General features: G+C 40.9%; 2 protein-coding genes across 4 annotated transcripts; both read left to right on the top strand.

Annotated features, from left to right (window-relative positions):
* The first annotated feature begins 9167 nt into the window (after positions 1–9167).
* On the top strand, positions 9168–57956 carry PYGO1 (pygopus family PHD finger 1). Of its 3 annotated transcripts, XM_009210230.4 has the most exons (4): positions 9777–10374; positions 47598–47683; positions 49682–50824; positions 51607–57956. In XM_009210230.4, exons 1-3 carry the CDS (start codon positions 10326–10328, stop codon positions 50804–50806), a joined length of 1260 nt encoding a protein of 419 aa, XP_009208494.2. In that variant the 5' UTR covers positions 9777–10325; the 3' UTR covers positions 50807–50824; positions 51607–57956. The 3 variants fall into 3 exon arrangements, with proteins under 3 accessions (XP_031518229.1, XP_009208494.2, XP_003901024.2); XM_031662369.1 differs by lacking the exon at positions 9777–10374 and adding an exon at positions 9168–9407 and having other exon boundaries at positions 49682–57956; XM_003900975.5 differs by having other exon boundaries at positions 49682–57956.
* An 18067-nt stretch (positions 57957–76023) lies between these two features.
* DNAAF4 (dynein axonemal assembly factor 4) lies at positions 76024–143749 on the top strand. The gene is given in 10 exon segments (XM_009210214.4): positions 76024–76445; positions 77116–77263; positions 83312–83445; positions 105868–106099; positions 123570–123686; positions 123689–123714; positions 127140–127249; positions 135886–136039; positions 139720–139825; positions 143440–143749. Coding segments are annotated over 10 exon segments (1416 nt in total). The 5' UTR covers positions 76024–76166; the 3' UTR covers positions 143550–143749.
* Positions 143750–144179: the final 430 nt, after the last annotated feature.

The following is a 144179-nucleotide window of genomic DNA, read 5'->3' as shown; positions in this document are numbered from 1 at the left end:
TTCAAAAGCCCAGTGAGTATAAAGAGTAAGGGAAGTGGTACAGAATGAGGCTGGAGAAATCAGTGGAAATTATAGTAAAGTCTTGCAATATATATTTTAAAAAATCAAACCTCGGCCAGGTGCGGTGGCTCACACATGTAATCCCAACACTTTGGGAGGCTGAGGCGGGTGGATCACCTGAGGTCAGGAGTTCGAGATCAGCCTGACCAATATGGAGAAGCCCTGTCTCTACTAAAAATACAAAAATACAAAATTAGCTGGGCATGGTGGCGCATGCCTGTAATCCCAGCTACTCAGGAGGCAAGAGAATCACTTGAACCCGGGAGGCAGAGGTGGCAGTGAGCCGAGACCGTGCCATTACACTCCAGCCTGAGCAACAAGAACAAAACTCTGTCCAAACAAATAAAATAAAAAAAAATAATAAAAATCAAGCCTTAATTATACCGCAGTGGAAAGGCATTGAAGAGTTTTATGTAAAATAATGACATGATGAGATTTGTGTATTTAAAAAAAACACTCTCCACTCCAGAAAATAGTTTGGAAGTTCCTTTCAAAACTAAAAATGGACGTACCATATGACCCAGCAATTGTATTATTGGTCATTTATCCTAGAAAAAAGCAGACTTGGGCTGGGCGCAGTGGCTCACACCTGTAATCCCAACACTTTGGGAGGCCATGGCAGGAAGACTGGTTGAGCCCAGGAGTTTGAGACCAGCCTGGGCAACACGGCAAGACTCTGTCTCTACAATTTTTTTTTTTTTTTTTTATCAGCAGGGCATGGTGTTGCACACATGTAGTCCCAGCTACTTAGGAAGCTAAAGTGAGAGGAGCCCTTGAGCCAAGGAGGTCAGGGCTGCAGTGAAACGTGTTCGCACCACTGCACTCCAGCCTGGGTGCCACTGCACTCTAGCCTAAGCAACAAGGAGGCCCTGTCTCAAAAAAAAAAAAAAAAAAAAAAAAGCAGACTTATTTTCACACAAGAACTTGTATGTGAATGTTTATAACAACTCTGTTTATAATAGCCAAAAAGTAGAAACTAACCAAGTGTTCTTCAAAGAGAGAAGTGTTAAATGGTGATATCTCCATATCTGGAATATTATGAAGTAGTAAAAAGGAACGAAATTTTGACACATACAACTTGGATGAAACTCAAGGAAATTGCATTGTGTGAAAGAAAAAAGTCAGTCTCAAAAATGCATATTCCTGATTTCACTTGTGTAACATTCATCAAATAAAATAATTATAAAAATGCAGAATTGATTAGAGGTTGCTAGGAATTAAGGATGGGGGAGGGGATGAGTGGCTATAAAGGGCTAACACCATAGTCTTGTCATTAGAGTCTTGTAATGGTGATACAGTTAAGTATCTTGATTGTGTGCTACATAAACACACACAAGTGCATGTAAAAACTGGTGAAATTTGAATAGGTTCTATGAATTGCACCAATGTGCATTTCTTGGTTTTGATACTGTGCTATAGTTTTGCATGATGTTAAAATCAGGTGACTGGGGGCGGTGGCTCACGCCTATAATCCTAGCACTTTGGGAGGCCAAGGTGGGTGGATTCCCTGAGCTCAGGAGTTTGAGACCAGGCAGGACAACATGGTGAAACCCCATATCTACTAAAATATGAAAAATTAGCCGGGCATGGCAGTGTGTGCCTGTAGTCGCAGCTACTCAGGAGGCTGAGGCAGGAGAATTGCTGGAACCCAGCAGGTGGAGGTTGCAGTGAGCCAAGATCATGCCACTGCACTCCAGCCTGTGCAACAGAGCAAGACTCCATCTCCAGAAAAAAAAAAAAAAAAAAAAAAGAAAAGAAAAAAAAATTGGGATAAGCTGGGGGAAGGATGCACAGGACTTACCTGTACATTTCTTTATAACCTCCTTTGAAGCCATAATTATTTCAAAATAAAAAGTTAAAAAATAAAAACACAGCAGTCTGGCTACTAAGTGGAAAATGAATTGAATAGAGGACAAGAAATGTGGAGAAAACTTGGGTGATTATTGCATAAGTCCAGAAAATAAACAAATGATTCTAGGCTAGACTTGGATGGTGGTAGTGGTGATAGAGAAGAAAGGACACATCTGAGAATATATAGGTGGTAAAATTTGTGGAATCTGATGACGGATGGGATATAAAAGGCTAAAGAGGGCAAGGCGTGGTGGCTCAAGCCTGTAATCCCAGCAGGCCAAGGCAGTTGGATCACATGAGGTCAGGAATTCAAGACCAGCCTGGCCAATATGGTTAAATCCCATCTCTACTAAAAACACAAAAATTAGCTGGGTGTGGTGGCGGGCACCCGTAATCCCAGCTACTCGGGATGCTGAGGCAGGAGAATCACTTGAACCTGGGAAGCAGAGGTTGCAGTGAGCCAAGATCATGCCATTGCACTCCAGCCTGGGCAACAAGAGTGAAACTCTGTCTCAAAAAAAGAAAGGCTAAAGAGAATAAGATCAAAAGTAATTTGAAGTAAAACTCTGTCCCATATTTCATAATATAGGAAATAAACATGTATTTAGGGCATGACAGCAAATATTTGGGAGTCACCATTTTATGACGTAGTATATTCCAGAACCACAGGTGCTTATTGATATGAGGTCCCTCACAGAGTTTTGCTAGGCTAAAGTACACACCATCATTGTGTCAATAATAAATTTATTGCCTCTCAACTCCAAATTTATCCTTCACTGCCTGCTCTGCAAAAATGGAGCTGGACTCTAAATATTAATATTTTGCCTTTACCAGCTGGCATGATGTTAAACTTTGTCAGTAGAGGGTGCTGGAGGGACATTATAAGAGTATTATAAGCCATTATAAGACATATAAGAGTAAGGGGCTTTTGCTTTCCTTCCTGTTTCAATTGTTCCTCTGAATGGGTTTCTGCAGCATGCATAGCCTCCTTCCAGGTCCTGCAGTGCTGGCAACATCAGTGCCGGCTCTGCAATGCTGGCAACACCCAGGGCGTTTTCCTTCGGCACTCCCCTCAGAAGGTAGCACCACAGCAGCTTCTCCGGCATCCAGTGAGCCGCAGCTGTGCACTCTCCAATAAGACCTGTGCACTCTCTTGGCCTGGAGAGGAAGGGGACCTCTTCTTTAGGTGCTTTATCTTAGTTTTAAGGTTAGTGGCTGCTCCTTACCTCTGTTTTTCTGAAATACTTTAGTATTCTCTTTACTTCCTACTATCCCTTACTTCACTTCATACTAATCCCTTACTATTTCAATCCCTTGCTATAGTTAATAATCCTTTATTAACTCCATTCAAACTGTGTGCCCCCTGTGTCCTGATTGAATCCCGATTCATACAAACCATCGTCCAAAGTTTGCTGTTGTTATTGCCCTCAACTTTGAGCTTTTGATAGCACTATATTTGTCAACAAAAGCCTCCTGGATATGATTGCCCGATGGCTAGAGGTTGCTAAACTGGCTGCAATTTCAATCATAACATGAAAGGATTCAAACCAATTTGCAAAACTTCCAAACATCCAGATTGGATTTGATTTTTATGTCTATTCAATGTAACACAAATCTGTGATTTCAAATATTTTAAACTAGAACTTACAGAATTTTTTTTTTTGGAAAAAAGTGTACATGTCAATCGAACCAACTTAGATTAGAGGTTGAGTGCTTAAACACTCCACCATGAAACCATCCACAATAAAAACACGCAAAATTTGAGATGAAAAATATTAAAAGCAGACTATCAAATCAATACTTTAAAATATAAGAAAACCAAAAAGTTTAGTAGATGCCAGGCCAAGGATGACTGATGATAGAAATGAGTACTTCTTTCCATAGCATGTGACATGGTCGATCATTGCTTCCTTTTCTTGATTGCCCTAACACTCCTGTTTTCTTTTTCATTCTTTCATGATTTCCTTTACAGGCTCCTCTATCTTTGTTAACTTTTTAAACTGTCATCATTTCCTTCCATCTGTTCTTGGCTCTTAGTTTTCTTTGGTCCTGGAGGAGTTGATCCATTCTTAGATAATGTCTCCTTCATATGTGTCTGCAGCCTAGGCCTGTCATCTGACCTCCAGAGTCCTTTATCTAGTCTACGTTCTAGCCCAGGGGTCAGCAAACTGTCACCTGTGGGCCAAATCCAGCTCATTGCCTTTATTTATTTTATTTTATTTTATTTATTTTATTATTTTATTTTATTTTTTTGAGACAAGAGTCTCACTCTGTCACCCAGGCTGGAGTGCAGTGGTGCGATCTTGGCTAACTGCAAACTCTGCCTCCTGGGTTCACGCCATTCTCCTGCCTCAGCCTCCCTAGCAGCTGGGATTACAGGCACCCGCCACCATGCCTGGCTAAATTTTTGTATTTTTAGTAGAGACATAGCAGATTCAGGTGTCCAAAACTAAGCTCGTCATTACCCTGCTTCACCAACTATTACTACCATCAAATGTCTCCCTGTATTCTGTGTCACCTAAAACAAGTCTGGGAGCAAATTCCTGATTTGTCTTTCACCGTCCACATCTAAACAAATACCATGTTGTCAGTTTTTACCACCATTCCTTATGCTTCCTCTCCACTACCCCACTTCAATGTATAAGGCCCTCATCCATCTCTTACCTCATTTTCTCTATAATTTCCTTTTTTATAAGTTCAGGGGTGCAGTTTTGTTATACAGGTAAACCTGTGTCATGGGAGTTTGTTGTACAGATTATTTTATCGCCCAGGCCTTAAGCCTAGTACCCAATAGTTATTATTTCTGATCCTCTCTCTCCTCTCACCCTCCAACCTCTTGGTAGGCCCCAGTGTCTCTTATTCCCATCTATGTGTCTATGTGTTCTCATCATTTAGCTCCCACCCATAAATAAGAACATGTGGTGTTTGTTTTTCTGTTCCTGCATTAGTTTGCTAAGGATAATGGCCTGTGCTCCATCTATGTCCCGGCAAAGGACATGATCGTATTCTTTTTATGGTTGCATAGTATTCCATGGTATATATGTACCACATTTTCTTTATCTGGTCTGCCATTGATGGACATTTAGGTTGATTCCATGTCTTTGCTATTGTGAATAGTGCTGCAATGAACATATGTGTGCATGTGTCTGTATGATAGAATGATTTATATTCCTTTGGGTATATACCCAGTAAAGAGATTGCTGGGTCAAATGGTAGTTCTGGGGTTGCAGAGAAAAAGGAATGCTTATACACTGTTGGTGGGACTGTAAATTTGACTTTTTAATAATAGCTGTTCTGACTGGTATGAGATGGTATCTCATTGTGGTTTTGATTTTCATTTCTCTAATGATCAGTGATGTTGGGCTTTTTTTCATATGCTTGTTGGCTACGTTACAATTCCTACCTGGTATGATTTGAATGTGTCCACTCCAAAATTCAGGTGTCAACAATATGATAGTGTTAGGAGGTATTGCTTTTTTTTTTTTTTTCTTTTTGAGAGGGAGTCTTGCTCTGTCACCCAGGCTGGAGTGCAGCAGGCCAATCTTGGCTTACTGCAAGCTCTACCTCCCGGGTTCACGCCATTCTCCTGCCTCAGCCTCCCGAGTAGCTGGGACCACAGGTGCCCACCACCGCACTTGGCTAATTTTTTGTATTTTTTTTTTAGTAGAGATGGGGTTTCACCATGTTAGCCAGGATGGTCTCAATCTCCTGACCTCGTGATCCACCCACCTCGGCCTCCTAAAGTACTGGGATTATAGGCATGAGATGCCCAGCTAATTTTTTTAATTTTTAGTAGAGATGGGGTTGCACCGTGTTAGCCAGGATGATCTTGATCTCCTGACCTCGTGATCTGCCCGCCTCGGCATCCCAAAGTTCTGGGATCACAGGCGTGAGCCAACGTGCCTGGCCAGGAGGCATTGCTTTTAAGAGGTGGTTAGACCATGGGGATTCCTCCCTCATGAACAGGATTAGGTGCCCTTCTAAAAGGGCTTGATTACCTTTAATGTGCCCTTTTTTGCTCTTCTAGCTTCTGCCTTGTAAGGACAGTGTTCCTTCCTTCAGGAGGACATAGTGTTCAAAGCACCATCTTGGAAGTGGAGAGTAGCCCTCACCAAATGCCAGCATCTTAATCTTAAGAGTTCTTACCCGCCAGAACCATGAGGAATAAATTTCTGTTCTTTAAAAATTACCCAGTCTTTGATGTTCTGTTATAGCAGCACAAATAGACTAAGATACTAATGTTTTGTGCCTCTCTAATCCATCTTTCACCTAGTAGCCAGAATGATCTTTCTAAAATGCAGACCTAAACATGTCACTCATCTGCTTAAACTCTTCAATGTTTATCCATTGCTTTCAGGATGAAATCAAAAATTCTTGGTGTGGCATGCAATGCCCTTCAGAGGTCTGGCCTCTTGTCTACTTCCTCAGAATCAGCTCCTGCCACTTCTCAAAGGGTACCTTATGCTCCAGCCAGTTCTAACTACTTACAGTCTCCAAAAGATTCATACGTTTTCACCTTTCTTGTCCTTTGGAAACTCTGTTCCCTCTGATTACAAGACTCCATTTGCCCTTGCAATCTGTTTTATTTTCTACATGTTCTCACCTCAACCATTTTATGGTAAAATACATGTAACATAAAATTTACCATTTTAGCCACTAGGTACAATTTAGTGGCATTAATTACATTCACATTGTTGTGTAACTATTACCACTGTCCATCTCCAGAAAATTTTCAATATCCCAAACTGAAATACTGTACTCATTAAGCAATAACTCCTCATTACCTAACCTTTACCCTCAACCCCTGGAAACAACTCCTATATGGTTTTTTTTTTTTTTTTTTTTTTGAGTCTCTCTCTGTTGTCTAGGCTGGAACGCAGTGGCACAGTCTTGGCTCACTGCAACCTCTGCCTCCCGGGTTCAAGCAACTCTCTGCCTTAGCCTCCTGAGTAGCTAGAATTACAGGCACCTGCCACCATGCCTGGCTTTTTTGTGTGTTTTTAGTAGAGACGGGGTTTTACCATCTTGGCCAGGCTGGTCTTGACGCCTGACCTCGTGATCCACTCGCCTCGGCCTCCCAAAGTGCTGGGATTATAGGCGTGAGCCACCACACCCAGCCTCCTATATGTTCTTCTTAAGGCTCTCCTAAAAACATCATCAGCTTCCTGCCTCCCAAGCTGAGTTGAGGGTTTCTCTCCTCTGCTGACACGGTAGTCTATTGCAGTGCTTGGCATTTTGCATTGTTCATGTTACCTTAAACCTCTACTTCCTCCCCCAAACTGTGAAATTCTTAAGGACAGGAACCATTGTCTCAATCTCTGTATATCTTTGGGTGACAATGTTTTACACCAAATGGCTGATAAATGCAAGTCATCAAATCAGCTCATTGCTTTTGAATCATCTAGGGAGCCTTTAAAAACAGACGTCTAGAGATTCTGACTTGAGGAAATCTGGGGAGGGACTTAGGAATCTGAAATTTTGGAATGCTCTCCAGGTAATTCTGATTATGTGCAAGCAAGCCATCAAGATTTGGAAGTAAAGTCGATCTAAAAGACTATGCCCAAGTAAGAAGGTCTTTTTATTCTTGATGAATCACGAAAAAGAAGCCAATTCATTTCTCTTGATTTTCATACTATTTCTGAGTCTCTAGCTTTAGGGAATTACAATAAAGAACTCAAAATCTCTTAGCAATGATTTTTCTGAGCCATTCTCCTTGCACTAAGAGTTATAAAATGAAAACATGTCATTTCCATATTTTTTTGGAGCGGGGACAGGGTCTTGCTTGCTCTGTTACCCAGGATGAAGTGTAGTGGTGTAATCATGGCTCACTGCAACCTTTAACTCCTGGGCTTAAGGGAGCTTCCTGCCTCAGCTTCCTGAGTAGTTGGGACTACAGGTCCATGCCACCATGCCTGGCTAATTTTTAAAAATTATTTTGTAGAGAAGGGTCTAGCTTTGTTGCCCAGGCTCGTCTCAAATTCCTGGGCTAAAGTGATCCTTCTGCCTCAACCTCCCAAAGTGTTGGGATTTACAGGCCTGAGCCACCACGCCTGGCCTTCATTTCTTTGTTGACTTACCAAAGCGCTTTCAAATTTTCCTCCAACGACCCTATAAGGTAAACTATCAGATCCAATCTGCTTTTTTATGTTTATGTTTATTTACTTATTTTTTTGAGACGGAGTCTTGCTCTGTCTCCCAGGCTGGAGTGCAGTGGCGCCATCTCGGCTCACTGCAAGCTCCGCCTCCCGGGTTCACGCCATTCTCCTGCCCCAGCCCCCCCGAGTAGCTGGGACTATAGGCGCCCGCCACCACGCCCGCCTAGCTAAATTTTTGTCTTTTTAGCCATGTTAGCTAGGATGGTCTGGATCTCCTGACCTCGTGATCCGCCCCGCCTTTGCCTCCCAAAGTGCTGGGATTACAGGCGTGAGCCACCGCACCCGGCCCCCAATCTATTATATTACCATTTGCTTCGGCTTTATTACTCTTACCAAAGCCCTGCCATCCCAGTCGTTCCAGGGCCACTTGAAGTCTGTTTATTCATACATCAGTAAACATTTTCTAAAACACTTACTATGTGTTAGTCATTATTAGGTACCAGAGGATACATACAGCAGCAAGCCAGTCAAAATTCCTGCCTGCATGGAGGTTACATTCTAGTTAGCAGGAACCTTCTCCTCGGGGTGCTTCCTGTAAGAATATTTTCCCTAGCCTGTCCTAGTCTGACTCTTCTAATCAGGAATTCCATCATTCCAGACCACCCTGATTAGATAAAGGGTTACATTTGGCCCGGACCACACTATGTGGCGCTTGTCTGGTATGCAGCTGTTGAGGCTGTACATTGGCTTCATGTTTACATCTGTTCTCTGGGACACTGTGCAGCTGAATGAGTTGGATGTCTGTCTCTGGAAGGACGAGACTCCAGTCTGTAGCTATTTCTATGTCCTCCCACGCTTCATGAGTGCTTTTCGGTGATTCTTACATCAAAATAAGCCCAGTGGATAACCAGAAAACCTAGCAAAAACAACAACAACAAAAAAAAAAAACCAGGGAAAACAATTTCATAGAACTACGTTAAACAATGTCAGAGCTAGAAGAAACCTTCGAGATGTAGCCCCACTGCCTTTTATAGACCAGAAAACTGAGACCGAGAGAGGTTACCCAAGTCGCCTCCGGTCACACAGCCCAACTGAAGAATGTGGACGGGTGATCACATCTAATTTACAATCACACCGGGGGTGTTCCTCCTAAAATTTAACGTCTAAATGAGATTCAGCCGCATCACTGCTTCAACACCACCCCCCCCGCCCACACACACCGTCCTGATATTCATTCTACGTCGCTTTTTCTTGAAGAGTCAAGTCGTTAAAATACCAAGTGGAGGCATTCCACAAACAGGTGTCCACACCACGGCCACGCGGACACGGAGTCGGGGAATCTGGATCCCCACATGCCCGCCGAGAACTCTCCAGCTCCGGCTTACAAAGTTTCCTCGCATGGTACGTTCATCTTTGCGATCCCTGGCTGCGAGGCCGAGATGCCGGCTGCTGTGGCCTCCGACGAAGTTCGGAGATGCCCTTTCCTTGCGAAAGCTGGGCCCGATCGCGTCAGCCGCAGGGTCTGGCGTCCTCGGGCCTGGCGGGCTGCGAGGGAGCGCCGGGCGCGGGGCGGGGCGGCCCCTAGGCGCGCGCTGCCCGTCCGGGCTGCAAGAGCCGCGGGCCCGCGAGCCCCGGCGCGGAGCGAGAGGCGCGCGCGGGCCGTGGGGGCTGGGCCGAGGCGGAGCGCGAGGCGGCGGCGGTGGCGGGAGGCGCAGCGGGACGAGGCAGCGGCCCCCGCCCCCCGAAGCCCGTCCCCGCGCGGGGCTGGGGAGCTCAGGGCGGGGAAGCCGCGGGGCCGCGCCACGTCCCTCGCCCGCCCCAGAGCGGGTTTTGCAGGCGGCTCCAGTCTGGGGGCTTTTGTGTCTGCGACTCGGGAGCGGCGAGAGAGCAGACCTCCTCCTCAGAGGGCGCTGTGAGTGTGCCGCCAGGGCCGGGCCGCCAGCCTCTTGCCTCCCCTGTCAGCGGCTCCTGAGGCGGCGGCGGCGGCGGCGAAGAAGAAGGAGTGGGAGGAGGCGGCGGCGGCGGCGCACTCGCCCTCAGCACATGCCGGCCCCGGGTGGGGGGCCGCCCCCAGGCCGCGCTCCCGGCCACCGCCGCTGAGCCCCGCCGGTGCCCGCACGCCGCCCCGCCGCCCCGAGGCCTCGTCCTCCTCCCAAACTTTGCAAAGTCGGCCCGCGTCCCCACCGCCCTCGGCCGTGCCTCGGCTCCGAGGCTCGCCTCGCAGCCGCAGCGGCCCCGCGAGGAGGAGGAGCCGCCGCCGCAGCATCAAAGAGACCGAATTCCCGCGGCCTGGGGGGGAGTCATGCTTTGCGGTCTGTAATGTCAGCAGAACAGGAGAAGGATCCCATTTCGCTGAAGAGAGTTCGAGGTAACCGAGAAGGGTGCCGGATTGGGGGAACCGGGGTGAGTGAGGTGCGCGGGGCCCCGTGCCCGGCCGCCGGGAGGCCATGGGGCTCTGTCCGGGCCTAACTCCGCGCAGCCCGCGTCCCGCCCGCGCCCCGGGGCCGAGGCTGCGATCCGAGCGCGCGGCCCGGGCGCCCGCTGGCCCCCGAGACACCCGCGCGGATCCCTTGCCTCCCGACTTTGTGTTCGGAGGCAGTTGGAGCCGCACGCAGCATCCCTTCTTACCCCCTCCTCGCCCACCTCTCCTCGTTCTCAAGACACAGCACAATAGGCACCTCAAAGGGTGAAAAACAGACACCCCCTGGCAGAGACCTCGAACGATGCCCACCCCCTCAAAAAAGTAAGTTGGAGTGCACAAGAGTTGACGCTCTTGAAGAAGGGCTCCTGGGCTTTCACGTCTCTCCTGGCCCCCTTCCAACCCCCCCCCCCCCCCCCCGCGGCAAAGGCAACAGATACTCAGTTTATGTTCCTTAGGTTTAAGAGGAGAAGCTACAAATTCAGAAGGCATTTTCTCTATTGGTTTATGGATAAGAAATTATCTAAAATCAGTGTTATGCATGATTGATTTTCATCTTTCTTGCACACTGTTTAGGAATTTTCCTGTCGTCTTACTACTATCTAAGAAAAATCAGAGGGAACCGTGTGTCAAACAAAAGATACTGCATATAAGTTCACGAAAGTCAAATGCCACCCGGAAATTGGGGGATGCCTTTTAGCTCTTAATAGGGTTAAGACTGAAAGTTCTAGAGTTGGAGTAATACTGTTCATTAAGCAAATATTTATTGAACATCTACTATGTGCTAGACCTGTTCTTGTTACTGGGATACAGCAGTGAACAAAGCAGATAGACGATCTTCATCCAGAAGGAGTTCACCCTCTTGTGGGGTAAACAAATGATAAACAGTAGATACAGAATGCCAAATCGTAGGTGATATGGTGGACTACAAAAGAGGAAAAGAGGAGAGGAAATATGTGTGGGGGTGGGAAGTATGGATTGTCCGTAAGGTGATCATGAAAGGGCACACCTGGAAGATGATGTTTGAGCAAAGACCTAAAGGAAATGATAGAGCAGGGCCATATGGAATCACGTGGGAAGAGCACTCTCAGAAAAGCAACAGCAAATGCAAAGCCTGTGTCTGGAATATGCCCAGTATATGCAATCAACAGCAAAGAAGCTATTGTAACTGCAGCAAAGTGAGTAAGGAAAGAGTCCTGTGACAGGGGCTGAGGGGTAGGATCAAGAATTATTTGATTCTTGAAAAGTGAGCAAAGATGATAGATACCATTAAGAGTACATTTTGTCCATTTTTAAATTACAGCATTTTAATTGTAAAATTACAGTCGTTCAGTAGTCTTAATGCTGTGGGCTGTAGGATGATTGTGTATTAGAGGGCCTGGTGTGCCATTTAAAAGGCTGGCTTTTACTCTGAGAAAAGGTCTGCAGAGTTTTGAGCGTAAGAGTGAGTGAGCTGACATTTTAAACAGGGCATCGTAATCTGCTGTGCGGAGAACAGACTGTAGAGAAAAGGCTGAAGCAGGGGAGACTAGTAGAGAGGCGATTGCAGTAGTCATCCGAACAGGGTAAACAGGGTAAAGTGCTTTATAAATCAGTAAGTAATAAGGTAAATTTCCGGCTGACTTAAGTGATGTAGAGATGAAGGACCACAGTCGTTCATTTTTGTTTTTGTTCAATGTGACCAGAAATTAAACAAGTGTAGAACTGGCTTGTGACACACAATACAAAAGACATCCACTCAAGAGTATTTTGGTAGAAAATGATTTTCTTAGCCATTTAAGAGAAAACATAATTTAGAGAAGAGTATTGTTTTTAAAGGCTTAATATCAGCACAACCTTTAATTTGGTGAAATATTTTGTCTTTTCTATTTGTGGTTGTGAGTTGCCAAAGTCTTTAAGGAATAGACCTTCATGAGATACAATTATTCCCCTGGTATTTTTGCTGTATAATTTTGCCTACTATTATAAATTGTTTTGGGGTTAAAGGAAAAGAAAGAGGTATCAAGTTTATACCTTTGAACTGAATTATCAGTCCTAATCAAATGTAATTCTAAATAAAATGGATGAGTGTTTTATTGTGGGGCAAGAACACAGGTATATCTTCATTTTGTTCCAACTGCTGTTAAGTTCTACGGCTTAGCTATTGGGATTGGTTCCGGTGTCAGCTCAAGAATATTCTGAGAGTTAAGTACCAGAATAAAAGACAAAGCACTTTTTAAAATAAAAAGTCAGTATTTTGATGTTATGGGGAGGATTTCCTTAATGTCATTTTGTAATCATTAGAACATTCATTTAAAAAATATTTTTGGATTATTTTATAATGAGCTCTTCCGAAGCACAATTCTGCTGAACTTCATTGCCCTGGAACTTTTTGTTATTTAATATAATTTATATCATCGGACTGCATGCAGGATGTGATGTTTGCAGGGCATAAACTCTGGAGCAGTGCTTTTCAAACTTTTCCATATGCTGATGTAATAGAGACAGACCTTTTTAATGGTTGTGTATTTATTTTACATGTATTAAAACAAAAAAGTCACCAAATACCTTGCTTAGGATAAGGCTAAGATACATATGTGTATAAATACACACATATAGCAATTAAATGAATTATTAAGAAAGTAATATTATAGGTAGAACCCAGATATGGCAAAATTAAAACATGAATGACTGAGGCCTTTACAGTAGCATGCTCTGCAGACCAAAAGCATCATAATCATTTGTGATGCTTATTAAAACATAGATTCGTGGATCTACAGAATCAGGACTTCTGGGATCCACAGAGTCAGGACTTCATCTTTAACAAGATCCCCAGGTGCTCCTTATGCATACTGAAGTTTGAGAACTGCTACTAATAGACCTAGATCACAAAGGTGTGAGTAGACCAGAAGCAGCTGGCTGTGGTCTTCCAAACTGTCCTTATATTTTAACATTAGATTTAGAATTACTCTTTAGTGACATGGTATCTTACTTCTGTTTTCTACCAGTTCTTAACACTCCACCCCAAACCTTCAGCTTTTGATTATAAGACAGATCTGTGAGGACAGGTACGACGTCTTGATTGTCTTATTTGCCTTGCCCATAGTAAATGTCAGATGAATGAATGTGTGAATACATGAATTATGCTGCTTTCTGATAGTCCATTGCCCCTCATACTGCTTTTACTTGCCCTTTTCCCTTAGAATGTCAACTGTCATCGTTATTTTAACCAACACTCCCATTCTCCAGTATTCCTAGAACTCTTTTAGGCATTGATCTGATGGCAATATTCATTCATGTATTCAACAAATATTTATTGAGCAATCACAGTGCTATATAGTGGGAATACACTGATTAAGATATGACACCTGGCTGAGCGTGGTGGCTCACACTTGTAATCCCAGCACCTTGGAAGGCTGAGGCAGGTGGATTACTTGAGTTCAGTAGTTTAAGACCAGCCTGGGCAACAACCTGTCTCTACTAAAAATACAAAAAATTAGCTGGGCATGGTGGCATGTGCCTGTGGTCTTAGCTACTTGGGAGGCTGAGGTGGGAGAATCACCTGCCTGGGCAATTGGAGTGAGACCTTATCTCAAAAAAAAAAAAAAAAAAAAAAAAAAGATACGACACCTGTCTTCAAGAAATTGTTAAGTCTAGTACAGAACAGTGACAAATAAATAGCTACAAATAGCATGGTAAGGGCTGTGATTATTTATAGGAAATAAAAGAGCACATCTTTTTGTGAATCAAGGAGGGAGAAGAGTTCTAAGAAGCAGTGAGTGTTCTTTTGTCTTAAGTGATGTACAAAAAGCATCAGAGGAGATAAAAATGTGAGAAAGGGTCTAGGAGGTCTCTTGTGATTTTGAGAAGGCAGTTTTAGGAGGAAACCACATTTCAAAGTGTTGAACATTAACATGGGGCCAGGTGTGGTGGCTCATGCCTGTAATCCCAACACTTTGGGAGGCTGAAGCATAGAGCATCGCTTCAGCCTAGGAGTTTGACACCAGCCTGGGCAACATATGGACAACCCATCTCTACAAAACATTTAAAAATTAGTGGTGGTGTGCACCTGTAGTCCCAGCTACTCAGGAGGCCGAGGTAGGAGGATCCCTTGAGCCCAGGAGGTCGAGGCTGCAGTGAGCCATGTTCACACCATTGCACTCCAGCCTAGCTGACAGAGCAAGACCCTGTCTCAAAACAAAAACAAAAAATGTGGTAAAAGATTAAACGATGAAGATGTGGCTTAAAACTTAAAAGAAGCTTGATGGTAGACAGAAAGACATAGCAAATATCTTAAAAAGAGAATCAAGAGAAAATATTAGTCTTTTTTCTTCTTCATTGGAAAAAGACTTAAACATATTTGTAGATTTACAGAAGAACCCAAGGTAGAAGGAGAGGGGAAAAACTGGAAAGGCACCAGAGAGAGAGGATAATTCATTTATTAATAAGGCATTCAATACACGTTTTAAAAATATAGACCATATGCTATACAGTCATTATTCCAGTAGCTGGAGATGATACAGACAAGTTTTCTATTCTCATAAATCAGGTCTTTGCAGCTAAGGGAACAGGATTAGCATCAAGTATACGCATGGAAGTTTAGTCTTGGAGAAAAAGAGAATGGAGAAAAAAAAATTTAGAGATGAAGAAGGAAGTTGAGGGCATTTATTTCAGTGCTTTTAACCAGAGTTAGAAATAACATAGAAGGGATAAGGATGTATTTTAGAATGGAATAGTACAGAAATGTCATAAAAGTTACTAAAAATGGACTTTACAAGAAAATATAGACTGTCTCGATGGGATAAATATAGAGGATTTGGATTAAGATTGGAGAAGGAGCATAATTTATGCAGTCACAAATTGGGGGTTGGGGAAGAGCCTGTGAGAGAAAGTCTGAAGGAAAGGTTTTTTGTTTGTGTTTTTAAAATTGGTCCATATAAGAGCTAGGCAGATTATCAGGAAAGTGAGTTTGGTTTTAGACACATTGAGTGAGTATCCTGGGATATTCCAGTATATACAATGGATATATGTGGTTTGGAACTGGGTTGAGTAGTCGGACCCAGAAGTAGAGATCTGGAAGTCATCAGTAAACAGGTGAATACTAATTAATGCCTTGGGAGTATATGAGCTCACACAAGAGAGAGTGAGCAGTAAAAAGAGAACAGCATTGAGAACATCAACTTTGGAAACACTAACATTTGGGAGACAAGGCAGGGAAAAAGACCCTGAAAAGCAGAATGTGAAGGAGTAGTCAGAGATGTAGGAGAAAAACCATGAGAGAGTGGTGTTACAGATAATGAAGGAAGAATGGATTAATGAGGGGTAGATAAATGAATTTTGTTTTTAATGTGTGGAATAAAATGTTTCTATCCATGAGATGTCCATGATGCTTTTTCTCCCATATTCCCTCTCTTGGGGAACATGGCCATCTTTATCCATCCCCTACTCCCACGCAACACTGTCCCAAAGTCCTAGAATTTCTGTCTCCTTAATTTTTTTTTTTTTTTTTTGAGATGGAGTCTTGCTCTGTAGCCTAGGCTGGAGTGCAATGGCACGATCTTGGCTCACTGCAACCTCTGCCTCCCAGGTTCAAGCGATTCTCCTGCCTCAGCCTCCTGAGTAGCTGGGATTATAGGCACATGCCACGACGCCCAGCTAATTTTTGTATTTTTAGTAGAGGGGGGAATTCACCATGTTGGCCAGGCTGGTCTCGAACTCCTGACCTCAGGTGATCTGCTCACCTTGGCCTCCCAAAGTGCTGGGATTACAGGTGTGAGCCACCGCGCCTGGCCTCTCCTTAATGTTTTGAACCCATTGGCTTATTGACCTTTCCACAGCTGCTTCTTTATTTTAGGTTTTGCTTTTCCCTTTGTTTCAGTAACCCTCTCATTGGTTTCATGGCTTCCCCCTTAGTCCCTCTTAATCCATTTCCACATTGCCACTGATAGTGATGAATAGCTTACCAAGTACTTAGTTCTGAGTGTTTTAAATGGATCTTCTTGCTTAATCCTCTCAGTAAATCTGTGAATTAGATGTTATTATTATTGTTGGTTTACAGTTGAGGAATTGACATTCAGAGAGGTTAAGTAGTATGTGCTTAAGTAACATATATAAGTTTATCCAGTGAATAAGCAGCAAAGCCACAACTCAAAATCTAGGGCCCAAGCTCTTAGCTACTATGCTGCATTGCCATAGTGGTCCCCAAACACAATTGAGCCACGTTACTCTCTTTTGTAGAATTATTCAGTGGTTTCCTATTACCTTTCGAGTAAAAATCAAACTTTCTTATGTTGGCTCTTTTTGATTTGGCCCAGGTCTACCACTTAGTCCTCTATTCTTCACACTCCATGAAGTGCTTTCCCTATTTCTTATGCTCCAGTCCTACAGTATTCACACTTCCTCTCTAAATGTTGTCGTGGTCTCTCTTGCTTTTAAAACTTCCTTTGCATATTCTATCCCTCCTGCTAAACCTGCCCGCCTTTTCTACCACCTTTGGGCGATACTCATCCTCAAAGTTTCAGCTCAGTTGAAATCTCCCAGGATGTTTTCCTGAGCTCCCCACTCAGCCAAGATTCGGTGGGAGTTCCTTATGTTCCCTCAGTATCCTGTGCTCATCTCTATCACAGTGTTTATCACATTAAATTTAAGAGTTTCAAAAGAAAAAGGTTGTTTCCTATAGGTTATAAGATCCTTACAGGGAGAAATTATTACTTTTATTTATTTTATACTTCCACAAGTTCAACAAATGTTTCTGAAATCCAATTTGATGAGCATTAATGAATAGGTTTCAGTAACTTCAAGCCATTAGTCTTCCTGGTTTGCTTTTCCCAGGTGTGTAGAGAAGTTACCTCCTGGGAAGATTATACAGTTTTGTCTTCTGACATTCTTGTTTTAAGCAACCCGAGAGGTCTGAGTCATCTTTAACATCAAAATTAGCCTTAAAGTATGGTCAAGAATGATTTCAGATCTCCTTTTTTATTCCTAATCTCTATTGATGTGCCAACTGCAATAATGAGAAACAGTACAGCATTGTAACTGTGAGCCTGACTGCCAAGGTTTTTATCCCAGCTCTGCCATTTATTAGCTGTATGGTCCTTGGCAAGTTACTTAACATCCCTGCATCAGTTTCCTCAGCTGCAAAATCAGAATAATAATGGTACTTATCTCATGGAGTTGTTTGAAGGATTAAATTGGTTAATATATATAAACCACTTAGAACATTGTCTTCTGCATTCTAAGTGATCTGTTTGCTATTAACATCAGAAATAGGTCTAAAATACACATTCTGTTTAAGTAATGTGATCAACATTCACTTTTAGGTATATTTAATCAGTCAATCAATAAATGTAAATAACCTACAGCAGATTCTTATTTTGATTAGGAGTGGGTGTGAAGAGAACAGAAATGTTTTCTTCCTACAGAAAGAAAATAACAAAAAATTTTTTTAAGCGGAAAACTCTGAGGTTTCACCATTTTGTTGGAAAAGACAAATAGAAACTGTTTATTGAATAATATTCGTGAATATCTGCAGCTTTGTTCCCCATGATTTCTGAGTTTTTTTGGCTAAAAATTTGCTGACTTTGTTCAGGAAAAAAGTTCATTATCAGAGGTATTATTGTATCGTTATCTTCACATGTGAATACCATCCACCTATTCTCCTAAGCTTTACCTTTCTAAGCAACCTTAAACCCCATGGACCTCAGTAACACAAAGAGGTAAGTGGGAGACCAGTGGGAATTTGAAGACTTGTTTTACAGAGGGAAATGTTAGATTCTTAAATATAAAATTATTACCATAAAACTCAATGTTCAAAAAAGAATTTTAGGTGGATTGCTTGAAAATGAAAAATTTATTTAAATGATTTCAAGCATCAGGAGTTTTGCTGTATATTAAGTACGAGCAATTATTTGATTCTTGAAAAGTGAGCAAAAATGATAGATACCGTTAAGAGTACGTTTTGTTCATTTTTAAATTGCAGCATTTTAATTGTAAAATTACGGTTGTTCAGTAGTCTTAAGAATGCTGTGGGCTGGGCTGGGCGTGGTGGCTCACGCCTGTAATTGCAGCACTTTGGAGGCCGATGCGGGGCGGATCACGAGGTCAGCAGATCGAGACCATCCTGGCTAACACGGTGAAACCCCGTCTCTACTAAAAATACAAAAAATTAGCCGGGTATGGTGGTGGGCGCCTGTAGTCCCAGCTACTCGGGAGGCTGAGGCAGGAGAATGGCGTGAATCCGGGAGGCGGAGCTTGCAGTTAGCCGAGATCGCACCACTGCACAAAAGCAAAGGAGATAGAACAAAAATCCAAAAAAAAAAAAAAAAAAAAAAAAAAAAAAAGAATTACCTTTTTCTATTTATACTTTTGTTAAAATGAAACACTCATGACATGTTAGGGAAGATAGGACTTTGAAGTTTGGCGCCTTCGTTTATTTATATAACCACTTTATTATTTGACTTCTAAGACCATTGCTAATTCTTTTTCCATGTCAGGCTCATCACCATCTCAAGGTATTCAGATTCAAGGATATCACATTTCTCTGTTCAATATGTGGGTATATGGTGTTATAGAAAAACTGCATGCAGATTATTAATCTGCAGTCGTCAGTTCATTTTATATGGACTACTGAATAATTATAAATTGGTAATAGGTTTATTCAAACCATTAGATTTGAAAAAAAATGAACTTGAGGAGAGCACTGGCTCTTACTGTCAATTCTTTATTTACCATCTTCCCAGATGGTATTATGACATCAAATTAAAATTAAAATACAGAAGTTCTTTTAATTTGAACCAGAAGTTTCCATTTTTTCTTTCAAAGACTTAGTGTATGGATAAGATTTTAGGGAAGCAATAGTATCTTAGAGGTAGATAAGCCTGGTTTTACTCAATTAAGCAAAGAAGAAATAGATAGATAAATTGGACTTCATCAAAATTTTAAAATTGTGAGTGTCAAGGGATACTGTCAGTAAAAATAGACAACCCACACGATGGAAGAAAATGTTTGCAAATCTTATAGCTAAGAGTTTAGTATCCAGAATATATAAATAATTTTTACAATTCAGCAACAAAATGCAACCTAAGAAATGAATGGCCAAAGGATTTGAATAGATATTTCTCCAAAGAAAAGATATAAATGGTCCGTAAGTACATAAAAGATAGTTGGCATCATTAGTCATTATGGAAATGCAAATCAAAACCACAATGATATATCACTTTATATTCATTCACTAGGAGGCTATATTAAAACAAAAACAGAAAAATGTTGGTGAGGATGTGGACTGTAACCCTCATACTTTGCAGATGAAAATATAAAATAGTGCAGCCGCCGTGGAAAACAGTTTGGCAGTTTCTCAGAGTTAAACATAAAATTGCTGTATGACCCAGTGATTCCACCTCTAGATAGATACTCAAGAGGATTGAAAACATGCTCACACAAAAACTTGTGGGGGGGAAAAAAAAAAAACTTGTACAAGTATGTTTATAGAGGTATTATTCATAGTAGCCCCAAAAGTGGAAATAACTGAAATGTCCATCAGCTAGTGAATGAATAAACAAAATGTGGTATATTTATATATTGGAATGTTAATCAGCCATAAAATGGAGTGAAATACTGATACATGCTACAACATGGATGAACCTTGAAAATGTTATACTAAATGAAAGAAGCCGTATACAAAAAGCTACATATTGTATGATTCCATTTATATGAAAAGTCCAGAATAGGCATATTCATAGATAGAAAGTAGATTAAGGTTCAAGTAGGTGGATCACTTGAGGTCAGGCGTTTGAGACCAGCCTGGCCAACATGGTGGAACCCGGTCTCTACTACATATACAAAAATTTGCCAGGCATGGTGGCAGCCCCCTGTAATCCCAGCTGCTCGGGAGGCTGAGGCAGGGAAATTGCTGAAACCTGAACCTGGGAGGCAGAGGAGGTTGCAGTGAGCCAAGATTGTGCCACAGCACTCCTGCATGGGTGATAGAGTGAGACTCTGTTTCAAAAAAAAAAAAAAAGAAAAAAAAAGTGGATTAGTAATTGTCAGGGGGTGGGGGAATGAGGAGTGACTGTTGATGGGATAGGGTTTCTTTTGGGGATGATGATAATGTTAAGGAATTAGATGGTGATGATCATTACATAACCAGGTAAATAAAAATCACCGACTGTACACTTAAAACAAAAATCTAGTTTTAGATTTCATTGCTGCTTTTGATCAATGGTGTGACTGCTTTACGTTTATTTTTCTTAACTTTTTAAAAACTGGGAATGACTTGCTTTGTAAACTCAAAAGTATCTGAGACAGATCTCAATCAATTTAGAAGGTTTATTTTGCCAAGGTTAAGGATGCACCCATGACACAGCCTCAGGGGTTCCTGAGCCCAAGGTGGTGGGGATATAGCTTGCTTTTATACATGTTAGGTACACATGAGACATCAACTAATATTGATACATTGACTTGGTCCAAAAGAAGCGGCGGGGTGAGGGGTAGGCAGGTGTCCAGGTGATAGGCAGATAAGAGACAAAAGTTTGCATTCTTTTGAGTCCTTGATCAGCCTTTCACTGAATACACAATTTAGTCTGACTCAGTGAATCTCCATTTTTTACTTAAACAACAGGGCAGAGAAACCGATCAGATATGCATTTGTCTCAGGTAAGCAGAGGGATGAGTGTCTGTCCTGCACGTTTGAAGACAAGCCATCAGTTTACACTGGCAGGGTGAAATTCAACAGAACCCTTCCTTATGGGCAAATTGTGAGGGAGGTACGTATTTTTTTTTTTTTTTAAACTTTGTTGCTGTCTTATTTAGGAATAGAATGGGAGGCAGGTTTGCCTAGCTACGTAGTTCTCAGCTTGACCTTTCCCTTGGCTTAGTGATTTTGGGGTCCCGAGATTTATTTCACTTTCACACCTACCTCATAGGTTTATGAAGATTAAGGAAAAGAACATGGATGTCATATCTAACAGGCTTCTAAGTTAAGATGATGGAACAAGGCTGCTTTACAGAATCTTTTCCTCACTTCTCTCTGGTTTTTTTTTTTTTTTTTTTGGGAAGGAATCTTGCTCTGTTGCCCAGGCTGGAGTGCAGTGGCATAATCTCAGTGGATCACTGCAACCTCCTCCTCCTGGGTTCAAGTGATTCTTCTGTCTCAGCCTTCCAAGTAGCTGGGATTACAGGCGCCCGCCACCACACCCGGCTAATTTTTGTATTTTTAGTAGAGACGGGGTTTCACCATGTTGGCCAGGCTGGTCTCAAACTCCTGACCTCAGGTGATCTGCCTGCCTCAGCCTCCCAAAGTGCTGGGATTACAGGAATGAGCCACCACGCCCGACGTTTTTCTTTTTTAAATTAACCGTAACAGCTTTTTGATGTTAATAGTAATGATAGTTTCTGGCTGATTGGACTTGAAATGTAAATCAACTAGGATTTGGTCAGGAAACAGAAACCACACCAGTTATTTTTAACAAAGAATTTAATATAAAGTATTGTTAACAGAGATTTAAGTAACAAAAATAAGATGCCAAAGTTTTCACAGAGATAGCAACTGGGGGAACTAGCTGCCATTCCTAAGGCTGTGGAACAAAGGAATGAGGCTGAAATTATTAAATTGTACAAACTCAGAGGAGGGGCCCTGTGGAGTGTAAACTCAGATCTCTGAGAAAGGAATACTGTTTAAGCTGGTATTAATACCTCTGGACTTGGAAGAGCAGCCCTGTAGGCCTGGGACCCAGACACCTGGTGCACGTGTCTCTGAGGAGCACAGAAGTCTGTTTCTGCAAGTGTTGGAAATACTACAAACTAGATTTACTGCAACCGCTATGACTGAAACAAACTGCCAGTGCAGGGGAGGAGACGTCAGGCCAGGGGTGCCATGGAGAGGAACAGAAGGAGCATATTCATTTTTCTCCTCCAGCCTTCCAGTCTCCCTCTAGCACACCCTATTGGCATAGCCTGGTAGAGATGAAGCAGAGAGTATAGAATGATGTGAACAGGGTGATTGATTTTTTTCTTTGTATTTGTATGCATTGCTTATATTTCTTTATAATGAGCATGCCTATTTCCTACAAAAAAATAGTGATTTTTTAAAAAGTACTAACTACAGTATTTGTCATAAAGCTTAAAAAGCAAAGTAGTGTAGCCTAGGGGAGAGAATTGTACATTGCTACTCAGTGTGTGGTTGATGGACCGCCAGCATCTGTATTACCTGAGGCGGATTGTTAGAAATCCAAGTTCATGGGCTTTGTCCCAGAATTACTCAAACAGAATCTTCAGGAGTGGGACTCAGGAATCTATATTTTAACAAACTTTTGGGGTAATCCTTATGCATACTGAAGTTTGAGAACCACTAATACATACTTTAAAACTTCATATATAGGCTTTTGAGTCAGAAACACACAACTCTGTGACCTTGGGCAAGTTAGTTAAATCTGAGTCTCTGTTTTCTCATCTATAAAATGGGTATAGCCATAGAATTTTTTGAGGATCAGATGAAATAATGTATATAAAGTGCTTATCCCAGTATCTGACCCAGTAAACATTCACTGAATTAATTTTTGTAACAATCTGGTATTGTGGAAATTGTCTTAGTTTTTGTCTTTTAATTGTTACATCAGTTAACTGTTGAAAAATACTATAGCAAGTGAAGGAACAAACAAAAACAAAAACACTTGGACTCAATTTAATTCAACAAACATTTATTGCCTATGGATAAGGCCATATACTGTGGGTAGATAAAAAATAAATGACATTAGCTCTCCTTATAAAGATATCTTTATATATCATTTATCTTTAAAGATATCTTTATGTATCTTATGTACATATGCACACACATATACAGTATACCTTTGAACAACATGGGTTTGTACCTGAAATTTTTTGAAGAATTGAAACAAATAGAAAAAAAACTCACAGATGAACCCTGTAGCCTAGAAATACCAACAAATTAAGGAAAAGTTAAGTATGTCTTAAGTGCATAAAATATATGTAGATACTAGTCTGCTTTATCATTTACTACCACAAAACTTACACAAATCTATTATAAAAAGTTAAAATTTATCAGAACTTACATACACAAGCATTTACAGACCCTAAGTGGCACCATTTGCAGTTGAGGGAAACGTAAACAATGATGCAGTATTAAATCATAACTGCATAAAATTAACTGTACTTACTGTACTACTGTAATTTCATAGCCACCTCTTATTGCTATTGTGGTGAGGTCAAATGTTGCAAGTATCTGCTTAAAATACCACATGGTGTTAATCATCTCTATGAAAGCAGTTCATTTCTGCAGTAAATTGCACATCACAGTAAAAAGCAGTACCTTTTGGTTCTCACATATTTTTCATCATCTTTAGTGCTGTACCGTAAACCTTAAATAACAGCATGGGACCCATACAGAGTGCCACTAGTGATGCTGGAAGTGCTCCCAAGAAACAGAAAAGCCATGACATTACCAGAAAAAGCTGAATTGCTTAATATGTACCGTAGATTGAGGTCTTCAACCTGGTTGCCCACCATTTCAGACAGATGATTCATCTTGTAAATAGACGATGAAAACATACAGTATGATAAATATACTACTATAAATGTATTTTCTTTTATGATTTCTTAATTATATCTTTTCTCTAGCCTACTTTATTGTAAGAACACAGTATGTAATAAAACATATAACATACAATATATTTGTTAATCAAGTCTTTATGTTATCTGTTAAGGCTTCCAGTCAACAGTAGCCTATTTTAGTAGTTAAGTTTTAGGGTAATCAAAAGTTATACATGGACTTTTGACTGCACAGAGGGTCAGAGTTTCTAACACTTGCATTATTCAAGAATCAACTATATCACAATGTATATAGTTCAAGGATCAACTATATCCCCATCCATTGTTGGCAGATGCTTATGTTGTTTCTATGTCTTGGCTCTTGTGTATAATGTTGCAACAAACATAGGAGTACACATAACCCTCTGAGATACTGATTTCATTTCCTTTGGATATATATCCAGAAGTTGGATTACTGGATCATAATGTAGTTGTATTTTTAATTTCTTGAGGAGCTTCCAAACTTCTCTTTAATGACTGTACCAACTTACATTCCCACCAGCAGTGGATGAGGTTTCCCTTTCCTCCACATCCTCACCAACACTTACTATTTCTTGCCTTTTTTTTTTTTTCTTTTTTGAGATGGAGTCTTGCTCTGTTGCCCAGGCTGGAGTGCAGTGGCACAGTCTTGGCTCACTGCAACCTCTGCCTCCCAGGCTTGAGCGATTCTCTTGCATCAGCCTCCTGAGTAGCTGGGATTACAGGTGCCTGCCACCATGCCTGGCTAATTTTTTGTATTTTTAGTAGAGACAGGGTTTCACCATGTTGGCCAGGCTGATCTTGAACTGCTGACCTTGTGATACACCTGCTTCAGCCTCCCATAGTGCTGGGATTACAGACATGAGCCACCGTGCCCAGCCTTTTATTATTATTATTATTATTATTTATTTAAAGACAGGGTCTCACTATGTTGACCTTGGCTGGTCTTGAACTCCTGACCTCAAGCGATCCTCCTACCTTGGCCTCCCAATGTGCTGGGATTACAGACATTAGCTACCACACCTGGCTTTTTTTTTTTCTTTGTCTTTTTGATAATACATCCTAACAAATGTGAGGTTATTTCTCATTGTGGTTTTGATTTGATTTCCCTAATGAGTAGTGATGTTGAACACCTTTTCAGGTACCTATTGGCCATTTTTATGTATTCTTTGGAAAAATGTATATTTAGGTCCTTTCTCCATTGATTAAGCATTGTTTTTGCTTTTGGATGAGTACCTGTATATTTTTGGTATTAACTCCTTAAGAGGTATATGATTTGCAAATATTTTCTCCCATTTTTGTAGGCTGCCTTTTCATTTTGTTTTCTGTGCAGAAGCTTTTTAGTTTGAGGTATTCCCACTTGTTTATTTCTGCTTTTGTTGCTTGTGCTTTTGGTCATATCCCAAAAATCATTGCCAAAACCAATGTCAAGGAAGTTTTTTCCTCTGTTTTCTTCCAGGAGTGTTACAATTTCAGGTCTTACATTTAAATCTTTAGTCCATTTCCAGTTAATTTTTGTGAGTAGTTATAAGATAGGCATCTAGTTTCATTCATCTGCATGTGGATGTTCAGTTTTTCCAGCACCATTTGTTAGAGGGACTAGACTATCCTTTCCCCATTTTGTACTCTTGGTACCCTTGCCACATATTAATAATGTATTTGTTGGTTTATTTCTGGACTCTTGATTGTGTTCCATGGTGAATGTGTGTGTTTTTATGCCGATATTACTGCAGCTTTGTAATACAGTATGAAATCAGGAAGTGATTTTTTGTTCACTTATTTCTCAAGATTGCTTAGGCTATTCAGAAACTTTTGTGATTCCATATGAATTTTAGGATTTTTTTTTCTTTTTTTGTGGAAAATGCTGTTGGAATTTTGATGGAGATTATATTGAATATATAGATAAAAACTCTGTAAAAACCCTGTTGAAGGACACAGAGGAAGACTTCTAATAAATGGAATAGTATTCCCTGTTGTGGCTAGCCATCTGGAACAAAATAATACTGTTTTTTATCTCACATTATCCCAAAATAAATTCCAAATGGAGTAAACATGTAGCATAAAAATATGGCCATAGTTTGAAAAAAATAGCTTGATGGTTCCTTAAAAAATTGAAAATATGATGTATTAGTCCAGTCACAGAAAGACAAATACTGAATGATTTCACACCGCTGATAAAGACATACCCAAGACTGGATGATTTATAAATAAAAAGAGGTTTAATGGACTTATAGTTCCACATGGCTAGAGAGGCCTCACAATCATGTGGAAAGCAAGGAGGAGCAAGTCACATCTTACGTGGATGGTGGCAAGCAAAGAGAGAGCGTCTGCAGGGAAACCCCGTTTTTAAAACCATCAGATCTCATGAGACTTACTCACTATCATAAAAACAGCATAGGAAAGACCTGCCCTCATGATTCAGTTACCTCTCACCAGATCCCTCCCACAACACATGGGAATTCAAGGTGAGATTTGGGTAGGGACACAGCCACACCATATCATAGGATAAACTATCCAACAATTTCACTTCTGTGTATATATCCGAAAGAGTTGAGAATAGAGTCTCAAAGAGGTATTATAACATGTATGTTATTAACATTAGTCACAGTAGCTAAAAGGTAGAAACAACTGAGGTATCCATCTAGAGATAAACGGATAAACAGAATGTAGTATGTACATACTATACGTGGATTATTATTCAGCCACAAAAAGGAAGGAAATTCTGACACATGCTATAGTACCTTGAGGACATTATGCTTAATGAAATAAGTCAGTCACAGAAAGACAAGTATTGGATGATTCTACTTGTGTAAAATATCTAGAGTAGTCAAATTCATAAAAGCTGAAAGTAGATGGGAATCCCAGGGCATGGGGAACTTGATGGGGATCATAGGGGTGTAGAAGGGGAAAATGGGGAGTTGTTGCTCGATGGATATAGTTTCAGTTTTACAAGATGAAGACATTCTGGAGGTTGGTTGTGCAGTAATGTGAATATACTTAATACCATTGAACTGTATACTTTAAGATGGTAAACTATATGTGTTTTACTGCAATTAAAAACTAAAATTAAAAAAATTAAGCCATAAAAATATTAGGAAAAAAACCTGAGAGAATTATTTTTTATTCTCTAAAAATGAGACATAAGCATAAGACAAAGCCCAGAATTAAAAAAATAAAATATTGATGCATTTTATTACATAAAATTATTTTTTAAAATTCTGGATAGCCTTATAGAGGAAACTGGGTACAAGGTATGTGCAAATTCTCTTTACTATCTTCACATTTTTATAAATGTGAAAATCTAAAATTTTAAATATGTTTAAAATTTTATAACAAGAAATCAAAACATAATAACTTGACAAAAGTATTTGCAGTTTAAATATGTTCAGTATTTTTTTTTAGTATATGAAGAGCTTCTATAAATCACTAAGAAGAGGATCAAACACTCAGTAGAAAAATGGCAAGGAATATTAGCTCCCAAGTGATTCTAACATGCAGCGAAGATTGAAAATGGCTAGTTTAGATATTTTTGATAAATCAGAGTAAAATTTTAAAAAAATGTTTCTTAAAAACAAAAGCAGGCTCCTTTTTCCCCGAGATGGCAGATTAGAGGCTTCTGGCATGCCTCAGCCACCTGGAAATAGCAAGATAGTACATAAAGATCAACTCTGTGAGCTTTAATTCAGAAAGGAAAATGAGTATCCAATGGAATTGTGAAGGACACCCTCAATCCCAGAGAGGAGAACGCTGGCAAACAGCTCCCATGATGGCATCCAGTTGATAAAAGTGAGTGAGGCCTAAGTATGTGAGAGAGGTAGAGAGCCTACTTGCTGACTCACCTTTCCACTGGGGATCTGAGCAACCCAGGTGGAGGGAAAGCACTTTGTTTCTCCCAAGCCCTGGAGCTATCTTGGGGAAAATCTTGGAGACATTGTGAGGGAAAAACACTGGGAAGAGCTGCAGACATATTCCTAGACCCTGAGAGCAGCATGCCATTTTAAATCTGGGTGTGTACAAAATCAGGAATTCCTTGGTGACCTGGCAGTGTGGCTATATAGACATTTCAGTCCCAGGCTAGAGATTGGAGTGCCTGCTGTGGAGTGGTAGGTATGTCTACAGGACCCCAATGGCAGGCACAGCCACCGTCCATCAACCACAGAATATACATTCTTCTCATCTGCACATGAACTTACTCTAAGATTGACCACATGCTTGGCTGTAAAGCAAGTCTCAGTGAATTCAAAAAAATCGAAATCATACCAGCCGTATTCTTGGACCACAGTGGAATAAATGTAGAAAGAATTACCAAGAAGATTTCTCAAAATCATACAATTGCATGGAAATTGAACAACTTGCTCTTGAATGACTTTTGGGTAGTGAAATGACATTTGGGTAATGAAATCAAGGCGGAAATTTAAAAAATTCTTTGAAATAAATGAAAAGAGGCACAAGATACCAAAATATCTGGGATGCAGTGACAACAGTATTAAAAGGAACGTATGTAGTTCTGAACACCACCTCAAGAGTTAGAAAGATCTCAAATTAATGATCTAACATCACACCTAGAAGAACTACAAAAACAAGAACAAACTAACCTGAAGGCTAGCAGGAGAAATGAAATAACTAAAATCAGAGCTGAATTGAACACATTGAGACACCAAAATCCATACAAAGTATCAATGAAACAAACATACACCCTGGGATCAGATGAATTTATAGCTGAATTCTACCAGAAATTCAAAAAGAGAAGAACTGGTACCAGTTATACTAGTATTCTAAAAAATTGAGGAGGAGGAACTCCTTCCTTACTCATTCTATGAAGCCGGCATCATTCCAGTACCAAAACCTGGCAAGGACACAAGGAAAAAAAGAAAACTACAGGCCAGTATCCCTGATGAACATAGATGTAAACATACTCAGCAAAATACTAGCAAACCAAATTCAGTAGCACATCAAAAAGTTAATTCACCGTGATTAAGTAGGTTTCAGTCCTGAGGTGCAAGGTTGGTTCAACATAAATCAATAAGTGTGATTCACCACATAAACAGAATTAAACATAAAAATCATATAATCATCTTAATAAACATGAAAAAAGCTTTTAATAAAATTCAGCATCCTATCATGATAAAAACTCTCAGCAAACTAGGCATCGAAGGAACATACCTCCAAATAATAAGAGCCCTCTATGACAAACCCACAGCCAACATCATACTGAATAGGCAGAAACTGGAACCATTCCCCTTGAGAACTGGAACAAGACAAGAATACCCACTCTCATGACTCCTATTCAACACAGTACTGGAAGTGTTAGAGCATTCAGAATTAAAAGGCATCCAAATAGGAAAAGAAGCCAAACTATTTCTCTTTGCTGACAATATGATTCTATACTTACAACATGCTAAGGACTCCACCAAAAGGCTATTAGAATTTATAAACAATTTTAGCAAGGTTTCAGGATACAAAGTCAATGTTCAAAAACCAGTACCATTTCAATATACCAGTAATATACAAGCTGAGAGCCACATCAAGAAAGCAATCCTGTTTACACACAGACATACACACACACAACCTAGGAAATATGTCTGACCATTGAGGTGAAATATCTCTACAAGGAGAACTAAAAAACACTGATAAAATAAATCATAGATGACACAAACAAATGGAAAAACATTCCATGCTCGTGAATTGAAGGAATCAATATCATTAAAATAGCCACACTGCTCAAAGCAGTCTACACATTCAACACTATTTCTATCAAACTACAATGGAATTTTTCACAGAATTGGAAAAAACTGTGTTAAAATTCATATGGAACTGAAAAAGAGTCCAAATAGCCAAATCAATCCTAAGCAAAAAGAACAAAGTTAGAGGCATCACATTATTTCAAATATAAGGCTGCAGTATCAAAAACAGCATGGTACTTGTACGAAAACAGACATTTAGACCAGTAGAACAGAATAGAGAACCTAGAAATAAAGCCACATACTTGTAGCCATCTGATCTCTGACAAAATTGAGAAAAACGAGCAATGGTGAAAGGCCCAGTAAATGGTGCTGGGATAGCTGGCTAGCCATATGTAGAAGAATGAAAATGGACCCATACTTATCACCATGTACAAAAATTAAGATGGATTATAGATTTAAATCTAAGGCCTCAAACTATAATAATCCTAAAATACCTAGGAAACACCATTCTGGACATCAGTCTTGTGAAAGAATATATGACGAAGTCTTGAAAGCAATTGTAACAAAAACAAAAATTGACGAGTAGGATCTAATTAAACTAGAGAGCTTCTGCATAGCAAAAGAAACAACAGAGCAAACAGACAACCTACGGAATGGGAGAATATATTCACAAACTGTGCATCTGACAAAGGTCTAATATCCAGAATTTATAAGGAACTTAAACCATTGAACAAGCCAAAAACAACCCCATTAAAAATGGGCAAAAGGAGTTTGAGACCAGCTTGGGCAACAAAGACCCTGTCTCTATAAAAAATACAGAAATTAGCCTGGTATTGTGGCACATGCTTGTGGTCCCACATACGCGGGCAGCTGAGGCGGGAGAATCTCTTGAGCCCAGGAGTTTGAGGCTGCAGTTAGCTGTCGTTACACCCCTGCACCCAGCCTGGGTGACAGAGCCAGATCCTGTCTCAAAGAAAAAAGGTGGGCCGAAGACATGAACAGATATTTCTCAAAAGAAGCCATGTAAGTGGCCAAGAAACACAAAGCAATGTTCATCATCACTCATCATCAGAGAAATGCAAATCAAAACCACAATAAGATACCATCTCACATCAGTTAGAATGGCTATTTTTAAAAAGTCAAAGAATGGCCGGGCATGGGTGGCTCATGCCTGTGATCCCAGCACTTTGGGAGGCTGAGGTGGGTGGATTGCTTGAGCCCAGGAGTTCAAGATCAGTCTGGACAGCTTGGCAAAAACCTGTCTCTACTCAAAATACAAAATATTAGCTGGACATGGCAGCCCACACCTGTAGTCTCAGTTACCTGGTAGGCTGAGGTGGGAGGATCACCTCACCCCAGGAGGGCAAGGCTGTAGCGAGCTGTGATCATGCCACTGCCCTCCATCCTGGGCAATAGAGTGAGACCTTGTCTCAAAAAACAAAACAAAACAAACATCAAAACCAGATGTTGATAAGGCCTGTGGAGAAAAGGGAATGCACATAGACTGTTGGTGAGAATATAAATTAGTCACTGTGGAAAGCAGTTTGGAGATTTCTCAAATAAATTAAAACAGAACTACTGTTCAACCCAGCTATGCCATTACTGGATATATACCCCGAAGAAAACAAATTGTTCTACTAAAAAGACACATAATTGTATTTACATAGCACCACTATTCACAGTCACAACGTGGAATCAACCTAGGTGCCCATCAGTGGTGGACTGGATAAAGACTATGTGGTACATATACACCATGGAATATAAACAACCATAAAAAAGGAATGAAATCATGGTTTTGGTTTGTTTTTTTTTTTTTTTTGGTAGCAATATGAATGCAGCTGGAGGCCGTTATCCTAAGCAAATTAACATAGGAAGAGAAAATCGAATACTGCATGTTCTCGCTTGTAAGTGGGAGCTAAACATTGGTTACTCATGGACATAAGGATGGTAACAGTAGACCCTGGGGACTACTGAGGGGCAATGCAATTAGGGGCAGGGTTTGAAAAACTGCTCAGCACCTGGGTGATAGGATCATTTCATACCCCAAACCTCAGCATCATACAATATACCCAGGTAGCATACCTGCACAGGTATTCCCCGAATCTAAAATAAAAGTTGAAAATAAAAGCCAGACGTGGTGGCTTACATCTGTAATCCCAGCACTTTGGGAGGCCGAGGCAGGCGGATCACAAGGTCAGGAGTTGGAGACCAGCTTGGCCAACATGGTGGAACCCCGTCTCTACTAAAAATACAAAAATTAGCTGGGCGTGGTGGCGCGTGCCTATAATCCTAGCTACTCGGGAGGCTAAAGCAGGAGAATCTCTTGAACCAAGGAGCTGGAGGTTGCAGTGAGCCAAGACATGCCACTGCACTCCAGCCTGGTGACAGAGCGAGACTCCATCTCAAGAAAAGAAAAAAAAATGGCAAAGGACATACATGGAAAAGGAAATAAATATGATTTTTTTTTTTTGAAATGGAGTCTTGCTTTGTCACCCAGGCTGGGGCGCAATGGGGCAATCTCGGCTCACTGCAAGCACCGCCTCCTGGGTTCAAGCGATTCTCATGCCTCACCCTCCCAAGTAGCTGGGACTACAGGTGCCCGCCACCAGCCCGGCTAATTTTATTTTTAGTAGAGACGGGGTTTCAGCATATTGGTCCAGCTAGTCTCGAACTCCTGATCTGCCCGCCTCTGCCTCCCAAAGTGCTAGGATTACAGGCATGAGCCACTGTGCCTGGCCAAAATACATATGATTTTTGAATATACATTATAGAGAAATGAAAGTTTATACATGGTAAGATGTAGGGAAAAGAGAGATCAGACTGTTACTGTGACTGTGTAGAAAAGGAAGACATGAGAAACTCCTGTACCCTGAACAATTGTTTTGCCCTGAGATGCTGTTAATCTGTAACTTTGCCCCAACCTTGAGCTCACAGAAACATGTATTGTATTGTATGGAAGCAAGGTTTAAGGGATCTAGGGCTGTGCAGGATGTGCCTTGTTAACAATATGTTTACAGGTAGTATGCTGGGTAAAAGTCTTTGCCATTCTCCATTCTTGAGTAACCAGGGGCACAATGCACTGCGGAAAGCCCCAGGGACCTCTGCCCAGGAAAGCCGGGTATTGTCCAAGGTTTCTCCCCACTGAGATATTCTGAGATATGGCCTCGTGGGACCGGAAAGAACTGACCGTCCTCCAGCCCGACACCCGTGAAGGGTCTGTTTTGGAGGACTAGTAAAAGAGGAAGGCCTCTGTCTCCTGCCTGCCCCTGGGAACTGAATGTCTCGGTATAAAACCCGATTGTACGTTTGTTCTATTCTAGGATAGGAGAAAATCCGCCCTGTGGCAGGAGGCAAGACGCGTTGGCAGCAATGTTGCTCTGTTATTCTTGACTCCACTGAGATGTTTGGGTAGAGAAAAGCATAAATCTGGCCTACATGCACATCCAGGCATAATACCTTTCCTTGAACTTATTTGTGACATAGATTCTGTTGCTCACATGTTTTCTTCCTGACCTTCTTCCCACTGTCACCCTGTTCTCCTGCCGCATTCCCCTTGCTGAGATAGTGAAAACAGTAGTCAATAAATACTGAGGGAACTCAGAGACCGGTGCCGGTGTGGGTCTTCCATATGCTGAGCGCCGGTCCCTTGGGCCCACTGTTCTTTCTCTATACTTTGTCTCTGTGTCTTATTTCTTTTCTCAGTCTCTCGTCCCACCTGACGAGAAATATCCACAGGTGTGGAGAGTCTGGCCCCCTTCAGTAAGGTAAATGAAAGTGAATGAAAATATGACCATTTTGCATCCTCTGGTGAATCAGTGGACCTAGGCTTTGATTATCAGTGGTGGTTTATGTAGGGAAAGAATTCTAAGATGACCACCAAGATGTCCCATCCTGCTAGTGTACCTCCCTGTGTAATGCTCAGTACTGTGAATTTGATGGATTTTAATCCCTTGATTGGGCTATGTCATATGGCACAGTTCACCTTGAGATAGGGAGATTAACTGGGTGGACCTGATCTAATTACATGAACCTTCTAAGAGCAAAGGGTTCTCTACGGCTGGTTCAGGAAGAAGAAATCAGAGACTTGAAGCACAAGGATTTGATACACATTGAAAGCAGAAAGAGTCATGAATCAAGGAATGTGGGTGGTCTCTAGGAGATAAGAGCTGACAGCCAACAAGGAAAGTAGAATGTTAATCCTACAACCACAGGAAACTGAATTTGGCTACAGACAAGAATGATGAACTTGTAAGCAGATTTCCCTCAGAGCCTCAAGACAAGAACTCACCCTACTGATACCTTGATATCCTGAGCAGAGAACCCAGCCCAATTTCTGATTTGTGAACTACAGACTGAGAGATTATAAATGGTTTTAAAATTTATTTTTAATTCAGATAAAATTCATATGATGTAAAATTCACCATTTAAACTATCTTAGAGTGTACATTTCAGTGGTTTTTAGTAAGGTGCTAAAAAGTCACTACTTTCTTTGTTTCTGTCTTTTGTGACACTTGTGCCTTGCATGGCCCCAGGACAGGCATGGCCTCCGGAACCCCTGGGCTGCAGAGCTGCTCCACGTCTCTGTTCTGGCCGCTAGGAGCAGCAGAGCTCTGAGCAGTCAAAGCTTTAGAGGACTTTACCCACCAAGTTCTAATTCTGTATTACTTTCCATTGCCTCAGAAAGATACCATGTAACTCCCAATTCCCTCCTTTTCCTCGTGGGCTGGCAACTACTAATCTGTTTTTTGTCTCTAAAGATTTTCTGATTCTGGACATTTCCTATAAATGGAATCATGCAACATGTGGCTTTTTGTGTCTGGCTTCTTTTACTTAGCATAACATTTCCAAAGTTCATCCAAGTTGTAGCATGTATCAATACTTCATTCCTTTTTATAGCTGAGGAATGTTTCATTGTATAGATATACCATTTTGTATATCCATTCACTCGTTGATGGACATTTGGGTTGTTCCTACTTTTTTGGCTATTACAAATAATACTGCTAAAAATGTTGTACAAGTTTTTGTGCAAAGAAATTTTCAGTTGTCTTGGATATATACCTGGGAGAGGAATTGCTGGATCATATGGTAACTTTATGTTTTACATTTTTGAGGAACTGCCAAACTGTTTTCCACGGTGGCTGTACCATTTTACATTCCCGCGTGCAAAGTATGAGGGATCCAGTTTCTCCATATCTTTGGCCAATGCTTGTTATTATTTGTCTTTTTGATGACAACCATCACAGTGTTATCTCATTGTGGTTTTAATTTGTATTTTTTATAATGACTATTGGTGCTGAGCATCTTTTCATGTGTTTCTTGGCCATTTGTATATATTTGGAGAAATGTCTGTTCAAAACCTTTGGCTGGGTGAGGGATAAAAGACTACACATCGGGTACGGTGTACACGGCTCGGGTGATAGGTACACCAAAATCTCAGAAATCTCCACTAAAGAATTTATTCGTGGCTGAGCATGGTGGCTCACGTCTGTAATCCCAACACTTTGGGAGGCCGAGGCAGGCAGATCACAAGGTCAGGAGTTCGAGACCAGCCTGACTAACGTGGTGAAACCGCATCTCTACTAAAAATACAAAAATTAGCTGGGCGTGGTGGCACACACCTGTAATCCCAGCTACTCATGAGGCTAGGGCAGGAGAATCGCTTGAATCCGGGAGGCGGAGGTTGCAGTGAACTGAGATTGTGCCGCTGCACTCCAGCTTGGGCGACAGAACGAGTCTCTGTCTCAAAAAAAAAAAAAAAAAAAAGAATTTATTCATGTAACCAACCAAACACCATCTCCTCCCTAAAAACATATTGAAATAAAAGATACATTTGGAAAAAAAAAAAAAGAAAAGAACAAAACAAAAACAAAACCTTTGGCCGTTTTTCAGTTAGGTTGTTTTCTTTGAGTTGTAAGAATTATTTATATATTCTGGATATTGGACTCTTACCAGAGTCTTATTATTTTCTCCCATTGTGTGGGTTGTCTTTTCACTTTTGTGATAATGTTCTTTGATGAAAAACTTTCACCAAAAGTTTTTAATTTTGATGAAGTGCAATTTATGTTTTTTTCTTGTTTCTTGTGCTTTGGTGTTATAATTAAGAAACTTGGCTAATCCAAGGTCATGATGCTCTCCCTCCGGCTCCCCCTCTGACAGGCCCCAGTGTATGTTGTTCCCCGCAATGTATCCATGTGTTCTCATTGTTCAGCTCCCACTTGTAAATGAGAACATGCAGTGGTTTTTTTTTTGTTTTGTTTTGTTTTGTTTTGTTTTTGCATTAGTTTGCTGAGGGTAACAGCTTACAGCTCCATCCATGTCTCCACCAAGGACATGTTCTCATTCCTTTTATTGACTGTATAGTATTCCATGGTGTGTATATACCACATTTTCTTTATCATCGATGAGCATTTGGATTGATTCCATGTCTTTGTTGTTGTGAATAGTGCTGCAGTGAACATATGCGTGGATTTTTTTTTTTTTCTTTTGAGATGGAGCCTTGCTCTGTCGCTCAGGCTGGAATGCAATGGCGCAATCTCAGCTTACTGCAATCTCTGCCTCCCAGGTTTAAGTGATTCTTCCACCTCAGCCTCCTGAGTAGCTGGGATTACAGGCACCCGCCATCATGCCCCGTTAATTTTTGTATTTTTGTAAAGACAGGGTTTCACCATGTTAGCCAGGTTTGTCTTGAACTCCTGACCTCAGGTGATCCACCTGCCTTATCCTCCCAAAGTGCTGGGATTACAGGCATGAGCCACCACACTCAGCCAATGTGGATGTATTTTTATAGCAGAATGATTTATATTCCTTTGGGTCTATCCAGGAGAGGGATTGCTGGGTCCAATGGTATTTCTGCCTCTAGATCTTTGAGGAATCACCACACTTTGTTCCACAGTGGTTGAACTAATTTATTCTCCCACCAACAGCGTAAAAGCGTTCCTTTTTCTCCGCAGCCTCGCCAGCATCTGTTGTTTCTTGACTTTTATAATCGCCATTCTGACTGATGTGAGATGGTATCTCATTGTGGTTTTGATATGTATATCTCTAATGATCAGTGATGTTGAGCTTTTTTTCATGTTTGTTGGCTACATAAATGTCGTTTTTTGAGAAGTGTCTGTTCATGTCCTTTGCCCACTTTTTAATGGGGTTGGTCGTTTGTTTCTTGTAAATTTGTTTAAGTTCCTTGTAGACTCTGGATATGAGACCTTTGTCAGAAGGCAAAAATTTTCTCTTATTCTGTGGGTTGTCTGTTCACTCTGATGATAGTTTCTTTTGCTGCGTAGAAGCTCTTTAATTTAGATCCCATTTGTCAATTTTTGCATTTGTTGCAATTGCTTTTGGAGTTTTCACCATGAAATCTTTGCCCTTGCCTATGTCCTGAATGATATTGCCTAGATTTTCTTTTAGAGTTTTTATCATTTTGGATTTACATTTAAGTCTTAATCCATCCTGAGTTAATTTTTGTACAAGGTGTAAGAAGGTGATATGGTTTAGCTTTGTGTCCCTATGCAAATCTCATCTTGAACTGTAAAACCCAGGTATTAAGGGAGGAAGCTGGTGGGAAGCAATTGGATTATGGGAGTGGTTTCCCCCATGCTATTATTGTGATACAAGTGAGTTCTCAGGAGATCTGATGGTTTTATAAGTGTTTGGCAAGTTCCTCCTTTGCTCACTCTTCTTTCTCCTGCCACTTTGTGAAGAAGGTGCCTGCTTCCCCTTCTGCCATAATTGTGTTTCCTGAGGCCTCCATGGCCATGTGGAAATGTGAGTCAATTAAACCTGTTTCCTTTATAAATTACCATCTCAAGGAAATTCTTTATAGCAATGTGAGAAGGGACTAATACAGAAGGGGTCCAGTTTCAGTTTTCTGCATATGGCTAGCCAGTTCTACCATCACCACTTATTAAATAGAGAATCTATTCCCCATTGCAAGTTTTTGTCAGGTTTGTCAAAGATCAGATGGTTGTAGGTGTGCAGTCTTATTTCTGAGTTCTCTCTTCCATTCCATTGTTCTGAGTGTCTGTTTTTGTATCAGTACCATGCTGTTTTGGTTACTGTAGCCTAGTAGTATTGTTTGAAGCTAGGTAGTGTGATGCCTCCACCTTTGTTCTTTTTGCTTGGAATTGTCTTGGCTATTTGGGCTATTTTCTGGTTCCATATGAATTTTAAAGTAGTGGGGTTTATTTCTTTCTTTCTTTGTTTTTGAGATGGAGTTTTGCTCTGCCACCCAGGCTGGAGTGCAGTGGCATGATCTCAGCTCACTGAAACACAGGTTCAAGCAATTTTCCTGCCTCAGCTTCCTGAGTAGCTGGATCTGCAGGTGTATGCCACCATGCCTGGCTAATTTTTGTATTTTTTAGTAGAGACAGGGTTTTACCATGTTGGCCAGGCTGGTCTTGAACTCCTGACCTCACAATCTGCCCAGCTCAGCCTCCCAAAGTGCTGGGATTATAGGCGTGAGCCACCATGCCCAGCTAGTAGTGTTTTCTAATTCTGTGAAGAATGTAAATGGTATTTTGATGGGAATAGCATCAAGTCTATAAATTACTTTGGCCATTTTCACAATATTGATTCTTCCTATCCATGAGGATGGAATGTTTTTGTATTCGTTTGTGTCCTCTCTTATTTCCTTGAGCAGTGGTTTGTAGTTCTCCTTTACGTCCCTTGTTAGCTGTATTCCTAGGTAGTTTATTCTCTTTGTAGCAATTGTGAATGGGAGTTCACTCATGATTTCATTCTTTGCTTGGTTGTTGGTGTATAGTAATGCTAGCAATTTTTGCACACTGATTTTATATCCTGAGACTTTGCTGAAGTTGCTTATCAGCTTAAGAAGCTTTTGAGCTGAGATGATGGGGTTTTCTAGATATAGGATCATGCCATCTACTAACAAAGATAATTTGACTTATTCTCATCCTATTTGAATACGCTTTATTTCTTTCTCTTGCCTGATTGCCCTGACCAGAACTGTCAATACTGTGTTTAATAGGAGTGGTGAGAGAGAGCATCCTTGTCTTGTGCCAGTTTTCAAGCAGAATGCTTCCAGCTTTTGCCCATTCAGCATGATAATTGGCTGTGGGTTTGTCATTTATGGTTATTATTATTTTGAGGTATATTTGTTCAATACCTAGTTTATTGAGTCTTCAACATGAAGTGGTGTTAAATTTTATTGAAGGCCTGTTCTGAATCTACTGTGATAATCATGTGTTTTTTGTCTTAGTTCTGTTTATGAATTATTTTTATTGATTTGCATCTGTTGAATCAAGCTTGCATTCTCATCGATTAAGCCAAAATTATTACGGTGGGTAAACTTTTTGATGTGCTGCTGGATTTGGTTTGCTAGTATTTTATTGAGGGTTTTTGCATCAATGTTCATCAGGAATATTGGCCTGAAGTTTTCTCTTTTTGCTGTGTCTCTGCTGGGTTTTGTTATCAGGATGGTGCTAGCCTCATAAAAATGAGTTAGGGAGGAGTCCCTTCTTTTCATTTCTTTAGAACAGTTTCACTTGTACCTCTGGTAGAATTCAGCTGAAAATCTGTCTGGTCCTGGGCTTCTTTGGGTTGGTAGGCTATTTATTATTGCTTCAATTTCAGAACTTGTTACTATTCTTCAATTCACTTTCTTCCTGGTTCAGTCTTGGGAGGGCATATGTGCCTAGGAATTTATTTATTCCAGTTTTTTTTTTTTTAAGTATATGTGCATAGAGGTGCTTATAATATTCTCTGGTGGTTGTATTTCTGTATTGTATTTCTGTGAGGTCAGTGGTGATATCCCCCTTTTCATTTCTGATTGTATCTATTTGATTCTTTTTTTCTTCTTTATTAGTCTAGCTAGCAGTCTATTTTATTTTTGCAAATTACCAACCTGGATTTATTTATTTTTTTAAGGGTTTTTTGTGTCTCTGTCTCCTTCTGTTCTGCTCTGATTTTGCTTATTTCTTTTCTTTTGCTAGCTTTGGGGTTTGTTTGCTCTTGGTTCTCTAGTTCTTTTAGTTGTGATATTAGTTTGTTAACTTGAGATATTTCTAGCTTATTGATGTGGGCATTTAGTGCTATAAATGTCCTTCTTAACACTGCTTTAGCTGCGTCCCAGAGATTCTGGTACGTTGTCTCTGTTCTCATTAGTTTCAAAGAACTTCTTGATTTCTGTGTTAATTTCATTATTTACCCAGGAGTCATTCAGGAGCACACTGTTCAGTTTTCATGTAGTTGTGTGGTTTTCAGTGAATTTCTTCGCCCAGGCTGGAGTGCAGTGGCCGGATCTCAGCTCACTGCAAGCTCCACCTCCCGGGTTTATGCCATTCTCCTGCCTCAGCCTTCCGAGTAGCTGGGACTACAGGCGACTGCCACTTCAACTGGCTAGTTTTTTTTGTATTTTTTAGTAGAGATGGGGTTTCACCGGGTTAGCCAGGATGGTCTCGATCTCCTGACCTCGTGATCCGCCCATCTCGGCCTCCCAAAGTGCTGGGATTACAGGCTTGAGCCACCGCACCCGGCCTTCAGTGAATTTCTTAGTTTTGAATTCTAATTTGATTGCACTGTGGTCTGAGAGACTGTGATAATTTCAGTTCTTTTGCATTTGCCAAGGAGTATTTTCCTTCCGATTGTGATCAATTTTAGAGTAAGTGCCATGTGGTGATAAAAAGAATGTAAATCTTGTTTTTGGGTGGAAAATCCTGTATATATCTATCAGGTCCTCTTGACCCAGAGCTGAGTGCAGGTCCTGAATATCTTTGTTAATTTTCTGTCTTGATGATCTGTCTAATATTGTCAGTAAAATGTTAAAGTCTCCCAATATTATTTTGTGGGAGTCTGAGTCTCTTTGTGGGTCTCTAAGAACTTGCTGTGGCCGGGCGCGGTGGCTCAAGCCTGTAATCCCAGCACTTTGGGAGGCTGAGACGGGCGGATCACGAGGTCAGGAGATCGAGACCATCCTGGCTAACACGGTGAAACCCCGTCTCTACTAAAAAATACAAAAAACTAGCCGGGTGAGGTGGCGGGCATCTGTAGTCCCAGCTACTTGGGAGGCTGAGGCAGGAGAATGGCGTGAACCCAGGAGGCGGAGCTTGCAGTGAGCTGAGATCTGGCCACTGCACTCCAGCCTGGGCGACAGAGCGAGACTCCGTCTCAAAAAAAAAAAAAAAAAAAAGAACTTGCTGTATGAATCCGGGTGCTCCTGTGTTGGGTGCAGATGTATTTAGGATAGTTAGCTATTCTTGTTGAATTGAACTTTTTGCCATTATGTAATGCCCTTTTTTGATCTCTGTTGGTTTAAAGTCTGTTTTGTCAGAAACTAGTATTGCAACCCCTGCCTTGTTCTGTTTTTCATGTGCTTGATAAATTTTCCTCCATCCTTTTATTTTGAGCTGATGTGTGTCTTTGCATGTGAGATGCATATCTCGAAGACAGCATAACGATGGGTCTTAACTCTTTATCCAGCTTGCCATTCTGTGTCTTTTAATTGGGGCATTTACTCCATTTATATTTAAGGTTAATATTGTTAATATGTGAATTTGATCCTGTCATCATGATGTTAGCTGGTTAATTTGCAGGCTTGTTTATATGGTTGCTTCATAGTGTCATTGGTCATGTACCTCAGTGTTTTTGTACTGGCTGGTAACAGTTTTTCCTTTCCATATTTAGTGCTTCCTTCAAGAGCTCTTGCAAGGCACCACCACCCAGTGGTGACAAATTCCCTCAGCATTTGCTTATCTGAAAACAATCTTATTCCTCCTTTGCTTAAAAGCTTAGTTTGGTTGGATATGAAATTCTTGGTTGGGAATTTTTTCTTTAAGAATGTTGAACATTGGCCCCCAATCCCTTGTGGCTTGTAGGGTTTCTGCTGAGAGGTCTACTGTTTGTCTGATTGGTTTCCCTTTGTAGGTGACCTGGCCTTTCTCTCTGGTGGCCCATAACATTTTTTTTTCATTTTGACCTCGGAGAATCTGATGATTATGTGTCTTGGTGTTGATCTCTTGTGCAGTATTTTACGGGGATTCTCTGGATTTCCTGACTTTGAATGTTGGCCTATCTTGCTAGGTTGAGGATGTTCTCCTGGATGATATCCAGAAGTATGTTTTCCAACTTGGTTCCATTCTCCCCCTCTTTTTCAGGGACACCAACAAGTTGTAGATTTATTCTCTACATAATTCCATATTTCTTGGAGGTTTAGTTCATTCCTTTTTCTCTATTCTTGTCTGCCTCTCTTATTTCAGAATGATTATCTTTGAGCTCTGAGATTCTTTCCTTCACTTGGTCTATTCTGCTGTTGATACTTGTGATTGCATCGTGAGGTTGTCATGTTGTGTTTTTCAGCTCCATCAGATCAGTTATATTCCTCTTTAAACTGGCAATTCTGGTTATCAGCACCTGTATTGTTTTATCATGATTCTTACCTTCTTTGCATTGGGTTACAGCATGCTTCTTTAGCTCAGTGAAATTCATTATTACTGACCTTCTGGCATCTACTTCTGTCAATTCAGCCAATCTCAGCCTCAGCTCAGTTCCTTTTTTTTTTTTTTTTTGACAGAGTCTCGCTCTGTCACCCAGACTGGAGTGCAGTGGTGCAATCTCAGCTCACTGCAAGCTCCACCTCCTGGGTTCATGACATTCTCCCGCCTCAGCCTCCCGAGTAACAGGGACTACAGGTGCCCGCCACCACCCCCAGATAATTTTTTTTGTATTTTTAGTAGAGACGGGGTTTCACTGTGTCAGCCAGGATGGTCTCGATCTCCTGACCTTGTAATCTGCCCACCTTGGCCTCCCAAAGTGCTGGGATTACAGGCTTGAGCCACCACGCCCGGCTGCCTCAGCCCTGTTCGGTGCCCTTGCTGGAGAAGTGTTGTGATCATTAGGAGAAGAGGCAGTTTTTTTGAGTTTTCAGCATTTTTGTGTTGATTCTTTTTCATCTTTTTGGGCTTATCTACCTTTGATCTTTGAGGTTGCTGACCTTGAATGGGATTTTTGTGGCGTCTTTTTGTTGATATTGTCGTTGTCATTGCTTCTGTTTGTTTGTTTTTCTTTTAACATTCAGGCCACTCTTCTGTAGGACTGCTGCAGTTTGCTGGGGGTCTGCTCCTGACCCTAGTTCCCTCAATTTTTCCTGTACCTGGAGATATTACCAGTGAAGGCTGTGTAACAGCAAAGGTGGCAGCCTGCTCCTTCCTCTAGCAGCTCCATCTCAGGGCAGTCCTGACCTGTTGCTGGCTTGAGTGCTCCTGTAGGAGGTGTCTGGAGACTCCTATTCAGAGGTTTCACCACTGTCTAGGGGCTGGGCATGGTAGCTCACACCTGTAATCCCAGTACTTTGGGAGGCTGAGGTGGGTGGATCACTTGAGGTCAGGAGTTTGAGACCAGCCTTGCCAACATGGCAAAGCCCCATCTGTGCTAGAAAAAACAAAACAAAATTAGTGGTGGTGGCAAGTGGTGGTGGTGGCAAGTGCCTGTAATTCCAGCCAATCAGGAGGCTGAGGGGGGAGGATTGTTTGAGCCCAGGAGGCAGAGATTGCAGTGAGCCAAGGCCACGCCACTGCACTCCAGCCTGGGCAATGGAATAAGACTCCTTCTCAGGAAAAAAAAAAAAAAAAAAAGCAGCAGTCTGGCTGCTTTTTGATAGAGCAGGTGTGCTGCACTGGGGGAATCCTTCTTTGTCCAGACTGCCTAGACTCTTCAGAGCCAGCAGGTAGGAAACACTGAGTTGACTGAACTGCAGAGATAGCGGCTGCCCCTTTCCCCATAGCCTCCATCCTGGGGAGAGATCAGAGTTCTGCCTGTATAACCCTGCCTGGAAATTCTCACAGGGAGGCCCTGCTCTGTGAGAAGGGATGGATCAGGGTCCCACTTAAGGAAGTAGTCTGGCCATGATCTGGCACAGCAGCTGTGCTGCATTGCAGAGGACTCCCCTTTGTCCAGACTGCCTGGACTCCCCAGAGCCAGCAGGCTAGAACAGCTGAGTCAACTGAACTGCAGAGATGGCGGCCACCCCTTCCCCAGGAACTTGCTCTGTCTCAGCCAGTCTCCAGTCTGTTGCTGCTGGCTGGCTGGAATTCCAAGTCAATGGATCTTAACTTGGGAGTGCCATGGAAGTGCGGTCTGCAGAACAACGCTGCTTGGCTCCCTGGATTCAGCCCCCTTCCTAGGCAATGTATGGGTGGATCTCCTGCCTTGCAGGATTCTTTTTCATCTTTGCAAGGATTTCTGGGGCTGGAGTATGTAAAACTCCTGGGTCTGTGTGTGTGTGCCTGAGTGGCTGCTCTCCCGAGACTCTGCATGCACAGCTCTGTTTATTGGACCCAAGGCCCTGGTGGCATGGGCTCACAAGGGGATCTCCTGATCCATGAGTTGCAAAGATCCGTGGGAGAAGCATTGTTTCCTGGATGGGGTCACACAATCACTCACTGCTTCCCTTGACTGGAGGTGGGCCGGTTTTTCTTTGGCTCTGTGCCGCTCGTGGGTGGGCAGTTGCCCTACCCCATTTTTCTTCATTCTCTGTTGGTCAAGTTATTCACTTGGTTAGTCCCAGTGTGAGAACCTGGATATTTCAGTTGAAGGTGCTTTATTCACTCACCATTTTCATTCTTCTCCCTGAGAGCCATGGACCACGTTTTTTTTTTTTTTTTTTTTTTTTTTTTTTTTTTTAGACAGAGTCTTGCTCTGTTGCCCAGGCTGGAGTGCAGTGGCGCGATCTCAGCCTACTGGAACCTCTGCGTCCCAGATTCAGGCAATTCTCCCCGCTTTAGCCTCCCAAGTAGCTGGGATTATAGGTGCCTGCCATTACAGCTGGCTAATTTTTGTATTTTTAGTGGAGACGGGGTTTTGCCATGTTTGCCAGGCTGGTCTCGAACTCCTGACCTCAAGTGATCTGCCCGCCTTGGCCACCCAAAGTGTTGGGATTACCAGCATGATAAGCCACTGTGCCTGGCCTGCAGCTGCCTCTAATCAGCCGTGTTGGCCCCTTCTCAGTATTAGATTTTTGTCAAATGCTTTTCTGCATCTGTTGAAATGATCATGTGTATTTCTTTTCATTCTATTAATATGGCATATTAAATTGATTTAATATGCTAAATCAACCTTCCATTTCTGGGAAAAATCCCACTTTGTTGTGATGTATTATCCTTTGAATATTCTGCTGCATTTGTTTTGCTAGTATTTTGTTGAGAATTTTTGCATCTGTGTTCTTTTAGATGGGGTCTTGCTTTGTTGCCCAGGCTGGAGTGCACTGGCATGTTCACAGCTCACTGCAGCCTCCAACTCCTGAGCTCAAGAGATCCTCCCACCTCAGCCTCCTTAGTAGCTGGGACCACAGGCATGTGCCACCATACCTGGCTAATTTTTTTTTTTTTAATTTTAATTTTAATGTAGAGATGGAATCTCACTGTGTTTTCCAGGCTGGTCTCAAACTCTTGGGCTCAAGCAATCCCCCGCCTCAGCCTCTTAAAGTGTTGGGATTATAGGCATGAGCCACCATACTCGGCCACATCTGTATTCTTAAGAGATGTCGGTTTGTAGTTTTTTTGTTTTTTTTTTTCCTTGTGATGTTTTTGGCTTTGGTATCAAAGTAATATTGGCCCAATAGAATGAGTTAGGAAGTGTTCCCTCTGCTTCTGTTTAAGTGGACATTGTTTTAAGTGGCCAACCAAGTATGTGGTAATTTGTTATACAACATAAGAAAATTAATACAACTGCTAAAGAAAATCAACTAGAAATGAGGTGCCTTCTAATGGAAGAACAGACCATCACCTATGGAGCAGCCTTGCAAAAAACAGAAATCTGAATCTGATCAAGCCTATAGTCTAGACCAGGGATCCCCAACCCCTGGGCCATGGACTGGTGCTAGTCCATGCCCTGTTAGGAGCCAGGCCACACAGCAAGAGGTGAGTGACTGGTGAGCGAGCATTACTGCCTGAGCTCCGCCTCCTGACAGATCAGCAGCAGCATTAGATTCTCATAGGAGGGTGAACCCTATTGTGAACTGTGCATGCGAGGGATCGAGATTGTGCGTTCCTTATGGGAATCTAATGCCTGATGATCTGAGGTGGAACAGTTTCATTCCACAACCATCCCCACCTCCCATCCCCGACCACTGGTCCCTGGTGTCAAAAAGGTTGAGGATCACTGGTCTAGACCCAATATCAATTTGTAGGAAATAAGGAACATGTTAAACTATGTCAGTCAGCAAATATAATCAGCAAAATCCAGATATATCAAACATTCCAGGCTAGAAAACATAAATCACACCTGCAATTGAATGTAATATAGTTTGTAATATAATTTTATATAAGAAATTAAACAGGTGTTGAAAAACCAAAAAGCAAAAAGTGAGGTAGCATGGACAGTAACTGCAGGAAGCAACTTCCACATCTGGGACTTAGTGAACAAAGAAAAGAAGTTGGGGTTATGAGAACCTAGAGGATTGGAAGAGAGACCCCTTAGAGCTTGGACTCAGTCTTGGAGATTGAGGTGCTGCCCAGCTGGTATTAATACCTCTGAGAGAACATGTTGAAGCTGGTTTGGGGAGTGGGATGAACTACCAGTGCCAGAGAGAAAGCCTGTTGGGATGATAGAGATAAGAAGACTAAGCAGACACGAGGAGCAGCAATTCCGTATCACCTCCCCTGGCCTTCAAGTATCCCTCTAGAGCTCCCGTTGGAAGACCCTAGCAAAAGAAAAATGTAGTTTGCAAAGTCCCAGTCCCAGTGTCACTAAGAGGGGTTGGAGCTAAAAGACGATATAATAATTGGAACAATAATCAATCTGGTTCTTTCAGTTAATACATTGGAAGGAAAAAACAGTGATGGAAGGAAGTATATCAATTAAAAGACATGTCAAACCAGTTGTAATCTATTGACCATATTTGGATCCCAATCTAAACAAACCATATAGATATTATGAGATATTTGGATTGGGTATGAAGTAATATGAAGGATTATTGTTAATTTCTATAGTGGCTAGAATGGCATTGTACTTTTTTTCAGTTCCTAGTTTTTAGAAATACTTTCTGAAATATTTACCGATAAAATGATGTCTGAAATTTTCTTCAAAGTAGTACTGGATGGAGCGAGGTGAAGGTGGTGTTGAAAACACAAGATTGAACATGAATTGATGGTTATTAGGGCTGGCTGATAGGCATATGGGGTTAATTTTATTCTTCTCTGTATGTTGTATATGTTCAGAATTCTCCATAATAAAATGTTTCTTAAAGCTGAAAAAATTCCTTTCATAAACTTTCTTTAACCTCTTAAATTGATAGTCAAGCTTTTGCTTTCCTTGATCATATACTGTTGAGAAAGCAATATTTGGAAACATTGTTGCATTTTTAACAATATCTTTAAGAATTAAAAGGCACATACCTTTGATGCCATAATTCTGGTTCTAGGAACTACTTGTAAATCTCTCTGAAGGCATTTATACATGGATTTTTGTTGGAAACAACTTAAACTCTCATCATTATGGGGGGGACTAGTTTAATGAATCATAGTGTAGTCACGCTGTAGAATACTACTCAGTTATTAGAGAATAAAGAAGTTCTAAATAGAGTGATATGGAATGATCTGCAAGTAAGAAAGCATTTGTGTTCTTTCTGCCAAAAAAAAATATTGTACTTGAATATATCTAGATTATCTTTGGAAAGGTAGACCAGAAACTAATAATAGTGGTGGCCTCTGAGACAGGGAACCAGATTACTAAAGGTTTTAGAGTGAGAGAGAGACTTTGCTTTTTCACTGAAAGAATGATAAATATGGGAGCAGGGATGAATGGCTATATCTGGCTGAAACTATGGGAAAGACTTTTTTTGAAAAATAAAGATAATGAAAGCTTAGTATTTCTCTTGTCTAACAAAAATAGAAAACATTAACAGGTAAATATAATAGATATTACTGTGAGATATAAAATAACTTCACTTACAAGTGGGAAATATTATCTGAATTTTTTTTTTAGGTGGTGATAGTGGACTGGATGGGTTAGGAGGACCAGGTGTACAACTAGGAAGCCCAGATAAGAAAAAACGCAAGGCAAATACACAGGTAAACTGATATTTTCTTTAATAACAGTTTTTCTTTCTAGTATGATCAGGCTGATGAGGTAAATTTAAACTTGGTCATAAGTTTTGTTTTCTGTTCAAGTGATTGTACTTTCAATCATTCATTGTACTTTCAATCAATCATTCAAGTGATGGTACTTTCTTTTTTTTGAGGTAGATTCTTGCTCTGTTGCCAGGCTGGAGTGTAGTGGGGTGATCTCGGCTCACTGCAACCTCCGCCTCCCAGGTTGAAGCAATTCTCCTGACTCAGCCTCCCAAGTAGCTGGGATTACTAAAGGCAAGCGCCACCATGCCCAGCTAATTTTTGTATTTTTGGTAGAGAAGAGTCTCACCATGTTGGTCGGGATGGTCTCAGTCTCTTCACCTTGTGATCCACCTGCCTCGGCCTCCCAAAGTGCTAGGATTACAAGCATAATTACAACCGTGCCCGGCTGTACTTTTTGTTTGTTTGTTTAAGTCTGTAACTAGTGGCTATTGTCGGACTATCGGCATAGAGTAGATATTGCACAAAGGAAGTGTGGGCAAATTAAAATGCTTGTTCTTAAAGAGGCTGGGCGTGGTGGCTCACGCCTATAATCCCAGCACTTTGGGAGGCCAAGGTGGGTGAATTACTTGAGGCCAGGAATTTGAGACCAGACTGGCCAACATGGGGAAAGCCCCTCTCTACTAAAAATATAAAATTAGGAGGCCGAGACGGGCGGATCACGAGGTCAGGAGATCGAGACCATCCTGGCTAACACGGTGAAACCCCGTCTCTACTAAAAATACAAGAAAATTAGCCGGGCGAGGTGGTGGGCGCCTGTAGTCCCAGCTACTTGGGAGGCTGAGGCAGGAGAATGGCGTGAACCCCGGGGGGGCGGAGCTTGCAGTGAGCCGAGATCGCGCCACTGCACTCCAGCCTGGGGCACAGAGCAAGACTCCGTCTCAAAAAAAAAAAAAAAAAAAATTAGCCAGGTGTGGTGGCACACTTCTGTAATCCCAGCTATTCGCGAGACTGAGGCATGAGAATTGCTGGAACCTGGAAGGTAGAGGTTGCCATGAGCTGAGATCGCACCACTGCCCTCCAGCCTTGGTGACAGCGTGAGACTCTGTCTCAAAAAAAATTAAAATTAAAATGCTTGTTCTTAAATCTAATGTAAAAGTTTTTCAAGGGCATGAATGCCTGTAGTTCTATTAAAAGATTTTAAAATATATAGTAACAATTTTAACCTGAAGTAATTGTTCAACTATAATAGTAATTTAGTATTATGTGCATATCACGAAGCAATCATGATGGAGGCCTTTGTTATAATTTTCGATTATGACAAGCAATTATACATACAGGCTCTCATGGTTTTATTCTTTATAAATTTGAAGCACTCTTTTTATGATAAAGGCTACTAGTAAGTTTGTGTGTACAGATTACTGATCTTTTGATCATTTTGACCACCATCTGTTAAACTTGCAGTGTGACTAAAACTGGCAGTTTATTTTTTCAGTTTGAGGCCCAGAGCTTAATGTTTTGGGAATACTTTAATTGTATCTCCCTGAAGTTAAGCTAGGGGAAAAACTTAGATTCTGATTGTTGTTATTTAATTTTGTGACTATTTGGTGTATGAAAGGTGTTTTAGGTTAGACTGCTTTAGTATTTAAGTGAAAGATTCCAGAGTTATAGGTAAGCATATTAAATGAAAATTAGGATAATGAAGCTTCTTTTGAAAGTTAAATACTTTTGGGGTTTGAAGTTACAATGGATTTGAGCTCAGAAAATCATACTTTATTTTCTTTTGTAAATGAAATAAACCTAAAATTTTTATCAGCAAGTATAATTAAATGTAAACATTAGTCATAACTGAAAGGTCAAGTGAAGATAATAAATGTTTATAACAACACTGCAAGAGAAATTTGACTAATACTGGGTTCACAGGTATTAAGGTAACAGGACAATTTTAATAACATATTTGATCAAAAACATGTATTTTACTTTACATTTTCATTTCAGGGACCTTCTTTTCCTCCATTGTCTGAGTATGCTCCACCACCGAATCCAAACTCTGACCATCTAGTGGCTGCTAATCCATTTGATGACAACTATAATACTATTTCCTATAAACCACTACCTTCGTCAAATCCATATCTTGGCCCTGGTTATCCTGGCTTTGGAGGCTATAGTACATTCAGAATGCCACCTCACGTTCCCCCAAGAATGTCTTCCCCATACTGTGGTCCTTACTCACTCAGGAACCAGCCACACCCATTTCCTCAGAATCCTCTGGGCATGGGTTTTAATCGACCTCATGCTTTTACATTTGGGCCACATGATAATTCAAGTTTCGGTAACCCATCTTATAATAATGCACTAAGTCAGAATGTCAACATGCCTAATCAACATTTTAGACAAAGTCCTGCTGAAAATTTCAGTCAGATTCCTCCACAGAACGCTAGCCAAGTTTCTAACCCTGATTTGGCATCTAATTTTGTTCCTGGAAATAATTCAAATTTTACTTCTCCATTAGAATCTAATCATTCTTTTATTCCTCCCCCAAACACTTTTGGTCAAGCAAAAGCACCTCCCCCAAAACAAGACTTTCCTCAAGGAGCAACCAAAAACACTAATCAAAATTCCTCTGCTCATCCACCTCACTTGAATATGGATGACACAGTGAATCAGAGTAATATTGAATTAAAAAATGTTAATCGAAGCAATGCAGTAAATCAAGAGAACAGCCGTTCAAGTAGCACTGAAGCCACAAACAATAACCATGCAAATGGGACGCAGAATAAGCCACGACAACCAAGAGGTGCAGCAGATGCCTGCACCACTGAAAAAAGCAATAAATCTTCTCTTCACCCAAACCGTCATGGCCATTCATCTTCTGACCCAGTGTATCCTTGTGGAATTTGTACAAACGAGGTGAATGATGATCAGGATGCCATCTTATGTGAGGCGTCTTGTCAGAAATGGTTTCATCGGATCTGTACTGGAATGACTGAAACAGCTTATGGCCTCTTAACTGCAGAAGCATCTGCAGTATGGGGCTGTGATACCTGTATGGCTGACAAAGATGTCCAGTTAATGCGTACTAGAGAAACTTTCGGTCCGTCTGCAGTGGGCAGTGATGCTTAATCACAGGCATTAACTAAAGTGAGTTTATTTTCCTGTGTATTGCGGAAGTTCATTGACACAGGATTTTAATGTTTTACATTATTTTTTTAAATGCATACACAAAAACATTATTTACTTAGTTTTTATTGATAATTCACTCATACTAGAGCAAATTTTTTATTGTCTTTGCTTGCTGTCTTAAATGAGAATAATGTATATGGGGGTGCTTTAGAAGCATTTATAAATAAATGTTAGTTGTTGTTATTTATCACAAACATAAAAGCCTCTTGAAACTTCAAAATAATATATAATAAATGTAGGCAAGTTTTAACTTTTAAAAGTTAGAATCATTGAAATACGTGTATTTCATTGCTGAACTTTGGTTGTACCATATTAAAGATTTAGTTCAAAAAGTTTATCAAGGATCCACTTAACACGTCTTCACAACATAATATATGTAACTGTAACATGGGGGAAAGCATACATTTTTATGGATTAAAAAAATAATAGTATGACACCAGATTCCTCCTCCACTAGGGTCTTTGGAATTAATTAGTTTCATATTTTCAAGTGAGTTTTCAGGATATCTGTTTGTACAGATACAAGACAGATCTTAGCATATAGTAAATTCTCAGTAAGTATTGATTAACTTGTGGATGGTACCACATGAAATTGCTAATATTAGATCAGTTGAAAATTGACTGCAATTAGTAAAGTTGGCGTAATGTATGTCCCAGTTGTGCTATTTAGAATTATGATAGTATTATGCTCCTACTTTTCTTTGATATTGAGTTGTTTTGTTATTGTTTATTGTTTTCCAGAGGAATACTATAGTATCCACAGAAGAATTGTGAATACTTTTTGTATAATTTTGAACTGGGACATATTGCAAATGAGGAAGGTAGAAACATCCATTTGGCCTTAGAGGGCTCTGCTAGTAAAAGAACTACTCAGTGGTGGTTTGAAAAATCTTGTTCTAGGGATCTGGATATCAAAAATGAACCTTAGGGGAGATCAAAATCCATTTTAAACAAAGATCAATTAAGAGCCAAAGTGAAATCTAACTCGCAAACAACAATTTGAAGCCTTGCAGAAGACTTAAGGAGCTCCCACTGTGACTGGGGGAAAGTATAAAAATGGACCTGAGAGTACCCTCTTGAGGGATGATCAAGAATGGAGACAGTTGGAGGTGTGCTCATTAAGATTCAAAACAGCAGAAATCCATTTTTGGAGCAGTTTCTAACCTGTGGCCAAAAAAAAAAAAGTATACTGTTTGACAGCTAATGACAATTTATACAATCGTTGGAGGCTGGTAAATCTCCCTAATATGTTGCCACCATTATCATTGCAACCAAAAAAAATTCTGAAGATTGTGTGGTGATCTACGAAGGAGATAAATAATTACTATTATTTAAACCCAAGTGAAACAATGATGGCAGCAGCATATTGTCAAGAAATTTAAATTATGCATGAAAAATGTGATTTAAAAACAATGTCCTTTGGGTAACACACAAGAACCTACACTTTTAAGACAAGGACTCGACCTCACATGTCAGAAGCTACTAAAGCAAAAGTTAAGTGACTTGGGCTATGAAATTTTGTCATGTCCATTTTAGTCACTGGACCTTTATTCCATGGACTACTGTCTTTATCATTTGGAGCTTTTTCTAAGAAACAGTGCATTCCCCAATTGAGATGAAGTAACTGGAAGATGTGAACAATTTATACAGCCTAACAAATGATGAGTTTTATAAAAGTTAAACCTTTAATATTCTGTTGGAAGAAAACTATTCATGCTCCTGATGCATATTTTGATTGAATAAAACTTATTTTTTTAAATACAGTGTTTTAATTTTGACCTACAAAAACAGCAATTTCATATGGTACAAGGTAATATAAGGTTTTCTCCATTTGCCCTTGACTAGTTAGAGATGAGTACAAAATATTTTCAGTAGTTGTAAAATATTTATCTTTACAATTTTGGGAAACAAAATGATATAAACTATACTTCTAGGTACTCCTTTGTGTGAAAACTTTACCAGTTGAAGCAGGTTAAAATGCAGTATTTTGGGCTGACAGACATTTGATGGTGTTCACTAGCATACTTGAAGATCTCATCTTACTTGGAATTTTTGTTATACATACTTCTCTAAATGTTTAAGAACCTGGTTACGTTGCTCCTGAAAGTTTAATGAGTGCTGATTTTTAATAAATGATGCACTGCATGCTATATGCCTAGTTGTAGCATCAGATCATGATTTGTTATTACCCTGAATAGAGCTAGATATTTTGAGTAGAACTTTCCAGTGTTCTCAGGAGTTAACACTTTACATGGTAGTACTTGAGTTGTGATCATTACTAAAATCGATTATGCAGTTTCTTAAACTCTTTATTTCTTTAAGTTTCAGTAGTTAACTGTTTTTGTGAAAATGAAATAACCTCTCCAAGCTAGTCTAACAGTATTTGTTATGCAATGTAATTCATTTTCTATTTCCACATAGTTGTTTTTAAAAACCTACAAACAGGTGAATTTTTATTCAGGTGTTTAGGTCTTCAAAGCACCTTACTTAAATAAGAATCTGTAAATATTCAGAAGAAAAACTCATGGTTCATTCTGACAGTGAATCATAGCCAAGCTGTAATCATGCTGATGAATAGTGTTCATGTGTTTGAAATAATTTTCTTCCTAGTTCTACATTTGTCTCTAAGTAATGCTAAGTCAAAAGTTATATAGATGCTTTTGGATGGAAAAAGTGATGAAATATAAGAATAGCCAGATGATAATTTGTCTGAAGAAGGCTATTATACAAACTGAAATGGCTTCTTAGGACAAATGATAAGCTGCCTTCAACTTAAAAAATATGCAGTGATGGAAAAAAACACAAGTGGAATTGTACCTTTTTTATCCCTTTCCTTCACTGAAAGTCCTCATCTTACACACACACACACACACACACACACTCTGTCTCTCTCTCACACTCACACACTCTCTTTCTCTGACATCCTTGAGTTTTGCTGAAGTTCAACCTGGCTAACTATGAGCATCTAGGTTTACTCACCAAAGCCAGGTTATTGACAGAAAGGTGGTTTTTTTGTTTTGTTTTGTTTTGTTTTGTTTTTGAGCCATCTTGCTCTGTTGCCCAGGCTGGAGTGCAGTGATGAGATGTCAGCTCACTGCAACATCTGCCTCCCTGGTTCAAGCGATTCTCCTGCCTCAGCCTCCTGAGTAGCTAGGATTACAGTTGCTCACCATCACACCGGGCTAATTTTTATATTTTTAGTAGAGACGGGGTTTACTATGTTGACCAGGCTGGTCTCAAACTCCTGACCTCAAGTGATCTGTCCTCCTCAGCCTCCCAAAGTGCTAGGATTACAGGCGTGAGCCACCACGTCCGGCCAGACAGAAATATTTTTAAAGCATCAGTTCCTTTCTCAGAACTTGATTTGCTCATGCACTAGAGAATATCTGGTCCACATGCTTCTAGGTGTTACTCGATTCACTAATACTGAAACAGCTTAGCTTGTGAAAGATAAATTGTTCTTCAGATAGAGTGCTTAGAATTAGATTTGTGATCAGTGTTTTCCTTTTGTGTGAAATACTTTAGAGTACTGCTATTATGATTCTTGTTATTCAAATTAGAAGGTTATATACATAAAACTGAAGATTTTCTAGTACTAGTACTTATTCTTCATAAACACAGTGTGCAGAAATCTAGTTTTTTGGTGGTTTGTTTTAGATTCCAAACTCTGCCTAGTGGCAGAAAAACCTCTTAATAGTATGGGTCATCATGAAATCTGCCAACTTTAATCCAAATAAGTATCAAGAGTCTTCATTCAATATTCTTTCAAACTTGTTTGTCTTGAACAAATTAGAGTTTTAGCACTTATTGTTCAATGTACTATAGTAATTGTATTTAATAGTAAGAAAATATATAAGCAATGATTTTTTAAAAGGGAATTCTCAAGAGTTTTGGATTTCTTTCTGCAGTGCATAGAGGTTTCATATGCATGAACATTCGTGCTGTTTTATATTTTTTTCAATTAAAAAAAATTTAAAAGCATCCAGGCTCCCAAAGTTCATTTGTAAATAGTGGCTTGGAACTCTGCGCAATAGGGAAGCTCCTAAAGGCTCATTTAGACCATAATCTAGTTAATAGTATCATGCTGAGCTCTCAGTTTTCTTTAGAAAACCAATCGATCAATGTAGGAGGGAGAAAGAAGCAGAGGTCTTGTCTTTTTCCTGATGTGATTAGGAGGTTAAGTTCTTTGGTGTGGGTTTCTTTGTATTTGCCCCCTTACCATGCTGAACTCTGGTGAAATGTATAAGCAGGCTTGGCTTTTCCTCTCCTGGATGCTCTGTGCTTCAACATTTTACATCTTTCCTCCCATCAGAAATCCTGTGTCTTTGTGTGGCAGTAGTTGGCTAGACTTTAAGAGAAAAGCATTTTCTACTAAGGTATGAATGAAGATAGTGGGAAAAGTGTCATTAAATTTCTTTCTTAAAAAAGGATGTTTATTAAGAATGAATCTTTACTATCTAACATTTCAGACAATATGACCACATTTCAGATACCATGGAAGCAGTACGTTTAGTGAATTAGCTGGTACTGTCTGAAGGTACATCCAATTTCCTTTAGGTTGTTGTGACTTTGCACAGCTTCCTCTCCTCTAATTCTGAATTTAGAGATTTTCTTCTCATTTCTAATTTTTAGTAGCTTATTGTTCTATCCAGTAGAGCATTATAAAAGTCAAATCTGCATCTTCCAACTTGTGGTACAGTGATGGGAATTTGGAAGCACCCCTGGAGCAAAGAGGCTAGGGATAGCATTAGCATCTCCCAAGACAAGTGGTGTAGGGGAAATGAAGGAAAGACCGTGGCCATATATACGCCAGGCGTTAATATATCAGAGGCTGCCTGTATTTAATTTAAAACTTTTGATGAAACTCAATGGATAAGCATCTTTGTCTTATTTGTCAATAATACATTACTTGCAATTATATTAAAACTTATTCTAAATACCTATACCTTTCTTGTTCTGTAGATGTGTAGATGATGTTGCTTGTTTGTCAAAATATTATCTTTTATAAAAGAAAGTCCTGCTTCTTATCATGATGTATGTGACTTAAATGATTGTTTCATATTAAAACTATTTCTTCCTTATGTACTGTTTACATATACCTCTTTTTGGGATATTAGTTCAGTACTTTTATACAAATCTGAGTGTGTTCCACATTGGTGACATGTATTTTTGCAGTAACTTTTTGTTTTGTTCTTAGAGCATGTCTAAAGTAACACATGCACTAGTGCTGTGGTCTGTGGCAAAATTACTGTAATTCAAATTGGAAAAAAAAATGTTTCCAGACTTTGTCCAACATTTATTCCTATGGCAAAGGAAATTACTATGTAATACTAATTATTTCTTATGCTGGTATGTTTTAAGCTACTCTATGAAGTATGTGAAACATCAATATTTACGGATTAATAGATGGCCTGATGTCTTTCAGATGGGAGAGGAGTAAATTTTAGTGTTACCAACTCATGACACTTGTAATACAATAACTCTTAAAATTTTTATTTTCCACTTACAGGTATAATTTACTAAGTAATTACCTTAAATGGTAGTGCATGTTAGGATTTTTTAGCCCATACTACTAAAATTATATAGTCACTTTGAAATTATGCTGATATTTCCCAGCCAAAAAAGACATCATTCACTCCCTCATAACCAAAATAAGTAGCACTGTAATGTTTATCTTCATTTATTAAGACATGATGAAGATACCATAAGACTCCTCTAATTTACCTGGAATTTTTAACCATTGATTCAAGGACTTGAGTGCTGTTTACTTTGTAGTACCTGATGAAAGGATTTGGTAATAAAGGTTATAATCAAGATTTTAAAGAAAAATGTTCAATCTTGAAGGCAAATTTTTAAGCTTTTTATTTTAGAGGTGTTTACTTAAGAATAGTAATTTAAAAGCATTCTTGTTTTGTCATTAAGACAAGTACCCAAAAGAATTGTAATAAGCAATACTTGGCCATTGCAAATTTGTGTATTTGAAATTATACACTTGAAAGAAAAAAATGAATGCTTGTGAGTGCTTAAACTGCGTATCTTTTTAAAAATTCAAATTCTAGACATATCAGTTTAAATTATCCTGAATAAGGTTTTACTATATCAGTGATGTATATTACAAAATGTCTACCTGTGTTATGTTAATGATACCTTTATGCTGCATCAGATTTGGCATGGTTATGGTATATTTTGTACTTTTGATTGTCGACTATTGATAGGATTGATATAGCAATAAATCTGATTCAGTCCTAATATTTTTTAAAATGCTAGGTACCATACTGTATCATAATCCTATTACATTTGACTTGAATGCCCCAAATTTTCATAGTTCTATATTTTATGTTAAAAATTTAGTATTACATGTTAGGGATTTATTTTTGTCTGCTATTTTCACATACATTCTTTTAGAACTGGATCTGTTTCTATTTAGATCATAGAAGTCTAAAGAAGTATTATTAATTCACGAACTGCTTTGTGGAAACATTTAAATAAAGTATGAAATGACTAGATTACCCCAAATTGTTTATTTTTTTGTGTGGTTAATGACCAGGTTACAGTTTTCAGACAAATAAAATTGGCTTGATAACTGATGGAATATAGTAGATAATGGAAAGTTTGACTCTGTAAGGGCCTCCAAGTGTTAAACAAATACATTCTCAGTTCTGATTTACTTCATAGGAACTACTTAAATAACGGTAAGCCAGACTCCTTTTTCTTTTTGAGATACTTAACACAATTTGCCTCTTCTGATCCCAATCCCTTCTTCCCCCAAAACTATGCTAGAATTTAAAATTGGAGGAGTTTAATTTGTCATCTACATTTTAGTTTTTTTATTCTATAGATAAGTAATAAGACAAGTAGATGTTCTGCTGTCAAGACAGTCCATGTTATTGTTGGCCATTCTTTTCAGGGATAATGCTTCATGTCATTTGTGCATTGTATAAAGAATGTTGTTTATCAGTATATTGACCTACTATTAGTAGAAATGATGTATGGCAGGCTTTCTTGAATAATATGTATTGTAAGTTTGTTTCCTATAGTGTTATTTGCTTCAGATTCTTTTAAATAAAGCTAGTTTTTAAAGAGAAAAAGAACTTTTTTAAGCGTTTGACTTTCATCAGGACAAGTAGGTGTAAGAATCTTGGCTTTGGGTGGGAGATGTCCAATATCACATCAAGCAGGGAATAGCCTACAATTTATCAGTGTGATTTTATACTGAAGAGAGAACCAGTATTTTTAATCATATATATTTTTATTTTTGCTGTATATATATATATTGCTGTATATATATTTTTTTCTGTGAAGTCTATTCAGAAAACGGAGTCCTGGATTTCCTTCAGAAATTATGAGCATGACATATCTACTTTGATTTTAACAATTTGGGACTTCAGTTCTGTTAGTAAAAATTATCTGGAGAAGAGTTTTACAACTTCAGCAGCTTAATGATCCCTGGGGCAGAGACATCATTGTAGCAAATATTAAGAACAGACTTGCAGCCAGGCGCAGTGGCTCATGCCTGTAATCCCAGCACTTCGGAAGGCCAAGGTGGGTATATCATCTGAGGTCAGGAGTTAGAGACCAGCCTGGCCAAGATGGTGAAACTCTGTCTCTACTAAAAATACAAAAATCAGCCAACCGTGGTGGTACACGCCTGTAATTCCAGCTACTCGGGAGGCTGAGGCACGAGAATCGCTTGAGTCCAGGAGGCAGAGGTTGCAGTGACAGTGAGCTGAGATTGTGCCACGGCACTCCAGCCTGGGCAACAGAGCGAGACTCGTGAGACTCTGTCTCAAAAAAAAAAAAAAAAAGCAACTTTCTTGAATGATAAGACCTCTAAAGTTTGCTTGAAACAATCATCAGTTGCCTTGAGTCTGTTACACAAAAAGAGGCTGAACAAAATAATGTGTCAACTGATGAAAGCTCGGCATTATAGGTAAGAAGTGATGAGATGAAATTATCTCAAGATAAAATTTAAATGCATGACATTTCAAATTTAATAGGAAAAAATATGTGTATCTTGCTGAAGGAGAGAGAAGAAATATATGGAGAGAATTCTTATCAAATAACATTAATTGATGCTCTAAGTTACTCCCTCTATTTTAAACATATAGCAGTGATAAATATGAAAAGATAAAATTGAACTCAAAACCATGCTAAATCCAAGGACAGGTAATATTGTACAGAAAGAAAGTATGAGCCATGGTGAAGCAGCAGCCTGCCTGACTCTGAGTTCACAAGCAGAAACTTGCAGTCAGAAATTCTAATCTGACAAGGTAATGAGGTCTAAACATTTTAAAACATGAGATGCAATAACGGTGCTGAAAGGGAAATATATAGCTTTAGATTATTTTTAAGCTCAAAGTATAATGAGCTAAGTATTGATCTCAAGAGAATACGAAAACAACAACAAAAAACTTGAAAGTAGAAGGAAGGAAATAATAGGAAATGAAATAGGAAAACACTAGAAGGAATAGTAAGACCATAAATAGATTATTTAAAAAATAAAGAGGCCCGGAGCGGTGGCTGACACCTGTAATTCCACGCTTTGAGAGGCCGAGGTGGGAGGATCACTTGAGCCCAGGAGTTCAAGATCAACCTGGGCAACCTAGGGAGACTCTGTCTATACAAAAAAAATTTTTTTAATTAGCTAAGTGTGATGGTGCACACCTGTGGTCTCAGCTACTCAGGAGGCTGAGGTGGGAGTATTGCTTGAGCCCAGGAGTTGAGGCTGCAGTGGGCCTTGATCATGCCGCTGCACTTCAGTCTGGGCAACAGAACAAGACCTTGTCAAAAAAAAAAAAAAAATTTGAGCCTCTGACGAGACTGATTTTTTTGAAATGGAATCTTGCTCTGTCACCCAGGCGGGAGTGCAGTGACACAATCTTGGCTCTCTACAACCTCCATCTCCCAGGGTCAAGCAATTCTCATGCCTCAACCTCCTGAGTAACTGGGATTACAGGCGCATGCCACCATACCTGGCTAATTTTTGTATTTTTAGTAAAGACGGGGTTTCACCATGTTGGCTAGGCTGGTCTCAAATTCCTGACCTCAAGTGATCTGCCCGCCTCAGCCTCCCAAAGTGCTGGCATTACAGGCATGAGCCACCGTGCCTGGCCAAAACTGATTTTTTTTTTTTTTTTTTTTTTTTTTAATGGTAGGCAGAAATATCAGGAATGAAAGTGGAGGCAAGCATAACACCGTTTGAAGCCAGGGGCTGATTTCTCTCCACTGCTGTACCACTTGTGAAAGGAAGCTAAAAACCGAAACCTACCTTCAACTGATACCGGGGCTCTATAGGAAGATGCCGGGCTAAGTGGGTAGAAATACGCAGTTTTAAAAATTTACAGAGTTGGTAACTGGGTTACAATATGAAGAAAGAACTGAAGCAGTGAATTAGCATATAACACCTCGCTGAATTGGGGTCCCTAAGACACAAATTGGAGGCAACCCAAAATTGCTAGAAAGAAAAAGATGAACCCAGAGGAAAGAAAGATAAGAGAAGGGAACAAAAAAGACACTGCAAATCAAAATTTCTGAACACATGAGATCTGAAGACAGGAAAACCAGCTAATCAATACCTTTTGAAATTTCAGTCCACTCAAGATGAAAATAATGGAATAAACCGAAACTTTAAATAAGTTTGCATAGGATTCGGAAAGGTAAGCTAAACAATAAGATAGAAATGATGAAACCCAAATAAGTTGACATTAATCCATTCAATATTTACTGTCTTCTATGTTCAGGCACTCTTCTAGATGCTAGAACTATAGCAGTAGATCAAACAGACAAAAATCACTATTCATGAGGTTTTTATTCTAATGATACAGAGAGTAAAAGGGTAAGTGCGATTAAGAAATGAAAGGGCTGGGTGCAGTGGCTCACACCTGTAATAGGAAAAAAAAAGTACTAATCAAAGAAATATAGCAGGCTGGGTGCAGTGACTCACGCCTGTAATCCCAGCACTTTGGGAGGTCAATGTGGACGGATCATCTGAGGTCAAGAGTTGAAGACCAGCCTGACCAACATGATGAAACCCCTTCTCTACTAAAAATACAAAAATTAGCTGGGCGTGGTGGCAGGCGCCTGTAATCCCAGCTACTTGGGAGGCTAAGGCAGGAGAATCGCTTGAACCCGGGATGCCAAGGTTGCAGTGAGCCGAGATCTCACCACTGCACTCCAGCCTGGGCAACAGAGCAAGACTCTGTCTCAAAAAAAAAAAAAAAAAAAAAGTAAAGAGTTACGAAAAACTATACCAGAACAATACTAATCAAAGAAATATAGCAGGCCGGGCACCTTGTACACATGTGCCAGCAGCAGTAGTGGCATAGTGGCAGCATGGTGGGGACACACCCATTGGCTGCAGCAGAGTGTAGAAGGTGCTGGGGTGCCTGCCTTTGTGCAGGTATTCACCACAGTGGCGGAGGCAGTACAGCTTCCAGGGGCCCCTGCTGGTGACTGTGTGTGTGGTTGGCTGGTGGTAGTGTTAGAATGGGGTGTGGGCAGGCGTAGTCTGTATGTGTTTTCTGCGCACCACAGGCAGGGGTGATCACTCAAGTCGGGGGAGGTTCTGCTGTTCTCTGTGCCTAGTTTCATTCCCATGGCAGTGTTGGTGCAAGGGCATGCCAGCAAAGCAATGTGGGGGGTTGCTGTGGGCCAGGCAAAGCAGCAGTGTGGGGAGGGAGTGGGTGGCCTGGTGTGTGGCTGTAGGGGCTGTCCTGCTGTAGTTCTCTGATGGTCAGGCATGGTCCACCAGCACAGGAACTATGATGTGGGCCCCCAGGACACCCAAGGCTGTCTGGCAAGCAGGCTCAATCAGGCCTGGGCCCCAGGAGGGGCCAGCAGACCAAGGGATGCTCATGTCAGACCTGCGTGTCTGATGGGCAAGACCACCTAGCAGAGTTCAGGTCCAACAGTTCCTCTAGGGCTAAAGTCTCTTATGGGAGCAAGTTGAGCCTAGAGAGATGGGCTCTCCTGGCCATGCTTCACTATAGATGCTCCTGCACCAAACCTTCTGGGCTCCTCTTCAGCAGACGTGCTGCCCCTACCACTTCTCTGAGCAGCTATCCCTGCCAACTCAAGGGTCCTTGGTGGTCAGGGGGTCTCCTGCCAAGATTCCAGAGGCACACAGCAAGAGTGGGTTGCTCCTTACCAGTTCAACTTAACCTGTTCCCTCAGAGTCTCTGAGGGCCAGGAATGAGTCCTGGTGCACAGTAGCCCCATGCAGGGCTCCCAGCTTCCTCCCGCTTCAGCCTAGCTTCTGTGTCTTCCTTTTGTTCATTCTGGTGCCTTCCCTCTGAAGATCTCTTAGGGGTATAACAGCCCTCTCAGTCCCTCAGTGGCAGCTGTTCTACCTGGTTGCATCTAGTTGGCCATCTTGCCCCCATTTACACCCAACAGAACATTTTATAAATATTTTTAAAACCCCACCAAAATGATAAAATAATCGTGGACATGTATGATTGCAACAGAGCCTCAACATATATAAAGCGGGAGATACAATCACAGAGAATTATGGGGAGAAATAAGCAGCAACTGCTTAAGATTTTCAAACAAATTTATTTCAGAAAATGATAGTCCAAGCATCAAATTTTAAACAAATGATTTTTAACATATATTTTTGTCCACTTCGGCTGCTATAACAATACTATTGACTGGGTGGTATGCAGACTGTGTTGTCTGGCCAAAAGATAATGACAAAAAAACCATGTATGTTTAGAAAATGAAAGTAAACTCTTGACCTCGTGTTCCACCCACCTCGGATCAAGACCATCCTGGCAAACGTGGTGAAACCCCGTCTCTACTAAAAATACAAAAGTTAGCTGGGCGTGGTGGTGGGCGCCTGTAGTCCCAGCTACTCAGGAGGCTGAGCTAGGAGAATCACTTGAACCTGGGAGGCAGAGGTTGCAGTGAGCTGAGATCATGCCACTGCACTCCAGCCTGGTGTCAGAATGAGACTCCATCAAAAAAAAAAAAAAAAAAAGTAAACTCTTTGGTGATTAATTCATCAGAAGGAAAGTTATGTAACATTTATACCTTGAAGACTAAAGGGGTAGGTTTAGGATATAGAAAACTGCAAAGAACCTCATTTCCACTCTAACCATGAGAAAAAGCTGGATAATCTGCAAAACCGTAACTTTTTCTAAAACCATCATAGAGCTAATTTCAAAGGCAATCAAGTAATCTGAATAGCAAAGAGAAACAAGATTCTCCAAGGAGAGAAAGCACATTAACTATTCCACACTTAGCAAAGTGGAAGAGAAAGGTGGCCATCATATCAATGGGAAAGAAGAAATCAACTAAATTTTTTTAAAGGCCATACATGGGTTAGTGTGTCAGTTTGTCATAGGTGGGGGCCTCAGACACAAAGTGAATTTGCACTCACTTGTAGGCCTTCACTGGATGCTCAAGAAAATGATTGGGGGGAGGAGAGAAGACTGAAGAAATCCCCCTCACCCACCATCCACAGCAGTGGTTCAAGTGTTCATGTGATTCGTAGATTCTTGGGGACAGGCATAAAGTGCAATTGTCTAACCACTTCTCTCCTACAAATCAAAAGCCTTAAAACATTGGGAAGGATCATCAAACTCTTTTGTCCCTGGACACAGGCAAAGAATTATTGTTTTTAGGGGAGGGCCAGAAGAAAAACTTGTTTGCTTCTTGGTAGCAGATAGGACACTATCCCAATACCAGAACAAAGGCAAAGATCCCTTAATGCTGGAGGAAGGGTAAAAGAAAAACTCTCTGCCACTGTAGGAAGAACAGGGAATTTCTTGGGCAAAGGATGCTTCATTGATGTCAAGCAGATCATGAGAGGAAGTCCTGGAAAGGAGTAGGAAACTGTGTCCCAAGACCAATCACAAAGATAAAGCAGAGTTTAGTGGCCATGAGGGGAAGGGAAAGAATAATGAGGAAGTCCCATTACCGAGACACAGGTCCTGTGCCTCTCCCCTAAGCACAAAACTTTAGTAGCACATCCGTAGAGGAATTTGAAGTTTGTGTTCCACTAAAGACAGCTCTACCAACAACAATACCCAAACCCAGCTCAGCCAAGGCAAACAAAAGCTGAGAATTTGTTGCAAGCAGACCTGTGCCACCAGAAAGATTAAAGGATGTTCTTCAGGTCGTATGTTCTCATAAGTGGGAACTAAGCTATGAGGATGCGAAGGCATAATAATGACACATGGACTTTGGGGACTCGGGGAAAGGGTGGTAAGGGGGTGAGGGATAAAAGACTACAAATTTGGGTTCAGTGTATACTGCTCAGATGATGGGCACACCAAAATCTCACAAATCACCACTAAAGAACTTACTCATGTAACCAAATATTACCTGTTCCCCAAAAACCTGTGGAAATAAAAAATACACACACACACACACACACACACACGAAAAGAAATAATAAATAATTATTCTTTTGAGAAGTCTGAAAAAAAAGGATGTTCTTCAGGCAGAAGGATTATATTGCAGAGAAACTTGTATCCACACCAAAAAATGAATAGTGTTGGAAGTAGCAAAAATGAAGGTAAATATAAAAGATATTTCTTCTTGTTTGTAATTGCTTTGACCCATACATATATATACACATATATATGTCAATAGACTATGTAGACTATATATATGTCAGTAGACTATATATATGTCAGTAGACTATATATATGTCAATAGACTATATATATGTGTGTGTCAATAGACTATATATATATATAGAGAGAGAGTCTATTGGTTTCTGAAAACATTGCCAAGATATTTCAATGGAGAAAGGGTACTCTTTTTAAACACATGATATGAAACAATTGGACAACCATGTGTGAAAAAATGAGCCTGGACCTATACATGGTGTCATATAAAAATTTAACTGAAAATGAAACACATCTACATTTAAGACCTAAAACTATAACATTTCTAGAAGAAAATAGAAAAGCTTTGTGTGTTAGGTTAGAAAACTTTTTAGTTAAGACTCAAACAACTATTTTAAAAGTGGTTAAATTAAGCTTTATCACAATTAAAACTTCTGTTATTTAAAAGACATTGTGAAGGATGAAAAGACAAACCATACAATGAAATAAAATATTTGAAAAGCATATCCAGAATACATAAAACACATTTAACAGATGTATCACTGAAGAGTGGAACAAATAAGCACATGAAAAATGCTAATGTCACTAGTTACCAGACAAATGCAAATTAAATCTGTAGTGAGGTACAAATAGATAACTATTAGATTTGATAAAATGTTTTAAAGGCCCATAAAACTATTGATACCCAGTCCTGGTGAATATGCAGAGTAATGGAAACGTTTAAACATTGCTGGTAGAAATGTAAAATTTGTGCTTTTGAAGTAGTTTAGGAGTTTCTTATAAAATTAGTAAACTTAAACCTATCATATGGCCCCATAATTATATTTTTAAGTATTTACTCCTGAATGTTTATAGCAGTTTTATTCATAATTACCAAAAACTGGAAACAACCAAAATGTCTACCAACTATAGAATAGACAAACAAGTCTGTACATGTATATTATATAATACTTAGCAACAAAAGAATGCATGAAACACAACAGCACAGATGGATCTCAAAAGCATTGTGCTACAAAAGAAGAAAACAGAAGGGTTCATACTACATGATTTCCTTATACAACATTCTGAAAAAAGACGAAAGAATAGGAAAAGAATTCAGTTCAGTGGTTGCCAGGGTTGGGGGCTGGGAGGATGTAACTGAGTAGCTTAGGTTCAAAATGCATTTTGAGACTTTTTTTTTTTCCTTCCTTTTAGCCTTGAAACATACCTTAATACTCTTTGTTCCCCTGTCTTCCCACCAGACACTCTTGTGCACTGGTAGTTTATCTAATTATGTGTCTAGAAGTTGCAGGGGCTAATCTTGAGACAAAACAGGCATGGAAACCCAGGTGTGAAATTCCAGAGATTACCTCAGGGCAGTTAGTCAACAGCTAACTGTTGAGATGTTAGCTGTTGAGATGATGCGAGCCTGCACTCCAAGTGGACCATGACTCAGGATAACCAGTGAAACAAGACACACAGACCTCGCACCCAGCACCACTCCTGCATGCCTCCTATTCCAAGTTCCCCTCTTTAAACCCCTGTCCACAGCCTAAAGTTTGAAATAGTCTGTTAAGGGCGTGAGCCTGGACATTCCCCATCTGCTAACGTTTGAATAAAAGCCGTTTCCCTTTTGTCACACCTCATTTCTCATGCTTTGACTTCTAACGGTGAGCACTTGAACTTGAGTCAGTTACAGGAGGAGGAAATTGACTGCAAAGAAATACGAGAAAACTTTGGTGAGATGGAAATATTTAATATCTTGGTTGTGGTTGAGGTTACAGAGCTATATATATTGATCAAAACTCATAGAGCAATATATCACAAATGAGTGAATTTTACTGCATGTAAATTATACCTCAGTAAACCTAACTTAAAAATTCTAGAATACAGCTCTCGCAGTATTTGGAAGGTCAGTTTACAGTCTTAAATGAACCTATGAAAACCAAGGAGCTTTTTAAAAAATGAATTATGATTTAACTCAAGAGGTTGAAGAAAAACGAGTAGAAGAATGGAAACAAATGTAAGAGCAGAAGTTAATGAAATAGAAGAAAAATAGGAGAAGATCAACGAAAATAAAGGTTGTTTTTTCTTCTCTTTCAAAAAATGAATAAACATGTAATAAGAGAGATGGGACAGAAAGAGATTATACAAACAAGCAATATTAGGAATAAAAACATGATTAACTTAGATAAAGTAGAAAATGCTCTAAGTAGCTTTATGTCAGTGGAGGCACTAGTTGCAGGAAGATGAAGGAATAGGATATTGGTGTGATTGCAGAGTATCTGCCTCCCACAAAACACGAATCCATTACAAAGAGGAAAATTATGACTTTACAGTGAAGAAACTCGGCAGACACCAACATGACAGGTGATGACCAATGTTACCATCACCAGAGGTGGAAACAGTCAACGGCATATGCACTGTACTATGGCTGATACTCTTAGAAGGGCATAGTTTCATAGTTTCATTTCCATGCTATTCCTGCCGTGAATGAATATCATGGAAATGACCTGAGTCTGATCATAAGGAAACATCCAGCTCAAGGACCATCCTACAAAAGGTAAGGCCTGTACTCTTCCAAAGACTAAAGAGCTTTTTGAGATTGGAGAAAACGGAAGAGACTTGATAACTATATTAGTCCATTTTCACGCTGTTGATAAAGACATATCCATGACTGGGAAGAAAAAGAGGTTTAATTGGACTTACAGTTCCACATGTTTAACTCTGTGCAAACCAGTCTTGGGTCCATTGAAAAGGATAACAGACAGGTGAGTGTGTGTCCTTTGATTGCTTACGACCCGTTGCTAATTTGCTACGCTGAAGCTGCAAGAGCCTTGTGTTTTTGAGCATCTAGTGAGAAAAGTCTTTACTTCTGGCTGTGTGAGTTTGGCATATATTCCTACTTCGGGGCGGCGGGGGAATGGGGTGGGAGGGTATAAGTAAAATAAATTAGAATACTCTTTAAAGAGTACCATTATGATTGTTTTGGAGCAATATCACCACTCTTCCCTCAGGAATGTTTGGCAATGTCTGGAGACATTTTTGGCTGTTACAATTTGGGGGCGCTTTTGGCATCTAATGGGTAGAGGTTTGGTATGCTGCAAACATCTCACAATGCTTAGGATTGCCCTGCATGACAAAACAATTATCTGGCCTAAAATGACAATCCTTTTAGAGAAACTAAAAAGCACTTATAGAAATCTAATATTCTCAACATGTCCTTAATGTAAATTGAATGTCTAATGCTTTAAATGTGATAGCCTGCTTTAAAAAAAAAAAAAAAAAAAGATCCTTCTCACAGAAGCTGCTAGCTCAAAAGCACTTAAAAAAGAAAGAAAGAAAGAAAGAAAGAAAGAAAGAAAGAAAGAAAGAAATCAAGTTCGTGCAATTAAACTAGACTTATTTGATAATTTGAGTTTAAAAAATAACTATATCAGGCTGTGTGCAGTGGCTCATGCCTGTAATCTCAGCACTTTGGGGGACTGAGGTGGGTGGATCTCTTGAGGCCAGGAGTTCAAGACCAGCCTGGCAAGCATGGCGAAACCCCGTCTCTACTAAAAAAAAGAAAAAAATTAGCTGGGTGTGGTGGCACACACCTGTAATCCCAGCTACTACTTGGGAGGCTGAAGCACGAGAAATGCTTGAACCTGGGAGACAGAGGTTGCAGTGAGCCAAGATTGTGCCACTGCACTCCAGCCTGAGAGACAGAGTGAGACTATCTCCACCCCACAAAAAAAGTCATATATTTTTCTGATTATATCAGTGTGAAGAAAAAATACAAGTATACAACTTTCATTCTTTTTAAAACTATGGATTTGTTTATTCATAAAGGTAATTTTTTTAAACTTTTATTTCAGGTTCAGGAATATGTGCAGGCTTGCTATGAAGATAAATTTTGTGTCATGGAGGTTTGATATACTGATTATTTTATCACTCAGGTAATAAGCATAGCGCCAGATAGGTGGTTTGTTGATTCCCACCTTCCTCCCACCCTTCACTCTTAAGCAGGCCTTGGTGTCTGCTGTTTCCTTCATTGCGTCCATATGTACTCAATGCTTAGCTCCCACTTGTAAGTGAGAACATGCAGTATTTGCTTTTCTGTTCCTGTGGTAGTTCACTTAGAATAATGGCCTTCAGCTCCATCTATGTTGCTGCAAAAAACATGATCTTGTTCTTTTTTATGGCTGCATAGTAATCCATATATGTACTACATTGTCTTTATCCAGTTCACCATTCATGAGCATCTAGGTTGGTTCTATGTCTTTGCTATTGTGAATACTGCTGTGATGAACGTATGTGTGCATGTGTCATTATGGTAGAATCATTTATATTCCTTTGGGTATATACACAATAATGGTATGGCTGGGTTGAATGGTAATTCTACTTTGTGTTCTTTGAGAAATCACCAAACTGCTTTCCACAGTGGCTGAACTAAGTTACATTCCCACCAACAGTATATAAGTGATCCCTTTTCTCTGCAACCTTGCCAGCATCTATTATTTTTGACTTTTTAATAATAGTCATTCTTACTGGGGTGAGATGTTATCTCATTGTGGGTTTGATTTGCATTTCGAGGAGAATTGCTACTTTGAATTTCTGACATTTCTTTCATAGATTTAATCTGATAAGCTAATATTATTCCTACATAATATTTAAGATAAGGAACAGTGAATACTGTGGCTCACACCTGTAGTCCCAGCTACTGGAGAGGCTGAGGCAGGAGAACGGCTTGAATCCGGGAGGCGGAGCTTACAGTGAGCTGAGATCACGCCACTGCACTCCAGCCTGGGCGACAGAGTGAGACTCCGTCACGAACAAACAAACAAACAAACAAACAAACAAAAAAGGCCTATAAACAGATTGCCTGGTGCTCTAGTAATTTCCTTACTGACAAGGTTCTTTTTGTGTGTGCCCTATAAAAAGGAGAGCAACAAGGGGATGGGATTCTTCTCCTATTATGCGAACCCACACCACGTATCCAGCAGAGTACCCTGGCCCCCTACGTGTTGTTCCTTGGGATGATGGGAGAAGCGGGGAACCTGTATTTTCTCTTGGTTTTGTAAGTTTCTGCTTTCCCCAGTAAAACTTATCTCTTAATCTAGTGGTTCTCAAACTTTGGTGTGTATCAAAATTACCTGGTGGGCTGGATAAAACACAGATTGCTGCACCCCACTTCCAGAACTTCTGGTTCAATAGGTCTAGAAGGGGCCTGGGAATTTGCATTTCTAACAGGTCCCCAGATGATGGTGATATTCCTGGTGGGGGTGGGGAGGACTATGTTCTGAGAACCTCTGTATTTAATTTTAATTGTATTTATTTTATTTATTGTTTTAATTTAATTTTAGAGAGAGTGTCTGTTACCCAGGATAGAGTGCAGTGGCATAATCATAGTTCATTGTAACCTGAACTCCTGGCCTAAAGTGATACTCCCAAAGTGCTGAGATTACAGGCGTGAGACACCAAGTGCATCCAGGACCTTCGTTTTAATTCATATAGTGTGACTATGTGGTAATCAGTACTGTTGGTTACCAAAAAGGGTCCCACGAACTTCACAAAAGAGTTAACCACTATCCTTTCTAGTGCCTACCTTTACAGACGACCCCTGACTTATGATGGTTCTGCTTCTGCTTCGATTTCCTAACTTTACAGTGATGCAAAAGCTATATGCATTCAGTAGAAACCATGTGGTGAGTACCCATACAACCATTCTGTTTTCATTTTTAGTACAGTATTCCATAAATTACAGGTTATATTAGACACTTTATTATAAAATAGGTTTTGTGTTAGATGACTTTGCCCAACTATAGGCTAATGTAAGTGTTCTGAGCATGTTTAAGGTAGGGTAAGCTAAGCTATGATGTTTGGTAGGTTAGGTGTATTAAATGCATTTTTGACATAGGATATTTTCAACTTATGATGGATTATCAGGAGGTAACCCCATTGTAAGTAGAGAAGTGTTTGTATAGTTTTACTACATACCTATGAATCCTTATCTAGTGGATTTAGTTTCCTTTGTTCAAAAGTTTTATGAAGGCCAGGCACGGTGGCTCATGCCTATAATTCCAGCACTTTGGGAGATGGAAGTGAACGGATCACCTGAGGTCAGGAGTTCGAGACCAGCCTAGCCAACATGGCGAAACCCCATCTCTACTAAAAATACAAAAACGTAGCCAGGCCTGGTGGTGGGTGCCTGTAATCCCAGCTACTCGGGAGGCTGAGACAGGAGAATCGCTTGAACCTGAGAGGCGGAGATTGCAGTGAGCCAAGATGCCCCATTGCACTCCAGCTTGGGTGACAAGAGTGAAACTCCGTCTCAAAAAAAAAAAAAAAAAAAAAAAAGAAGAAAGAAAGAAAAAATAAAAAAAAAATAAAAGTTGTATAAAATAGCATTATTTCTTGAGGATATTATTTGACTTGCTTTTTTCACTCATCCATCCAATCTATAGCTATCATTCACTCATTTTTATTGTTGTATGATATTCTGTTTTGTGTATATACCTGTTGAAAGACATTTGGCTTGTTTTCAGGTTTTTTCTATGAAGTTGCTGTGAACACCTATATATGTTTCCTAGTGTATAGGACCAAGACCTTTTCTAGGGCAGTAATTCCCAGATGAGGGAAATTTTGCTATTCCCACCCACCCCCCAAACCCAGAAGACATTTGGCAACGTCTGGAGACACTTTTGTTATTAGAACTCAGGAGTGCTACTAGAATTAAGAGGGTGGATTCTGCTAAACATCCTAAAATGCACAGGGCAGCCTAAATTATCCAAAATGATCCAGACTATAATGTTAATAGTGTGGAGGTTGAAAAACCCTGTTGTAGGACAGTGGTTCACAAAGCATCAGCATCACCTAGGAACTTGCTAGAAATCTCTAAGATATATACATAGGAGTGGAATTGCTGGTTACAAAATAAGCAGGTATTCACATTAATAAGATTATGCCAATTTTCCCATTTTATTGTGGGGTTGTGTTTCTTTTTCTCTATATATTTTGTTTATATGTCCTCTTTGTTGATTATTGAGAAAAAGGTAAAAAAAAGCAGCCTCTGATATTCAGAAGCTGAGCTGGCACTCACAGCTTGGCCATGATATTATTCTATTGAACATTAACAATTTAAATCTCATAGAATGCCAAGCTGAGACAAAAGTATCTGAGATCACAATAAAATGAGACAAAACAAGGCCACTTCATAATATTATCTAAGCACAGGCAAAAACAAGGTCTTTGTGTCACCCACAAGATAACAGACATCCCCTTTCTGGATAAAATGTACAACAGCTACTTTTTTATTATTATTATACTTTAAGTTCTAGGGTACATGTGCACAACGTGCAGGTTTGTTACATAGGTATACATGTGCCATGTTGGTTTGCTGCACCCATCAACTTCTCATTTACATTAGGTATTTCTCCTAACGCTATCCCTCCCCCAGCCCCCCACCTTCCAACAGACACCAGTGTGTAATGTTCCCCTCCTTGTGTCCATGTGTCCTCGTTGTTCAACTCCCACTTATGAGTGAGAACATGTGGTGTTTGGTTTTCTGCCCTTGTGATATTTTGCTGAGAGTGATGGTTTCCAGCTTCATCCATATCCCTGCAAAGGACGTGAACTCTTTCTTCTTTATGGCTGCATAGTATTCCATGGTGTATATGTGCCATATTTTCTTTATCCAGTCTATTATTGATGGACATTTGGGTTGGTTCCAAGTCTTTGCTATTGTGAATAGTGCCACAATAAACATATGTGTGCATGTGTCTTTATAGTAGCATAATTTATAATCCTTCTATATATACCCAGTAATGGGATTGCTGGGTCAAATGGTATTTCTAGTTCTAGATCCTTGAGGAAACTTCACACTCTCTTCCACAACAGTTGAACTAATTTACACTCCCAACAGTGTAAAAGTGTTCATATTTCTCCATATCCTCTCCAGCATCTGTTGTTTCCTGACTTTTTAATGATCCCCATTCTAACTGGCTTGAGATGGTATCTCATTGTGGTTTTGATTTGCATTTCTCTGATGACCAGTGATGATGAGCGTTTTTTCATATGTCCGTTGGATGCATAAATGTTTTCTTTTGAGAAGTGTCTGTTCATATCCTTTGCCTACTTTTTGATGGGGTTGTTTTTTCTTGTGAAGTTGTTTAAGTTCTTTGTAGATTCTGGATATTAGCCCTTTGTCAGATGGATAGATTGCAAAAATTTTCTCCCATTCTGTAGGTTGTCTGTTCACTCTGATGATAGTTTCTTTTGCTGTGCACAAGCTCTTTACTTTAATTAGGTCCCATTTGTCTATTTTGGCTTTTGTTTCCATAGCTTTTGGTGTTTTAGTCATGAAGTCTTTGCACATGCCTATCTCCTGAATAGTATTGTCTAGGTTTTCTTCTAGGGTTTTTGGGGTTTTAGGTCTTACATTTAAGTCTTTAATCCATCTTGAGTTAATTTTTGTATAAGGTGTAAGGAAGGGATCCAGTTTCAGCTTTCTACATATGACTAGCCAGTTTTCCCAGCACATTTATTAAATAGGGAATCCTTTCCCCATTGCTTGTTTTTATCAGGTTTGTCAAAGATCAGATGGTTGTAGATGTATGGTGTTATTTCTGAGGCGTCTGTTCTGTTCCATTGGTCTACATATCTGTTTTGGTACCAGTACCATGCTGTTTTGGTTACTGTAGCCTTGTAGTATAGTTTGAAGTTAGGTAGCGTGATGCCTCCAGCTTTGTTCTTTTTGTTTAGGATTGTCTTGGCTATGAGGGTTCTTTTTTGGTTCCATATGAAATTTAAAGTAGTTTTTTCCAATTCTGTGAAGAAAGTCTTTGGTAACTTGATGGGGATAGCATTCAATCTATAAATTACCTTGGGCAGTATGGCCATTTTCACAATATTGATTCTTCCTATCCATGAGCATGGAATGTTCTTCCATTTGTTTGTGTCCTCTTTTATTTCATTGAGCAGTGGTTTGTAGTTCTCCTTGAAGAGGTACTTCACATCCCTTGTAAGTTGAATTCCTAGGTATTTGATTCTCTTTGTAGCAATTGTGAATGGGAGTGCATTCATGATTTGGCTCTCCGTTTGTCTGTTAATCGTGTATAGGAATGCTTGTGATTTATGCACATTGGTTTTGTATCCTGAGATTTTGCTGAAGTTGCTTATCAGCTTAAGGAGATTTGGGGCTGAGACGATGGGGTTTTCTAAATATACAATCATGTCATCTGCAAACAGAGACAATTTGACCCCCTCTTTTCCTATTTGAATACCCTGTATTGCTTTCTCTTGCCTGATTGCCCTGGCCAGAACTTCCAGTACAATGTTGAATAGGAGTGGTGAGAGAGGGCATCCTTGTGCCGGTTTTCAAAGGGAATGCTTCCAGTTTTTGCCCATTCAGTATGATATTGGCTGTGGGTTCGTCATAAATAGCTCTTATTATTTTGAGATACATTCCAACAATACCTAGTTTATTGAGAGTTTTTAGCATGAAAGGCTGTTGAATTTTGTCAAAAGCCTTTTCCGCATCTATTGAGATAATTATGTGGTTTTTGTCGTTGGTTCTGTTTATGTGATGGATTACATTTTCTGATTTGCATATGTTGAACCAGCCTTGAATCCCAGGGATGAAGCCAACTTGATTGTGGTGGATAAGCTTTTTGATGTGCTGCTGGATTCGGTTTGCCAGTATTTTATTGAGGATTTCACAATGATGTTCATCGGGGATATTGGCCTAAAATTCTCTTTTTTTGTTGTGTCTCTGCCACGCTTTGGTATCAGGATGATGCTGGCCTCATAAAACGAGTTGGGGAGGATTCCTTCTTTTTCCATTGAATGGAATAGTTTCAGAAGGAATGGTGCCAGCTCCTCTTTGTACCTCTGGTAGAATTGGGCTGTGAATCCATCTGGTCCTGGACTTTTTTTGGTTGGTAGCTATTAATTATTGCCTCAATTTCAGAACACGTTATTGGTCTATTCAGAGATTCAACTTCTTCCTGGTTTAGTCTTGGGTGGGTGTATGTGTCCAGGAATTTATCCATTTCTTCTAGATTTTCTAGTTTATTTGCATAGAGGTGTTTATAGTATTTGCTGATGGTAGTTTGTATTTCTGTGGGATCGGTGGTGATATCCCCTTTATCATTTTTTATTGCATCTATTTGATTGTTCTCTCTTTTCTTTTTTATTAGTCTTGCTAGCGTCCTATCTATTTTGTTGATCGTTTTTAAAAAAACAGCTCCTGGATTCATTGATTTTTGAAAGGTTTTTTGTGTCTCTATCTCCTTCAGTTCTGCTCCGATATTAGTTATTTCTTGCCTTCTGCTAGCTTTTGAATGTGTTTGCTCTTGCTTCTCTAGTTCTTTTAATTGTGATGTTAGGATATCTATTTTAGATCTTTCCTGCTTTCTCTTGTGGGCATTTAGTGCTATAAATTTCCCTCTACACACTGCTTTAAATGTGTCCCAGAGATTCTGGTACGTTGTGTCTTTGTTCTCACTGGTTTCAAAGAACATCTTTATTTCTGCCTTCATTTCGATATTTACCCAGTAGTCATTCAGGAGCAACAGCTACTTTTTTTCTTTTTCTTTTTTTTATTTTTTTACCAGTCATCATGTAGGGAAGAAAAAATATCTCCTTCTACCCTTCTAAGTTCTTGACTGGGGCCTCTGTAAGAAAAGACAGATTAACAAGATAAAAAGCATATAAATTTATTCAATATTAGTTTACATTACATGGGAACCTTCTTAAGGACATGAAGAATGGAAGAAATGATTAAACCTCAGCATTTTTTATGCTAGGTTTGACAGAGAATGAAAAGTCATAGGAAATGTAATAATACAAAGGATATGAGCTAAGTGTAGTACAGTCGGGAGAACTTTGCACTCCTTGTTTGTTCAGATTTCTTATTTGGAGATAAGGATGCTTTTTTCATTTGAGTACAGGGAGAACACTTCTCACATGAGGGTCTTATCCTATGACCTGCTTCATGGGAGAAGGGCCAGGGAAGAGAGAGGTGAGATATTCCTTCTCCAATTCCTTCTGCTTAAAATATTTAAATTTTAAAAATTCAATTAAAGTGTCATAATTTGGGGTAGCATGGCCTGAACTCCAATCAATAGAATTACCTTTGCTCTCTGAAACACCCAACTATGGGGAACCAAACCTCATTCCCCTAAATTCTAACACTGTCTTACTGAGACACCTCATGATGTGTCTTCTCTCTTGCTTAATGAGCAATGAATTTAACTTGTTCAACCACAAATGTCCCTGTGTCTCTGGCTGAAAGGCATATTTCAGAGATCTTAATAGTCTTTATTATGCCTTTTGATAAGGACCACCACTTCTTTTTTTTTTTTTTTTTTTTTTTTTGAGACAGAGTCTTGCTCTTGTTGCCCCAGGCTGGAGTGCAGTGGCATGATTTCGGCTCAGTGCAACCTCTGCCTCCCAGGTTCAAGGGATTCGCCTGCCTCAGCCTCCTAAGTAGCTGGGATTACAGGCACACACCACCACCTTTGGCTAATTTTTGTCTTTTTAAGAGGTAGAGTTTCACCATGTTGGCCAGGCTGGTCTCAAACACCTGCCTCGGCCTCCCACAGTACTGGGATTACAGGCGTGAGTTACCGCGCCCTACCCACTGAGTGCTTTTTTTTTTTCTTAATCAGAGGATATGGGCCTACTTCTTTGACCGCTCGCTTAGACTGCAAGGTAACTAAGAACCCGCAACACACTCCGGTCTGGGGGCCTAGATAGTCACGCATGGAGTCCGCCAGGTGGGGGCGGCGGAGCACGCTGGGAACGCAGGGCTTCCGTCGGCCTGGCCCGGAAGGGCTGGCGCTTGGTAACGCCAGCTTCCCTAGCAACCAAGCAGGCGAAAGCAGCAGCCAGCCGCGCTCCGCTCCCGTTGATCCCGGAATGCCCCTTCAGGTTAGCGATTACAGCTGGCAGCAGACGAAGACTGCGGTCTTTCTGTCTCTGCCCCTCAAAGGCGTGTGCGTCAGAGACACGGACGTGTTCTGCACGGAAAACTATCTGAAGGTAAGAATGCAAGTCTTGCCTGCCGGTCCCTGGGGGTGTGGTCCGAAGCTTCTACAAGAGCGCAGCTGGGCACGAGCAACCGGCTCATCTTTACAGATAAACGTCCTAAATTTTTAATCCTGTTAAAAAAATGAATCCCGGCCGGGCGCGGTGGCTCAAGCCTGTAATCCCAGCACTTTGGGAGGCCGAGACGGGCGGATCACGAGGTCAGGAGATCAAGACCATCCTGGCTAACACGGTGAAACCCCGTCTCTACTAAAAATACAAAAAACTAGCCGGGCGAGGTGGCGGGCGCCTGTAGTCCCAGCTACTCGGGAGGCTGAGGCAGGAGAATGGCGTAAACCCAGGAGGCAGAGCTTGCAGTGAGCTGAGATCCGGCCACTGCAGTCCAGCCTGGGCGACAGAGGCCGGCCCCCGCCCCCGCCAAAAAAAAAAAAAAAATGAATCCCATACAGGTGACACACCATCTGTAGACAGATCATCAGATCAGAGACTACTTTTATCCAGGGCTTCCTCATATGCCTTGCACTACCTGGAATAATAATAATCTTTCACTACCTGGAATATAGTGGGCCTTTTAGAAAGTTATTTTACCTTTTTCACGTATTTCTTAATACGCGTGCTTAATTTGTGTAACTAACTTAGTTTCTGTTTTCACCCTTCTGCATAGGTCAACTTTCCTCCATTTTTATTTGAGGCATTTCTTTATGCTCCCATAGACGATGAGAGCAGCAAAGCAAAGATTGGGAATGACACCATTGTCTTCACCTTGTATAAAAAAGAAGCGGCCATGTGGGAGACCCTTTCTGTGACGGGTGGTAAGTTCCTTTTTTTTTTTTTTCTTTGAGACGGAGTCTCGCTCTGTCGCCCAGGATGGAGTGTAATGGCTTGATCTCGGCTTACTGCTACCTCCGCCCCCTCGGGTTCAAGGGATTCTCCTACCTCAGCCTCCCAAGTAGCTGGGATTACAGGTGCCCGCCACCACGCCCGGCTAAGTTTTTTTGTATTTTTAGTGGAGCGTTTCGCCATGTTGGCCAGGCTAATCTCAAACTCCTGACTTAAGTGATCCACCCGCGTCAACCTCCCACAGTGCTGGGATTACGGGTGTGAGCCACCACACCCGGCCAGATAGACTTTCCTTTTTTTCTCCAAGGCTCAATAGCTGGGTCTATGAAATAAACTAACAACAGAAGGATTGACAGAAGAAAATGTATAGAAATTTATTAATTTTTAATATTAGTGCTTAGGGGCATCACAGGGAAAAAAGTGAATACCCCCCAAAGCAGTGAGATTTGAGAGTTTAGGGACTCTCTTAATAGGGGAAGGGGGAGGGGATGTAGGCCACGTAGAACAGGAAATGATTTTTAGGAAAGATGAATGGATCCTTAGAAGAATAGATAGGAGATGTGATAGTTTTTAACAAAGTTTGTCAGAGTGTGGTGTTGCCTTGTAGATTCCTCTTCTGGGAGAATAGTCAATATTCCCTGGTTAATGAAACTCCAGGAGAAGGGATTTATGACCCTTGAGTTCCTTTTGGAAAATCTGTTTTTAGGCAGATAAGAGTTCAGAGAAAACCTCTCCCTGCATTTGCTGCTTTTCAGGTGCCTTTAACTCAAAATGATTGCTGTATCAAAGCAGCATAGTTTGGGGTGGCATATCGTGAACTCTTTCAATTGCTCTTTTAGAAAAAAAAAAAAAAAGGCTTATGAGCCTAATTTAAGTGATACAGTGCTTCAGCAGCCATTTAAATAAACCTAAAGGCCAAATTAGTTACAGTTAGAGCACATTAAGCAGAAGATGTGGGCGCATATCTTAAGGGTAAGCCCTCCTGATGTATGGCCTTTGTTGAATACTTAACTTTGCATTAGGCGTTAACATACCTGTAATTCCGTGAAACAACCTGTCACTTAGGTATTATTACCCCTTTTTTAACAGGGGAGGCTACTGACACATGGAAAGGTTGAGTAATTGGCAAAATCACACAGCTAGTGACTGGCAACCTGGAACTGGAGCCTTAGCAGTTTCACTCTAGAGCAGATGTTCCCAACCCTGGCTACATATTTGAATCAGCTATGAAATTTTAAAATAATACCCTAAACCAGTCAGATCAGTTTTTGGGAATAGGATTCAGGTGTTGGTAGTTTTTGACAAGCTTTCCAGGGATTATAATGAGCAGCCAGAGTTGAAATCCCCAGTTGTTGTTTGTTTTGTTTGTTTTGAGAGACGGAGTCTCACTGTCGCCCAGGCTGGAGTGCAGTGGCGTGATCTCGGCTCACTGCAACCTCCACCTCCTAGGTTTAAGTGATTCTTCAGCCTCAGCCTCCCAAGTAGCTGGGACTCCAGGCACATGCCACCATGTCCAGCTAATTTTTGTATTTTTTAGTAGAGACAGGGTTTCACTATATGTTGGCCAGGCCGGTCTCGAACTCCTGACCTCAAGTGATCCGCCCGCCTCAGCCTCCCAAGTGCTGGGATTACAGGCCTGAACCACCGCAACTGGCCTGACATCCCCAGTTTTAAAGCTAGTTCTCTGTAATCTTACTAAGCCAGTTGTCAGTACTTTGTATTGATACCAAGATCAGCTTCGATAGTCAGTACATGTCCTCTACTGCTTTTAGCCCTGTTCTTCTTCTTCCTTCTTTAGTTGTCATGTTTTCTAATACTTCATGTTTACTGCCTGGAATTTCTTTTTTTTAATTTTGGGTTTTTTAAGAGATAGAGTCTCACTCTGTCACCAACGCTGGAGTGTGGTTGGTGTTATAGCTCTTTGTAACCTTAAACTCCTAGGTTCTAGCAATTCTCCTGCCTTGACCTCCTGAGTAGCTGGGACTACAGGTGTGCACCAAAACACCTAGTTAATTATTTTTATTTTTGTAGAGACAGGGTCTCACTATGTTGCCCATAGGTCTTGAACTCCTAGGCTCAAGTGATCCTCCCACTTTGGCCTCCCAAATGCTGGGATTTCAGGCGTGAACCACTACACCCAGCCTACTGCCTGGACAATTTCTTTTAAGTCTTTGGCATTAAGCCTTGAATATGGACTCTTGAGGATAGAAAGAGTTGCAACCATTCTTTCTATCAAAGCTTTCTTGGTATCTTATAGAGGAATTTAATTTTTAATTTCCAAGACCAAGGTAGAATTAATTTTTCTAAGATCAGGTATTCAGCTCAGAAAATACTGGTTAAGGTAGGTTAACATAGCCAATTTACTTAAATTTTTTTTTTCTTTTTTTTTTTAGTGAGCCCCAGACTACCTAAAGAGTTTTAAATAATCAGATTCCTGTTTTTTGACCTCTGACTTCCTCTGTGACTCAGTAAGTCTATATTGGGGCCTGAGGATGTCATAAAACACACCTACGCTGTTTTGACTTCTTACCTAAAATTGAATGTACATTTATTTTGACTCTTATAAATTAAATAAATTAACTTTTTCTGCAAAGGACCAGATAGTATTTTAGACTTCGCAGGCACTATGGCCTCTGTCACATCTATTCAGCTCTGCCACTGTAGCACAAAAGTAGCCACAGATGATTCGTATTTATGGACATTGAAATTTGAATTTCATCTAATTTTTACATGCCACAAAATATTATTTTGATTTTTTTCATTCGTTTAAAAATGTGAAAATTATTCAAGGCTTGTGGGCTGAGGGGAAACAGGTGGCAGGTTGGATTTGGCCCAGGGTCATAGTTTGACAACCTCTGACTTAGACAAATCAAAACCGTCCTAAAACTAACTTAAGCTGAGCGCAGTGGCTCATGCTTGTAATCCCATCATTTTGGGAGGCCAAGGCAGGTGAATCACCTGAGGTCAGGAGTTTGAGACCAGCCTGGCCAACATGGTGAAACCCTGTCTCTACTAGAAATACAAAAATTAGTCGGGTGTGGTAGCAGGTACCTGTAATCCCAGCTACTTGGGAGGCTGATGCAGGAGAATCCTTTGAACCCGGGTGGTGGAGTTGCAGTGAGCTGAGATCTCATCACGGCACTCCAGCTTGGGCAACAGAGCGAGACTCCATCTCAAAAAATAAAAATAAAAAACCATTAATTTATATCACAATTAATGAACATTGATTCTACTTCAGAAACCAGGTTTGAGATTCCTTGAGAAATCAAACTCAGTTTGCCAGGTGTGATGGCTCACGCCTGTAATCCCAGCACTTTGGGAGGCCGAGGCGGGCTGATCATCTGAGGTCGGGAGTTCGAGACCAGCCTGACCAACATGGAGAAACCCCATCTCTACTAAAAATACAAAATTAGCCAGGCGTGGTGGTGCATGCCTGTAATCCCAGCTACTCATGAGGCTAAGGCAGGAGAATCACTTTAACCTGGGAGGCGGAGGTTGCAGTAAGCCGAGATTGTGCCACTGCCCTCCAACCTGGGCAACAAGAGCGAAACTCGGTCCCCCCAAAAAAAAAGAAAGAAAGAAAACTCAGTTTTGCCAGGTACAGTGGCTCATGCCTAAAATAATCTCAGCACTTTAGGAGGCCAAGGTAGGACGATCATTTGAGCCCAAGAATTCAAGACCAGCCTGGGCAACATAGGGAGACTTCACCTCTATTAAAAAAAGAAAAAAATTAGCTGGGCATGGCGGTATGAGCCTTATAGTCCCAGCTACTTGGGAGGCTGAGGTGGGAGGATCACTTGAGCCCAAGAGTTGGAGGTTGCAGTGAGCCATGCTCATACTGCTGCACTCCAACCTGGGTGACAGTATGTGACCCTCTCTTAAAAAAAAGAAATCAAACTCAATTTTACTTACAATTCAGTGGGATTATTTATTTAACCTTTTTTTTTTTCACATAAAATATCGTGGAACTCCAGTTTATACACCAAGACCCTCTGCCTCATTATTCAAACTCTAATTTTTCTCATTTGTTCTGGAAATTCCTTCTTGATACACTCTTTATTTCTATTAGACATGGAGTATTTCATTTGGGAAGTTAATGCTCTTCCAGTATTTCTGCCCCTGAAGCTGACTCAACTGTCTACCTTCCTGTTTTTAAACAGGAGGAGAAATGAGAAGAGGCTTCAGACCTAGTTTCAGTCGGATGAATAAAATTACACACTTTTACTTACTTCTAACTGAAATTTAACATTCTCTTCAATTGTGAAGATAGGCAACAAATGATAGTAGTGTCTTACTCTGTTTGGGTACTATAACAAAATACCATCAACTGAGAAGCTTATAAACAACAGAAATTTATTTCTCACAGTCCTGTAGGCTGGGAAGTCCAGATCAAGGTACTGGCAGGTTTGGTATGCAGTAAGGGCTCACTTTCCTATAGCTGGCACCTTACTGTGTCCTCGCATGGTGGAAGGGGCAAATCTGCTTTCTGGGGCCTTCTTTATAAGGATACTACCTCTCAAAAGGCCTCACCTCCAAATACCATCACATTAGGGGTTTGGATTTTAACAGCTACTTGGGAGGCTGAGGCAGGAGAATTGCTAATTGCTTGAACCCATGAGGCGGAGGTTGCAGTGAGCTGAGATCGGGCCACGGCACTCCAGCCTGGTGACAGAGCAAGACTCTGGCTCAAAAAAAAAAAAAAAAAAAAGTAGTATATCACAATTTTATTTCTTAGTGTTTTATGAGTGTTTTTAATATAACAAAGTTATATTTAATATATACAAAGTTTCTTTGTAGACCTGTATATTATATTTCATACATTTTAAAACATTGTGAAAGGATCTATATTCACTACTCTGCCAAGGTGTCTGCTGCACAAAAAAGGTTAAGAACCCATGCTTGGGATATGATTCATCCCTCTACCCACCCCTTATCTACTCTCCCCAACTTTATCTTCCCCTCAAGTTTTCTCATCTCCCCTTCTGTTTTTTTTTCTGCTCAAAGGCTAGATCTTTTCCCTCAGGCCCTGATCCTTCCTTCTATAAGGTAATTTACCCACTAACGGATCACAGCCTGCATTTTGTGAAACATTGAGCCACATCAAATATAAAAATAACTGAGTTCTTGCGCGGTGGCTCATGCCTGTAATTCCAGCACTTTGGGAGGCCAAGGTAGGAGTTCAAGACCAGCCTGAGCAATATAGTGAGACCTCGTCTCTACATAAAATTTAAAAATTAGCTGGATGTGGTGGCGCACACCTGTAGTCCCAGCTACTCAGGAAGCTGAGGTGGGAGGATTGCTTGAGCCTAGGAGGTTAAGGTTGTGGTAAGCTGTGATTACTCAACTGCACTCCAGCCTGGGTGACAGAGAGAGATCTTGTCTCAGGAAACCAAACAAACAAACAAACTGTGAATGGTAAGGTTTTATATACATACGATATATGTAAAATATAAAATATATAATATAAAAATATATATTATATACATATATGATATATATTACATATATAAAAAAATTTCATGCTACTTTATAATTTTTCCTAGGGCTGGCCTTGTACTCTCATTAGGTGTAAATTATTGCTTTATATTTTTGAAGGCCATTGATCATTTTAGATGATCTCAACTCATCTTTCCTAGGAGACCTTGGAGTGATGATTTATTGTGATCAGGTTTATATGCAAATAGCCCTAGTTTCCTAACAGAGAAGGAAGAGGATAAATGTGTCCTTGCACCTTCGTCCTCACCTTCTCCCTCTCATTACCTGCCTCTTGTGTCCCTCCCCCACCCCTTCTTCTTCCTCTCCACCCCCTTCATTCTGTGGTCATTCATTATGACTACAGTTAGTTGCTTACCTTTTAGTATTAGCTTCTTGGCCAGTTTAGTATTGAAAAATGTTTTCCATGCTCCTTGTGAAGTTGGGTCCAAAGAAATCTCATCCTGGTTCAGTTTATTTAAGTAGTTTTCTCATAAGTAAAGCAAATTTATCATAATTCTAATTTAGCAATATTCTGTACATTTTAGTTGACAAAGAGATGATGCAAAGAATTAGAGAAAAATCTATCTTGCAAGCACAAGAGAGAGCAAAAGAAGCTACAGAAGCAAAAGCTGCAGCAAAGAGGGAAGATCAAAAATATGCACTAAGTGTCATGATGAAGGTAAGTTGCGATTGACAGGCGAGTCCTCTAAAGAGATAATAGTAGACTGTGTGAGGTTAGTGGGTTCCAGCTACTGGACTTCCTCAGCATTTTCTTCATACTTTTTTTATAGGACTTACTGTGTTATATAGGCTGTCTGCTATTTATATGTGTTTTTTATTTTTATTTTTACTTTTCTTGAGATGGAGTCTCGTTCTGTCACCCAGGCTGGAGTGCATTGGCACGATCTCTGCTCACTGCAACCTCCATCTCCCAAGTTCAAGCGATTTTCTTGCCTCAGCCTCCTGAGTAGCTGGGATTACAGGCGCCCACCACCATGCCCAGCTAATTTTTTTTTGTATTTTTAGGAGAGACAGGGTTTCACCATGTTAGCCAGGATGGTCTTGATCTCCTGACCTCGTGATCTGCCTGTCTTGGCCTTCCAAAGTGCTGGGATTACAGGCGTGATCCACCATGCCTGACCTATATATGTTCTTGAAAATCTGAATGAAAGTCAAAGGTGTAAAAGTTGGACAATTGTTTCAGGGAGAGGGTTCTATTTCTAGGGGAGAAAAAATAAAGTTGCAGTGGTGCAAGTGTTTTGCTTCTTTATAAACCTTGGAGTAACGGACATGATTTTTAAAACAAGAAAAGCGTATTTAAAACACTATGTCAAATTTTTTTAACTGTTAAGAGTTTTAAGTGAAAGTTTTAATCAGCAATATATTTTTTGAGAAACAATTCACATTCCATATAATTTACCCATTTAAAGTGTACAATTTAATAGTTTTTAGTACATTCAGAGTTGTATAACCATTACTACAGTCAATTTTAGAACATTTTCATCACCCCCCAATAAACACCAATACCCATTAGCAGCCATCCCCCATTTACCGTAACATTTAGTCTTAGGCAACTGCTTATCTACTTTCTGTCTCAATAGATTTACCTATTTTGACTAATTTTTACAAAAAAATTATTATCTCAGGCCGAGCACGGTGGCTCATGCCTGTAATCCCAGCACTTTGAGAGGTCGAGGTGGGCAGATCACGAGGTCAGGAGTTCGAGACCAGCCTGGACAACATAGTGAAACCCCGTTTCTACTAAAAATACAAAAATCATCCAGGCATGGTGGTGGGCACCTGTAATCCCAGCTACTCGGGAGGCTGAGGCAGGAAAATCGCTTGAACTTGGGAGGTGGATGTTGCAGTGAGCAGAGATTGCGCCACTGCACTCCAGCCTGGGTGACAGAGTGAGACTCTATCTCAAAAAAAAAAATGTCTTATCTCAGGTTCCCATTTTGACATCTTGAAATGACTAAGGAATCTATAGTATGCATTATTTAAGATTTTTTGTGGACCCATGACTGTTTTTTGGATTTTCATAACTAGCATTGTTTTTTTATCATCAACAGTTCATGATTCCAAAGATTTCTCCACTTCTTTTATCACTTTCACTTAACTTTTATATATAGCGTATGGTTATATATTTTGTCTTTTTTTTTTTGAAATGGAGTCTGGCTCTGTTGCCCAGGCTGGAGCACAGTGGTACGATCTCGGCTCACTGCAACCTCCGCCTCTCAGGTTCAAGCAATTCTCATGCCTCAGTCTCCTGAGTAGCTGGGACTATAGATGTGCACCACCACGCCTGGCTAATTTTTTGTATTTTTAGTAAAGACGGGGTTTCACCATATTGGCCAGGCTGGTCTCGAACTCCTGACCTCAAATGATTCACCCGCCTTGGCCTCCCAAAGTGTTAGGATTACAGGCATGAGTTGCCACACTCAGCCATATAATTTGTCTTTTACTTAGTAATTGAACTGGTCAGCTGGTCAAAGATTCCTGCCTTTAGTATACTTAATTCCATCTTCTCTTTATTGTGTGATCACAGCTGTTGACCTTTTGATTTTATCATTTTCCTGAATTTAAAAAAATATATAAAATTTGTGACAATAGTTAAGTATTCACTGAAATAATAAAACAGTTAAATAATGGCACACATACTGCTATACTGGTATGTCAAAACAGAACAGTTGACCGGCAGGAAGCACCACTATGCTGTACCTTGAAGCTTTTAATCTGCTAATGTATGAAAGCTTGACTTTGGTATTTGGAAAGGTGATTTAGAGGAATTAATATATAAAATACGAAGATATGGGTTATATTAAGAGGACAGAGCCTACAAAAGCCAGTATTCTGTTCCACAAACTGTTTTCTCTCTTCCCTCAGTAGCGTTGAGGGACTATGTTTTGTTTCATCCTTATTATAGACATTATCAAGTAAAGTGGTGCTCAAACATTTGGATGAATTAATATGAATGCATTGCTGTAGTACTATATCCTGTAGCAAACATCTACTTTGGTGAATAGCTGAAGGTATTTTCACTCTGTGCAATCTTAGACACTTCTTAGAAAAGAACTTTGATGATCCAGTAAGAGCAAATAGTAACAAAAGGCAACCTATTGTTAGCTTAAGTTAGCATAAATTAATTTAAAACTTGAAGGACATCTACCAAAAATTAGTGGTTTTCAAGTAGTACCTTTTAAAAAATAATTAGCGGGGCTGTGTCAATTCGCTATGCTGTGTGTACAGGTATTATTCTGCTTTAGCTACCATAACAAAATGTTGTTTAACAGAAATTTATTTTCTCGTAGATCAAGGTCTGGTAGGGTCTCTTTCTGGTTAGACTCTCTGTTTTGGGGGCCTTCTTGCTGTGTTCTTACATGGTGGAGAGAGAGCACACAAGGAAGCTATTCGGTGTTTCTTATAAGGACACCAATCCTATGAGATCAGGGCCCCACCCTAATAACTTCATTTAACCTTGATTACTTCTATAGAGCCCAGACTATGTACAAATGTAGTCACACTGAGGGTTAGAGCTTCAACAGAGGAATTTTGGAGGGAAACAAGTGTTTAATCTGTAACACTGTGTAACAAACCATCCAAAAGTTAGTGGCTTAAAACAACAAACACTTATTTCTCAAACTTTTTTGTGTTGGTTAGATGATTCTTGTAATCTGAGGCTGGCTCAGTTGTGACTGGACGTTCTAGGGTGGCTTCACTCACATGTCTAGAGCCTTGACTGAGAGAGCTGAAGCGTCTCCCCATATAGTATCTCATCCTTCAGGAGCTTAGCCCAGGTTTCTTTGCTTGGTAGTCTTAAGAATCCTAGCATCAAGAGAGGGAAAGCCCCACTGCACAAGTGCTTTTAAAGCTTCTACTGTGTCATATTTGCTAATGTACCATTAGCCACAGCAAGTCATATAGCCAAGCCCAGATTTAAGGATTGGAAAAATACACTGTACCTCTTCTTGGAAAGAAGGATTAAGTCACATTGCAAAGTAGTATGTATATAGGGATGGGAAGAATTCGTGGCCATTTTATAGTTTACTCTGTTTAAATTTAAAAGATTAGGATTCAATTATAAAGGGGATTTGACTCATCTAGCAAAAAAAGTTCAGAGATAGAACAATGATCAGATGTGGTTAAATCAACGTTTGGACCCCATCTCTCTGCAGCATCTCTAGCACTGCCTTTTCTTTGTGCCTGCTTCATTCTTGGGCTGATGATAGTGAGATGATCCACATCTGTACTTAATAGGGCCCGGAGGAAGATAAACCATCTGCTATTTTGGCTCTCTTTGGCTCTCTTTTAAGCTCCATAAAACAATGGTTTCGGATATTGTGTGACAATATTAATAATGGTAATTTTTTTTTTCTTTGTTTGTTTTGAGACAGGGTCTCATTCTGTTGCCCAGGCTGGAGTGCAGTGACTCGATCTTGGCTCAGTGCAACCTCCACCTTTCAGGTTCAAGTGATTGTCCTGCCTCAGCCTCCCCAGTAGCTGGGACTACAGGCATGTGCCACCACGCCCGGCTAGGTTTTGCATTTTTTGGTAGAGATGGGGTTTCACTATGTTGGCCAGGCTGGTCTTAAACTTCTGTCCTCAAGTGATCTGCCTGCCTCAGCCTCCCAAAGTGCTGGGATTACAGGCATGAGCCACCATGCCCAGCTGAGTTTTATGTATGTTTACATGCACCTTTATTTCAAGTCACTATTGTTTCAGATTTGGTTCACTACATCAGCTTCTCTGTATCTTTGTTGCAGGTCTATCATTCATTAACTAACAAACATTATTGAACACCGTGAAAGGTGCTGAGACAGAGCTGAACAAGCCAGTCTTCACTTTCACTTGACTCATAGTCTAAAGAGGGTAACAGACAAGAAAAATCAAAGGTTGTACCAAATATTCATAAGTGATCATTGGAGGATAGAAAGAAAACACTGGTTTGCGACCAGCCTGGGCAACATGGCAAAACCCCATCTCTACTAAAAATACAAAAAAATTAGCCAGGCGTGGTGGTGTGCACCTGTAGTTCCAGCTACTTGGGAGGCTGAGGTAGGAGGATCACTTGAATCTGGGAGGTGAAAGTTGCATAAGCCAAGATCATTGCACTGCTGCATTCCAGCCTGGGTGAGAGTAAGACCCTGTCTCAAAGAAAAAAAAAAGACAAAGAAAAAAGAAAGAAAAAGAAAAAAAACCCACTGGTACAAGATTGGTATTTCGGACGGGCGCAGTGGCTCACGCCTGTAATCCCAGCCCGAGGCGGGTGGATCATGAGGTCTGGAGAGCGAGACCATCCTGGCTAACACGGTGAGACCTCGTCTCTATTAAAAAAATACAAAAAATTAGCCAGGCGTGGTGGCGGGCGCCTGTAGTCCCAGCTACTCAAGAGGCTGAGGAGGAGAATGGCGTGAACCCAGGAGGCGGAGCTTGCAGCGAGCCGAGATCACGCCACTGCACTCCAGCCTGGGCGACAGAGTGAGATTCCGCCTTAAAAAAAAAAAAAAAAAAAGATTGGTATTTCCTTCTGAGAGTATGGTCAAGCTGAATCCTGGAGAATGAATCACAGTTAGGTTCCTGGTAGCAAGAGAGGGCAAACCCCATTGCAGAAGTGCTTTTAAAACCCCTGCTGTGTCATATTTCCTAATGTACCATTAGCCAAATCAAGTCTCATAGCCAAGTTCAGATTTAAAGATTGGAAAAATAGATTATACTTCTTCTTGGAAAGCGAGGTATAATGGGAAAATGACATCACAGTTTGAATAAGTATATGAAAATAAGGAACACAAGGCAACATTTATTGGTCAGAAATAATATCCTTAGATTTTGAAAAAATTTCTCAAAGGTAATAGAGAACTCTCTTAAAGAATTTTCGACAAAAATATAAAATTAGTTGGGTTTGTCTTTTAGAAAGCTCGTTCTGGCTAATGAGTTTGAAGAGGTTGCAGGGAGGAGGCAGAGTTTTTGTAAAGATGGAGAAATTTTGAGCATACTTATATGTTGAAGAAGGAAGCTAGTAAAGAGGGGAAGGCTGATAATACGAGAGAGGACTGATGATAGAGCAGTTTTCTTTTTTTTTTTTTTTTTTTTTTTTGAGACGGAGTCTCGCGCTGTGTCACCCAGGCTGGAGTGCAGTGGCACGATCTCGGCTCACTGCAAGCTCCGCCTCCCAGGTTCAGGCCATTCTCCTGCCTCAGCCTCCAAGTAGCTGGGACTACAGGCGCCCGCCACCACGCCCGGCTAGTTTTTTGTATTTTTAGTAGAGACGGGGTTTCACCATGTTAGCCAGGATGGTCTCGATCTCCTGACCTCGTGATCCGCCCGCCTCGGCCTCCCAAAGTGCTGGGATTACAGGCTTGAGCCACCGCGCCCGGCCGATAGAGCAGTTTTCTAGTGATAATGGGGATATTTTATCTTTTTTGTTAATTAAAAAAAATTTTTTTTTTTGGAAACAGGATCTGTTTTCCAGGTTGGAGTGCAGTTACAACTCACTGCATTGACCTTGCAGGCTCAAGAGATCCTCCCACCTCAGCTTCCCAAGTAGCTGGGACTATAGGCATATGCCACCATGCCCTGCTAATTTTTTTGTAATTTTTGTAGAGATGGGATCTCACTGTGTTGCCCATAAGGAACAAAGAATAGATATCTAAGGATCTGGAAAATTCTTAAGCACACAGATAATTAAAGGAATTTTTACTTTGCTTGGTAAAGAAGCAGGGTTAGCCGGGCATGGTGGCTCATGCCTGTAATCCCAGCACTTTGGAAGGCCGAGGCGGGCAGATCACCTGAGGTCAGGAGTTCGATTTCAGCCTGGTCAATATGGTGAAACCCTGTCTCTACTAAAAATACACAAATTAGCCAGGTGTGGTGGCAGCTACCTGTCATCCCAGCTACCCTGGAGGCTGAGTCAGGAGAATTTCTTGAACCCAGGAAGTGGAGGTTGCAGTGAGCCGAGATCACGCCATTGCACTCCAGCCTGGGTGACAAAGAGTGAAATTTCATCTCAAAACAAACAAACAAACAAACAAACAAACAAACAAAAACACGAGGCAGGGTCATCGACAGAAAGGGAGAGACTGAGGTGGAGGTATAGGGATGTGAGGTGATTAGTGGAAACTTGGAATACTGATGCCAGACTAATCTTCCAAAATGCTTTTTTTCCTCTTTGGTAATCTTGGCTGCTACTGCCTACTTTCCTTCTTCACTATTTTGTTCTGTAGGTTACCAACTTCTATCTTGATTTTTTTTTTTTTAATCACTTCTTGTTTTTGTTTTGTTTTCCACTTCAGTGGAACTCTTTTTTCCGACTGATCTTTTAAACTGGATAGGTCAAATTTGATGTGCGTTTTTCTGCTGTGGTTTCTTAAAGTTGAAACCCAGAAACCGTAATCTTTGAAAGAACTTTGCCTGATCATGCAGATAAGGTATGAGTTGCTAGTTGTCTAGGTAATGCCGTAGGACCTCAAAATGATCCTTATCAGTGAATGCACATGCCGTGTTTATCATGGGCATGTATAACTAATGTACAAAAAGACCACAATGAACTGCTTTACCATTTTATTCTATTTTATTTGTTATTTTATTTTATTTTTTATTTTTTTGAGACAATCTCACTCTTGTTGCCCAGGCTAGAGTGCAGTGGCGTGATCTCAGTTCACTGCAACTTCCATCTCCCAGATTCAAGTGATTCTCCTGCCTCAGCCTCCCAAGTAGCTGGAATTACAGGCGTCTGCCACCATGCCGGGCTAATTTTTGTATTTTTGTAGAGACAGGGTTTCACCATGTTGACCAGGCTGGTCTCCAACTCCTGACCTCAGGTGATCCACTCCCCTCGGCCTCCCAAAGTGTTGGGATTGCATACATAATGCATACATATTTACATATATTTTAAAATATTTTTAAAATTTCTTTTTCTTTTTTTAAAATTGTTATACTTTAAGTTCCAGGGTACGTGTGCACAACATGCATTTTTGTTACATATGTATACATGTACCATGTTGGTGTGCTGCACCCATTAACTTGTCATTTACATGAGGTATATCTCCTAATGCTATCCCTTCCCCCTCCCCCCACCCCACGACAGGCCCCAGTGTGTGATGTTCCCTATCCTGTGTCCGAGTGTTCTCATTGTTCAATTCCCACCTGTGAGTGAGAACATGTGGTGTTTGGTTTTCTGTCCTTGTGATAGTTTGCTGAGAATGATGGTTTCCAGCTTCATCCATGTCCCTACAAAGGACGTGAACTCATCGTTTTTTATGGCTGCATAGTATTCCATGGTGTATATGTGCCACATTTCTTTTTTCTTTTCTTTTTTTTTTTTTTTTTGAGGCGGAGTCTCACTCTGTCGCCCAGGCGGGAGTGCAGTGGCCGGATCTCAGCTCACTGCAAGCTCCGCCTCCCGGGTTCACGCCATTCTCCTGCCTCAGCCTCCCAAGTAGCTGGGACTACAGGCGTCCGCCACCTCGCCCGGCTAGTTTTTTGTATTTTTTAGTAGAGACGGGGTTTCACCGTGTTAGTCAGGATGGTCTCAATCTCCTGACCTCATGATCCACCCGTCTCGGCCTCCCAAAGTGCTGGGATTACAGGCTTGAGCCACCGCGCCCGGCCCACATTTCTTAATCCAATCTATCATTGATGGGCATTTGGGTTGGTTCCAAGTCTTTGCTATTGTGTATAATACTGCAATAAACATATGTGTGCATGTAAAGATAGCAGCATGATTTATAATCTTTTGGGTATACACCCAGTAATGGGATGGCTGGGTCAAATGGTGTTTCTGGTTCTAGAGCCTTGAGGAATCACCATACTGTCTTCCACAATGGTTGAACTAGTTTACAGTCCCACCAACAGTGTAAAAGCATTCCTATTTCTCCACATCCTCTCCAGCACCTGTTGTTTCCTGACTTTTTAATGATCACCATTCTAACTGATGTGAGATGGTGTCTCATTGTGGTTTTGACTTGCATTTCTCTGATGGCCAGTGATGATGAGCATTTTTTCATGTGTCTGTTGGCTGCATAAATGTCTTCTTTTGAGAAATGTCTGTTCATATCCTTCGCCCACTTTTTGATGAGGTTGTTTGATTTTTTCTTGTAAATTTGTTTAAGTTCTTTGTAGATTCTGGATATTAGCCCTTTGTCAGATGGGTAGATTGTAAAAATTTTCTCCCATTCTGTAGGTTGCCTGTTCACTCTGATGGTAGTTTCTTTTGCTGTGCAGAAGCTCTTTAATTTAATTAGATTCCGTTTTTCTATTTTGGCTTTTGTTGCTTTTAGTGTTTTAGTCATAAAGTCCTAGCCCATGCCTATGTCCTGAATGGTATTGCCTAGGTTTTCTTCTAGGGTTTTTATGGTTTTAGGTCTAACATTTAAGTCTTTAATCCATCTTGAATTAATTTTTGTATAAGGTGTAAGGAAGGGATCCCGTTTCAGCTTTTTACATACGGTTAGCCAGTTTTCCCAGCACCATTTATTAAATAGGGAATCCTTTCCCCTTTTCTTGTTTTTCTCAGGTTTGTCAAAGATCAGATGGTTGTAGATGTATAGTATTATTTCTGAGGCCTCTCTGTTCTGTTCCAGTGTTCTATATCTCCGTTTTGGTACCAGTAACATGCTGTTTTGGTTGCTGAAGCCTTGTAGTATAGTTTGAAGTTAGGTAGCGTGATGCCTCCAGCTTTGTTCTTTTTGTTTAGGATTGTCTTGGCAATGTGGGCTCTTTTTTGGTTCCATATGAACTTTAAAGTAGTTTTTTCCAATTCTGTGGAGAAAGTCATTGGCAGCTTGATGGGGATGGCATTGAATCTGTAAATTACCTTGGGCAGTATGGCTATTTTCACGATATTGATTCTTCCTATCCATTAGCATGGAATGTTCTTCCATTTGTTTGTGTCCTCTTTTATTTCACTGAGCAGTGGTTTGTAGTTCTCCTTGAAGAGGTCCTTTACATCCCTTGTAAGTTGGATTCCTAGGTATTTTATTCTCTTTGAAGCAATTGTGAATGGGAGTTCACTCATGATTTGGCTCTCTGTCTGTTCTTGGTGTATAGAAATGCTTGTGATTTTTGTACATTGATTTTGTATCCTGAGACTTTGCTGAAGTTGCTTATCAGCTTAAGGAGATTTTGGGCTGAGACGATGGGGTTTTTTAAATATACAATCATGTCATCTGCAAACAGGGACAATTTGACTTCCTCTTTTCCTAATTGAATACCCTTGATTTCTTTCTCCTGCCTGATTGCCCTGGCCAGAACTTCCAACACTATGTTGAGTAGGAGTGGTGAGAGAGGGCATCCCTGTGTTGTGCCCGTTTTCAAAGGGAATGCTTCTAGTTTTTGCCAATTCAGTATGATATCGTCTATGGATTTGTCATAAATAGCTCTTAGTATTTTGAGATACGTCCCATGAATACGTAGTTTATTGAGAGTTTTTAGCATGAAGGGCTGTAGAATTTTGTTGACGGCCTTTTCTGCATCTATTGAGATAATCATGTGGTTTTTGTCTTTGGTTCTGTTTATGTGATGGATTACGTTTTTTGATTTGCGTATGTTGAATCAGCCTTGCTTCCCAGGGATGAAGCCCACTTGATTGTGGTGGATAGGCTTTTTGATGTGCTGCTGGATTCAGTTTGCCAATATTTTATTGAGGATTTTTGCATCGATGTTTATCAGGGATATTGGTCTAAAATTGTCTTTTTTTTGTTGTGTCTCTACCAGGCTTTGGTATCAGGGTGATGCTGACCTCATAAAATGAGTTAGGGAGGATTCCCTCTTTTTCTGTTGATTGGAGTAGTCTCAGAAGGAATGATACCAGCTCTTCTTTGTACCCCTGGCAGAATTTGACTGTGAATCCGTCTGGTCCTTGACTTTTTTTGGTTGGTAGGCTTTTAATTATTGCCACAATTTCAGAGCCTGCTATTGGTCTATTCAGGGATTCAACTTCTTCCTGGTTTAGTCTTAGCAGGGTGTATTTGTCCAGGAATTTATCCATTTCTTCTAGATTTTCTAGTTTATTTGCATAGAGTTGTTTATAGTATTCTCTGATGGTAGTTTGTATTTCTGTGGGATCAGTGGTGATATCACCTTTATCATTTTTTATTGCATCTATTTGATTGTTCTCTCTTTTCTTCTTTATTAGTCTTGCTAGTGGTCTATCAATTTTGTTGATCTTTTCAAAACACCAGCTCCTGGATTCATTGATTTTTTTGAAGAGTTTTTTGTGTCTCTATCTCCTTCAGTTCTGCTCTGATCTTAGTTACGTCTTGCCTTCTGCGAGCTTTTGAATGTGTTTGCTCTTGCTTCTCTAGTTCTTTTAATTGTGATCTTAGGGTGTCGATTTTAGATCTTTCCTGCTTTCTCTTGTGGGCATTTAGTGCTATAAATTTCCCTCTACACATTGCTTTAAATGTGTCCCAGAGATTCTAGTATGTTGTGTCTTTGTTCTCATTGGTTACAAAGTACATCTTTATTTCTGCGTTCATTTAGTTACGTGCCCAGTAGTCATTCAGGAGCAGGCTGTTCAGTTTCCCTGTAATTGAGCAGTTTTGAGTGAGTTTCTTAATGCTGAGTTCTAGTTTGGTTGCACTGTGATCTGAGAGACAGTTTGTGATAATTTCTGTTCTTTTACATTTGCTGAGGAGTGCTTTACTTCCAACTATGTGGTCAATTTTGGAATAAGTGCAATGTGGTGCTGAGAAGAATGTATTTCTGTTGATTTGTGGTGGACAGTTCTGTAGATGTCTATTAGGTCCTCTTAGTGCAGAGCTGAGTTCAGTTCCTGGATATCCTTTTAACTTTGTCTCGTTGATCTGTCTGATGTTGACAGTGGGGTGTTAAAGTCTCCCATTATTATTGTGTGGGAGTCTAAGTCTCTTTGTAGGTCTCTAAGGACTTGCTTTATGAATCTGGGTGCTCCTGTATTGGATGAATATATATTTAGGATAGTTAGCTCTTCTTGTTGAATTGATCCCTTTACCATTATGTAATGGCCTTCTTTGTCTCTTTTGATCTTTGTTGGTTTAAAGTCTGTTTTATCAGAGACTAGGATTGCAACCTGATTTTTTTTTGTTTTCCATTTGCATGGTAGATCTTCCTCCATCCCTTTATTTTGAGCTTGTATGTGTCTCTGCACGTGAGATGGGTCTCCTAAATACAGCACACTGATGGGTCTTGAGTCTTTATCCAATGTGCCAGTCTGTGTCTTTTAATTGGAGCATTTAGTCCTTTTACATTTAAGGTTAATATTGTTATTTGTGAATTTGATCCTGTCATTATGATGTTAGCTGGTTATTTTGCACGTTAGTTGATGCAGTTTCTTCTTAGCATCGATGGTCTTTACATTTTGTAATGTTTTTGCAGTGGCTGGTACCGGTTTTTCTTTTCCATGTTTAGTGCTTCCTTCAGGAGCTCTTGTAAGGCAGGCCTGGTGGTGACAGAATCTCTCAGCATTTGCTTGTCTGTAAGGGGTTTTATTTCTCCTTCACTTATGAAGCTTAGTTTGGCTGGATGTGAAATTCTGGGTTGAAAGTTCTTTTCTTTAAGAATGTTGAATATTGGCCCCTACTCTCTTCTGGCTTGTAGAATTTCTGCCAAGAGATCTGCTGTTAGTCTGATGGGCTTCCCTTTGTGGGTAACCTGACCTTTCTCTCTGAATGCCCTTAATATTTTTTCCTTCATTTCAACTTTGGTGAATCTGACAATTATGTGTCTTGGAGTTGCTCTTCTCGAGGAGTATCTTTGTGGCGTTCTCTGTATTTCCTGAATTTGAATGTTGACCTGCCTTACTAGGTTGGGGAAGTTCTCCTGGATAATATCCTGAAGAGTGTTTTCCAACTTGATTCCATTCTCCCCGTCACTTTCAGGTACACCAATCAAACGTAGATTTGGTCTTTTCACATAGTCCCATATTTCTTGGAGGCTTTGTTTGTTTCTTTTTACTCTTTTCTCTCTAAACTTCTCTTCTCGCTTCATTTCATTAATTTGATCTTCAGTCACTGATACCCTTTCTTCCACTTGATCGAATCGGCTACTGAAGCTTGTGCATGCGTCACGTAGTTCTCATGCCGTGGTTTTCAGCTCCATCAGGTCATTTAAGGTCTTCTCTACCCCTTACTGCCACCCTGAAGTTCGATCTCAGACTGCTGTGCTAGCAGCGAGTGAGGCTTCGTGGGCGTGGGACCCTCCGAGCCAGACACGAGATATAATCTCCTGGTGTGCCACTTGTTAAGACTGTTGGAAAAGTGCAATATTAGAGTGGGAGTGTCCCGATTTTACAGGTGCCGTCTGTCATGGCTTCCCTTGGCTAGGAAAGGGAATTTCCCCTACCCCTTGCACTCCCGGGTGAGGCGATGCCTGCCCTGCTTCGGCGCACACTCCATGGGCTGCACCCACTGTCTGACAAGCCCCAGTGAGATGAGCCTGGTACCTCAGTTGGAAATGCAGAAATCACCCGTCTTCTGCGTTGCTCACGCTGGGAGCCGTAGACTGGAGTTGTTCCTATTTGGCCAACTTGGAACCTCCTAAAATTTATTTTTCAGTTGTTGTTTTATGTTCCTTTAACTGATCACAATCTACTTCAGGTTAATACTGACTCAGTTCCAGTAAAATACAGCAACTTGCTCTAATATAACTCCATTTTCTACTCCTACCATTCAGGTATATGTATATGCACATATACTTGTTGTAATCCCAACAATATGTGTTATGATTTTATGTTAAAAATCATTGTTTCTTAAAAAAATCTTAGGTTTTTGAATAAATGAAGAGTAGAAAGCAAAAATATATATATATTGTATTTTTAAAAAGTTTATTGTCTAATTGTGGTAAAATATACCTAACATAAAATTTACCATCTTTAAGTATATAGTTCAATGGCATTAAGTATGTTGGCAACCATCACTACTGGCCATCTCCAGAACTCTTTTATTTTATTTTATTTTATTTTATTTTTTGAGTTGGAGTCTCGCTGTGTCGCCCAGGCTGGAGTGCAGTGGCACAATCTCAGCTCACTGCAACCTCCGTCTCCCAGGTTCAAGTAATTCTCCTGCCTCAGCGTCCCGAGTAGCTGGGATTACAGGCGCGTGCCACCACGCCCAGCTAATTTTTTGTATTTTTAGTAGAGACAGGGTTTCACCAAGTTGGCCAGGTTGGTCTCTTAACTCCTGACCTCAAGTGATCCGCCCCCCTCGGCCTCCCAAAGTGCTGGGATTACAGGCGTGAGCCACTGTGCCCAGCCCTCCAGAACTCTTTTCATCTTGCACAATTAAAACTCTGTACCCGTTAAACAATAATTCTCTATTCCCCATCCTCCCAGCCCTTGACAGCCACCATTCTACTTTTTGTTTCTATGAATTTGACTATTTTAGGTACTTCATGTAAGTGGAATTACACAGTGTTTGTCCTTTTGTGACCGTTTTATATTTTTTAGCATACTTTGTCTTCAAGGTTCATCCTTATTTTAGCTTGTGTCAAAATTTCCTTCCTTTTTAAGGCTGAATCATGTTCTATTAATATGTATAGACCACATTAAAAAAATCTGTTTGTATTGTCTTTTATGCTTACCCACATATTCACCATTTCCCATACTCTTCATTCTTTGTTGTAGATATGAATTAGTTAATATCTGGTATCATTTTCCTTTTAGCCTGAAGAGGTCTTTTTAGTATACCTTTGTTTTCTTTTCTCTTTTAAGAGATAAGGTCTCACTCTGATGTCCAGGTTAGAGTGCAGTGGTACAGTCATAGCTCACTGTAGCTTCAAACTTCTGGTCTCAAGCAGTTTTCCTGCCTCAGTCTCCTGAGTAGCTGAGACTACATACACATGTCACCATGCCTGTGTAGTAAAGATGGAGATCCTCGGCCGGGCGCGGTGGCTCAAGCCTGTAATCCCAGCACTTTGGGAGGCCCAGACGGGCGGATCACGAGGTCAGGAGATCAAGACCATCCTGGCTAACATGGGGAAACCCCATCTCTACTAAAAAATACAAAAAAAAAAAAAACCTAGCTGGGCGAGGTGGCAGGCGCCTGTAGTCCCAGCTACTAGGGAGGCTGAGGAAGGAGAATGGCGTAAACCCGGGAGGCGGAGCTTGCAGTGAGCTGAGATCCGGCCACTGCACCCCAGCCTGGGCTACAGAGCAAGACTCTGTCTCAAAAAAAAAAAAAAAAAAGAAAGATGGGGATACTCTGTGTTACCCAGGCTGGTCTTGAACTCCTGGCCTCAAGTGATCCTCCTGCCTTGGCATCCCAAATCACACCTGGGATTGCAGGTGTGAGCCACCTCCCCATGCCTGGCCCTTTTTTAAAAAAGTGTATCTTACAGAGCAGGTCTATTAGCAACATATTCCCTCAGTTTTCATTTGTCTTGGCATGTATTTTGCTTTCACTTGTGAAGAATAGTTTTGGTAAATATAAATTTTGTGGTTTATAGTTTTGTTTTTTTCTGTCAGTACTTTGAACATGTCATCTCTCTGTCTTCTATCCATTGTTTCATAAGAGAGCCTTAAAAGGTTGTGATAAACTCACCATGCATCCGTAGCTCTCTCATTTACATGATCTTTCCACTAAATTTCTGACTACTTAGGCACTTATCCTAACCAGGACCTCAACCTTAAACCAACTGCACATTTTTCCTCTTTATTCCCAACCAATCCTACCACTTTTATCCACCAACGCTACAGGTTTTCACTGCCCTACCCAGAAATGAGCCCACCCTTTGTAGCAAGAAGCTGCTAGGTTCTTTTTGGTAGTTTCATGTTGGTATGGGTTGAGCATTTATAATAAAAAAATACAGACTCTGAAATGCCCCAAATCTGTAACTTCTGAGCACCAACACAATGCTCAAAGGAAGCGCTCAGTGGAGCATTTTGGGTTTCAGATTTTCGGAGTAAGGGTGCTCAACCAGTATGTATTCTGCAATATTCCAAAATCTGAAAAAAACCCAAAATCTGAAACCCTTCTAGTTCCAAGCATTTTGGACGAGGGATACTCAGTCTGTAAAATTGCCAGGCTCATCATCCTAGCTGGGAGCGGGTGTTAGGAGCAACCTCAGGCCGAAGGGCACAGCTTCTTACGGTTCATACTTAGAACTTTAGCAGTTTTCTAGACTAAAGACTTCTTTGGAGTCTTCTTTTGGTTAATTTCCAGTCCCCCGAAATGGTTGTTTTTGATCATTTTATCCAGTTTTATCCTTAATATTTGTGGAGGGGAATTGCCAGCCTCTTCATGTTGCCACAAAATCTGCACCTTGTTTTTGCAGATGAATTTTATATTGACTTATCCAGTTTCCTAAGAAGTCCTCTTGGTATGTTGATTGAATTTACATTGACTTTGTAAATTTGCAGAGCATCAACATATTTATAATATTGAGATTTCCCTCCAGGAACATGGCATTTATCTCCATTTATTTGGATTTACTTTACATCTCTCAGCAAAATTATTTAATACCCGTATGTGTCTTGCTTTTATATTTTTTGTTTGTTTATTTTGTATTTAAGACAAAGTCTCTCTCTGTAGCCCAGGCTGGAGTGCAGTGGCGCGATCTTGGCCCACTCACTGCAACGTCCACCTCCTGGGTTCAAGCAATTCTCCTTCCTCAGCCTCCAGAGTAGCTGGGATTACAGGCGCATGCCACTGCACCTGGCTAATTTTTTGTATTTTTAGTAGAAACGGGTTTTCACCATGTTGGCCAGGCTGGTCTTGAACTCCCAACTTCAGGTAATCCGCCCACCTCAGCCTCCCAAAATGCTAGGATTACAGACGTGAACCACCACGCCTGGCCTTATGACTTGCTTATATTTTGCTAAACTTATTCATTTATGTTTTTCTGGTGATTGTTGATGAAATTAATGTTTCCATTGTAGTTTCTAATTATTTATTGCCAGTTTGTAGGAAAGTAAGTTTGTTTTTATAAGTTTGTATAAGTTGATCTTTTCTTTTCTTTTGAGATGGAGCCTCATGCTGTTGCCCAGGCTGGAGTGCAGTGGCGTAATCTTGGCTCACTGCAACCTCCACCTCCTGGGTTCAAGCGATTCTTCTGCCTCAGCCTCCTGAGATGCTGGGACTACAGGCATGCACCACCACGCCTACCTAATTTTTATATTTTTAGTGAAGACAGGGTTTCACCATGTTGGCCAGGCCGGTTTCGAACTCCTGACCTTGTGATCTGCCCACCTCGGCCTCCCAAAGCATTGGGATTACAGGCATGAGCCACTGCGCCCGGCTAGTTGATCTTATATGTGACTGCTGTGCTGAATTTTCTTTGGTTAGTCATTTTATTATTTTGGTTATTTTAAGTAGTGTACTATTTGCAAATGGTGGCAATTCTATCTCCTTGTAATCTATATTTGTATTTCTTATTTTTAAAATTTTATTATTTAGGTTCTGACCTCTAGGAAAATAGTAAAACATTAGGTATACTTGCCTTAGTGATTTTGCTGGAAATATTTCTAATATTTCTTTTATTTTTTATTTTTATTTTTTTGAGACAGAGTCTTGCCCTGTCACCCAGGCTGGAGTGCAGTGGCATGATCTCAGCTTACTGCAGCCTCCACCGCCCAGGTTCAAGAGATTCTCCTGCCTGAGCTTCCCGAGTAGCTGGGACTACAGTTGTGTGCCACCATGCCCAGCTAATTTTTGTATTTTTAGTAGAGATGGGAGTTTTGCTATTTTGGCCAGGCTGGTCTCGAACTCTTGACCTCAGGTGATCCACCTGCCTCAGCCTCCCAAAGTGCTGGGATTACAGGTGTGAGCCACTGTGCCCGGCTATTTCTAATATTTCAACATGAAATATAACGTAGTCTTGGTCCTTCCATCCAGCTTATAAAGTTTTATTTCTTATTTTTATTCCCAATATCAGCTGACATTTTGGCATACACTGACATCATATTTTCTCTGTTGATTTCCTAATACCTTAAGTAAGAAAGACCCTATTTGATCGAGGTGTGTTATAATTTTAATATTTTCCTAGGTTGGCCGGGCGCGGTGGCTCAAGCCTGTAATCCTAGCACTTTGGGAGGCCGAGACGGGCGGATCACAAGGTCAGGAGATCGAGACCATCCTGGCTAACACGGTGAAACCCCGTCTCTACTAAAAAGTACAAAAAACTAGCCGGGCGAGGTGGCGAGCGCCTGTAGTCCCAGCTACTCGGGAGGCTGAGCCAGGAGAATGGCGTAAACCCGGGAGGCGGAGCTTGCAGTGAGCAGAGATCCGGCCACTGCACTCCAGCCTGGGTGACAGAGCGAGACTCCGTCTCAAAAAAAAAAAAAAAAAATATTTTCCTAGGTTAAGTTAGCCCTATTTCATCAAGGTGTATTATAATTTTAATATTTTCCTAGGTTAAGTTTGCATATATACATATTTTTGGTTTTTGTTTTGTTTTTTTTTTTTTTTTGAGATGGCCTCTCACTCTGTTGCCCAGGCTGGAGTGCAGTGGTGCAGTCTCGGCTCGCTGCAACCTCTGCCTCTTGGGTTTAAGCGATTCTTGTGCCTCAGCCTCCGAAATAGCTGGGATTACGGGTACAGGTGTGTGCTACCACACCTGGCTAATTTTTGTATTTTTAGTAGAGATGGGGTATCACCATTTTGGCCAGGCATGTTTCTAATTCCTGACCTCAAGTGATTCGCCTAACTCGGCTTCCCAAAGTGTTGGGATTACAGGCGTGAGCCTCTGCACTGGGCTGAGTTTGCTAATATTTTATTTATCATTTTTGCATGTAATTCACAAGTGGGATTGGCTTAAAAAGAACAATGCCTTGTTGACCATTCATTCTTTCTAGATTAAAAGAATTATACGTTTCCCGTTTTTCAAAAATTTGGTTTAGGAATTATTCATCATTCTCCTATTAGTTGTATTTGCTGTCTGTATTAAACTAATAGCCTGTAGTAAAGGGCATCCTCTTTTGAACAGTACAAACACCTAAAACCCAATTTCTTTATTTTATTTTATTATTATTATTATTTTTTCTTTTTGAGAAGGAGTCTCACTGTGTCACCCAGGCTAGAGTGCAGGGGGCGATCGTGGCTCACTGCAACCTCTGCCTCCGAGGTTCAAGTGATTCTCCTGCCTCAGCCTCCCAAGTAGCTGGGTTTACAGGTGTGTGCTATCATGCCCGCCTAATTTTTGTATTATTAGTATAGACGGGGTTTCACCATGTTGGCTAGGCTGTTCTTGAACTCCTGACCTCAAGTGATCAACCTGCCTGGGCCTCCCAAAGTGCTGGGATTTCATGCGTGAGCCACTGCTCCCCGCCATCCAGTTCCCTTATGTACAATGATTATTATTTTAGCCTTCTGAATTTTTCTGTTACTGCAGATTCCTCCGTTGTATCTTCCCTCTATTAGATGATTTTTCTTTTTTTTTTTGAGACGGAGTCTTGCTCTGTCGCCCAGGCTGGAGTGCAGTGGCGCTATCTCGGCTCACTGCAAGCTCCACCTCCCAGGTTCACGCCATTCTCCTGCCTCAGCCTCCTGAGTAGCTGGGACTATAGGTGCCCGCCACCTCTCCGGCTAATTTTTTGTATTTTTAGTAGAGATGGGGTTTCACCGTGTTAGCCAGGATGGTTTCGATCTCCTGACCTCGTGATCTGCCCATCTCGGCCTCCCAAAGTGCTGGGATTACAGGCTTGAGCCACTGCGCCGGCCTGTTTTTCTTTAAAAGACCTTCAAGGATTGTTTAATATTTGTCAGTGTCTGTGTTAAATTGTGTCTTTCCTATATTAGATGATTTTTATTTTAAATATCTTTAAGAGCTGGGTGCGGTGGCTCACACCTGTAATCCTAGCACTTTGGGAGGTTGAGGCGGGTGGATCATTTGAAGTCAGGAGTTCGACACCAGCCTGGCCAACATGGTGAAACCCCGTCTCTACTAAAAATATAAAAATTAGACGGGTGTGGTGGTACATGCCTGTAATCCCAGCTACTCAGGAGGCTGAGGCAGGAGAATTGTTTGAACCCGAGAGGCAGAGGTTGCAGTGAGTGAAGATCGCGCTACTGCACTCCAACCTGGGTGACAGAGCCAGACTCCATCTCAAAATAAATAAGTAAATAAATAAATAATAACATATCTTTAAGAATTGTTTGGGCCGGGTGTGGTGGCTCAGACCTGTAATCCCAGCACTTTGGGAGGCCAAGGTGGGCGGATCACGAGGTCAGGAGATTGAGACCATCCTGGCTAACACAGTGAAACCCCAGCTGTACTAAAAATACAAAAAATTAGCCAGGCGTGGTGGTGGGCACCTGTAGTCCCAACTGCTCAGGAGGCTGAGGCAGGAGAATGATGTGAACCTGGAAGGCGGAGCGTGCAGTGAGCAGAGATCACGCCATTGCACTCCACTCTGGGCGACAGAGTGAGACTCCGTCTCAAAAAAAAAAAAAAAAAAAGAAACATGGGAGACCTGGACTTATGATTGGCACCTATGTGGGGACTGTCTTGTGGAATTGAGCCTGTAACCTGTGGGATCTAATGCTAACTCCAGGTAGATAATGTCAGAACTGAATTAGCTGGTGTTAGAGAATTGGTAAGCATAGGAAAAACCCACAAATTTGGTGACTGCAAGTGAACTATGGAGTGTTGTGAGGGTATATAAGAGGCGTAAACAGTTTTTTTTTTCTCTGTACACTCTTGTTTTTCTTTTTCTTTCTTTCTTTTTTTTTTTTTTTTGAGAGAAGTCTCGCTCTTTTCTCCCCAGGTTTGAGTGCAGTGACTTTATCTCAGCTCACTGCAACCTCCACCTCCCGGGTTCAAACGATTCTTCTGCCTCTGCCCCCCAAGTAGCTGGGATTAAGGTACCTGCCACCATGCCTGGCTAATTTCTGTTTTTTTTAGTAGAGCAGGGTTTCACAGTGTTGGCCAGGCTGGTCTCGAACTCCTGACCTCAGATGATCTGCCTGCTTCGGCCTCCCAAAGTGCTGGGATTACAGGCATGAGCCACCGTGCCTGGTCAATGTACTCTCTGTTTTTCTTTGGTGCATGTAGTCTCTCTTTTCTGTTTTTCATAAGCTTTGTGTTATTTTCTTCTTCGTGTTTTTCTCTTCATTGTAGTTCCTTCTGTTACTTACTCTGTGAAGCCTTTCTTGATTTCTCCTCTTCATCACTTCTTTCTGAAGAGCTGGACTATTTCTGTCTCTAATATAGCTTATTATAAATTAACATTATGCATATAGTTCCCTTAACTACATCTTGGCTATAATACCAGAACTTTCCTGTTATTTTTCATTGTAAGAACAGTCTCATTTTTGGTAATTAAGACTTAGTCTTATGCATTTTAAAAACTTCATGTAAAATTCATTCTTCTTGCAGGGATTATGATGGGTGAGGGTGTCTGACTCTTCACATATTCTTTCTTTTTCATGTCTTGGGGCAGAGAGTGAAAAAAGGCAGACATATAATTAGGCTGGGTGAAGTCGTCTTTTAGGTTGTGGCTTCCTCTCTAACACGGAGTGTTCATCATGCCTTATTGTGAGTCATTTAAATTTTGTTTCATTGCCATGTGTAGATTCTTCCTGGTTCAGTCTGTTGGCAGCTCACTGGCGACTCTCTGAACTTAGAATATGTAGTAATAATTAGCATATTTTGTGCTTAATTTAAGCCTGAGGTAAAATTGGGACTACAGGAAATTTTCATTCAATGTCCTGTGAAATTTATTTTAAAGTCAGCATCTCACAGGAAAATAATCAGTCTTCTAGAAGAGAGTATTATGTCATGTAGATATTATAGAGCACCTTTGAGTGCACAGGTTTCATATTTGTAATGTTAAATCTCTATTTTAAAGTAATACAACCTTTAGGGACCTTCATCCTAGCATATCCATATTCTAGAACCACTTCAGATGTCCTATTTAAATGTAAATTAATTTAAATGTACATTAATGAAACTTAAATAAAATTAAAAATTCAGTTCCTGAGTCTCAGTAGCCACATTTGAAGTAGTTAATTAGCCACCTGTGGCTAGTGGCTACTATATTGGATAGCACAGGCATTTTGATCATTGAAGTAAGTGCTTCTCTCGTGGATAGAGTTAAGAAATCTTGGCCGGGCGCGGTGGCTCAAGCCTGTAATCCCAGCACTTTGGGAGGCCGAGACGGGTGGACCACGAGGTCAGGAGATCGAGACCATCCTGGCTAACACGGTGAAACCCCGTCTCTACTAAAAAAAAAAAAAAAAAACAAAAAACTAGCCGGGCGAGGTGCTGGGCGCCTATAGTCCCAGCTACTCGGGAGGCTGAGGCAGGAGAATGGCGTGAACCTGGGAGGCGGAGCTTGCAGTGAGCTGAGATCCGGCCACTGCACTCCAGCCTGGGTGACAGAGCCAGACCCCGTCTCAAAAAAAAAAAAAAAAAGAAATCTTTCTTACCATAGGGAAGTCAGATACATGGAGTCAATCATGTACACCAACTAGGTACTCTATTTCACAGGGGTTTTTTTTTCTTGCCCATGTGAGGGAAGTTTGTGAAAGGGAGAAAAGTTGCCACACACCTGTACAAGATACTGCTTTCAAATTCACCTGGTATTTAGCTCTTCGAAAGTGTCAGACAACTAGTAGTGCAAACGTAGGTTTTGCAGCAGGATTAAGACTTCAAATATTTCCACCCACCAGAGACAGACCACCTTGTTCATCCTTCCTGTTTCCTTTTCTACTGTTCCCTCTTCAGTTGACACAACTTCAGTTGACAGGGTAAGACTTGGGATAAGCTGAAAAGCAAATGTTTGAGTATATGTGTTGGTGTGTGTGTATAGATTTTGAGAGAAGTGGCTTAACTCCTAGAATAATAAATTTATATTATTTTTTCTACCAAGCCCTTAGATATCATCTAATTGAATGCCTGCCCACATTTTACATATAAGTAAACTGAGGATGGAGAAAGTGATTGCCTAAGATCATATAGCTAATGGTAGATCTGGGACTAAAACCTTTGTTCCATGATGCCAACACCAATGGTTTTTCTCCTGAATCATTTACCTTTCCCATTTTAATTCAAAATTCAATACTATTTGTTGTTACACATACAATGGCAAGAGTTTAGAGGTATGAATAATTAATTATTGTAATGAATTTCTCATTTAAAGAAATGTTGCTTTTATGTATTTTAAGGAATTTGGTAATTGCAATTTTTATAGATTGAAGAAGAAGAGAGGAAAAAAATAGAAGATATGAAAGAAAATGAACGGATAAAAGCCACTAAAGAATTGGAAGCCTGGAAAGAATGTCAAAGAAAAGCTGAAGAGCAAAAAAAAATTCAGAAGGAACAGAAATTATGTCAAAAAGAAAAGCAAATTAAAGAAGAAAGAAAACAATTAAAATATAAGACTAGTACTAGAAATTCGGCATCGAGAAATCTTGCTCCAAAAGGTAAAATGATTAAGACTTTCTTGAGTAGTGAGTCCTGTTGGTGACATATATATGACACTTTTCTTTTTTTGTAAATATATTCACAGCATTAGGTTACTATTTTGGCATATTGAGAATAAGCAATTCAGTACAAAGACTAAAGTAAAAGACATTTCTTCTTTCGGGGTAATGAAGTTTTCTTTTTGTTTTGTTTTGTTTTTTGAGATGGAGTCTTGCTCTGCTGCCCAGGCTGGAGTGCAGTGGCACGATCTCGGCTCACTGCAAGCTCCACCTCCCGGGTTCACGCCATTCTCCTGCCTCAGCCTCCCGAGTAGGTGGGACTACAGGCGCCCGCCAACACACCCGGCTAATTTTTTGTATTTTTAGTAGAGACAGGGTTTCACTGTGTTCGCCAGGATGATCTCGATCTCCTGACCTCGTGATCAGCCCACCTTGGCCTCCCAAAGTGCTGGAATTACAGACGTGAGCCACCGCGCCCGGCCGGTAATGAAGTTTTCTAATAAAATGAGCAAGGAGGCGCCTGTAGTCCCAGCTACTCGGGAGGCTGAGGCAGGAGAATGGCGTGAACCTGGGAGGCGGAGGTTGCAGTGAGATCGTGCCACTGCACTCCAGCCTGGGCAACAGAGCCAGACTCCTCCCTCTTAAAAAAAAAAAAGAATGAGCAAGGATTCATTCAAGGATTCAAAAAGAAGAGTGTCTTCTTTGCTTGTGTGCTTTCTTTTGAAATTTACAGAGATGTTGTTAAATAAGTGCTTAACTCAGGCTCAGGCCCAAAAAGACTTGGAGTGGACTAACAGTGTCAGAAGCATTCATTTATTCCATCGGAGATAAGAAACTAGGAATTTCATTAAAAGACCTTTTCCTCACATCACTTAGGAAAATGAGTACTATAAGCAAACTTACTCTACAGCAAATAAAGGTTGCTTCTAGCTTTTAATCTTGATGTGTTCAAAAATAGATAAATTAATGTAATTTTTTTTCTTTTTTCTTTCTTTTTTTTTTTTTTTTTTTGAGATAAGGTCTGGCTCTGTCACCCAGGCTGGAGTGCAGTGGCGCGATCTCAGCTCACTCTAACCTCTGCCTCCCCAGCTCAAGCCATCCTCCCTTAGCCTCCCAAGTAGCTGGGACTACAGGCCATGTGCCTCAATGTCCAGCTAATTTTTTTTGTACTTTTTGTAGAGATGAGGTTTTGCCATGTTGCCCAGGCTGGTCTTGAACTCGTGAACTCAAGCAATCTGCCTGCCTTGGCCTCCCAAAGTGCTGGGATTGTAGGCATGAGCCACCATGTCCGGCTGATACAAATATTCTGTTTTGTGTGTGTGTGTGTGTGTGTGTGTGTGTGTGTGTGTGTGTGTGTGTGTTTGAAATTATTATTTCAGTAGTTTTGGGGGAACAGGTGATGTTTGGTTACATGTATAAGTTCTTTAGTGGTGATTTCTGAGATTTTGGTAGACCCATCAACCAAGCAGTGTACACTGCACTCAATGTGTAGTCTTTTATCCCTCACCCCTGCACCCTTCACCCCAAGTCCCCAGGCCCATGTCATTCTTATGCCTTGGCATCCTCATAGCTTAGCTCCCATTTATGAGTGAGAACATGGGCCGGGAGCAGTGGCTCACACCTATAATCCCAGCACTTTGGGAGGCCAAGGCGGGCAGATCACCTGAGGTTGGAAGTTTGAGACCAGTCTGACTAATATGGAGAAACCCCATCTTTACTAAAATTACGAAATTAACCGGGTGTGGTGGCACATACGTGTAATCCCAACTACTCAAGAGGCTGAGGCAGGAGAATTGCTTGAACCTGGAAGGCGGAGGTTGTGGTGAGCTGAGATTGTGCCATTGCATTCCAGCCTGGACAACAAAAGCAAAAACTCCGTCTCAAAAAAAAAAAAACCAAAAAACGCGAGAACATACGGTATTTGGTTTTCCATTCCTGAGTTACTTCATATAGAATAATCATCTCCAACTCCATCCAGGTTGCCGAGAATGCCATTATTTTATTTTATTCCTTTTTATGACTGAGTAGTATTCCATGATTTTATATATATATACACACACCATATTTTCTTTACTCTTTAGTTGATGGGCATTTAGGCTAGTTATATATTTTTGCAATTGCAATTGTGCTGCTATAAACATAAGTGTGCAAGTGTCTAATGACTTCTTTTTCTCTAGGTAGATACCCAGTAGTGGGATTGCTGGATCAAATGGCAGTTCTACTTTTAGTTCTTTAAGGAATCTCCACACTGTCTTCCATAGTAGTTGTGCTAGTTTACATTCCCACCAGCAGTGTAAAAGTGTACCTTTTCACCTCATCTACACCAACCTCTGTTATTTTTTCATTTTTAAATTATGGTCATTCTTAACAGTATCTCATTGTGGTTTTGATTTGTATTTCCCTAATAATTAGTGATGTTATTAGGGAAACATATGAAAAAATGTTTTTTTCATATGTTTGTTGGACATTTGTTTCTTTGTTTATTTATTTATTTTGAGACAGAATTTCGCTCTTGTTGCCTAGGCTGGAGTGCAATGGCACGATCTTGGCTCACCGCAATCTCTGCCTCCCAGATTCAAGTGATTCTCCTGCTTCAGCCTCCCGGGTAGCTAGGATTACAGACATGTACCACCATGCCTGGCCAATTTAGAGATGGGGTTTCTCCATGTTGGTCAGGCTGGTCTCGAACTCCCGACCTCAGGTGATCTGCCTGCCTCAGCCTCCCAGAGTGATGAGATTACAGGCGTGAGCCACTGCACCTGGCTGGACATTTGTATATCTTCTTTTGAGAATTGTTAATTCATGTCCTTAGCCCACTTTTTGATGGGATTGTTTGTTTTGTTCTTACTGATTTATTTGAGTTCCCTGTAGACTGTGGATATTAGTCCTTTGTCAGATGCATAGTTTGCGAAGATTTTCTACCTCTCTGTGGGTTGTCTATTTACTGTGCTGATTATTTCTTTTGCTGTGCAGAAGCTTTTTAGTTTAATTAAGTCCCATCTATTTATCTTTGTTTTTGTTGCATTTGCTTTTGCATTCTTCGCCATCAAGTCTTTGTCTAAGCCAGTGTTAGATGGGTTTTTCCAGTGTTGTCTTCTAGAATTTTTATTGTTTCAGATCTTAGACTTAAGTCTTTGATCCATCTTGAGTTAATTTTTGTGTTAGGGGAGAGATGAGGATCCAGTTTCATACCCCTACATGTGGTTTGCCAATTATCCCAGCACTATTTGTTGAATAGGTTGTCCTTTCCCCACTTTATGGTTTTGTTTGCTTTGTCAGATTGGCTGGCTGTATTTGGCTTTACGTCTGGATTCTCTATTCTGTTCCACTGGCCTATGTGCCTGTTTTTATACCAGTACTATACTGTTTTGGTAATTATGGCCTTGTAGTATAGTTTGCAGTCAGGTAATGTGATCCCTTCAGATTTGTTATTTTTGCTTAGTCTTGCTTTGGCTATGTGGGCTCTTTTTTTGTTCTACATGAATTTTAGGATTGTTTTTTCTAGTTCTGTGAAGAATGATCATGATATTTTGATGGGGATTGCGTTGAATTTGTAGATTGCTTTTGGCAGTATGGTCATTTTCACGATATTGATTCTACCCATCTATGAGCATGGGATGTGCTTCCATTTGTTTGTGTCATCCACAATCTCTTTCAGCAGTGTTTTATAGTTTTCCTTGTGAGATCTTTCACCTCTTTAGTTAGGTATATTCCTACATTTTTTGTTTTTTTGTTTTGTTTTGTTTTGGGGTTTTTTTTGCAGCTGTTGTAAAAGGGGTCAAGTTCTTGATGTGATTCTCAGCCTGGCTCTTGTTGGTGTATAGTAGTGCTACTGATTTGTTTACATTGATTTTGTATCCTGAAACTTTACTTGAATTCATGTATCAGATCTAGGAGCTTTTTGGATGAGTCTTTAGGGTTTTCTAGGTATGCGATCATATCATTGGCGAACAGTGACAACTTGACTTCCTCCTTACTGATTTAGATGCTCTTCATTTCTTTCTCTTGTCTGATCGCTCTGGCTAGGGCTTCCAGTAATATGTTAAATAGAGTTGGTGAAAGTGGACATCCTTGTCTTGTTTCAGTTCTCAGGGGAAACGCTTTCAACTTTTCACTGTTCATTATAATATTGGCTGTGGGTTTGTCAAAGATGGCTTTTATTACCTTAAGGTATATCCCTTCTATGCCCATTTTGCTGAGGGTTTTAGTCATAAAGGGATGCTGGATTTTGTCAAATGCTTTTTGTGTGTGTGAGACACAGTCTCATTCTGTTCCTTAGGCTGGAGTGCAGTGGTATGATCTCGGCTCACTGCAACCTCTGCCTCCCAAATTCAAACGATTCTCCTGCCTCAACCTCCCCGATATCTGGGATTACTGGTGTGCACCACCACACCTAGCTAATTTTTTGTATTTTTTAGTAGAGACGGGGTTTTGCCATGTTGGCCAAGCTGGCCTCAAACTCCTGACCTCAAATGATTCGCCTGCCTCGGCTTCCCAAAATGCTGGGATTACAGGTGTGAGCCACCACGCCCAGCCTCAAATGCTTTTTCTGCATTTATTGAGATTATCATAAGATTTTTGTTTTGACTTCTGCTTACGTGGTGTATTATATTTATTGATTTGTGTATGTTAAACCAGCTTTGCATCCCTGGTATGAAACCCACTTAACCATGGTGTATTACCTTTTTGATATGCTGTTGCATTTGGTTAGCTAGTATTTGGTTGAGGAGTGTTACATCTGTGTTCATCAGGGATATTTGGTCTGTAGTTTTCTTTTTTTTATTATGTCCTTTCCTGGTTTTGGTATTAGGGTAGTACGGGTTTTATGGAGTGATTTAGGAGGATTTCCTCCTTATCTTTTGGAATAGTTTTAGTAGGATTGGTACCAGTTCTCTTTGAATGTCTGTTAGAATTCAGCTCTTGGGCCGGGAGTGTGGCTCATACCTGTAATTCCAGCACTTTGGGAGGCCAAGGCAGGCGATCACCTGAGGTCAGGAGTTCGAGACCAGCCTGCCCAACATGGTGAAGCCTCATCTAACTAAAAATACAAAAATTAGCAGTGTATGGTGGCGCATGCCTATGACCCCATCTACTCGGGAAGCTGAGGCAGGAGAATCGCTTGAACCTGGAGGTGGAGGTTGCAGTGAGCTGAGATCTCACCACTGCATTCCAGCCTGGGGGCAACAGAGCAAGACCCTGTTTTAAAAAAAAAAAAAAAAAAAAAATTTCAGCTATGAATCCATCTGGTCCTGGACTTCTTTTAGTTGGCAATTTTTAAATTACTGTTTCAATCTCCCTACTTGTTATTGGTCTATTCAGAATTTCTATTTCTTCCTGGCTTAATCTGGGAGGATTAATTCCTTTTAGGTTTAGGAATTTATCCATCTCCTCTAGGTTTTCTAGTTAGTGCGCATAAAGGTATTCATAATAGCCTTGAATGATTTTTTATATCTCTGTGGTATTGGTTGTAATTTCTCTCATTTCATTTCTAATGGAGCTTATTTGGATATTCTTCTTTTCTGGGTTAATCTTACTAATGGTCTATCAATTTTGTTTGTCTTTTCAAAGAACCAGCTTTTTGTTTAATTTTTCTTTTGTATTTTTTTCTTTCAGTTTCATTTAGTTCTGCTCTGATCTTTGTTATTTCTTTTCTTGTGCTGGGTTTGGGTTTGATGTGTTCTTGTTTTTCTAGTTTCTTGAGGTGTGAACCTAGATTGTCTGTTCATGCTCTTTCGGACTTTTTGATGTAGGCATTTAGTGCTATGAACTTTCCTCTTAGCACTGCTTTTGCTGTACCCCAGAGGTTTTGATTGGTTGTATCACTCTTATCGTTCAGTTCAAAGAATTTTTAAATTTCCATCTTGATTTCATTGTTGACCCAAAGATCATTCAGAGGAAGGTTATGTAATTTCCATATATTTGTATAGTTTTGGGCGTTCGTTTTGAAGTCGATATCCAGTTTTATTCCACTGTGGTCTTAGAGAATACTTGATGTAATTTTGATTTTCTTAAATTTATTGAGATGGGTCAGGCACGGTGGCTCACGCCTGTAATCCCAGCACTTTGGGAGGGCTAGGCGGGCAGATCACGAGGTCAAGAGATCGAGACCATCCTGGCTAACATGGTGAAACCCCGTCTCTACTAAAAATACAAAAAATTAGCCAGGTGTGGTGGTGGGCGCCTGTAGTCCCAGCTACTTGGGAGGCTGAGGCAGGAGAATGGCGTGAACCCGGGAGGTGGAGCTTGCAGTGAGCTGAGATCCGGCCACTGCACTCCAGCCTGGGCAACAGTGCAAGACTCCGTCTCAAAAAAAAAAAACCAAAATTTATTGAGATGGCTGGGCACAGTGGCTCACACCTGTAATCCCAGCACTTTGGGAGGCCAAGGCGGGTGGATCACCTGAGGTCAGGAGTTTGAGACCAGCCTGGCCAACATGGTGAAACCTCGTCTTTACTAAAAACACAAAAATTAGGCTAGTGTGGTGGTGGGGGCCTGTAATCCCAGCTACTTGGGAGGGTGAGGCAGGAGAATCACTTGAACCCAAGAGGTGGAGTTTGCTGTGAGTCGAGATCACGCCACTGCATCCCAGCCTGGGCGACACAGTGAGGCTCTGTATCAAAAACAAAAACAAAACAAAAACAAAAACTTACTGAGACTTCTTTTGTGGTCTATCATTTGGTTGGTCTTGGAGAATGTTCCATGTGCTGATGAAAAGAATGCATATTCTGCAGTTGTTGGGTAGAATGTTCTGTAAATGTCTGTTAAGTCCATTTGTTCTAGGATATAGTTTAAATCCATTATTTCTTCACTGACTTTATGTCTTGATTACCTGTCTTGTGCTGTCGGTGGAGTACTGAAGTCTCCCACTATTATTGTGGTGCTATCTCATTTCTTAGGTCTAATAGTAATTGTTTTATAAATTTGAGAAGTCTGGCTGGGCGCAGTGGCTCACGCATGTAATCCCAGCACTTTGGGAGGCCAAGGCAGGTGGATCACAAGGTCAGGAGTTTGAGACAAGCCTGACCAACATGGTGAAACCCCGTCTGTACTAAAAATACAAAAATTAGCCAGGCGTGGTGGCGCATGCCTGTAATCCCAGCTACCCAGGAGGCTGAGGCAGGAGAATTGCTTGAATCTGGAGGTGGAGGTTGCAGTGAGCCAAGATTGTGCCACGGCACTCCAGCCTGGGTGACAGAGCGAGACTCTGTCTCAAAAAAAAAAAAAACAAAAAAGGAAATAAATAAATTTGAGAGTTCCAGTGTTAGGTGCATAAACATTTAGGATTGTGATATTTTCCTGTTGGACTAATCTTTTTATCATTATATAATGTCCTTTTTAATCTTTTTAAACTGTTGTTGCTTTAAAGTCTGCTTTGTTTTGTATAAGAATAGCTACTCCTGGCCAGGCGCATTGGCTCATGCCTATAATCCCAGCACTTTGGGAGGCTGAGGTGGGCGGATCACGAGGTCAGGAGTTGGAAACCAGCCTGGCCAACATGGTGAAACTCTGTCTCAACTAAAAATATAAAAATTAGCCGGGTGTGGTGGTGCGCACCTGTAGTCTCAGCTACTCGGAAGGCTAAGGCAGGATAATCACTTGGACCCGGGAGGCAGAGGTTGCAGTGAGTCAAGACTGTGCCACTGTACTCCAGCCTGGGCAATAGAAAGAGGCTCTGTCTCAAAAAAAGGAGGGGGGGGGGGGAAGAATAGCTACTCCTGCTCACTTTGGTATCCATTTGCATGGAATATCTTTTTCCTCCCTGTTACCTTAAGTTTATGATATGTTAGGCAAGTCTGTTAAAAGACTTACTTGGTTGGTTGACTTTTATCCATTTTGACATTCTGTATCTTTTAAGTGGAGCATTTAGGCCATTTACATTCAACGTCAGTATTGAGATGTGAGGTACTGTTCTATACATCATGCTAGTTGTTGCCTTGTACCATATTTTTTTTCATTGTGCTGTTGTTTTATAGGTCCTGTGAGATTTATGCTTTAAGGAGGTTCTATTTTGGTATATTCTAAGCTTTTGTTTCAATATTTAGAACTCCTTTTAGCATTTCTTGTAGTGCTGGCATGGTGGTGGCAAATTCAGCATTTGTTTGTTTGAAAAAGACTTCATCTCGCCTCTGGTTATGAAGCTTAGTTTCACTGGATACAAAATTCTTGGCTGATGATTATTTTGTTTAAGGAGGCTAAAGATAGGACCGCCATCCCTTCTGGCTTGCAGGGTTTCTGCTAGGAAGTCTGCTGTTAATCTGATAGGTTCTTCTTTATAGATTACCTGATGCTTTGGCCTCACAGCTCCTTTTTTTTTTTTTTTTTTTTTTTTAGACAGAGTCTTGCTCTGTCACCCAGGCTAGAGTGCAGTGTCACGATCTCAGCTCGCTGCAACCTACAACTCCCGGGTTCAAGCAATTCTACTGCCTCAGACTCCTGAGTAGCTGGGATTACAGGCACCCGCCACCACGCCTGGCTAATTTTTGTATTTTTAGTAGAGACGGGGTTTCACCGTCTTGGCCAGGCTGGTCTTGAACTCCTGACCTCGTGATGCAGCCTCCTTTGCCTCCCAAAGTGCTGAGATTACAGGTGTGAGCCACCGTGCCCGGCCTTGCCTCACAGCTCTTAAGATTCTTTCTTTCATCTTTACTTTAGACAATGCGATGACTATGTGCCTAGGCAGTGATCTTTTTGCAATTAATTCCCTGGGTGTTCTTTGAGCTTCTTGTATTTGGATGTCTCGATCTCTAGCAAGACCAAGGAAGTTTTTCTCGATTATTCCCTCAAGTATGTTTTCCAAACTTTTAGATTTCCCTTATTCCTCAGGAGCACCAGTTATTCTTATGTTTGCTCGTTTATATAATCCCAGATTTCTTGGAGGCTTCGTTCATTTTTTAAAATTCTTTTTTTCTTTGTCTTTGTTGGATTGGGTTCATTTGAAAGCCTTGTCTTTGAGGTCTGAAGTTATTTCTTCTACTTGTTCCGTTCTATTGTTGAAACTTTCCAGTATATTTTGCATTTCTTTAAGTGTGTCTTTCATTTCCAGAAATTTTGATTATCTTTTCTTTATAATATCTGTTTCTCTGGAGACTTTTTCATTCATATCCTCCTGTATTTTTTTTTTAAATTTCTTTAAGTTGATTTTCACCTTTCTCTACTGCCTCCTTAAGGAGCTTAATAATCAACCTTCTGAATTATTTCTCTGGCAATTCACAGATTTCTTCTTGGTTTGGATCCATTGCTGGAGAGCTAGTGTATTCTTTTGGGGGTGTTACAGAACCTTGTATTGTCATATTACCAGAATTACTTTTCTGGTTCCTTCTTATTCGAGTAGACTGTTTCAGTGGTAAGATCTGGAATTCAAAGGCTACTGTTCAGATTCTTTTGTCCCATGGGCGTTCCCTTGATGTGGTGCCCTCCCCCTGCCACTAGGGATGGGGCTTCCTGAGAGCCATACTGCAGTGATTGTTATTGCCCTTCTAGTTCTAGCCACCCAGTTGGGCCCCAGGCTGGTGCTGGGGAATATCTGCAAAGAGCCCTGTGATGTGATCCGCAGGTCTCCCAGCCATGGATACCAGCACCTGTTCTGGTGGTGGCAGGTGAGTGAAGTGGATGCTGTTGGAGTCTTTTGTTGTAATTTCATTTAGTGCACTTCAAGTACTGGTTATGCTAGCAGTGAAGTTGTCACGTGGACAGACTCAGGACCTTTGGCTAGACAGCGTATTGCAGGAAGTGGAATTAGCTGTTGTTTTCTCCTTTGGAGCAGGGTTGTTCTGTTATGAGTTGCTATAGTGGCTTGAGTTGGTTGGGCTCCAGCCAGGAAGTGGCACTTCCAAGAGGGCACCAGCTGCAGTATAGAAGAGAGATATAATCTTGATGTTGGTCAGGACAAGTACTCGGGTTTCTCAGGTGACGGCCAGGGCCATAGAGCAGGTAGAGAAAAACCATCAGGTGGGGGCAAGGTTAGTTGGGTCTGGGCTCAGACTCCCCTTGGGTGGGGCTTGCTGTGGCCACAGTGCGTGTGGAGGGGTGAATCTCAGGCCAATGGAATTATGTTCCCAGGGGCATTATTGCTGCCTGTGCTGTGCCATACAGGTCACCAGGGAGGTAGGGGAAAGCCGGCAGTGACAGGCCTCACCCAACTCCCAGGCAGCCCACCAAGGCCAGTCTCACTCCGGCCATGCCACCCCAACCGCACTGAGTTTATATCCAGGCAGTCGGTGAGCAGGGCTGAGATCTTGCCCCAGACTATAAGCCTTGCCACTGAGAAAGCAAGAGGGCTCTTAGGCCTCACCAGTCCCTGCCTGCCCACACTATTGGCTGTGGCTTCCGCACTCGCGTCTGTACTTCCCATTTGCACCCCCCACCACCAATTTCTGCTTAGGAAAATTCCTGCTCAGTCAAAATTATTGCAAAGTTCAGCTGCAAGCTTCCTTCACCCTGCGGTCCCGCCTCATTTCCACTGGCTGCCTTCCCTTCTCCAAGGACCTCTGTGAGATCAGGCCAGGAATGGCTGCTTTGGACTCCAGCTGAGGATGGAAGTGCCTACAGGGCTCTTCTTGTTGCTTCTTCTACTTCTATATTTTGCTCAGCTCCCTAAATCTATTTTGGCTCAGGGTAAAGTTAAATCCTTCCCCTGTGATCTGGATTTTCAGGTTCCCCAGTGGGGATGTATGTTCAGAGACTGACCTTTTCCTCCCTCACGCTTTGGGAACTCAGTTTTTCAGCTGTCTTGTGGCATTGGCAGCAGCAAGCCAGTTCTTTCAAAGGGTCTGTGAATTCTTTCAGTTTTCCTACAGTGTTTCTTGCGGTGTTCCTGAAGTGATTCTTAGAGTAAAAGTTCACAATGTGAGTCTCCATATACTGTTCTGCCCATCCAAGTGACAGCTGCATGTTAATCCTGTCTCCTATCTGCCATTTTCCCTCCTATCTCCCAATGAATATAATTCTATAGTGAAAGCTACAAGTTTGGTTTTATCTAATTTTAGAATATTAAACTTTGTTTTGGATGCATTTTCCACCGGGCGCAGTGGCTCGTGCCTGTAATCCCAGAGCTTGGGAGGCTGAGGCGGGCAGATCACCTGAAGTCGGGTGTTCAAGACCAGTCTGACCAACATGGAGAAACCCTGTCTCTACTAAAAATACAAAACTAGCCAGGCATGGTGGTGGACGCCTGTAATCCCAGCTACTTGGGAGGTGCTGAGGCAGGAGAATCGCTTGAACCCATGAGGTGGAGGTTGCAATGAGGTGAGATCGTGCCATTGCACTCCAGCCTGGGCAACAAGAGTGAAACTCCATCTCAAAAAGAGAGAAAAAGAAATATTTAGTATTTTCCTTACATAAGTCATTATTGAATTCCTATAACATTTTAGTATAAAATCACATATATAATAATAATAATTAACATTTATTAAGTGACTACTATGTGCTAGGGGATTGTATTGCTTGGGTCACTCAGTCTTCACAACACTTCAGTCTAAGTGCTCCTGTTCTTATTTTAGAGGAAATAGATGTTCAGGAAAAAAAGATAACTATGAATAAGTAAACTTGCAGAATTTGAACCCAGATCTGTTCTGCATCTGAAACCTGTGCTATTTCCACCAGGTTATATGTCTTTACTACTTTAACAGTGAGGCTTGGCATGTTGAAAAGTCCTTTAGAGGCTGGGCATGGTGGCTCACTCCTGTATTCCCAGCACTTTGGGAGGCAGAGGTGGGTGGATCACCTGAGGTCAGGAGTTCCAGACCACCCTGGGCAACATGGCGAAACCCTGTCTCTACTAAAAATACAAAACTTAGCCAGGCGTGGTGGCGTGCGCCTGTAGTCCCAACTACTCAGGAGGCTGAGGCAGGAGAATTGCTTGAACCCAGGAGACAGAGGCTGCAGTGAGCCAAGATCACGCCACTGCACTCCAGTGTGGGCAACAGAGTGAGACCTTGTCTCAAAAAAACAAAGAAAAAGTCATTTAGATTGAAAAAATATATATATATATGCTTTTTTAAAAATTTGCTAATATTTTATAAGCAATTGTCACATTTATCTTCATATTGAGATTTAGTTATATTTTTCATTCCTCATACTGTTCTTGTCTAGATTTTATACAAAATTATACCAGACCCATATACTATAGAGCATTTTTCTTTTTCTACTATTTGAAACAATATAGTTAGATAAGAGAAATATCTGGGGTTTTTTTTGTTTGTTTGTTTGTTTTTTTGAGACGGAGTCTCGCTCTGTCGCCCAGGCTGGAGTGCAGTGGCCAGATCTCAGCTCACTGCAAGCTCCACCTCCTGGGTTTACGCCATTCTCCTGCCTCAGCCTCCCGAGTAGCTGGGACTACAGGTGCCCGCCACCTTGCCCGGCTAAGTTTTTTTGTATTTTTTAGTAGAGATGGGGTTTCACCGTGTCAGCCAGGATGGTCTCGATCTCCTGACCTCGTGATCCACCCGTCTCGGCCTCCCAAAGTGCTGGGATTACAGGCTTGAGCCACCGCGCCCGGCCTATCTGTTGTTTTAAAGTTTAGTAAAACTTTCCCTAAAACTGTCTAGGTCTGGAGTTTTTTTTTTTTTTTTTTTTAATAGATTTAGTTTCTATAATAGTTATTGATTATTGAAATTTTCCAAAGTCAATTTTGGTAATTTGTCTTCTAAATTGTGCGTTTTATCTTTTCAAATTCATTTCCATAAAGTTTTCATTTGCTTATCTCTACTTTATCTATAGTTATATAATTTACTAATTTCTTTTTTTTTTTTTTTTTTTTTTTGAAGGCCAGATCTCGCTGTCGCCCAGGCTGGAGTGCAGTGGCCAGATCTCAGCTCACTGGCTCGCCTCCGGGTTCACGCCATTCTCCTGCCTCCAGCCTCCCAGTGGCTGGGACTACAGGCTGCCACCTGCTTCTGGCTAGTTTTTGTATTTTTTTAGTAAGCGGGGTTTCACCAGGTTAGCCAGGATGGTCTCGATCTCCTGACCTCGTGATCCATGCGTCTCGGCCTCCAAAGTGCTGGGATTACAGGCTTGGAGCACGGCGCCCGGCCTCTTAATTTACTAATTTCTTTTTTTTTTTTTTTTTTTTTTTTTTTTTGGGAAAGATCTTCACTCTGTCATGGGCTGGAGTGCAGTGGCTGTCTCGGCTCCACTGCAAGCTCCATCTCTCCCAGGTTAGCGCCGACTCTCCTGCCTCAGCCTCCCGAGTAGCTGGGACTACAAGCTCCCGCCACAGCCTTGACTAATTTTTGTATTTTTAGTAGAGGCGGGGGTTTCACCGTGTTAGCCAGGATGGTCACCGATCTCACCGAGCCACCGTGATCCGCCCGCTTCGGCCTCCCAAAGTGCAGGGATTGGTGAGCCACCCGGCATGACCTAATTTGCAGGTACCTATCGTTCTTTTTTTTTGGACAGGATCTTACCCACCAACTCACTTTGGTTGGAGTGCAGTTGATCTAGCTTGATTCTTAATAAGTAATCTATCCTTTGTTTCTAGTTGTTTTTAAAATTCTTCCCCTTGGTATATTATGGTTCATTAGTATAAGTTCAATTTTATATTTATTTATTTGTCTCATTAATATAACTGAGCATACATCACTCAAAAGAACTTTGTCATTTACATCAATTCTGGGAATTTCAAACTATTGTCTTCAAATATTACCTTCTTGGCTGTGAATTTACCTTCTTGGTTCCTCCTGTAATCTCCAAGCACTTTGGGAGGCTGAGGTGGGCCCGAGGTGGGGCCAGGAGTTAGAGAGACCAGCCACAGCCAACATGGTGAAATCCCATCTCTACTAAAATACAAAATTAGCTGGCTGTGGTGGCACACAGCTGTATTAGCTACTTGGGGGCTGAGGCATGAGATTGCTTGAACCCAGGAGGCAGAGGCTGCAGTGAGCCGAGATGCACTGCACTCCTAATGGTGACAGAGTGAGACTCTGTCTCAAAAACAAAAAACAAAAACAAACAAATATTGATATTGTATTCTCTTGTTTCAGTATATATTTTAAATTATACAGATGTTTTCTTTTTGAGATGGAATCTTGCTCTGTCATCCAGGCTGGTACAATCTCAGCTCACTGTAACCTCCTCCTGGGTTCAAACAATTCTCCTGCCTCAGCCTCTAGCCATTCCACCTGTTTCCATTTATACATACTGATCTTGACTCCCTGACCTCCATGTCCCTGCTTTCCATCTTTCATTCATGCATGCCACCCTGTGCTTTTTCTTGTATTCTCTTTATCTTTCCTCAGCTATGTTCTGTCATAATATCCTCAGATCCTATCTTCCTGGTGTATAAATTTTCTTCTTCACTTATTCAATTTTATTTCTTTGTCCAAGATGTTTTTTAATTTCAGTGACAATATTTTTCATTTGAAAGTTCTGTCTTTTTTCACCTCTCTGTTCTTTGTGTGCATTCTTCAGCTTCTTAGTTTCATTATTGATGCTAATACTGTCTTTCACTATCTTAAGTGGGTATGTTTAAATAATCTCTTTCAGATTGTTGTGCTATTTCAAAATCTTCAGGAGTGATCGTCTGATTTGTTGTGTCTGCTGATTGTTCCTCATCTGGATTGTTTTTCCTCTGCGAATTGTGCTTTTTTACCTGACCACTAATCTTCTGCAAAAACTTCTTTGTGTATGTTTGAGGAAATATCATATATTCTTTTTACAAAGGCTTATTGATGAGGAATACCTGGAGCTTCAATTTCTTACAAGAGACATTTTTTTAGCTTTACTTTCAGACTAGTGAGCAGAGATGGTCTAAGCATCCTTTTCACTAAGAGTGACTGCTGGGCAGGGGTGGCACCCGCTGGGAGGCAGTGAGGTGGATCATGAGTCAGGAGTTGAGACGGCCTGGCCAACATGGAAGCCGATGTCTACTAAAATACACTTAGCCGAGACATGGTGGTGCACATCTGTAATCCCAGCTCAGAGAGGCTGGGGCCAGGAGAATGGCTGGAAGCCGGGAGGAGCCACCTTCTGATTCTAGTTTCATTTACACCTTCCTACCTCTGTACCTATATCAGCATTAAATTTCCATTCTCCAGCCATTGATATTAATCATTTGCATCAAATCTTTCCTGAACTGGCTGGTGACACACTTTTTGAAGTATTCCTGGCTTTAAATTCGTTGATAGAGCCTTTCTTGCACCCACTTTGAAACTGAACTATATATTGAACCTTTTATTTATTTTGTTAGAATTTGTATGTATTCTTCTGAACACATACTAGCAAAATTGCATATAACAAACTTTATGTCGTTTTAACCGCAATATTCTAAACAAGCATTTCTTTGCTTATAAAACTTTTAATTTTGCAAATAGCAAATAGAAAAGGTTGTAAATTAGATACATGAGTTTGGAAATTATATACTTATTTTACTGTAACTAGTGGTCACTTTAATATTTTTCATAAAACATAAGATTTGTTTTCTCTTATACCAGCAAAATAGTTTTCCAGGGTTTCTTCTCTCGTGGGATCAATAGTGATGATTTCCTGCATGTTTCTATATCATAGTAATCATTAGTATTAGTAAAGTAAAATGATATATACCGTTTTCGCTTTCATTCTATTTTCCTTCTTTTTTCTTTTCTTTTCTTTTATCTTTTTTTTTTTTTTTTTTTTTTGGTGAGACTTGCTCTGTTGTCCAGGCTGGAGTGCAGTGGCATAATCTTGGCTCACTGCAGCCTCAGCCTCCCAGGTTCAAGTGATTCTCCTGCCTCAGCTTCCCAAGTAGCTGGGATTACAGGTGCCATCCACCTACACTGACTAAGCTTTTGTATTTTAGTGAGAGATGAGGTTTCACCATATTGGCCAAGCTGGTCTCCAACTCCTGACCTCAAGTGATCCACCTGCCTCAGCCTCCCAAAGTGCTAGGATTACAGGTGTGAGCCGTGGCGCCAAGACCTATTTTCCTTCTTTTGTATTACTATTTAAAACTATTATTTACAGGCTGGGTGTGGTAGCTCACACCTGTAATCTCAGCACTTTGAGAGGCCAAAATGGGAGGACTGCTTGAGCCCAGGAGTTCAAGACCAGCCTGGGCAACAAAACAAGACCCCATCTCTACAAAAAAGCATACAAACAAAAAATTAGCCATGCATGGTGGTGTACACCTGTAGTCCCAGCTCTTGAGAGGCTGAGATGGGAGGATTGCTTGAGCCAAGGGGTTCAAGGCTGCAGTGTGCTGTGATTGCATCACTGCACTCCAGCCTACGTGAGAGTAATAACCCTGTCTCTAAAAAAAAAAAAAAAAAGGATACTATTTACAACATTTTTGGTGTGTTCTCCACTGCTTTAGAAAACCCATTCTTTTTCATTTTGCTCTCAAGTTCCCCACTCCTGGGTTCTTAATGTTATTTCTCTGTGTTCTGGAACATTTCTTTGAGTAATGTATTCAGAAAAGATGACTAGGTAGTGTTGGCTGAGTTCTTACATACCTAGAAATGTCTTTTGCCTTTATGAGTGAGCAGCAGTTAACTTGGATATAAAATTATTGGGACCTTGTATTAGGTAGGTTCAAGCCAAGCATTGTAAAATAAAGCCCCAAATGTGCAGATCAAATAAAGATAAAAATTTAGTTCTCTTTAATGTAATACTTTGTTATGCAACAGTACTCAACAACTGTGTTCCACAAGGCCATCCTGGCAGATGGGATCACCTCTGTTATCACATTATTTGGCTTTCATGTTTGAGTCTAAGAGGGCTTTTTCCCTCCTTGCCCCAGTCCTTTGAAATGTCTAGCCAAGACCCTTTCCAAGTTTTTGTTGCTTGTTTGTTGGAGATGGAGTCTCCAACACGCGATCTCGGCTAACTGCAACCTCTGCCTGCTAGGTTCAAGCAAATCTCCTGCCTCAGCCTCCCAGGTAGCTGGGATTACAGGTGCACGCCACAGGCCTGATTAATTTTTATATTTTTAGTAGAGACAGGGTTTCACTGTGTTGGTCAGGCTGGTCTTGAACTCCTGACCTCAGGTGATTGGCCCGCCTTGGCCTCCCAGAGTGCTGGGATTACAGACATGAGCCGCTGTGCCCATCCTTGCCACCAATTCTCATTCGTTTTCTTTGATGGCTAAAACTTCTTACACTTTTGTAAGAAAGCATATAGGAGATAATGTATATAGGAGATATTGCTATAGAGTGTAAGGAGATAGAGGTGGTATTGGCAGTGATGGTTTTGCCTATGTGCCCTTCTCTAGAGTTGATGTTGAGTTACCTAAAGTATCTTCCCTTAGAGTTGATGTGAATTAAACACTGGTTTTACAAAGAGAACCCCAGAAAAGTAGCTGAGGCCATTGATAAAGAGCAGGTAGGTCATTGGCTGCCGTATTATCAGTGCTAAACTTTGCATTTTTTTCTTGCAGAAAATATATTTGATTTATTTGTTTAGGACTTGGGGGTTAGCTTTGATGTGTAATTAAAAGTCAGTTGATGGTTAACTAGAAAATGAGAAATAAGTGACTTGCTTGCTACCATTGTTTTTGAAGGGAGAAATTCAGAAAATATATTTACTGAGAAGTTAAAGGAAGACAGTATTCCTGCTCCTCGCTCTGTTGGCAGTATTAAAATCAACTTTACCCCTCGAGTATTCCCAACAGCTCTTCGTGATCACAAGTAGCAGAAGAGGAGGAGGTAGATATACTTACTGTAGTTACAATTACCACAAATGAAAATACTTTATTTTTATTTCATCTACTGAAATTAGTACTGGTTCTGCGTTTCTTAAGTATTTATTACACTAAATAAATAATGTCATGAATATATTTTAGAATTTCCTTATGAGAAAATATATTTTGCAGATTTTTTTTGGCTCCAGAATAGTGATAAGAGAACACTGATTTAATATATGTACAGTAGGCCGGGCACAGTGGCTCACACCTGTAATCCCAGCACTTTGGGAGGTCAAGATGGGTGGATCACTTGAGGTCAGGAGTTCGAGACCAACCTGACTAACATGGGGAAACCCCATCTGTACTAAAAATACAAAAACTTAGCCAGACGTGGTGGTGTTGCATACCTGTAATTCCAGCCACTTGGGAGGCTGAGGCAGAAGAATTGCTTGAACCGGGGAGTCAGGGGTTGCCCTGAACTGAGATCTTGCCACTGCACCCCAGCTTGGGTGATAGAGTGAGACTTCATCACAAAACAATGAAAAACTTACATATATATATATATATGTATATATATATAGTACAGTATTATTTATTCCAAGAGATACACTACTGTACTTGCCATTTATTTTATCAAATACATCATTTTCTATAATGTTAATAGACATATAAACTCTGGATCAGTATGTGTTTGGAAAGAAGATATTTGGAAATTATTAATATATCATTACAACTAATTATTTCTAATAACAGGTATTTGTAATGTGACATTTTGGAATTAATATCTTCCATCCATGTATAAATTCCTAAGCCCTGGATTTCAAATGTTGTATATTTAGTTATATTAGCACTAAGAACTACATTGTTTTGGCTGGATGCGGTGGCTCATGCCTGTAATCCCAGCACTTGAGCCACCGCATCCGGCCAAGAACTGCATTTTTTAACTGAAAGTCTGAATTGACACATCTTTCAATTGAAAAATTGTAGATATAAGAAGATCCTTAAGACATAATGACAAGCCGGGCATGGTGGCTCACGCCTGTAATCCTAGCACTTTGGGAGGCCGAGGTGGGTGGATCACCTGAGGTCAGGAGTTTGAGACCAGCCTGGCCAACATGGTGAAACCCCATGGCTACTAAAAATACAAAAATTAGCCTGGTGTGGTGGCAGGCATCTGCCAACTACTCGGGAGGCTGAGGCAGTAGAATCACTTGAACCCAGGGGGTGGAAGTTGCAATGAGCCAAGATTGCACCATTTCACTCCAGCCTGGGTGAAAGAGCGAAACTCCGTCTCAAAAAAAAAAAAAAGTCAATGACAATATAAATATTAATTTTTTTGTATCATTAAACAATGTATTTTCTGTATTTGTAACATTTCTATAATTATACAGTTAGAATTATTTTTAAATTGTGTTTATACACATACACACACACACCCCTTTTTATTTTTTTATAGTTGGGGTCTTGCTCTGCTGCCCAGACTGGAGTACAGTGGGGCAATCATGGCTCACTGTAGCCTTGAACTCTTGGGCTCAAGTGACCTTCTGTATATTTTTCAGTATAGAAAAATGAAAATACTGTAACGAAGAAAGGCAAAATAATAATCACATGGGCTGGGCATGGTGGCTCACGCCTGTAATACCAGCACTTTGGGAGGCCGAGGTGGGCAGATCACAAGGGCAAGAGTTCGAGACCAGCCTGGCCAATATGGTGAAACCCCATCTTTACTAAAAATACAAAAATTAGCCAGGCGTGCTGGCACATGCCTGTAATCCTAGCTATTCAGTAGACTGAGACAGGAGAATTGCTTGAATCCAGGAGGCGGAGGTTACGGTGAGCTGAGATCATGCCACTGCACTCCAGCCCTGGAGGACAGAGTGTGACTCCATCTCAGGAAAAAAAATAATAATAATAATAATATCACATGAACTCCCAGAAAACAAGAAATTTGGCTAGAAACTTCTATCTATTATATTCCAACCAGCTAATGAGGTTTAAAAAAAGTTTAAGGCCGGTCATGGTGGCTCAAGCCTGTAAGCCCAGCACTTTGGGAGGCCAAGGCGGGTGGATCACAAGGTCAGGAGTTCAAGACCAGCCTGGCCAATATGGTGAAACCCCGTCTCTACTAAAAATACAAAAAATTAGCTGGGCGTGGTGGTGCATGCCTGTGGTCCCAGCTACTCAGGAGGCTGAGGCAGAAGAATCGCTTGCACCCGGGAGGTGGAGGGTACAGTGAACCGAGATCGTGCCACTGTACTCCAGCCTGGGCAACTGAGTGAGACTATGTCTCAAAAAAAAAAAAAAAAAAAAAGTTTAACAATGTATAAATATTGCAAGATTAACATCACCATCGTCGGCCAGGTGGGGTGGCTCATGCCTGTAATCCCAGCACTTTGGGAGGCCGAGGTGGGTGGTCATGAGGTCACGTGTTCAATACCAGCCTGGCCAAAATAGTGAAACCTCGTCTCTACTAGAAATACAAACATTAGCTGGTCATGGTGGCACACGCCTGTAATCCCAGCTACTCGGGAGGCTAAGGCAGGAGAATCACTTGAACCTGGGAGGTGGAGGTTGCAGTGAGCCAAGATTGTGCCACTTGCACTCCAGCCTGGGTGACAGAGCAAGACAAAAAAAAAAAAAAAAAGTTACCATTATCAAATAGTATGTTAATCTGCTCTGGCTGCTATAAATAAAATACCATAGACTGGGTGGCTTAAACAATGAAGAGTCATTTCTCATAGTTCTGGAGGCTGGGAAATCTAAGATCAGGGTGCCAGCATGGTTCTTGGTAGGAGCCCTCATCAGAACCTGTAGACAACCACTTTCTCACTGGGTCCTCATAGTGGGTGAGGGAGCTCTGATCTCTTTCTCTTCTTATAAGGATAGTAAACTCATTCTGGAGGCTCTCCTCTCATGACCTAAACCTAATTACCTCTCAGAGGCCCCACTTCCAAATACTGATTCACATTGATGGTTAAGGCTTCAGTGTATCAATTTGGAGGAGAAGTGGGGAAGACACAAACATTCAGTGCATAACAAATAATATTTCCATCCACTGGAGGAAGATGGAAAATCTAAAAGGAAATGTTAATTTAAAAAAAAGACCTTTTTAGGCCGGGCGCGGTGGCTCAAGCCTGTAATCCCAGCACTTTGGGAGGCCGAGGCGGGCGGATCACGAGGTCAGGAGATCGAGACCATCCTGGCTAACACGGTGAAACCCCGTCTCTACTAAAAATACAAAAAAACTAGCCGGGCGTGGTGGCGGGCGCCTGTAGTCCCAGCTACTTGGAGGCTGAGGCAGGAGAATGGCCTGAACCTGGGAGGCGGAGCTTGCAGTGAGCCGAGAACGCGCCACTGCACTCCAGCCTGGGTGACACAGCGCGAGACTCCGTCTCAAAAAAAAAAAAAGACCTTTTTATTCTTCATAGGACTTCTTTCTCATTCTAGTGGCTACACAAACAAGCTGAGGCACGAAGAGCAATGAATGCTGACATTCCTGAACTTTGCGATTTAAAAGAAGAAGAAAAGAACCCCGAATGGTTGAAGGATAAAGGAAAGTAAGTTGTTTGAACTCTTATCATGAGCTTTATCATGTATGAAGACATTAGTAGTTATCACAGGACGAGTATGGTGGCTCATGCCTATAATCCCAGCCCTTTGGGAAGCCGAGGTGGGATGATCACTTGAAGCCAGAAGTTCGAGACCAGCCTGGGCAACAAAGTGAGATTTTGTCTCTACAAAAAAACAAACAAAATAAAACATTAGCCTGGCGTTATGGTGAGCACCTGTAGTCCCAGCTACTCGGAAGGCTGAGGCAGGAGGATCCCTTAAGCTCAGGAGTTCATGGCGGTAGTGAGCTATGATTGGCCAGTGCATTCCAGTCTGGGCAACAGAGTGAGACCCTGTCTTTGAACAAAAAAAGTAGTTATCACATTCTCTAGATATTTTGTCTGTTTGTGTGTTGTTGCAGAAAGATAATCCAAATAAGCAAATAAGGTAGACAGGGCCTCCATATTTAAAAAGTCAGATAACAAGACAATGAGGCTCTAATTTTATTTTTTTATTTAAATGTCATAAAAATGAAAAAAAATTACATCTTTTGGAATGCTTATTAAAATTCCTTTTAAATCCCTTTTACATTTGACATAAGTCCTTCCTGATGTCTCCCATAAAAACAGACTTTTTGCAAAGCTAGAGCTGTTTTGATTATTCTTATCCATTTATTTTATTTATTTATTTTTTTTTTTGAGATAGAGTCTCATTCTGTCACCCAAGCTGGAGTGTAGTGGTGCAATCTCAGCTCACTGCAACCTCTATCCCCCAGATTCAAGCAGTTCTTCTGCCTCAGCCTCCCAAGTCTATGGTTTTACTCTTGGATTACAGGCATCCACCACCACACCCAGCTAATATTTTTTGTATTTTTAGTAGAGACGGGGTTTCACCATGTTGGTCAAGCTGGTCTCGAACTCCTGACCTCTAGTGATTCATCCACCTCGATCTCCCAAAGTGCTGGGATTACAGGCATGAGCCCCGGTGTGGGACCTATTCAAATCCATTTTTAAAAGAGGACCATTTTACTGCCTTTCAGGTCAGTGGCTCAAACACAAAGAAGATTACCATATTATCCCAGAAATTATCTTATATCTGGGCAGTCATTTTATTCATTCATTTGTATATGGATTTTTTTTTTTTTTTTTTTTTTTTTGAGACCAAGTCTCGCTCTTGTCCCCCAGGCTGGAGTGTGATGGCATAATCTCGGCTCAATGCAACCTCCATCTCCCAGGTTCAAGCGATTCTCCTGCCTCAGCCTCCTGAGTAGCTGGGATTACAGGCGCCTGCCACCACGCCCAACTAATTTTTGTATTTTTAGTAGAGACGGGGTTTCACCATGTTGGCCAGGCAGGTCTCAAACTCCTGACCTCAGGTGATCCGCCTACCTCAGCCTCCCAAAGTGCTGGGATTACAGGCGTGAGCCACTGCACCCGGCCATGAATATTTTAACATACTGATCAAAAACAGTAAATTCTGGTATATTCTGAGTGGCAGTTTGTGTTCGTATTTTGAGGCAGCTACAGATATTATTTATTATATTTCATCATATACGCTTCTGTGTTTATTTTCCTATTGCTTCTATAACAAACTACCACAAAGTTTGTGGCTTAAAACAACACAAATTTATTATCTATAGTTCTGTAGTTCAGAAGTCCAAAATGAGTTTTACTGGGCTAAAATTAGGTATCAGTTGCATTCCTTTTGAAGGCTCTAGGAGAAAAGCTATTTTCTTAAATTTCCAGCTTCTAAGCTATTTGCATTCCTTGGATTGTGGCTCCCCAGCCACTGATTGCATTCTTCTGAGCTCTGCTTCCATGATCTCTTCTCGTTTCCTGACTCTCCCGCCTCCTTCTTTCTTTTTTAAGGCCTCTTGTGTTTATATAAATCCCACCTACATCATCCAGGGTACTCTCTCCATCGAACTCTTTAACTTAATCACATCTGCAAGGTCCTTTTTGCCACGTTAGGTAACATTCGTAGGTTCTGGGATTAGAATATGGACATCTTTTTTTGGGGGGCGGGGGGCATTATCTGTCTACCACAATATCTGTATTTTTCTTTTCTTTCTCCTTTTTCTTGGTCTTTTCTCTTGTCTGTTACAACACCAGGAATTGTTTTGTGGCATTTAGCTAGAGTTGGCAATTTTTCTGAAGGTTAGAAGCCTGGAACTGACAGGTTGGCTCTTCTAACTCCCAAGAGTAATACCATATATAATCTTTCCTCCTCTTTCTCTTCTTCCTTTCTTCCTTCCTATTCATTTATTCAGCCATTAAATAAGCAATTATTGATTGCTTGCTATTTGCCAGACTATAGGCACTGAACAACAGAAATCAGGAGGAGAGAGACATACACAAATACTTAAAACACTGTGTGGGAAGTACAATAACATGGATAAGAACAAGGTAATAGGGCCGGGCGTGGTGGCTCACGCCTGTAATCCCAGCACTTTGGGAGGCCAAGGCAGGCGGATCACCTGAGGTCAGGAGTTCGAGACCAGACTGAACAACAAGTAGAAACCCCGTCTCTACTGAAAGTACAAAATTAGCTGGGTGTGGTGGCGCATGCCTGTAATCCCAGCTACTCGGGAGGCTGAGGCAGGATAATTGATTGAACCTGGGAGGTTGAGGTTGCGGTGAGCTGAAATTGTGCCACTGCACTCCAGCCTGGGCAACACAGTGAGACTCCATCTGAAAATAAAAAGAAAATTTCTGGCCAGGCATGGTGGCTCATGCCTGTAATCCCAGCACTTTGAGAGGCCAAGGTGGGCGGATTACTTGAGGTCAGGATTTTGAGACCAGCGTGGCCAACATGGTGAAACCCCATCTCTACTAAAAATATAACAATTGGCCGGTCACAGTGGCTCACTCCTATGTAATCCTAGCACTTTGGGAGCCCAAGGTGGGTGAATCACCTGAGGTCAGGATTTTGAGACCAGCCTGGCCAACATGGCGCAACCACATCTCTACCAAAACTATAAAAATTAGCGGGGCGTGGTGGCAGGTGCCTGTATTCCCAGCTAATCAGGAGGCTGAGGCAGGAGAATTGCCTCAACCCGGGTGGCAGAGGTTGCGGTGAGCTGAGATCGTGCCATTGCACTCCAGCCTGGGCAACAAGAGCGAAACTCCGTCTCAAAAAAAAAAAAAAAAATTAGCTGGGTGTGGTGGTGGGCGCCCATAATCCCACCTACTCAGAGGCGGAGGCAGGAGAATCGCTTGAACCCAGGAGGTGGAGGTTGCAGTGTGCCGAGACTGAGCCACTGCACTCCAGCCTGGGCGACAGAGCAAGACTCCATCAAAAAAAAAAAAAGAGTAAGGAAAAGAATTGGGCCCTTTCCTAACACCATGTACAAAAAGAACTCAAAATCAAAGACCTAAATGTAAGGACTAAACTATAAAACTCTTAGAAGAGAACACAGGGTGCTTCCTTACATTGGATTTGGTAACGTTTCCTGGATATGACACCAAAACCATAGGCAACAAAAGAAAAAATGGTTAAGTTGGACCACATCAAAATTAAACACTTTTGTGCATTGAAGACACTATAAATAGAGTAAAAAGGCAACCCACAGAATAGAGAAAATATTTGCAGATCCAGAATATATATGAACTACTACTCAACAACAAAACAAATAACCTAATTTAAAAATGGGCAAAGAGGCCAGGTGAAGTGGCTCACGCCTGTAATCCCAGCTTTTTGGCAGGCCAAGGTGGGTGGATCACCTGAGGCCAGGAGTTCGAGACCAGGTTGGCCATCATGGTGAAACCCTGTCTCTACTAAAAATACAAAAACTAGTCGGGAGTGGTGGCTCACACCTGTAATCCCAGCTAATCTGAGTCTCAGAGGCGTGAGAATCACTTAAACCTGGGAGGTAGAGGTTGCAGTGAGCTGAGATGGCACCACTGAACTCCAGCCTGGGCAACGGAGAGAGACTCTGCTCAAAAAAATAATAATAATTTTTAAAAATAATAATAATGGGCTGGGTGCAGCACACCAACATGGCACAAGTATACATATGTAACAAACCTGCACGTTATGCACATGTACCCTACAACTGAAAGTATAATAATAATAAATAAATTAAATAATAATAATAATAATAATAATAATGGGCAAAGAACTTAAACAGGTTTTTCTCCAAAGAAGAGAGACAAATGGCTAGTAAATATGAAAAGATGTTTAACATCACTAACCATTTGGGAAAGGTCTATCAAAACCACTATGAAATGCCACTTCACACCCATTAGGACGGCTACTCAGAAAAAAAAAAAAACCCAGAAAATAACAAGTGTTAGTGAGGATGCGGAGAAATTAGAATCCTGTGCACTGTTGGTAGAGGTATAGAATGATTCAGCTGCTATGGGAAACAGTATTGTGGTACCTCAAAAAAATAAAAATAGGGCCGGGCGCAATGGCTTACGCCTGTAATCCCAGCACTTTTGGGAGGCCGAGGCATGTGCATCGCCTGAGGTCAGGAGTTCAAGATCAGCCTGACCAACATGAAGAAACCCTGTCTCTACTAAAAATACAAAATTAGCCAGGCATGGTGGTGCATGCCTGTAATCCCAGCTACTTGGGAGGCTGAGGCAGGAGAATCGCTTTAACCCGGGAGGCGGAGGTTGCTGTGAGCCAAGATCGTGCCATTATATTCTAGCCTGGGCAACAAGAGCTAAATTCCGTCTAAAAAAATAAATAAATAAATAAAAAATAATAGTAAAAATAGATTTTTTTTTTCCTTTTTCTGAGATAAGGTCTGGCTCTATAGCCCAGGCTGGAGTGTAGTGGTGTGAACTTGGCTCACTGCAACCTCTACCCTTCAGGTTCAAGCCATCCTCCCACCTAAGCCTCCCAAGTAGCTGGGACCACAGGCACAAGCCACTGTGCCCAGCTAATTTTTATATTTTTTGTAGAGCCAGGGTTTTGCCATGTTGCCTAGGAGGGTCTCAAACTCATAAGCCCACGCCATCTGCTCACCTTGGCCTCACAAAGTTCTGGGATTATAAGCGTGAGCCACCATGCCTGGCCTAAAATAGAATTAGTATATGATCCAGTAATTCCACTTCTTGGTGTATACCCAAAAGAATTAAAAGCAGGAACACAAACAGATATTTATACAACCATGTTCATAACAATAACATTCACAATATCAAAACATATAAGCAACCCAAGTGTCCATTGAGGGATAAATGGATAAATAAAATGTGTTATATCCATAACAATGCAGTGTTATTTCAGCTTTGAAAAGAGAGAAAGTCCTGTGACATGCTACAACATGGATGAACCTTGAAGACATTATGCTAAGTGAAATAGGCCAGTCACAAAAGGACAAACATATGATTTCACTTTTGTGAGATACTTAGAGTGGTCAAACTCATAGAGACAGAAAGTCAAATGGTGGTTGTGAATGACTAGAGAGGATGGGGAATGGAGGGTTATTCTCTAACTCCTGGGTATGGAGTCTCAATTTGAAAAGATGAAAAAGTTCTGAATATGGATGGTGATGATCGTTGCACAATGTAAATGTAGTTAATGCCACTGAATTTTACATTTAAGAATGGTTAAAATGGTGAATTTTGTTATATATATTTTACCACAGTTTAAAAAATAAGGTTCGGTGTAGACACTGTAGATTACCTAGCCAACATTTATTCTCTCCCTTCATCCTTATTAGATGAGCTCGTATTTTGTTGAGGTGTGCAGCCCTTGCCCATGTGACTTAGGACAGTGACCCTATTCCAAGTCCAGGGATAAATTCTCATTGACTTCAACAGATTATTATTGCTTTAGTTGCATTCCTGCTTTTAAAAAGAAAAAAGATATAGATACAAAAATACTTATTATAATGTTCTTTATAAAAGCAAAAGTAGGCCAGGCGCGGTGGCTCAAGCCTGTAATCCCAGCACTTTGGGAGGCCGAGACGGGCGGATCACAAGGTCAGGAGATCGAGACCATCCTGGCGAACCCGGTGAAACCCCGTCTCTACTAAAAAATACAAAAAACTAGCCGGGCGAGGTGGCGGGCGCCTGTAGTCCCAGCTACTCGGGAGGCTGAGGCAGGAGAATGGCGTGAACCCGGGAGGCGGAGCTTGCAGTGAGCTGAGATCCGGCCACTGCACTCCAGCCTGGGTGACAGAGCGAGACTCCGTCTCAAAAAAAAAAAAAAAAAAAAAAAAAGCAAAAGTATTGGAAAACAAGACCCCCTAAATGTACCTAAGTAGGAGGAAATTGGTTTCAGAAATCCTAGCACTTATGAGAGAATACTGTAAGAATAATCCATGTATTATGTATACTCTGTAAAAATGTATTTATCTATTTTTTAACATGGAAAGATGGACATGTTTTTGAATTTTTAAAACCATTCTAAACAGCAGTGAGGAGTTTAGTGAGGAGTTTAGTGAGGAGTCAAATTGGGGAGGTAGGGGTAGGAGGAGAGAGAGAGAGAGATGGCGGCAGGGCAGGGGGCAGGCAGGGAGGGAGGCAAGGATAAAGGAAAAGAGAGTTTGAGGGAGACAAAGACTGGTTTTTATTTGTGTTTTTGTTTTAAGGGTATGTACTTTTGGTCAATGAGAGGTGAAAGGAAGTAAACTGGGAGTTTTCTGGAAAAGATTTTCTTTCTCTTAGGGAACATATATCAGAAAATACTGTTACCTTTTCTTCCAATGAGTATTATGCCTGTATGTGGCACCTTGGGCTATTATGTCCATGAGGAAAATCAGCCTGATTGTGGTTCCTGCTGAGTGCAGTAGAATGGACAGATGGAAGGAGCCTGCGGCCTTGATAACACCTTTGAGCTGCTGATTGGGCTTGGAGCTTCTTTCCTCTGGACTTTTTATTTATTTATTTTATTTATTTATTTATTTTTTTGAGGCCGAGTCTTGCTCTGTCACCCAGGCTGGAGTGCAGTGGCCGGATCTCAGCTCGCTGCAAGCTCCGCTTCTCGGGTTCCCGCCATTCTCCTGCCTCAGCCTCCCAAGTAGCTGGGACTACAGGCGCCCGCCACCTCGCCCGGCTAGTTTTTTGTATTTTTTAGTAGAGACGGGGTTTCATTGTGTTAGCCAGGATGGTCTCGATCTCCTGACCTCGTGATCCACCCATCTCGGCCTCCCAAAGTGCTGGGATTACAGGCTTGAGCCACCGCGCCCGGCCTCCTCTGGACTTTTTATTTTTGTTTTTTTAATCTTCTTTATAAGGGCCTTAATCCCATGGACTTCAAAAATGTGAGATAATTTATTTCCTTACTTGTTTAAGCCCACTTGAGTTGTGGTTCTGTTACTTGCAATCAGAAACGTCGCTGATATGAGGCATTTCAGAAATGTAAACTACCCATAGAATTAGCTCTTCTAGTTTGTACAAGTTATTTTCAGCTTGAGTTTAGCTCAAGTTAGATGTGACAATGGTGTAATCTTACCTTTTATTCAGTTTACTGGCTGCTTTTGTAGGTTTACTTTTGACATGTTTAATATTCTAGAGCAGCAAAGTATGCAGTATAACGGAATGAACATGAATACAAAGTTATATTTATATGACATTTTTTATTTTCAGCAAAGTATTTTCCATTTTCCTGTTGATGTACTTTTTCAAATTTTTGTAAGTGGAAATTATACATAAAAAAGAGGCCGGGTGCGGCGGCTCACGCCTGTAATCCCAGCACTTTGGGAGGCCGAGGCAGGCAGATCACCTGAGGTCAGGAGTTCAAGACCAGTCTGACCAAGATGGAGAAACCCTATCTCTACTAAAAATACAAAATTAGCCAGGTGTGGCGGTGCATGCCTGTAATCCCAGCTACTCAGGAGACTGAGGCAAGAGAATCGTTTGAACCCGGGAGGTGGAGATTGCAGCGAGCCAAGATTGTACCATTGCACTCCAGCCTAGGCAACAAGAGTGAAACTCTGTCTCAAAAAACAAACAAAAAACAAAGAAACTTTGCATTTTGAAGAGATCCTTTAACTGTGTACATCTCTTTATTTGAAGAAAATTTTGGAACATTTGAACTGAAAGAGTATATCCATTGCAAGTACCCGAAAAACCCAATTCAAATTGGCTTTATATTGAAAGGAATTTATTGTCTTATATAACTAAACAGCTAAAGGTGTTTTTTATTTCAAGTAAAGGTTGATCTAGCAGCTTAACTGTATCATGAAGGGCTGTTTCTTTCTGCCTTTTTATTCCTTTCATATTTCCATAATATCAGCTTTATTCTAATGCCAGCTCATCCCATAGTGTTAAAAATGGTCAGCAACAATGTGGGATATGTGGCTTCTTCGTTTATATCCAGCAGGGGGAGAAGTATGCCCAACTTTTCCTTCTCCAACTCTGAAACCATCCCACAGGCTTCAGTCTCAATAGAACAATATAGGTCACACAAGCCCATCCCTGAGTCAATTACTGTAGCAAAAATAATGAAAATATGCCTACTGGCTTAAATTACTAATGTCTACCCTTGGAAGTGGGAGTGCGGTCCATTCCATTCAAATGACAGGCTGGTATATGTGAAAAGAGATGGATTCAGTGCAGCCAACAATGTTTACCCTAAAGAGAATGCAAAAAGAGGTAAGCCATCCTCTTTGTCAAATACAATTAGATATTATTTCTGTGTTTCTCTTTCAATGTTAAATTGTTTTTCTTCTCTGTTTTTGTCTCATTAGCAAATTGTTTGCAACAGAAAACTATTTGGCAGCTATCAATGCATATAATTTAGCCATAAGACTAAATAATAAAATGCCACTCTTGTATTTGAACCGGGCTGCTTGCCACCTAAAACTGAAAAACTTACACAAGGCTATTGAAGATTCCTCTAAGGTATGGATATCTATCTATGATATATGGTGCTTTAAATATATCCTTCTATTAATTGGTTTAAATGATTATCTTTTTCTGTTCAATTGAAATAATTGAAATGCAAAGATTTTAAAAATTGTCTTTCTTATTGAATCTTTTGTTTTTTAAACTGATTTTTTACTAATGGACAAGGATCTGGTGTTTTTTTGTGACTTCTATGAATAGTTAGTTAGATTAAAAATCAGCTGTTACTGGCCAGGCCTGGTGGCTCACACCTATAATCCCAGCACTTTGGGAGGCCAAGGTGGGTGGATCATGAGGTCAGGAGATTGAGACCATCCTGGCCAACATGGTGAAACCCCATTTCTACTAAAATACAAAAAATTAGCTGGGTGTGGTGGTGTGTGCCTGTTGTCCCAGCTACTCGGGAGGCTGAGGCAGGGGAGTCGCTTGAACCCGGGAGGTGGAGATTGCAGTGAGCTGAGATTGTGCCACTGCACTCTAGCCTGGAGAGAGAGACTCCATCAAAAAAAACAAAAAACAAACAAACAAAAAAACTCCAGGGTTACTGTATTGCCCTTCAAGTTCACAAGGATATTAGTAAATGTGTTTTTTGTTTTTTAGACCGGGTCTTGCTCTGTCACCCAGGCTGGAGTGCAGTAGTAAGATGACAACTCACTGCTGCAGCCTTGACCTCCTAATCTCAAGCGATCCTCCCATCTCAGCTTCCCAAGTAGCTGGGATTATAGGCATACAACCACCACACCCAGCTATTTTTTTTTTTTTTTTAATAGAGACGAGGTCTCCCTATGTTGCTCAGGTTGGTCTTGAACTCCTGGGTTCAAGGGCTGCTACAACCTTGGCCTCCCAAAGTGCTGGAATTACAGGCGTGAGCCATTGTACCCAGCCGGAAATTAGTAAATGGTGGTCAGTTGTGTTTACCCCTTTCCTTTCCCCTTTCCTTCTTCTTCCTTCCTTCCTTCCTTCCTTCCTTCCTTCCTTCCTTCCTTCCTTCCTTCCTTCCTTCCTTCCTCCCTCCCTCCCTTCCTCCCTCCTTCCTTCCTCCCTCTCTCCCTCCTTCCTTCCTCCCTTCCTCCCTCCATGCCTTCCTCCTTCCCTCCCTTTCTTTCCTTTTTGTTTCTTTCTTCATCTCTCCTTCTTTCCTTCCTCCCTTCCTTCCCTCCCTCCCTCTCTCCCTCTCTCCTTCCCTCTCTTTTCTTTCTTCCTCCTCCTTTTTTTTTTTTTTTTTTTTTTTGAGATAGAATCTGGCTCTGTCACCCAGGCTGGAGTACAGAGGTGTGATCACCGATCACTGCAGTCTCGACCTTCCAATCTCAAGTGATCCTCCCACCACAGCCTCCCAAGTAGCTGGGACTACAGGCATACATCACCACACATAGCTAATTTTTGTATTTTTTGTAGAGATGGGGTTTGGCCATGTTGCCCAGGCTGTTCTCCAACTCCTGGGCTCAAGCAGTCCTCCTGCGTCACCTTTGCAAGGTGCTAGGATTAAAGGTGTGAGCCACCTCACCTGGCCCACCCTTTTTCTTATTAAAGTTTTGCAGACTCGGCCGGGCACGGTGGCTTACGCCTGTAATCTCAGCACTTTGGGAGACCGAGGCAAGCAGATCACCAGAGGTCAAGACCAGCCTGCCCAACATGGTGAAACCCCGTCTCTACTAAAAACACAAAATTTAGCCAGGTGTGGGGATGGGTCTGTAGTCCCAGGCTATAGGAGAGGTTGAGGCAGGAGAATCACTTCAACCCAGGAGGCAGAGGTTGCAGTGAGCTGAGATCATGCCATTGCACTCCAGCCTAGGTGACAGAGTGAGACTCTATCTCAAAAAAAAAAAAATTTTTTTTGCAGACTCAGTGCATGGTAGAAGGAAGAACACTTGGTTTTCCCTTGTTATTTCTACCACGTGTGCAGTAAAAGGATATCCCTTTGTTAAAAAAATTTTAAGGTTTTTTTTTTTGAGACGATGTCTCTCTCTGTCGCCCAGGCTGTAGTACATTGGCATGACATCTGCTCACTGCAACCTCTTCCTCCCAGGTTCAAGAGATTCTCCTGCCTCAGCCTCCCAAGTAGGTAGGATTATAGCTGCACACCACCACACCTGGCTAATTTTTGTATTTTGTTTTGTTTCGGTTTTTTTTTTTTTTTTTTTTTTGAGACGGAGTTTTGCTCTTGTTGCCCAAGCTGCAGTGCAATCGTGATCTCAGCTCACAACAACCTCTGCCTCCTGGGTTCAAGCAATTCTCCTGCCTCAGCCTCCTGAGTAGCTGGGATTACAGGCATGTGTCTCCATGCCGGGCTAATACTGTATTTTTAGTAGAGATGGGTTTCTCCATGTTGGTGAGGCTGGTCTCAAACTCCCGACCTCAGGTGATCTGCCCGCCTCGGCCTCCCAAAGTGCTGGGATTACAGGCTTGAGCCACCATGCCTGGCCTAATTTTTGTATTTTTAGTAGAGACAGGGTTTCACCATGCTGGCTAGGCTGGTCTCAAACTCCTGACTTCAGGTAATCCACTCACTTCAGCCTCCCAAAGTGCTGGGATTACAGGCATGAGCCACCACACCCAGCAAAATTTTTTTAAGTTTTTAATTTTTTAAGAGATAGCCTGTTGCCCAGGCGAGAGTGCAGTGGCTCACTGCAACCTCAGGCTCCTGGGCTCAAGTAATCATTCTGCCTTGGCTTCCCAAAGTGCTGGGATTACAGGTGTGAGTCACCATGCCCAGCCCAGATATCACTACAGTCATTTTCTCATTTACAGGGTAACTTAGTATATTCTACTTTCCATTACTAGTATTTCATGTGAATGTCTTGAACTTCTACAGCTTTTTCTTTTTTCCATGTCAAGATAACTTGTTTTAAGGGAATATCATGTGCAAAATCTCTTAGGTAGCTTCTTGAGATTGAGGATATGGAGGACACAACCAATATCCTCACACTTTGATATCATACTACTTTTATGATCCAGTTTTTCTTTGACTCTCAAAATGCAAACAAATATTTATTGAATGAATGAATAAGCTGAGTACAATCCGAATACAAAAGCCCACAAATCCTTTTTAATAATTCCTCCTAGTAAAAATAAAGCTGTGGAGATGTGAAATGATAAGCCTGACAATAACCTTGGAGGGGTATGAATCCCATACAGGAGCAACTGAAAAATTCCTTAAGTAGTTCAACATATCTCTTCTGGAAGACCTGATAATAATTATTTCTTTTATATATATATATTTGTGTGTGTGTGTATGTGTGTGTGTGTGTGTATATATATATTTGGTAAATTCCTGTAGCAGCTAAGCTAAAAATTTAGGTGAGGACTGGAGGCCTTTTTTTTTTTTGAGATGGAGTCTTACTTTTGTTGCCTGGGCTGGAGTGCAGTGGTCACGATCTCAGCTCACTGAAACCTCCGCCTCCTGGGTTCAAGCAATTCTCCCGCCTCAACCTCCCAAGTAGCTAGGACTACAGGTGCGCACCACCACACCCAGATAATTTTTGTATTTTTTTTAAGTGGAGACAGAGTTTGGCCATGTTGGCCAGGCTGGTCTCAAAATCCTAACCTCAGGTGATCCACCCACCTCGGCCTCACAAAGTGTTGGGATTACAGGTGTGAGCCACCATGCCCAGCCTTTTGCTTGTTTAAATTAAGAAATTATAACTTTCATATAATAATTATATATATTTTGTAAGGCACTGGAGTTACTGATGCCACCTGTTACAGACAATGCTAATGCAAGAATGAAGGCACATGTACGACGTGGAACAGCATTCTGTCAACTAGAATTGTATGTAGAAGGTAAGGAATTGATAGAAATGGTGTAAAAGTCCAAAATTATACTCTGAAAAAAATGTCATTGGAATTATTTAAGATCATGACTTTGAAGGACTCCATTTTTAAATATTTTTAGCATTTAATTTATTCTTAGTAATGTCTGCAGCATATCTGACAATACATTATTTCTGAATTATATTTTAAAAATTCATTGTAGAAGGGAATTAAAATAAGTGTGAACAACAAGTTTCAGTCTAGAAAAATGCTATATTGACTGGGTGCAGTGGCTCACGCCTGTAATCCCATCACTTTGGGAGGCAGAGGCGGGCGGATTACCTGAGGTCAGGAGTTTGAGAACAGCCTGACCAACATGGAGAAACCCTCTACTAAAAATACAAAATTAGCTGGGCGTAGTGGCTCATGCCTATAATCCCAGCTACTTGGGAGGCTGAGGCAGGAGAATCGCTTGAACCCGGGAGGCGGAGGTTGTGGTGAGCTGAAATTGCGCCATTGCCCTCCAGCCTGGGCAATAACAGCGAAACTCCTTCTCAAAAAAAAAAAAAAAAAGGCTGCTGGGCGCGGTGGCTCAAGCCTGTAATTCCAGCACTTTGGGAGGCTGAGATGGGCGAATCACGAGGTCAGGAGATCGAGACCATCCTGGCTAACACGGTGAAACCCTGTCTCTACTAAAAAATACAAAAAACTAGCCGGGCGAGGTGGCGGGCATCTGTAGTCCCAGCTACTCAGGAGGCTGAGGCAGGAGAATGGCGTAAACCCGGGAGGCGGAGCTTGCAGTGAGCTGAGATCCGGCCACTGCACTCCAGCCTGGGCAAGACTCCGTCTCAAAAAAAATAAAAAGTAAAATACAATAAAAAGACTATGTTACCAGACAACACTTCATAGAAACATATGTGATAAATGTTGGGTGTGGTGCTTCACCCCTGTAATGAAGGGTGGCTTGAGGCCAGGAGTTTGAGACCAGCCTGGGCAATATAGTGAGACCTTGTCTCTTACAAAAAAAAAAAAAAAAATACATGATAGGCCAGGCGGGGTGGCTCATGCCTGTGATCTCAGCACTTTGAGAGGCTGAAGCAGGTGAATCACAAGGTCAGGAGATCGAGACCATCCTGGCTAACATGGTGAAACCCCGTCTCTACTAAAAATAAAAAAACAAAATTAGCCAGGCATGGTGGCAGGTGCCTGTAGTCCCAGCTACTCAGGAGGCTGAGGCGGGAGAATGGAGCGAACCCGGGAGGCAGAGCTTGCAGTGAGGCAAGATCGTGCCACTGCACTCCAGCCTGGGTGACAGAGCAAGACTCCGTCTCAAAACCAACCAACCAACCAAACAAACAAAAAACATGATAAAATATATAAATGATTTGAGATATCATGGATATTTATCTCAAAGAGCTTCCTTGGTCATACCCTGTATGTATGTATGTATTTGTGTGTCTGTATGTATGTATACACACACACCTAAGCTCAGAAATAACGATCTACCATAGTGCATGCATATTGCTTATATTTGTTAGATTGTATTAAGGTCTATAATTTAGCTCCATGTATACAGAAAACATACCATTTATTTTATTTTATTTCAAATAGATTTAGGTGGCCAGGTGTGGTAGCTCACACCTGTAATCCCAGAACTTTGGGAGACTAACATAGTGAAACCCCATCTCTACCAAAAATACAAAATTAGCTGGGTGTGGTGGCACATGCCTGTAATCCCAGCTACTTGGGAGGCTGAGGCAGGGGAATCACCTGAACCTGGGAGGCAGAGGTTGCAGTGAGCCGAGATTGTGCCATTGCATTCCAGCCTGGGCAACAGGAGTGAAACTCCGTCTCAAAAGCAAAAACAAAAAACAAAAAACCCCCGAAAACTATATATATATAGTTGCAGTTATTTGCAGTTACTCATGCTGTACCAAAGGCAAAATTTTGTAGTAGCCAAAGTTTATCTTCAAGGCTTCTCCTCCCATACCTCCCTAAGGAGAAGCCTGTTCAGCTTCCATTCACTCAAGGCCTAAAGGCCACCTCTTGATGATGTCTTGCCAGGGCTCCAGGCTATACATTTTTATTATTCTGTTTTCATTTTTAAAGTTGGTTCTGCTATTTGTAGGAGATTTTTTTCTAACCAAGGCATCCACATTGGGTTTATATGCCCCAACCTTTTTTAAATGTCTTATTCAATTTCAGGAGGATAAAGATGACCAAGACAGGAATGAAAAGTTCTTCAGAAATTATGGTATCGTTGGCCGGGCGCGGTGGCTCAAGCCTGTAATCCCAGCTTTTTGGGAGGCCGAGACGGGCGGATCACAAGGTCAGGAGATCGAGACCATCCTGGCTAACCCGGTGAAACCCCGTCTCTACTAAAAAATACAAAAAACTAGCTGGGCAAGGTGGCGGGCGCCTGTAGTCCCAGCTACTCGGGAGGCTGAGGCAGGAGAATGGCGTGAGCCCGGGAGGCGGAGCTTGCAGTGAGCTGAGGTCCGGCCACTTTACTCCAGCCTGGGCGACAGAGCAAGACTCCGTCTCAAAAAAAAAAAAAAAAAAAAGAAATTATGGTATCGTAGATTGTTTTGAGCTACAAAGACCCCTTCTTTTAAAGATAAGAAAGTTGAGGCTTGGAGAAGTTCAGTGAATTGCCTGAGCTGGCATAACAAATCAATAGCATTTTAGGAACTAGAACTCAAGTTTCCTTATTCTGAAATAAATATTTTTTTTCCATTGCGTTTTTGGGTGAAGATTGAGATCCAGTTACATATTTTTAACAAGCAGTAGACAATGCTTTCATTTTTAACCATTTTTTTCTCAAATGAATTCTGTACATACAGTAGCTACAGAAAGCAGCTTATACTACCGGCCGGGCGCAGTGGCTCACACCTGTAATCCTAGCACTTTGGGAGGCTGAAGCAGGCGGATTGCCTGAGTTCAGGAGTTTGAGAACAGCCTGGGCAACAGCCGTCTCCACTAAAATACAAAAAACTAGCTGGCGAGGTGGCGGGCCCCTGTAGTCCCAGCTACTCGGGAGGCTGAGGCAGGAGAATGGCATTAACCCGGGAGGCGGAGCTTGCAGTGAGCCGAGATCGTGGCACTGCACTCCAGCCTGGGAGACAGAGTGAGACAGTCTCCAAAAAAAAAAAAAAAAAGAAAAGAAAAGACAGCTTATACTATGTTCTAGTCAATGAATAAAGTATGGTTTCAGTCTACAAAAAATATTTATTTATTTATTTATTTATTTTGAGACGGAGTCTCGTTCTGTAGCCCAGGCTGGAGTACAGTGTCGCCATCTTGGCTCACGGCAACCTCCACCTCCTGGGTTCAAGCAATTCTCCTGCCTCCGCCTCTCATTTATGTCATAATGAGTCTAAGTTGTTAGTTTATTTGTGCATGAATTTAAAATAACTGTTGCTTACAGAACATTGAATAAAATAATTCCCTAAATCACTGAAAAATTTCTGCAATCTTATAGAGATACTACTATGTGTGTAAAGATGGGAATCCAATTTAAAACTTGGTACTTGTCCTGAACCATGCTACTAGTGGCTATTTTTACTTTAAACAACTATCATCTAGATAAAAGAAGTACTAATAAAATATTTATTGTATTAATCATCATTGCTATATAAACACAGGCCTACAGGATTATGAAGCGGCACTTAAGATTGATCCATCCAACAAAATTGTACAAATTGATGCTGAGAAGATTCGGAATGTAATTCAAGGAACAGAACTAAAATCTTAATGACTATTAGAAGTAACTAAGTATTGTTATAAGTTTTTTAAAAAGACCTGGAGGCATTAGAAATCTTTGTACATATTATGGCCAATTGTACAGGATTGCTTTCTGTTTAGTACTCTAGTTCTGTAGAGGGCAAAATATTATAAATCTATAGAAAATAAAGTGACTTGAACCATTTTTGAATAAATCTAAATAAGAACCTATTTTGATTCCTTATTTCTTCATATTAATACATACGTATACATTTTTGTGTTACTGAATTAAGCTTGCCCTTGTAACAAAATATATTTTGGTATAGTTACCAGGACACTTACTGATTAATTTTTAACAAGGTAGAATTTTAAAATAAAAGATTGTTTATAAATAACTTTTGTTTGTATTAATATATGATTTAATTGACTGAATGGTTGACTTTGGTATAATAAATGTTGACAGGTTTTCCGTTAGTTTCCAAATGCACAGAACCTTATTTTTTGTTTAATACGTGTCTAATGCTCGTTGTTCAAGATTAGACTAGTTCAGCCTAGTATAAAATAATTGTTTAGAAAACTTATCTTCAACTTCAGTTATAGGCTGTGCAACTGAAAACCGATCATATTTCATAACATTATCTGGTGAAGATAAATTTTTGAG

The sequence above is a fragment of the Papio anubis genome, unplaced genomic scaffold (assembly GCF_008728515.1).
Source record: "Papio anubis isolate 15944 unplaced genomic scaffold, Panubis1.0 scaffold59, whole genome shotgun sequence".
Lineage (NCBI taxonomy): Eukaryota > Metazoa > Chordata > Mammalia > Primates > Cercopithecidae > Papio > Papio anubis.
The sequence above is the reverse complement of the archived record's forward strand: the minus strand, read 5'-3'. Positions and strand labels throughout refer to the sequence as shown.

What these genes read in the sequence shown, in the direction of transcription:
- PYGO1 (XM_031662369.1), top strand. Translation starts at nt 9,359, where the DNA reads ATGCCCGCCGAGAACTCTCCAGCTCCGGCTTACAAAGTTTCCTCGCAT. An exon ending in TTACAAAGTTTCCTCGCATG is followed by an intron (nt 9,408 to 47,597) that starts GTACGTTCATCT and finishes TTTTTTTTTTAG; the next exon opens with GTGGTGATAGTGGACTGGAT. An exon ending in AACGCAAGGCAAATACACAG is followed by an intron (nt 47,684 to 49,681) that starts GTAAACTGATAT and finishes TTTTCATTTCAG; the next exon opens with GGACCTTCTTTTCCTCCATT.